Source organism: Rhopalosiphum maidis, chromosome 2, assembly GCF_003676215.2.
Source record: "Rhopalosiphum maidis isolate BTI-1 chromosome 2, ASM367621v3, whole genome shotgun sequence".
In the NCBI taxonomy this organism is placed as follows: domain Eukaryota; kingdom Metazoa; phylum Arthropoda; class Insecta; order Hemiptera; family Aphididae; genus Rhopalosiphum; species Rhopalosiphum maidis.
In genome coordinates this window covers 76,205,060-76,330,127 of record NC_040878.1, presented here as the reverse complement: position 1 = coordinate 76,330,127, position 125,068 = coordinate 76,205,060, and the positions used below count along the sequence as shown (strand labels likewise).

Genomic DNA, 125,068 nt, shown 5'->3' with positions numbered 1-125,068 from the left:
TGTTTTTCTTGAAACTTGTCTCAAAAACTAAATAATTAATACAATGGGCTGTGACTTGTGAGTCTAATATAATTAAAAACCATTGTTATAAAATTAGACTTAAAATAATTTAAACCCTCAATAAGGTCAAACTTTTGATATTTTGGAATAAAAACAATTCTTTTCATTAAAATTGTGAACTTGAATTTTCATCTATATAAATGATAATTTTAAACTAAATACTAGAGGCATCACAACATCTAAGCTTATGTTGTATACATATCTTTGATATAACTACACAACTATATACCTTAATAACAAAGGTATAATGATCAAGTATATTACAATAATCTTTTTAAATTGAATGATTATTGTTCTTTAAATAAATATGTAGGTATTTGGTATTTCACTGTTCATCTAAAATATAGGTAATTTATTATGGTTTTTAATTTAATTTTAATAGGTATAAAAATAGAAAAAATTCCAATTGATATTTCTTTAAAAACAATTGTTATAAATATTTTATTTTTTAACATACTTGATAAAAATCATTGTCTCCTAGTTTTAGTGTAGGTATCTATCAGTTATCACCTAGCCGCCACTAGGTTTATAATATATTATATTCATTTTAATAAAATATGTTGTTTGTATGACGTTTACTATGTACATATTTTCATATTATAAAATAATATGAGTATCATTGTAAAATCTATGTATTTCATTATTACCTATTTATTATACATTGTCATCATTATTAATATGTAACTATTATTAAATTATGAAATATAAAATAATATGACTTATTTTGATTTCTTCTATGTTAGTTTCTACCTCATTTCAGATAATATTAAACAATAACAATCTTAACAATTATTATAATTGTCACAAAACTATAGTTTTAAGTATCAAAATTGTTTAACAAGCCAGAGTGCTATAATAACTATAGAAGTGTAGACTAACAAAATTATGCATTTTAGTATATAACAGCAACTTGGCCGATGACTGAACATTATTATTGAATAATTTCATATAAATCTGCATCATTGTGTAAAACCTTAGGGGTTAGGTATATTTATAAAGACATTTTGTAATTGTTTTATATTATTATTAATAATTATTTTTTTTATTAGTAGATACTATCAAAGTGCTGTAAAATACTAAAATGTGTTAATAGATTTCGTCTTATATAAATTACATACAAATAGCTTAAAATTGAGTAGAGATTTTTGAAATTTTTATAGTATCTAGTTAAAAGAAAATAATTATACTTACTACCATGATTTACTTGTTTAATTAATTACGAAAAGCTACAATTTTAGGTACCTACCTACCTACCTACCTATTAATATTTTTTTGAATTATAGCAAATTTACTAAAATTATTTTGTTCCGTAATTTAAATTAGTATTTATAATGCTTATTTATAAAACTATAAAAGTATTCAATCAAATTGTATTGCTGTCTTTTATTTTCATAAGGACTCTATTTCCAAATTCCCAGGTGAATTCGGAGGTCTTTGCGTCGGATGCTTATTATTTAGAGTAAAACCGTGGATACTATACATCGCTTTCTTTAGTACTTGTTTTCTACCATGCCTTGGTACTATACTGAGACTCATTTTATTAAAATTCCATCCGTATTTATAGTTTTGTGTAGGACATATTCTATATTTTTCGTCCGGTGAAAATGTATTTCTTGTTTTCAAATAACGATATCGGCCTTCTTCGTTCCTGCTTATACCTACATAATATGTATACATAAATATATTTTGCTAGATAAGTAGATAGGTACATAGTATAATATATCATGTTTTAAAATTGTACATAATATCAAAAATATGTATAGGTGTAATTTTTGTAAACAACAATGTTTATCCGGAACGCTTTTAGTTCCTTCTAAAAAATTATTTTAGTCTTGTTGTTACCCTAAGTAAAAAAAAAAAAGCTAGTGCATAACTCATATTAGGTATATCCGTTAAATTTAAAGTTGAGCAAATTAATTAAAATAATTAACTCAAGTTAAGTAAGTTAAGAAGATACAAGATCGATACCTAAGTTAAAAGTTAACAGTTAACAAATTATAAATTTAACTCGACAAGTTAAAAGTTAATATGAGAAAAAATATTAACCTAACTCAGTTTAAAAAAAGTTATCTATTTTTTAACTAGTATGTAAATCACATAAAGAGTGAATGTGTTTTTCTAGTTTCTAATTTATAAATTGTAAAAAACAATTTTATTGAACTTTTATCATTATATACCTACACTGTATATACCCTATCCCTTACTAATATATATATATATATATATATCCCTTACTTTACTAATATTTATTAATTTAAACTATTCTCATCTTAAATTAATAATTTAACAAATATATTTTTTTATATTGTATACCAATTGAATATCTAATATAGTAATATTTACGTAAAAACGAAAAATTTTCAAAATGTTTTTAACTTGATGGACTTTTTTAAAATCAACTGAGAAAAGCTAAGTCATTTCAACTGTAAATTGAACTAATTAAATTCATAAGTTTATTTATAAACAATGTAAAGTAGATCAGAATACATGTATCGAAACCCAATATCTGATTTCCGAATAACTTATTATTCTTCCAATAGTCCCGAAACCTTTAAATCCTCTTGATATTGTAAAAATATTAGGTGATATCAATTTGGCGTATCTAGTGCTCAATTTAGGTGAAAGGGGCTATTTAAATATTGTATATAACACCACAAAATATCGTGGGGAATCAGCCTATAACCTTGATTAATACATCACCAATAAAAAATTCCAATAGGGGCATACGTCCATACCACTGGCTGATGATTGGAGCCGATATGGCCACTTTCGGGTAAAAGGAGGGAATTGGTACGGATACATCAGTAAAAATATAAAGGTATACAGAATACATATAAAGATAACGGTAACATATCAGTATATATTTGTAAATTTATATTTTTTACCGTTATACAATTGATGTTTGATATCGGGTGGTACAGAGTACATGTATGAAATTTCTGTTTCAAAACGTCCTGATGCATTTTCGTTTAGTTTTTCGAATGCTTTCTTATTTATTTCCTTTTGGTACTCCTCTAGCTTAGCATTAATATCTTTAATTAGGGTTCTCATTCCTCGTATCTCATCGATAAGTTTGGTCGATTGGATTGAAACAGTTGGTTTTGGTTTATCTGAATTTTCAATTGCTTCTTCGTAGTTCTTTATGAACCAATTCATCTGCAATAGTTTGATTTTTTTTTCTACTTCTTGCATGTGCATTCGGTGTCTTAATTCGGACATCGCCATTCTTAATTATGGACAAAAGAATACTAAATAGGAAACAGGGATAAATGAAAAATTCTGTGTCAAAATGTGTAAGTTAGTATAATATATATGTATACAATTTATTTATTAGTGTAAATTGAAATTATCTGAATTAAAAGTATTTGATAGTTATTTTTCGTGTATACGAATATTGTGCGTGAACAAATAATCGATAAACATTAAACATAATATATATTGGTTGGTTACCGAATTATATTATAAATTAAAATACATATGCTATTATACACTAAAAACTTATTTATTTCAGTATAATGTATTTAAGAAATGAATAATACTTTATTAAAGTTCATAGCTAATTTTTATATATAATTTATTATATACACAATATAAATATGTATACTTATAGAGTAGTTTTAATACAATACATTATATATATATATGTGTGTGTGTGTTAAAAGTATATACATATAACATATAGGTAGATGTAATTTATAAACAACAAATTAAGTCTTTAAATTGGTGTATTAGTAATTAAGACTGCCAACCGAATAAAAACGAACTACTGTTGTATACCATCCATTTTTTGAGGTTTACTTTTTAATACCATTGCATGAACCATTTCTCGGTTGTTTCTAATGTGTTCAAATTTAACGGTTCAATCAAATTACTGGTCTAGTGGTTGTTTTTATCGCTCCCCTAAAAAAATATTTAATATTTTTACTGAAAAATGGGGTAAACAATAATAGTCATTTATTAAGAGCTTAATAATGATGTTTAATTTGTATACATATTTACTTTTTCTACAGTTCAATAACTTCAAATTACTCAGCAGTTAAGTCAACAGATAGTTTATTAATTCGAATTAAATATTATTTCGTTAATCTTTTTTTATTTATAAATAATATTAAAAATGCCCTTTAACACCTATATAAAAAATGTAATTAAATTTGAAAAAAAATAATATTTGATGTACCAATGTTTAAGTTTCAAATAAAATAACCACCAAAAATACAAAATTTTATAAGTAATACAATGTTGATAATGTACGACTTATAATATAAATATATAAATAATATATAAATAAAATCTAGTGTGTTTTGCAAACATAATTTCTTCGCGGTTCCTATAAATTCAAAATTTTAATGGAATTGATATAGGATTAATACATAAACAACTCTCAGATTTAATTTCAGTCTTAATAAGTAAATGCGTTTAGCTAAATAAATGGAACCAGTTTAATATTACTACATTACAATTCAGTAATTCACAAGTATTCTATATTATAATATAATATATATATATAAATATGTACTTAATAGGTTTTATTATATTATAATTGATGATAGGTACTGAGTAGTGGGTACATACTAAGTATGTACCAATATATTATAATTAAGCTTTTTTGATCTTAAGAAAATTACAGAATACATTTTAAATTTGGGGACCCATCAAATATATTTTATTGGCATGCCAAATTAATTATATTATGTTACTAATTACTATGTGATATAGTTATATTAAAGATATAAATAAATATTATTAAAAAAATAATAATCAAATTAATTAACAATACTAAACGGAACTTAAAAACTATATCTCGACTTAACACTCATTGTACTAGCCTGGATTAATGGAGTAGGTACAGAAGGGTCGTAACGATAGCCATCACTTTCCACGACAATTTATTTATTATACACACATATAAAATAAATTTTAAAAATAAAATAAAAAGCGTACATGAAAGATGACGAACAATTATTAGGTAAATGATAAATTCGTTATAAATTGTTATTTGCTAACAATATGATAACGATTTTAAATTAAAGAAAATGAAGGCTATGAACAAAGGTTTATACATATTTCATTATTATTCTATGACAAGTTATCTGTTATTTTTGGTTTTTAAATAAATATATTAAAACGAAATATTTTAAACACATATAGCTTTGTATTTAACAAGTTTTTATTTTACTTCATAATAAGGATTAATATATGTTACCATAAGCGCAATTAGGAGGGGGCGTTTAGGGTGTACTAGCACCTTTAAATATTTTTTATAATATCACATTCAGCAGTGATTCAACGCTATGCCCAGAAAATGAAGAGCTTAAGCATTTTCAGTTCTTTTTATTGAAATTTTGCTTATGCCTATTACACTTATTTTCGAACCAATTTTAATTTTTAATTTTTTTAGTTTACAAAAAGCAAAACAAAATACATTTTTTATCTTAAAAATTGACTGATTGGGATTTGAAGATGAGCTAAAGTATTAATCGCATGGGAACTTATAAAGTCTTAAGTAAAAAATAATTTGATCAATACATAATTAAATCAAATCATAAACTTACTTTCATTTAATAAATTTTTAAGATGGAAAAAACGTTACAAGTTAAAGTTGTCTAAACAACATAATGTACTTCAAATTTGATCTAAAAAAAGAGGAGGCGCTATTCAAAAAAATGTTGTTTTGCTACATATGCTTGAAAAAAAAGATAAAAATAAGTCCTTTAAATTAATTCGTGGAAATACGTTTGAAATACTTCATGATGCTTAAATCACTATAAACACATTGTATTGTATATTATAAATGTAATAGGTACTAGGATTAATATATTTATGAAATATTTTAAGGTAACACCGTTTGATTGATGTAGACAATTAAAGTAAATAAGCTACACTTATTGCCTACCTATGTGGAATAGTTAATAGTCAAAAATAGTACATTTTTTAAAAATATTATACGTAATGATTTATAAGTATTAAAAATATTTATAAAATTTTATAAAATTATACAAACTTTATTAATAAAAACGAATTATATGTCTGTATTCTAGCTGTGTATACATATACTGGTTTAAAGGTGTAATTGTATAATACAGCCAATTCATGATATAATGACGAATTTCAAAAGACCGAGAAAAAAAGTTTGTTGTATCCAGAATTTGTTATATGATATCTGTATTATATCTGTATTACGTCTTGGTGTTTTTAATGGAACGACAGTTTCGTTTGTTATATAGAGCTTCATTATATCGCGAATAGATGTATTATATTCTAATAAAATGCTGATTTAAAATCGCATAAAAAATATATTAATTGATTGATAGGGAAATATAATTAATGTTTAGACAATCAGATTATAATCAATTTATATTATTTCAATTATAAAAGCAAAATCTAGAATATTCTAATTTGTATCAAAGAAAAAATATAAATATTGTTAAATTGCTTATCATACGTAAAAGTGTAACATAAAAATATAGCAGATAGGTATAATATAATATTATCAAACATTTATGTATAAAATATGCATAAATAATGTGTTTTAACATCATTTAACATTTAATAATAACTACGTAGTTATTCGATTAACTTTGTAATATCAAAGAATAACTGATGATCAGTTGGAAAAATGGTTCCAAACAAAATAATAAAGCAAATAAGTCACTAAAACGAATAGAACTATTTTTCATGAAATAATAAAAAGGAAATTAGAATAATAAATTAACATAAAAATTATAAATATTAAAAATCTAAATTCAAGTTAAATTTATATGTGTAATATTTCCTAATTATATTTATCATTGATGTTTAATATGAATTAGTAAATAGTTATGAAAAATATCTTTGATAATATCAAATTTAAAACTTTAAAATTTAAATTGAATTTAATAGCATCAGTAATAATCATAATGTGATGAATTAACAAAATTGTAACAAAAATATATAAAAGTTGTATAATAAAATCATATAATTCCAGTAAAATATAATTGTATTAATTTAAATTCAAATTATTAGGTCAGTCGCTTAGCTATTAATTAAAAAAAATATATATTTAGTATATTTATATAATATATATTATATTCGATCGGATAAAATAGGGGCAACATAAAACGTTAATACTGAATAATAGCTCTACAAGAGATATATTTTCTCACTTAATCTTATAATTTTATTTGTGACGGTTTTTATTCACTATTCCTTTTACTTTCGCATCATTTATTTCATTTTTCTAAATAATAGAATTATTATCAGGAATAACTGATTATTAATAAAAGAATAAAATAAAATACGGCTATTTAATAGTATACAGGGTGTTCTTATGACATAATAGTTATGTAGAACGAAATTTCAACCAACCAATTTTTGAATCAGATTTAGCCGTTACTGTGGTTTTGAGAGAACGCCTCATAAATAGCCGTTGTATTGGCGTAAATTCCTGTGACTGAACCGATCACTGCCGTAAGTATGGTTACCATATCTAAAAATGAACTGAAAAATGAACCTTTGTCTTTTGTCCGGAACGCCAAATTAGATAATGCAGGGAAAATCATGGTGAGCGCAACGCAAGTTACTGAACCCACTAATGACATGAATAGGTCCAAATGCGGGACTGTACTAGCTGCCAGGTCTAAAATGAATAAAAACAAATTATAATTTTACATTTCTAATATTATTTAATTTTCTAAATGACATAATAGTTATATCATAAATAAAAATAAAATATACAATCAAATCACAATACAGGTATCATAATACCTACGTAATGTATAATTATTATATTTAATGTAATAATAGATTTCAAGTGTACCTCATCATTGATAGTAGGTTATTAAAATAGCTGTGGTATAAACAAATTCAATCATAATCATTGTCTACGAAAAACGATTTTAAGCGTAAACACAGAAGTCAGCCTCTATTTTTATAAGGATATTTTATAAATTATTTATAATACCATAATGAATTAATTTTATATTAGTTGTTCGGTATGTGGAACTAATTTTTGGTGAAAATATAAAACTTAATATTATAGATTTTTCATTCACATAAAAATGATTTTGTCAAACACTAGTTTTGTCTATGTATTCCCGTTTTTCCAAAATTTTTTTTTTAATTTTTCCGATTATTTTGAAAAATATTATACATTTTTCGCTTTTCTCCGCTTTAAGTACCAACAAGATGCAATTTTCTACTAGAAATCATCCTTTAAATGAAAGGTTGAAGCATTTTTAGTGATCCAAAAGGAAATGACATACAAAAAAAAATAACACACATAATTGTAAAATTATTTTATTTATCACTACGCTTTTGTTTATTAATACTTAAAATGTAAATACTAAATCCTTACAGTTTTTAAGCGAGTTATATGAATGCCTTATCATAAAACTGATATTTAATAAACGCATAGTTATGCCTCAATGCGTATTAATAACAAATTAGATGGTAACCTAAAAATTATTTTTAAATAAATATATTTTTTTTACTTTAGGTTAATTAATTACTCTATTGCCATATTGTGCCATGAGTTATAACTTATACTCTAAAAACATTTTTGAATCAAATTCACGATCAGAGCCGTGCCGTGGAGGGAGGGCCTGGGGGTATGGTTTAAAGGGGCGCCAAAAAAATTAAAATGCATAATGATAAAAAAATCATAATAAAATAGGAGGCGAATATTTTTAATTTTGCCCTGGGCGCCAAATCTTAACGGCACGGCTCTGTTCACGATATTATAGATAAAATGTATATAGTTTAGATAATATAGCTAATAGTTAGAAGTGAAATAACAATAAGTATTAACCAATAATTATGTACTTAACCTTAGTTTGGTTGCCGGTCGGTTCATTCGTTATTTAATAATAATAATTAAAAATACTAAATACATCTTCTACAGTTAGTGAAATTGATTACAAAATGTGTTTATTTAGTATAGAGTATCCTTTTTATGATAAGTGATCTAAATCATATATTTTTTAGTAATCACAATGTTGTGTAAAGAAGTCATATTCATTTCAAAAACGATTCAATATATATTTAATATCATTTTTATGAAATTAATCTAGCTTGTTAATTTAATTAAAAGAGTATAATCATGTTAAATACGCGTGAAATTTAATACTTTAGAAACATTAAAAAGTATAAAACATGACATATTTATATTTTAATGATAACAATATTTATTCAATTTTAAAAGTTAAAAAGTTATAAAATAATAATTATATTATGAATATATATTATATTAAACACCAAAAGTATACCAAGATTATAATACATAACTATTTAAGTGTATTTTATTCAGTAAATTGACTACTGTCTATTATAAGTATATCAAATATATTTACTTACAAGTAACAAGGCATATACATATCCGGATGCTATAATCCCATATTGCAGGATGGTTAAACGGGCCGTAGATTTTTTCAAGGTCACTATAGACAATTACAGCTGCAGGGTAAAATTGAAGTGCATATGAACAAGCTATTCCCAATATCATCATGATTATTACGAATTGTGTTAATCTGTTGTAAAACAAATATTAAATATTTACAACTTTGTATAATATGTAACTACAAATTAATTCGTTGAAATATACATAATTTAAACGTCCGAAAAATATACATGCAAACTTTTAGAATATATTTAAATATGTATACAATATATAAATTATTACTACATTATTTAGTTAATCTATTAACTTACTCATGATCGTGTGGTAAATTCAATGTTAGACTGCTTTTTACGTCTTCTCCCCATTTCGCATAGCCAGTCATACCCAAAGGAACGTTTAACATCATTACAGCTACCATACCAAAATTCAAGACTCCAAAACACGATGTAAACTTTTTATCATCGTCTATCTCCGCAAAAAGAGGTAAAACCTGCATAGATTTATAAATTATCAATTTTAGATATAGGTATTTTAATAAAAATAAATTTAAATTGTTAATTGTTTTTAAACTATGTACATATTGACAAACACAATTATATGTTAAACCCAAAGTATATTAACAATATTATTATTTTTATTATTTACTATTTTTAATACATTAATAGAAAACTATATTAATTTTTATTCAAAAATTATATTTAAGTTATATATTATGAAAACATAAAATTCGTTTATAAATTCACAATGTAATCAATACACATGTATAGGAGAATTGCCTATTGCATACGCCGTCATATAATGCATATTTTATACGAAATCATTAAATAATATTAGAATAATGATGCTAAACGCTGATATACAATATCTGGTATGAAATAATGAAACGTGAAATATTTTTAAAAATATTATTGAAATTTACTCATATTTGATGTTTCTTTCTTTGAATATAACTAATATAAGTATAATTGGTATAAGTATCTAATAAATTGAGTTTAACCTAACCTAAGATAGTAACTTATCGCATATTACTCATCTTCTCCAAAACCACTGAATGGAATCAAATGATACGAATTAGATAGCTCTATTGAATATTTTAATTCTCCGGCAAGGTTTAAGACACAGTTTTTTAGAATCTAGACCCAAAACTCCTATCCTCGGAAAATTGAACAATGAAATAAAAATACACCTAGGGTACCATCAGTAATGGATTTCACAGTGAGTTTTTTTAAAAAAATATCTAACCATTATTAATAACATTTTCTTAATAATGATATAAATCTGTGTAGTTTACATTCGTTGTTCATTTTTTCTAAATAGAAATGCACTTATGTTGAGATGCTCATTTCTGTCGGATTAGTCTTCACACCAGTCATACAGAAAATGACTTACGTGTGAATTGAGATTTGAGGAACACTTAAACTGAAATACACAGAGTAACCTTATTTTATATATTTTTTTTTATTTTACCCTAGGGAAAATAAGGTAGTAGTATAATACAGCTAATATTTTATATTCAAACTTTTGTAAATTTGTTTTTACAAACATTTAGTCTTTAGGTTTAAAAATAGTGTATATTTTGATATCCTTAACCTACCTAACACGTTTATTATACTGTAAGTTATTAGTCCAAAATATAGAATATAGATTAGTAAATAATTAAACGACATTATACCGTCAGTAGTTACTCCTATAAATAGTATAATTAAGTTTTATTTTATGTTTATAATTATTTAATTAAAACTAAAGAGACGTATGTATTAAAATATCTTTATTATTTTTCTCTTACCATTACAATATTACACGTTTTAAATTGATTTATGTACTTAATTATAATTATACATAATAAAATTATCATAAATAATTCAATCGTTTAAATAAATGTAGTTTAAATTAAATATTTACCAATCCAATTCCTTCAAAACTAAACATAATTATTCCGAACATCGTTGGTAATTCAGACCATTTAGCATATGAATATCTAACATTCTCAGCTGATGGCCCAGAACAGCTATAATACATTATCGTAATGACACCAGTAATCAATGCAAAATTGGCCAAAGTTGATAATGGTGCTATAAATCGCAATTTTCTCAAACTTGCACATACCATTATCAAAGGCATTGTAAATAATAAAACAGTTTGAATATTAATCTCATACGAGTATTGAAGTAACAGCTGCAAAATAATTAAAACAAAAATAAAATAATTTGAAGACAAATAAGATAAAACATTGAAAAATATAGATAAATAAATAAAGATTAAATTATTACTGAATAAACTCTTATAACACTATCTATATCAATACAAATTAAATGTATTTAATAAATATTATACAATAATATTATATTTACTTAACGTAATTTTTTTAAAAGAATAATTGCTATATGTACAAAAACAGATTTATTGTGTTTAGCAATTCTTTTTTTTTATATCTCTTGGATCAATGATTATATTTTGCTTGTTATTAAAATTATAGTATACATAATAATATGTACCTAATTAAAAACCGAAAAAAAAACAATTAAATTAACGAAATAATTTAATGTAAGATTAGTTATTTCAGTTATTTACATCTCTAATTATTAATTAATTTATATTGTTTATTTTATTTAATCTTATGTTATCTTTAAATATTTGAAATTTTATTTTACTATAGCTATATCAATATTTTGAATTTTCTATTACAATATTTATTTTTGATATCAAAATTAATTTATGTAAATTCTACCATAAATATCGATATGTATTTATTAATCATTAACCACAACAACTACTATCTCATTAATTATCAACTAAAGCTAGATACAATATTTTCTATTAAAAAAAATAATGATCCCTCTAACAACCGTAAATAATAATTTTAGAAATTCTATTCCGAAATCAAAGTTAATTATATTATTTTTGAATATTAATACTCATATATTTTATGATAATAGAGAAAATAAATTACGTTTATAAAAAATATACTAACTAACTAAATATCATTTACTCGAGGATACATTTTGAGAAAAAGGGTATTATTGTAGAATAAATTAAGTATTCGATATTTTTATAATTTTTTTTTTTAGAACCTGGACTCATAAATTTTTGGTTTTCCAATTAAATATTGAAAGATTTAAATACTTAATTCAAAAATAATAGTATGTTTGTATAATATACAACTATTCCGATAAATAATTATCAAACTCATAATGGAAGTTTTTATTGTAAATTGAACTATATTGTCAGAACTTGAGACTCGAGGCCATTCAGATGAATGACATGACTGAACAATTTTGGACAATAAAAGCTATAACGATGACCTCATGGCTTATAAAGTATCTATGTTTATACCTTCTACTTGGTATTTATTGTGATTTTGTTTTCACTAAGAAATATGATATTTTATTTATAATAATGCACCTTTATATTAAAATATATTATATATTTAGTGTTTTTTGAAGTACACAATTTAAATGTGTATAAAATGTCATAAGTAGTTGTAAATGTATATTATCTATATTTATGTACGTATTCTTTAACATGAATATATTAAATTTTAACTATCTTAAATTATTATAATAATTGCATAAACTTTTTTTATGCTTACCTTCTGTAATGAAGTGCTAATAAATAGAATATATACACTGCATAGACCAAGTTGCGTGATAAGTATGTTACAAAAAACAATCTTTCTACATGAAAAAGAGAAAATAATAATGTGTAATGTAAAATGTATTAGATTAAATTCTCACCTAATATTATTTGATATACTTCGAAATATCCATTTATCAGACATTTTGAATGCATTTTCAACTGTATCACCAAATGACGGGGCACGTTTGGTTTGCAAACGATTCTGAACTTTCTTACTTAATGTAGTCTGTAAAAAAAAATTTAATTATTTTTCTAAATATGATCTAAATGTAAAAGGTTTGAAAAAAAACTATTAATTATTTTTAAAAATAGATATATATTTTTAGTTCAAATAATGTATTTAATTAAAAAATTTACCAAAACATGCATATTGTAGACACTAATTAACCAAACGTATAACAATATGCACAATGTTAGGTATAAACCTCCAAATTTAAAGGCTTCTCCCATAGCTAACATTCCACAACCAATGTTTCCTTTTATAAAGTGCATTAGCGTTACCAAATACCTGAAAAAAATGTATATAAACAATTAACTTGATATGTTTGAAATATAAGCAGTATTAAAAATCAAATTACATAATTTTTTCATTTCATTAATAATATTCCAACATAATATTGTACTCTGATGATTATAACTAAGTTTTAATTGAAAAACAATGAATTAAGTAAGATTTATTAAGATCTAGTTATTGTGTTATCTTGGAACTTAAAGATGCTACAATTTTTTAGGTCCCTTAATAATAAAAAATGTGTGCATACTTTCAAAAATATTTCTAAAAGTAAGGAAAACTGTGTTTAGTGTATAAAATCTATACTAATATATAAAATGATAACGTTTGTTTGTATGTTCGGGATAAACTCCAAAACTACTAATTTAATCGTCGTGCAGTTTTTTTTAAATAAAGAGGTCATCACAGAGAATGACATAGGCATAAATTTAGTCCGATAAAATTAATAAATAATTAGTTATTATTAATTAAAATACGAGTATGCTAGTATTTAATATATAATGTCAGCAAACGTAATTTTAAAATTAAATTGCAAAAATAGTATTTTGGTAAAACACTGAAAATATTTACCTGAACATTATTAACTTAAAATTATAAATATACCTACCTAGTTAACTTAGTTTCTAATACACTTTAACTGTATATTACTACTTCAATTAATTAAAACATTTTGATGATCTAATTTTTGAATTTTAAAATAAAATCATATTATTACAATTTGGTCATCTAGTTAAATAGATATTATAGATTACACACAGAATATATGTATTAATTAATAATTATACATATGTAAATTTTAACATATTTATTACATAGGTGCAAAAAAATGTATGACATTTTGTTTTATTTAGTTGAAACTAAAGAAATGCCTTGTGAGCATGATGGTATACAAAATAAAATGAAATGGATAATGAATATAGAAGATATTATAAATATTGATAATCCTAAAAAACATTATATTAAAAACATATCACCTCAAATTCGACGTCATTTAATATTTGTAAGTTTCTATCATATAAAATAAATAACATCCCTCGTTCCTTAGTTAATTATTCTTTTTAATCAATATACCATATGAATAGTTGGTATTGATACAGATAGGTACGTAATTTCAATAGACATTAATGAATCTCCGTGTTTACTACTTTTATAAAATATTTAAAAATTAATTTATTAATTTGGTAACATTTGTTCCTGGAGTTTCAGTTATAATTTTATAGTGTTTCACTAAATAATAACAATTACCTATCTAAAGTTTAACTTTTTTTAAATACCTTTTATATCGATGTTATTTAAACGAGTAATTAATAACCTTTATGTTTGAATATTATATAGATAATAAGCACCTATCTGTTGTTTTACATTATATACGTTATAATATAAAATAAAAACCTAACAACTAACCTTGTATAATGTATATTAACATTTGAAAGAAATCTGTAAATAGTTGTATAATACTATATACTTACATAATACATGACTGTATTAGCTGAAGTTAAATCTTAAACAATGATAACAATTTATAATAATATACTGTGCATTTTAAATTTGAATAATACTTAATAATAATTTTGAGATAATTTTACAAATTATTTATCGTTATAGAACAATATTAGACAGACAACACAGGTAAATACACTACTAAAATACGATACTATAACTTTGAAAAATAAGTTAAAAAATATTTATCATACAATCATACAAATTTATCATATTTTAGTTAATGATTAGTTAGCTCTTTTTCTTAAATTCGATTCTAACTCACAACGTCCATTTATTAGTCAACATTTTCCTAATTTATTATATATGTAGTTATTAGTATTATCAAATGTATCATTTATTAAATAGATAATTTTAAAATGGTCAAATGGTTATCATAATTTATACGAACGTTTTTTGTGTATTGAACATTGTATAGGCATCGTTAATTGCTTTACCCTTGTATATATGTATATATGTTACGTATACGTTTCTCTCCATATATATATATAGGTACCTATTATGTTAGTTGCCAAAAGACATATATTTTATATTTTTTATGAAATAATATACAGAGTGATTGTTTTGAAGGGTTTAAACCAAGTTATATTTTTTCAAAAAATGTTCATTATTTAAGATTTTTTTTATTTAAAAACAGTGTTTAAGATACAATTTAATATAATTAATAAGATAACGGGGGAAAAATATAAATCAAGAATACATAGGAAGGATTAGTGTCAGAAACGTAAAAATGTTGAAGAAGGATGAAATGCTGATAAATAATGTGAGTAAATATACAACATGAAAAAGTAATATATTACTCCTAAATTTTAAATTATACAATTGATAAGCTGTCAGCCCAATTATTATATAATGTACTTATAACAAAATATTTCAAAAAATAAATAAATGAACAATTTAAAATTAAAATTATAGCTTGTTATATGAAAATAATAAAGAATTGTAGATGTATGATAAAAGAGTTTAATAGAATGAAACTTAATTACTTAAAGTATTCAATATAACTAATTTAATTTAATTTTAAACCATATTATATGCATCTTTTAATATTTTATTTCACAAACTATCTTACCTAATTACTTTCATCAGTATATTAGAATTTATAAATGTTTCAAAAAATCCTGTATTATAATACACTAGACTATAATCTTTTAACTTTTTAATTTCAGACAAATTATAAATATTTAATACAAATATTATATATACTTGTTTGAAAGCTTAGTTTTCTTACATTTATATATTAAAAAACAATAAGTATTACATAGTAAAATACATAGTGAACCATTCAAAAAAATATGCAAGAAATATTACTAATAATATTATATCAATAAATAATAGGGTTAGTGAACCTTTTGAAAATGTCAATTTGGTATATATTATTATGTCTGATTGGATAATACAAGACACTTTTGAGTATTTACAAATATATATATATAAATATTATAGATGACTATCATTGTGATTTGAGGAAATAAATACTTGGAAAACTGAACAAGTATTCTTATTGTATTTATTATCGATAATAATTGGAGTGCATATTATTATTGACATTCAAAAGATGTTCTCTACATATATCTCATTATACTTATTTCAAGGGAACTATTTTATTATCATGTATATTTACTAAATAAAATAAGCAAAGATTTAAATCAATAAAAATCGGCTATAAAATGATAGTAATATCAAAATCTAAATTTTTATATGATATTTAAAGTACATAGTAAAATTAAAAAAAATAAAATGTATAATACTTTATATCAAAATAGATAATAATTTTATAATTTTTAAATACTATATTTACAATATATACAACAATGGATTTAATAATATATCGGTTGGCAATTTTGTTTTCTTAGAACCGTTTCACAGTCACATGCCGTATTCACTTCATGTAAAGCACAAATGATAATCCCGAATTTTCATAGGTAGTAATCAGAAATCCAAATTAAAATCGTAAAAATGTAAAATATTTTAAATTAAAAAAAAATGAAAACTTTATGGTTTATAAACTGATTAAAAGTTGGGAAAAAATTTAATCAATATTATGCAACAATATAAATACCATACATTTATAAAATCGATCTACCTATATATTTTAGATTTTGAGCGGTGCGATGAATTTACTTAGTGAAATTCAAATTTGGAAGAAATTACCCATTTAAACGACGAATAACAAAATTAGTTATTTTTGTTATAATTCAAACCCATAGGGATCTTATACTTTAACGCATGTCATAACTTTAACTAAACGGCATACGCAATGAAATATTTACAATGATCGATTAATTTTAGGATATTACTAATTTATACAATGGATCTATTTATACTGTTTTTTGGGGAAGATATTGACTCTAAAGTTAATAGCAATACAATTTTATTATGGTATAATTTTAATATATTGTAAAAATAATTAAATGTTAGTTATCTAAAAATGCTATGTTTTCGGAAAAAATGTAATCAATGTACCAAAGTACTAATACTAATATCAAAAAACATTTCATAAAATGTATTTAATGATACAGCATGACTGACTCCACTTAAAATCGTTACACATTTACACGTAACACATCTATTACAGTGACTTCTTAAATTTAAATTAGAAAAAAAAAAATTGATAAACTAAATTGAAATCAAAATTGAAAAATGTAATTTTGATATTAATCCCTGAAAATAAATTAATAAGTCTATAGGAGTTTATAAAAACTTGTTATTGAATTTGATGATAATTAATTGTCAATTGTTATTAAATTGTGCATGACAAATATATTAATTGTTTAAATTATTTCATACAGTGTTAGAATTAAAAAAGCTTAAAAAAAATATATTTTAATGTTAACTTAATATTATTTAAACATGTATAATGTATAAATATGTTGGTTTTTAATTTTTGTGAATGATTAAAATTTTACGATACATTTTTTTTATTTATTTGCATTTTATAAACTCAATCCATTACTACTCGTTTTATGATTTTTAATTTAGGATTCACCGATACGCAGTAGAACTACTATTTAGGGAAAATTGTAACAAAAAAGGACAATGGAAAGATTTAATTTGACCAAAATATTCAAAACGCACCTCCAACACAGCGAATTTATTTAAAAATAAACACTTAATGTTAAATAGGTGTAAAAATATGGATAATTTAGCTTTATTTTTCACATGGTTTTGTCAGACTATACATAGCAATATAAAGAATAATTTTACTTTTATAGTATTTTAAGTTTTTACAATGATTAAAAAATTTTTTGATATGTAAATAATGATATATTTATGTTTACATCAAATAATCTAGATATAATTATCATTAATATTATTTAATAAAATTATGTAATACATTTAGTAAATTAACAAGTTATGCATATAAGACTAATAACAAACATATAGCTAATCATCATATAAAATATAACATAAAAGTAACTACTGTGGAGAGCTTTTATTCAAAATATTAAATGATTTAAATGTTTATCTACTGTTAATAAAATTAGATACTACTAATATTTTATGATTAATTTATAATGGTATATTAAATTATCTATTAGATGTATTTGTCATACATTCAAAAAAAATTTTATGTATAATAAATGTTAAGATAGAAAAAATACTAAATAATTACAAAAAATATATAATTCAACCAATATTAGTAGCAATAGCTTATGAGTTAAAGCAATTAAAAACCAATAAGTGTTATTTTTTGTGTCTGTCATCACATTTTGGGATACATCTAGTTGGTACTTTAGTACTTCAAAAGCGCCAGGAAAAACCCTAAAAAAAGTAACGGAAAAACAAGAATTTTTACGCATAATAATCAGTTTTCGACAAAATCGATTTTTTTATTTTGCCGTAATTCAAAAACGAAGCATTTTAAATACTTAAAAATTTCACCAAATGTTTATATTAACGTTATCTATTTACGATTAAATTTAACTTTTTTTAAATTATTTGCAAACAATTGAAATTTTCGATTTTTCTAAAAAATTTTTCTTGAAATACCGATAAAAAAAATTCGGCTTTCCAAAAAATCATTAAAATTTAATACAAGGTTTTCCATAAATTTTCCTTCAAATAACTGTAAAAAAGAACTCCAGCGTTAATATAGAAAAAATGTTATTAATGTATGAAATTTGATTTTTTATGAAATCTCATAAAATATTCTATGTCTAATTATCCTAGACTGACAAATCATCTCTGTTCAGAATCGTTTTCCGTATACAATGATACCTGTCATTGCATTCAAATTTAACACACCTATTATAGTGACCTACTCTCCATCTCTACTATAGAGCAGAGCAATATCCACTTGCCCACTTTTTTTAAATAAGATTTTAAAATTGTACAATTACGCGTTCAAAATTGTTAATTGAGATTTTTGGAGTAGTTTAAATGTAATAGTTAAACAACTATTAGGGTTGAATAAGCCTACAGGTTACAGTGTCTACACCATTTATTTAAAAACGATATGTTCTATATATTTTGATGATTTTACAAAACAATATTTTTGAAAAAAATATATTTTTATAATGTTTAATAATTGTTTATGTTTTTACTTATTTCACTTATTTTTTACAAAGTATATTTTTATTTCAAATTCTGAAGTAGAATATTTTTTTTTTGAGTACTCCGAAACGTAAAAATAGAATTTTGAAGGAATATAATTATAATTGTACTTGTAACTAAATCAACTTAAGACTTAATTTAAATAATACTATTGATACTGAAATTTTTTTTTTACAAAAGATAAATTAGATATGATCAAATACATAGATGAAGTATATTTAATTTTATATTTCAATTTTTTGAAATTGTTTGCATTTTTATGTGTTTTATGTGTTTAAAGTACAAATTATTTTACTTAAATACCTAATTTTTTTAATATGAAAATCCTATAAGTAATTACGTACTAGTACCGATTTAAATACGAACAGATAATCCGTGATAATACCATAAAGCCGTTATAAAGATGACAATTATTTTTATCTTTATACAAATCAATAGGTATTTTTAGAAAATCGTTCATATAATATAATTGTTTCTTATAACATTTATATTGGCATACCTTTACCTCAAAAACTAGTTATTACTACATAAAGAACTTATTTAAATGCTGCAATTTTCTATGCAAATAATTTAAAAAAAAATTAAAATATGGTTGAATATTCAAAAGACGATTTTATTTATGTTGAAAAGTTTAAATAGCTTGTAACAAATAATACAATTTAATGTGGTTTAGGATTCATAAAATTATACTTGTCTGAGTTATTCACAAAGCTTACAAATTTGGAATAATCTAACAGTATACTGCCGAAAAGTGTAAATGTGATTAATAAAATTAGAAATATATAAACTATTTAATCTTAATATTAAGTCATCAGGTAAAATAAAAAAAAAAAAAAATGTTTTTAAAAATTTTAAATATTCGTTCACTACGATCTGATCTTTCAAACTTCAAATATTTTTCGCTAATTATGTACCTAATTATTCACTCGAAATTCAATTTTTATAAATGGTGTATCATAGAGATAAGGCAATTTTACATTAAAATTACATTTGAATGGGTCAGATCATAATGGATTCACCATGTATATCAAAATAGTTTGTAAAATATTCTGCTTTGAAATATGTACAGTTAAAAATGCATGTTATCATTAAAAAAAAATCTTATGAAAATATAAAACCTTGTAAATATTTTTTTTTCGAAAAAGTTATTTTGCAATGATATAAAATTATGTACAAAATATATTTTTAAAATAGGTTAAACTTTTCAAAATAATGAATACAATTTATTACCTTGAATATTGAATATACTATAAAAAGCATAAATATGATATGATTATTAAATACCAAACTTAAATAAAAGTAAATTATTAATAACTACAAAATCTGTAAGAATAATTATTAAAATACCATAAAATAGTTTTAAGTAGGTAAAATAATAAACTATGTTAAACAATATTCTTTTATCTAAATAAAGTTTATTTAATAAAATATAAACTATATTTTTATTGAATAAAATATAAATTTATTACTTTAAAATTGTATTCTTGGTATATTGTTTGCAAAATCTTTGATCTACAATACATGAGATTCAATTTCGAATTTCTGAACTAATATAAAAGAAGGAAGCCATATATGATGAAATGTTTGATCATTATAGCGAGACATTTTTTTTTTAAATTTAATTTAAAACACTTGTTAAGTAAAATAATTAATAATATGTGTCTATTTTATCGAAGTTAGAAAACACATTCTTATTTATATTTATGAATAGGTAATAACAAAACATTTGTATTATTAAACAAACATTTTAAATAATTCTAAATAATTTGTGTTCATGCTATAATTGTTTTTAAAATTATATAATTCACAATATAAATAAATATTATTTATTATTATTATTTTTTTAATTATTTAATTGTATACATTTATAACGTTATATTATACATAGATATAATTTAATTGTTAATATATCTATTTTTTTTTTATTTTGTTCAAGTACCTATAAAAAATATAATGAATATAATCTTACATATATTTTGGTTTAACCTTTTGACTGGTATTTTTTTTTTTAATGAAATTATCAGTACTTTTTTCTTTTTAGGTCAAGCTATCAATAATTATTATATTTAGATTGAACTTCTCAAAAAATTATGGTCACTAATATTATATTTCAATTACCTAGTAGGTAATAAGTATAGTCGTAGATATATTGGTACATACTTAAATTTATCAATGTCTATGATCAAATTAAACTAATATTTTTATAACTTAAAACTTTTAAATATAATCCTAGTTGATTTATTTTAGAATTATATAAACAATATTATTTTACTTGTAACGACGTTTTAAATTTATAGATTTTTCTATATCTATTTAAATAAATAAATTTATTTATAAATTATGTAAATTTTTCATTTTTTATTTTTTTATTTTTATTTATATTAAATAGTATACAATAGTTAATATTAACAGACTTAATACTGTTATAGAGGTCAAAAGATGTAATACAATTATTTAAAATATAAATTATTTAAATGGCTCAAATTATATTTTTATATAGAAATAATTTTACACTAACCAACAATATAGATACCTTGTCTTGTTATTATTAACATTTATTAATACATTGTGAAGAAATATTTTAGAGTAGGTAACAATTTAATAACATTTATTTATAAGGGGTTCTACAAGCTTTAATACTCTAAGTGAATTATTTATGATTTCAAAATTCCTTTACACATATTTAGGTTTCAGTTTATGACAGTTGATTTGTTTTATTCTAACCTTTAGTCTAAATATTTTGGATTTTAATTTATTAATATTTTATAACCTACCAAATATTACTTGAATATTATATGAAAAAATGAAATATGTATATTAAATAAATATTATAAAACCCTCTATGTTCTATACATTGAGTATTCTTATAAATCAAGAAATTACAATTTATAAAATATTTATAACTAATTTGAAAAACTTTTAACAGCACACTAATTATTAGTAATTACGTACAATTATATTTTATTCAATATTATACTATTTGTATTCTTCACATATTTTTAATTATTTAAAATTTATATTTAAATAGTAAAATCGTGTTTTATAAAATAAAAAAGAAAATGATCACAATAAAATGTAAGGCTTTATTTTGTTTTATTATTCTTGCACAAGTTGTAATTGATTTTAAGTTTAATATTTTAATTTTAATATGATTAGAATAATACCTAGCATAAATTACTTTTCTTTAATTAAATTCTATTTGTTTTTTAATATTTTTAATTATTTTAATTTTTAGTTATATACTACTTATTTTTACTTAATATAATTATTAATATTTATTCTTTAATGTTGATATTTTATTTTTTTTCTCATAGAAATATTTTGAAGTTGAACATCATAATTATAAACTATAAACTTAATTTATAATACAAATTTCACAAATTCTAATGTTTTAAATTTTATAAAATTAAATTTATTTCTTACCCAGATCTTTTATTTTCTCCTGATGTTGATGGTCTTGAACAGTGATTAAGTTCTCCCATTTCTACCATAGAAAGCTGAGAATCACCATTGGTTTTATTTTCTTTGTCATTTAATTTGTCAGTTTCCATAATTTTAATTTTCACAACAATATTATTCTAAATATATGAATTATGAATAATTCAAATCAAAATAATAATAGCTAAAAAAATCTAACGAAAAACAAGGACGTCAATTGAGTATTCGCGTTGATGATCATCATGCGCGCACGAAACGATTACTAAGCTCGTCCCTGTGACAAACACTGTCGGCTACAATCTATTTTACTCTGTACATTACCCTACCTCTCCTTTTCCCACTATATATTTAACCTCCCTTTACGGATATAACTGATACATTTTCATTATAATTTTCACTAGTATGTTTAATTAATTTCAATCGAAAAATAGTTATAAGATCCTTGAATATTTACCTTATTAATAAAATAGACATACATATTCTTAAAGTTATAACCAAACTAAGTTTTATACTAGATAAATTAAATTGTATATATTTGTGCATTGCTGTGTCAAATAGATAGGAGTTATGACTTATTAAACATAATTTATAATTAGTAATCATCAAGTCCAATTTTACTTATTATTTCTATTATGTTTTAGATTAAAGTACTTTTATAGAATAGAATTATTATTGTATAATTATTATATATCAATGCATTTAAAAAAAAAAAATCAATTGATTTAAGTGATCCAACCTAATCTATTTAGCGCTTTAAATAACAAAAAAACTATATTTTATATAAGTATACAATTTCATAGAAAAATTTAAGCTTTTGTTAACTTACTTCCTAAATGTGATTTTATATTTTTGATTCAAAATTAATAAAAATATAAAGCGTAAAATCTTAAGGTTATAACTTAAAATTTAAATCCAATCAACAAATCATAATTAAACCATTGCTTTTGAGTCGTTGAAAATATTATTGCTTAAAAAATCAAATAAAAAATCGTGAGTAACATGATAAAGCAAATCAGGGATCAGCGTTATAAATTCATCATTAGATCTGAAAAATCGGTGTTAAGTTCGAATCTAAAGTATTATAATCAATAATTACTTTTATAATGATATAATATATACTTAAAAAAGGTACCAAATATGATTTTTATTACAACATAATTGAATATGATTTGGTAATTTTCTATTTAAAAATAAAAATACAGTTGTTATTGTTTTATTTTGTATTTATTTGTATAGTTCACAATATTATTAATCATGTAATAAACATTTTCTATATTTTAGACAAAATTTCTTATAGTTTTTGTTTTATTTATTATTTCAAATTTATCCTTTTTTTTATCATATAAATATTAACTGTACGTATATGATATACGTATAGATACGTTAGATATACATATATGTATTTAATACGTGCCATGTGATTTGATGATTTAAATATAATCACCACATAGCGCTCGAAAATAACGATAAAAATTATTATTTACACATAATCGATTCACTGAGATAACGTTTGAATAAATTATGTAATACAAAATACTTCAAGGTTTATTAATTATAATTATGATGGTAAGTTGGCAAATATAATATGTACATGAATTTATACTGATAAATTTAAATTTAAAATCCCTCAAAGCTCCAATCTTGCAGAGTAATATTGTCAATTGGAAGTAATGTAAACGAGGATATAAGTAGCTAAAAAGTAAAAATCATATCAGCAAGATACATAATTCCCCATAATTATAAGCCGGTGATCCATTTATTTTAACGTAAGATACTTGTTATTTCAAAAACTAATTTTTTTATGTAATTAGAATCATTAAAAAGTATATTTTTTTTTATAAAATATTACATTTTAGATTTTGAGCGGAGCGATAAATACATTGATTTTACATTAATGTATTATTTTTGTGTATGTATATAAGTATACGCGATAAGTAGACGATAAAATATTTTGATTTTCAAAAATGAGTGTGATGACTGATAACAAATTGGATCTAGTTTGTAATTTAAGGAGCTAAATTTTATCAGTACATTTTTTATAATCGAAAAAATCAAAATAAATTAAGGGAAACATGGGGATTTTTTATGAATCTAATTTTTAATAAAATCGATTTTATCTTTTTTGGCATAACTCAAGGACGAATAATCGTAGATACTTGAAATTTTTACCTAATATCTACCCTACCACTTTCTATTTACAATAAAATTTTCAAAATATTTCTATTTTTTTAAGTTATTTATAGGCATGAAAAATATTCGATTCTTTATTAGTTTTTTTTCTTGTATGCCGATTAAAAATTATTTGCTGGTTCAAAATTCTTGAAAATTTTATTCTAAAATCTTTAGAAATTTTAATTCAAATTTTATTGCAATTACTTATTTAAACGAAAAATAACGCTTTTAATTTTTTTATTATGACTTAAAAATAATCACAGAAACTTAAAACTTTTACGTATATATATTTTATCGTATAACGCTCTCCTCCTTTTTAAACAAATCTATTTATATTGTAAATTGAATTAATTGTCCATTATTTAAAAATAAATAAATAAGAGTATTTGAATATTTTGATACAATATACATACAATTTAGAAATGTGTGTACTAATTATATAATTATTATAATAAAATAACTAAAAAATTCGTTTGACGATCAATTATCCTAATAACCAATTGTATTCACGATCAATTGGCCCGTGATCAATTGTTTGCGACTAATTCACTAGATACCCTACTTGCTTATTTTTTTTACTATTTTTTTATCATTATACTTTTTAATTGTTTACCTTTTTTAATGAGAACGTGCATTATTCTTAATTCTATATTCTAAGACAGAATATTTTTTAGTGTACCTACTTAGATATATAAAAATCGAATTTCGGACGACTAATAGTAGTATTCAAATTTCAAAGTTTTGATCAACGGAGTAATGCTAGGGTACGCCATAAAATGATGGTTCACTACTCCACTCTTCTAAACTTTAAACTTTAAATACTTATAAACTAATAGACTACTTTTGACATTACTACTATCAACATTTGAAATTAAAAACATGTATTGTCATTCAAAGAGGTAAAAACTAAAAATAATTAAATAACATTGATAAAAATATGTATAATTTTTTTCCAAAAATGTTTTTTAGGTAATAATAACGACTTAATAATTAATAGTATGTAAAAAAATGTTAATGTTTTTTGAAATAATGAGTTTTTTACGTTAAATTGATTACTTTGTATAACGTATAATTTGAATTTGATAAAATTGTATAGGTACTGTTTCCTAGTCTCTTGATTAAATAATATGTATTCAAACTAACTAGGTGCATATATAATTTATATTTCAAACAAAGTATAGTTACCTATAAAAATCTATCAATAACCTATTATATAATACCTAACTACTACAGTTATTATTGTATTAGTTATATTAAATACAATTATTGAGTCTTGTCAATCCAGTACGTATAGGACCATAATATTAATGGATTATCGAAAAAACTAGACTTTTAAACAAAAATCGGGTAAAAATGAAAATGTATTTATTTTTATTACACATTTTTATTGAATTATATGTGTAGATGTAATTAATATTTAATATCACTAACAAGTGACAAACTTACTACTTTTTTTGAAATTTTAACAATATTATTTTTAATAATACGATTCAATTCAATTAAATTATTAAAGCAATAATCCATTAATAAAATTTTACTGACGCAGCAGTGTCGTATTTACGGGGGAGATATGGAAGATAGATCCCCCCATTGATCTTTTTTTACTTGATAGGTTTAATAATATCGTACATATATTACAGAAATACAGAATAAAATTATTGAAAACGCTACATTTTATTATAATATTGAAATTTTAAGAATTTGGAAATATTATGGTTGATGGCCGTAGTCAATACACGACACTGCTAAATTATGTATATGATTGAAAACAATTCGTATTGTAAATCGTTAAATTCCGTCAATTGACAATAACAATCCGGCTATTATTATGCTTTTAATAAAAGCGTTTGGTTGCTATTTCAAAACATATTGCAAGGCGAATGTATATTGTATATATAAATAAGCATTCTAAATAATAAGTTCTAATAATTAAATGGTATATAAATAATAAAAAAAATTCAACACCAAATGAGTTAATAAATATGAGTTACTCACAATATGAGTTAATTATTTTTACATTTATTATTGCATTAGTTCATTTTTAATCTAGCATAATAATTCACTATTCATTATAATCGAATACTCGCGTTAGTGCCAGTTCCATCTAGGCAAACTAGGCAGCTGCCAAGCGGTCTTTAGTTCTTTACCTTCTCAAGGTCCAGTCCCCCGGCCAAGTACCAAAAAAAGGCCCTACCTTAGTAGCTGTATTGAGACCACGAGACCTTAAAGTTCGGAGCACTGGCTGGTGCATTATTTTTTACTGTTTTGATTTTTCGTCCTATACATATATATATATTTGTATATTTATCAATAAGCACTAGATACTAATGTATTCTTATGGTTTTCTCCATTTTATAAAAAAATGACAATGAATAATAAATCTTCAAAACAAAAAAATACAGTCTAATATATTTATGTAGGTTTATTGATAATAAGTAAATAAATTTTCAACATTTTTGAGAAACGGTATAGTAATAGTAAGTGTACCCCCCGTCACCCTTTAAGGAAATTATATGTTTACCAACGTATATCCCCCCTTAGACAAAATCCTAAATACGCCACTGTGACGCAGTGCTGGAATATCAAGACTCTTGTATGTCTATATAGCATACTTAGCCTTGGCATTATTCAACGGATTGTGGAATATTTCGTAAATAAATGAGATACACTATATACATTGTCTACATCCAACAGATATGTTTCAATATATCTTTTGAAGTTAAATACGCTATGCCCTGGACTCTATGACCTAGAGATACAGTAGTCTGATCTGTTGATCGAAGGTCATTTCTACATAATTTAGTTAGCTAGTATCCACTTATATAGGTAATTTATGTAACATTGTATAAAATGTTTTCGACTACAGAATTTGCTTAGTCACATTATTTTTACAAATTATTTTAGCTAATTTGGTATGTAAATAATATTAGTTACAGAATATTTTAATAACGTGTAAAATAATAATATAAATATATCAATGAATCAAACTGTTAGCTTTTTTTTTTTAATTATATTGTGTTTCATATTCATAAACCTACTTATACTATATATTCAGCTATATCCTTTATTGTTAATTATTGAGATTTATATAATACTGAATTTTAATAAAAAAAAAAAGTAAGATTAGTTTATTTAACAATCAGATATTATTAGGGTTTAAAATTATTTCATTAACTCTATAACATGGTTTTAAAATAATAGATAATAATAATTTATAGCACAATGTACCTTCTATTAATCATGATATACACTTTTAAATAATAAATTTACAGCTGTTTATGTATATTAATATTATCAAAACGAATGTGCTCTGTAGAATTAAAATAATAAGATAACTAATATTTAATTTAAGCTATTAATATTTTCAACTAATTATTCAACTTTGAGCAAGTATGAATATTTGCAGTGTAATTTGGCATGAGAAAATGAATATTTTTTCCAATTTATTGATAGTTAAATACCTTTGAACAGCACATTTTTAACACGTGTTCAAAAATTTGATAAATCCAATATACACGTGACTAATGAAAGGCAGACATATTTTCCTCGCCGTTAAATAATATACTCTTATACATACAATCACACGCTACACGTCATTTCCTATTATTATTATTCAGGTGAGTAATTTTATTATTATATACTTGTATGATATGAATTACGTTTTATCATTTGTAGATAGTTTGAATACATATTACTTATCTTTAATCGACACTCATAAACAGTACATATACAACACTTTCAAATTCAAATTATATGTCAAGTTAAATAGAACTTTGTGATTCGATAATATCTATACATAAAAGATACAAACATGTTTCTACATTATATTATATAAATCTAATACAGTAATACATATACAAGTATAAATGTTTAATATAATACATATAATATACAATGTACCCCACACAGAACTGAGATCTAAAAGCTTTTATTCATTTTAAAATAGTGAAGCCAATGATAATTAATAACCCACATGATCAAATTATGGTATACATTATACATGTAAATCATCAGGACATAATTAATATTGTAAATATATAGAATAATTTGTTTGCAATTAAAATAATTGAATATAAATGTTTAGAAAAATTAAATATTATTATATCTACTTAATTAAAATACTACTGATAACATACTAATGAGTAATGACATATGACAATTTGTTAACATTTATTTTATCATCCACCAAGTCTTAAATACGACCCCATAAAACTAGAATAATTAGAATGTGGATTTTTATATATTTTCATACATTTTTTTGAGACTATACATTTCGATGGGATTATACGAATAAGAGATGACGATAATTTGTCAGAGAACTCATAAGAAAAAGTTTATTAATGTATTATGCATATTGAAGATTTTTTCATAAGTATTAAGAAGCTTAATTCATGCCTTCATGGGCCATGGCATATTGTATAGAAAAGTATTTTTTTTCTTTTTAATAACTAGATTTGTTTATGTATAAATACATAGGGTTAGGCTAATTTTCATTTAAATATTCAATCTCGTCAAAATTTAACATAAAAAAGTGTTTAAGTTGCAGTAAAAATACAACTTTCGAGAAACCTTATAGGTAGTGTTAGAAAATTTCATGAAATTTAAAATTGTGAAATATTTCAGTAATATACTGAGTACTGGATAAATGTTGGTAAACTAATGAGTAATGACTAATAATAATTTGTATTCCAATTTATGATAAATCAGTAACTAAATATTAAACTTGTATACCTACACTATTACACTACATCATAATAGTTATAACTTTATAATAATAAACCATGTGTCTATGTATATTTACTTGTTATAAACGTATACTTAAATTACAACGTTTAAATTACGATAATAAAGCATTGACCGTCAATAACAGTATAATAAAAATATTATATTTAAGTTTAAGTCTTAATAATAGTACCATCATACATGATACATTGTTTGTCAACGTCGTCGACAATAAGTCATTTCCTAGGAAAAAAACCAAGTTTCGCTATAATACTATAAATAGTCGAAAATAAGATCCAAAATAGTATAAATATATCAACCATGATACTCATTTTAATGATTTTACCTAAAACTTTTAGATTATATAATTAATAATTGATAAACAACCATCATTAGTATCAATAGAAAAAATTTCAATGTTTTACGTTTTTGTGAAATATTTCAGCATATAGTGAAATATTTCATACTTCAAACACTACTTATAGGTTACAAATTTAGAAAAATTTAATATTGAACTACTGGGAAGTATAAATATGATTATTAAAATTAAAAATATCTATTAAAACTATTAAATTCTAATATGAAGTTATATGTTACATAAAAAATTTAAATATAATATCTACCTTATTGAATATTTTTAAATTATTTATATTAAGCTTGTAAGTCTTGGCTTTAAAAATTGAACATTTTACAAAATTTTATTTTCAAAATAATTTTCAAATATTCGTGATTTTAATGAATTTGGTAAAAATTTGAACCAAAAAGTTTGTAAAAAAAGTTTAGATATCTATAAATAGTACAAATAAAAAGATAAAATGTTTTAAAAACTATGTCATATTTAATAAATGCTAATATGAATATTTCATATTTACAATTACTAATTTTTAATTAAAAATAAAAAGAATTTGTCGAAAATTAGTTTTCTAAAATGTTGAAATTATGAATCTAAATTATAGTGTGTCAGTTATTAAACTCGTCGTGACGGCATTTGGCAACTTATTGATACATCTACTTCTTAAATTTGGATATAAATTAATTAATAATCATAAAATTATAAAATTAATTAATATATACAATTTTCCCTATCAATTTAATCTTGGATTTATTTACGAGTACATTGCTAAATAATCAATTGTATATACATATTATCCATCAACATTAAAACTAAATATTAAGTATAGGTAAAATAATATTTATAATGTTTAGATGTTATTTTAGTATTCATCCAAATTCTTTATTTTTTTTTTTTAATTAATAAAATAATATTAGCCTTCAAATAAGTTTAGATACGCACACATTTATAATTAAGGAAAAGAACCGATTCATTTGATAATTCAAAACAATATAATAATATAAAAGGATAATTAATTTATAGATAAAATAAAACAACCTAGTCCACATTATAAGTTATAACACATGTAAAATCACTTCTAAATAATAATATTAAAACTATAATTTTATTTTTTAGACCTATTGAATAACATAAAATATATTATAATACAATTCAAAACAATAATTTATGTAAAATTGATTTATAAATATTTACCTATAAGCAATAACTAACTTTTAGGTATAACTTAAACTTTGAATAATTCGAGTGTGTATAGACTATATTATGCAACTGATATATAATTACAATAGTTATTTTTGAAAATAATTTTTGTTGCTAACAAAACGTGAGCATCATACAATAACAAAATATAGTAATAACTTAAAAAATATTTATAAAAAAACAGGGTAAAATGAAGAAAAATCAAGAATTGCAATTATTAAGGGAACCATATTTACCTACATAATACTTTGTATAGGTACTGCTTTGAGCAGAGTGGCGGCGGCGACGGGAAGGAAAAACATTTTATAACTAATCATATTCAATATATATCGTATATACAATTTAACGTTATATCTACGCTATTTTGGTCTTATACAACATCATAAAAATTTATAAAATAGTATTATGAGTACTATAATTCTGATCATGTAATATTCAATACCGTACGTAATGACTATCGATTCTACTCAGAGTTGGATAAAAAACGGTATTTTATTCGAAAGTCAAAAAACGTAATGTCTTATGTTTTATTTGACTTAAACATGGTTTGTTTTTAATTCAAATTAATTTATAGATAATATTGTAATTTAGGAATTTAATAAAATCGATTAATATTTTATAAATATAGTGTAATGTAAATGATATACAAGTATACATATAATGTAAAAAAAAAATCGTCCTTTTACAAATTCGGTTAATTATGTTCTTAAAGAACTTTAACTAACTCCTATAAATACACATCAAATGTATTTTTTATTGTACATATTTCAATTATTACAATTAAAAAAGTGTATTTTTCAAATTTTGTCTCACAACATGCGTATAAATAAAATTGTTTTGTATATGAACCTTGTTTAATACAATTTTGCTTAAAACAGCCGACCCTGAATTACTATTACAATTTAAAATATAAATAATATTATAAATTTTATAAAAAATATTAAATATCCACGACCCATATATCATATTATATACCTACTTATATAATATTATTTACGTGTGCGCGAGGTATAACGATCGTATAGTGATAGGGGTACACGAGTGTGCGAGTAAATTCGATGACAACGTCCGCGAGCGACAACGTTATGTATCACACGACGCCGCTGGTGTGCAAGGTGGACGTTCAGTGCGCCACCAGTACAGTGTAGTTGCCAGTGGTGGTGCTATTGGTGACCGCGGCGGCGGTGACCACCACTTTCTGGAACGCGCCAAATATCTCGTAGACGCTCGCGTACGTGCCGGTAACGAACCCGAGCGCGCCCAACACCAACGTGGTGCAGTTCATCACCAATTTCCAGCTGAACAAGCCGTAACCGTTACCACCATCATTGGCGCTGGTGACCGCCATATGGCATAGCGGCGGGAATATCAGCGCCAGGAACGTGCTGGCCACGGCACCCATCATCGATATGAAGAGACTCAGATGTGGTATAACGTCAGCCGCGATGACTGCAACACGCAAGATAACGCACACGCGTTATATTATAATAACATTGTGTATACCTATGTTATTTATTAGCGGGGCTAAGAAATTCTAGCAAATGCATATATATATTATTTTTTTTTTTTTTTTGATAAGTCATAGAACGTCGAAAGTAAGATACAAATTGTTTCACACATTCCTGATGTTGTACAAGACTTTCTATTTTGATAATTTACGTATATTAACGGTTTCTAATGCTATTTTGCTAATTTAGAGTTTTAAGTACAGCTACTAATTATAGGCATATTTTTGTATAGTAAAGAAAATAAATAATATAATTTTAATAAAGTAAGATGTAAATATACATGTATTTTAAATCTATGTATATATAAATATTATGTAAAAAAATAATTTTAAGTTTTTCTTCATATACATATTTATATAGAGTGGGATAGTTAGTCTACATTCGGTAAAAATACCATATTAAAATTCGAAATACTGCTAGCCCTATAACTGATGTGAATTTTAGAAAATGAAGATATTGTAGTCATGTACTTAAAATTTCCAGTTGTCGTATTCTTTCTCCAAATATTTATGAGAACTGATCCAGCTATTTTCAATTTTCCATACTTCAATACGAACAGCAGAATGAAAATAGAACTTTGTCATATCTTACAACTACAATTTGTTTTATTAATATTTAACGCTTTTAAAATGTTAAATAATATATATTTTTTTATTTTTTTCTCTAATAGACTTTAAGATACCGTCAGCAAATACTAAACTCTATCTTGCACGGCTACACATTACAAGTATTACCCATATGGACGTATATAAATATAACGTATTACTGTATGTGATCATTATGATATTATACAATATCAAGAATCAAGAATACAATAAGGCACCACGTACACGTGTTGTGTTAAGCACTCATAATTCGTAAATAGATACCTACAAGGCAGAATATATCAATACGAAACTAAAAATATGTTGACATAAAATCCTAATAAATCCATAACATGAATGAAATATCATAAGAGTTTGAACACGTGAACTAGACGTTTTCTTATGATCTGGCACGTAACCTACAGAAAAGATTTTCATTCACGCCAATCATGTCAATAGGTACTTACGTTAAAATTGTACATATAATAAGCATATGTATCATCAAAGCATAAAATAAAATTATAAGCCCTATTTTAAAATTTAAATAAATAATCAATAATAATTACTAACAAGTAATAAGCACCAGTACTACACGTAACCCAGTTTCCCAAAGTAAAGGTGATCTAAAAGGCCCAAATTTTTTTTCGACTTTTGGCCATAAGATTTCAACTGGTACGTAGAATTGCAATGTATAAGTGCATATAATACCAAACATCATACTCGAAATTACAACTTTAGATAACCTGTAAAATACAATGATATATTTGTACAATAAATTTGGTTTTAAAATCATATAAAATACTTACAAAAATTCTTCAGGTAAATTCAAAGTAAGGCTACCTCGTACTGAATCTCCAAATCTTAAATACCCCATAAAACCGGTAAGAACTATAAGACTCGTAACAATTACCATGCCTACGTTCAATACTCCGAATGGAGACGAAAATTGTTTTGGTTTTTTCATTTCTTGCTCTAATGGTAAGACCTGAGAATAATAATAATAAACATCAGTTATAAATTTAAAAAATAGATATATATTTACTATAAAATTGTATTCTGCAAAATTTACCAAACTAATTCCTTCGAATGAAAAAATACTGGTACCAAAAAATAGAGGTATGGTTGTCCAATGAGCAATAGCGGATCTTGAAGATAATGGTGGTAGATCAATAGTACAATAGTACAGAATTACAACTAAACCCACAAGCATACACATGTTTGCTATTGCAGACAACCGTGCAATGAATTTTAAACTTCTGATAAGCGATGAAATCATTATAGGAACCATTGATATTAATATACTGATGTGCACGTCTAATTGTATATTATACCAACTCAACACCTAAAAACACATATTAACATAAGTTAAATTTGTTTTTTTTAACTACTGCTGGTATTCCAGTACGAAGTATTAATGATTAATATCCTGTTACTGCAATATTATGATTACCTATTTATTATTAATAAATAAAAAATTAAATAAAGTTGAACAATTATTATAAAATTAATGTGCTAAATTACAGTAGCGTCGCGATAATCCGAACATAGGCTAATTCGAAATACGTAGTAATCTGAACGGCTTCGAGTGTACATTGCCACTATTTTAAAATTGCTTATGTACAACAATAAAATAATAATCATAAGAATTGTTACGACGACTGCATATCACACGTTTGTGTCGTTAAGATTTCATACGTCGATATCAATTGTTTGTCGCATGTCATACATTATAGAGATTTCATTTTTTTTCGAAAAATGTAAATGAAAATGATCACACCCTGCAATTTTGTAACAGAATCAAAAGTAACCCGAACGAATTGGTAATCCGAACAACCCCTTTTCCCAATTCCCTTCACATTACCGTGAAGGCACGACTCCAAGGGGGGGCACTGGGGCCATGAACCCCCAAGCCTTTCAAAAATGTTTAATTTCTTAATACATATTTGATATTTGAATTATTTTTCTTTGTGAACATTAAACCCCGATTATTAAACTAGATATCTAACAATTTTAATTTACCTGAAAAAAACATATGATATTAAAATATATGGTGTATATCATAATATAGAAATGTATTGCTCCCTCGTTGGACCTTAGACCGCGTGACGGTGACGGTGGCGTAAACTAATTTGTAAAAAAGACCATTACTGTAATTTGCCTATTGGTCAATAGTTATTACTTATTAGTCATAACATTGTAACATGTTACTAGCCTTATAAATATTATTTTTCGACGACCAGTTCACGTATATCGTATGTAATTGTGATGCTCAAATATTTCTTACTATAAGATTTCATTTACAAATATTAGCTACACTCCCAGTCAGTGTTGCTTCGGCTGAGAGAAGTTTTTCGACTTTATGCAGAGTCAAAACTTGGCTTCGATCAAGGATGGACGAGGATTGTTTAACAAGTTTATGTTTATTAAATGTACATCAAAATATTAATGTTTATGACAAAATTGATGATATAATAAAAATATTTGCGAAATAAAAAAAAAGAAGGTTGGAGTTTGTAATCTAAAAATTAAAATATAATAAAACCAAGCATAATCTATATTGTTTAAGTATAAGAGGTTATTTATTAACAAACTTGCATTCCAGGTTAACGTATTATCTAAGCGACTAAGCCCCCTCAATAATTTAGTGATAGCTAAAAAAAATGGCTCCCCCCAACCAAGTCTCTGGAGCCGCCCCTGTTACTGTGACGCTACTGAATAGTAATTTACCTACTCATATTTTAAATATATATTTATTTATAACCTATATTCTATTACATTGCAAATTATGTAATTGATTAAAATATAGTAAATTCTAGCGTATCTTTATTGTTAATATAGATTATAGGTAAAATTACTTAAATATAATATGACTTTGGCAATTGTCAAAAAACTTAGGGGACGTCATACCTATATTGTCACTGAAACATACAACATATTACATTTGAGTTCGTCAGAATCAATTTTGAGTTGTTAGCTTTAATATTAAAGTTCATTAGCCTATATTATCATACTTGGTTAAGAACATTATCTATGTAAACATTGAATTTTACGGTATTTCAATTTTTAATCGAATTAAAATAATTTTAAATTTGTATTATATTATGTACTTACTCAAAAATCACTTAAAAATGAATGTACCTACATACATTTTGTATAAGAATATTTTAATTATTTTAAATTTGAAGTATAAATTGCATATAATATACTTTTGGTGTTAATTACACAATTAAAATTAATTAATAATATTATAAAAATCATAAATAATAGTAATAAAGTATTATATTATATACAAGTAAGTATATTTATAAACATAAAAGCAATTTGATACGATATTCTAATTTATTTAACTTTTTGTAGAATATAAATTTGTATAAATATGTATTTTTATTTTCAGCTAATAAACAAAGAGCTAAAATGTAATAATGTGGTGTTAATAACATTAAAAGACTGTTATAATACTCGTTGAAATTATTTATAATTTTAATTATAAAGAATTTTGTATAGTTTATAATTCCTGATTTATTTTTGAAAACCAACCACAAATAAAAATTAATATCTTATTATAAGTTTGCTATTAATTATTATACAATATAAATTATCGTGAATTTACTTGTTTAATATTATCGTTATCGCGAAAATGATACGATATCTCCACATTTAAATAAAGTAGAAAAAATATGATATAGAAAAATACATTTTGAAAACAATAATTTACTTTACCTGTTGAATAGATTTTGATACAAAGAGAATATAAACACAACAAAATCCCAACTGAGTGATGACTATAAAACTATTTACACTATTCCTGTACAACAAAATAAACATATTTACGTAATTAGTAAATCATATTACAAAATATGTACATATACATAAAAATATAATTTTATTAACGAAACAATTTCAGCATTATTATTAGTTAGGAATAATTCTTTAAAAAGTTATGACTATTGAGAAATATCAATTTTACAGTGATCGCAATATTAAATTGAATAATTTATTACATTATGTGTTAGTATAATTATTGTAAATCAACATATTTTAATGTTTTATATATAAAAATATGATTAGTTATATAAGTTAGCTGATTGCCACTAACCGGAAAAACACTGAGTAACTTTGAAATCGCTGTGGTCCAGTTTGAAAAGATAATTCTACTGTCTCGGCAAATTGTGGATTATGTTGTAATTTAAGTTTTTCTTTAACACTTTTTGAACACTGCACCTAAAAATATCGTTTTATTTAATAGGTATGTAATATTATTATATAGTTAGTTTTAGTCCAGCACAGAGTGATTCACCAAGCATACTCATTTCCATTTTTTATTTTAATCATACTTTTATTCAAATTATGATTTTTGGAATTTTTTAATATTAATACTTAGACCCTATCATCAAATACTTTTACTGTTTTATACTATTCGTTGGTGATACAATGTTCATATTTCAAATAAGAACCATCCTTTTTTACTTTAATTGTTAATTAAATGATTTTTTTTGAAAATATAGATATAAATCAAATGAATTGTTTCTACGTTTCTTAATGTATTAAAAATAAATATTAGTCCATAGTAAGTTTAAAAAATATGACCTTAATATAGCTTTGATGATTTAAAAATTATAATAATTAGTTATTAATTAAAACAAATATGTTACTAAATAAAAATTTGTGTCATAAAATGTATTAATAAGGATTATTTACCTTAGTGCATTAAGTTTGATAACTCAGAAACTACTCAGACACTGAGATCATCAACATTTTCAAAAATATTATGAACGCCATATACCCGTATGTTTGTCTGCGCTAGCAACGTAAACGTACAACAGCAATTTTATATTATTATTTTTAATACTAGAATGAATTAACTCATTACCAATAACTTTATAGTACCCAGGTGCATAATCTGTATTTTTATGTTAGTTCTTTTTCATCATTTCAATTTTTAAGTGAGTTATGAGCATTTTTATACTGTACTCATAATTTACTTATAAATTGAAATTTTGTAAAACACTAATCTAGAAACACAATTAATGTTCTCAAGTGCATTTAATTTTAATAATAGTTCAATTCACTCTATTATTAAAGCAAATAATATAAAACTGATTTTGCTTAACTCAAATTTACTATGTTATACGTTTATACGCGAAGGTTATATGGCGTCTCCTTAACAATTTACAACAAAAAAGATGGTTCTTATTTGAAAAGAAAATTTTATATGAAAGCGTGGTCTTGAATAAGTATACTTCATAATTCCAAAAATTAGAATTGGTATGAATAAATAAATCAATAATTAATAATATTAAAGGGATCGATTATGTTTGGTGAATCAACTTATCAACCTATGAATAGGTAATAAATATTTTCTTTCAAGTTTAAATACATAAAAATAACTATACATATTGAAATATAAAAATATTGTCCTGAAATGCCATGAATAACACAAAATCTATAATCCCAAAATAGCTAGGAATAAGTTAAAAATTGGTCATTGATAATTTATTTTATTTTCTAGTTATTAGATACAAAAAATTTGGAAAATAACTACGTAAAACCTATCTGAAAATATTCAAAAAGTCGTATAATTATATTTATTATGTAATTTGTAAACAATAAATAACCTAACTGGCCATCAACTAGACCAAAAGCAGAGAAAACACACCTATTCATTATCAGCTAGGAAAGTACCTAATTATAAAATAATCTAAGTTTTGAAAAAATGTAATAAGAAGTTAATTTAATAAGCACCTAATATTATATAAACGTATAAATACTCGAGTGGCCTTTAGTTTTGTTTAGAATCATTTTAATTAGTGTTAATTTAATATTAATTGTTTCATGATTTAACATTTATTTTGGCACACCAATGGCATCCTTTAGAACCATTTTCTCCATATAAAAATACTTTGTACTTCGTTGTATATACATTTATTATATTAAATTTGAAAAAGAGTTTATTATTTGTTAACTATAAATTATAAAACATACCCACACTACAACTGTTACCTACTATACAACTATACACATTTAATACATTTAATTTAAAGATCATATTTTAAAATATTTTTCAACATTTTTTGATTCTTTGAAATCTAAAGAGACCAGGAAGTTCTAAGATTGCAAATAAATAAGGAGTGCATTATTTTATCAAACTGATAACCCATTAACTTTTGCATTATGAAATGGTGTTATTTATAATTAAATAAATAAATATAAATAATTTGAAATAATATTAGAATGAGAAATTTGAAAAAATTATTTATTTTATCAAATCAGATTTCAAATAGTAAATTCTATTAATTCTTATTAATATTTTAACATTATTAGTTATTTATAAAATTATAAAAATTATTTATTAAATTATTTCAAATCAGTTATTATTATTTTTACTTAATATCTTTAAAAAAATGTTGTTTGTAAGAAAAAATCTTAAAAAATTTAACGTTTTTGAAAATATTTCTTTTAGATAATTTTAAATCGTTACAAAACGTAAATTTTTATGTTTTTTCTAATTTTTACCGTTAACATTTTTTAAGTTTTTTACATTTAAAATGTAAAATACATTTTCTAAAACGTTCATAATTTTTTAAATAATGAGTGGCTCCGTTAAATCGATTACCTACAGGTATAAGTATTATATGTATAATATTATAATGTAATAGGTATATTAAATAATAAATACTATTAATAATTACCTACTCATTAAAGATTTAAAATGCATTATATTTTTATAAATAAGTTATAAAAATGATTTACATGACCAGATTTCCAAAAAAAATTAAATTATACACTAATAATACTTCATTAAAATTATTGTAAAATAAGTAGTTTACGTTACAGTGGCATATTATCTTTAATAGTTGACTATATTGAATGTTCCTTATGTTATTTTTAATTTTTTAATCAAACTTGTTGTCAGTATAAAAATTATTAAAATATGAAATTAAAATTTACTAAAAACAGCTCTCCTTATTTATTCACTTAATATTTATTTAGTTTTAACAACAATATTTAATTATTTATTTTAAAATTGTATTTAAGTTATCTCATAAATTATAATTATATTTAATGTAGGCAGATAATAAACATTTATGCAATTGGTAAAAATCTAAATCATGATTATTTATCAGCAATATAAAAGAATAAAAGTAACTTGTTTCATAAATTACAAAGCTGCAATAGTTACCTACTACCTGAGTTAAAACTTGGTTTTACCATACATAAAAAGTTGAAATACTTTAGTTGAATAAAATAATTTTATAATAATTTCTTACTAATACGTGTTGATTGTAAACACAGATAATTCCAATGATACATGTTAAAATCGGTGACAAAAGTAATCCTCCGTTTTTAAATGCATCTCCCATAGCTAAAATTCCACACCCAACGTTTCCTTTCAACATATTTATCAGTGTATCTAGATAACTAAAACAATTTTTAATGTTTATATAAATTATATTTTATTTTATCAAGAAACGTATTATAGTTTATAGCACTTACGATGTTGGATGTGCAGTTGGATTATAGACTATAGACAATATGCTAAGTCTGTGTTCGGCATTTTCTCTTTTTATCTGTTCGTTTTTCCCATTTGACCGAATATTAACACAATCCGACTTCCATTTCTCTTTGGCCATATTACCGTTCTCAATCATTAAAAGCGACAAAGTCTCGTCGTCTGCGGATTTAGCTGATCTCGATTGTACGGATAATTTGTCACTTTTCTCAGATTGATCACCCTATAAAAGTAAAAATAAGCAGATAATTAACTTTTTAAATTCTATACATTATAATCCAATCACATATTTACACTTTATAAAGTATTAAAATTATTAAATTATTATACTGTTTAAAAAAAAAATTAAAATGATTATTAAAACAACAGGTTAAGTTTATTGGATAATCGCCTAGATATAGATATTTAAGAACCTACTATAAAATGATAATTAAATTTAATTCCAGTTATATTATACAATAACCACATTTCATACAATATTATTTATCAATATTCATAGATTCCGAGCAGATTAAAATAAATACTATACTTAATCAACAATATAAATTATATAATATATATATATCAATTAATATAGATCAATATTAATGGATAACGCTATTTTATCGACGAAACATTGATACTATTAAATATAGATTTCATTTTTAATGATTAAACTATTATAAAATTCAAAACACTTATAGTTTTCTCTGTAGGTGCATTTGAGGAAGTAGAAAAAGAGGATAAATAGATAAATAGATTCAAAACTAGCGTAGTTAAATTTCTATAAAATAATACATTTTTTAGTTATGAACTAAAATAACCATGTATAATCATTCCAAAAATGAGTACTCTGGTATTATAATCTATTTGTATTTTTAACAAAAATACTAAATGTAAGTATTTAAATACATGTACAATCAATGGTTTATTATTAAATTAGGTACTTGTTTATATATAGTTTATAAAATGTATCAATGAAGGTACATAATTATAATAAAATATATATTATATATACTATGCATAAAAATATTGTGACTTTTTTTATATTTGTATAACTTGAATTAAATTTGTGTTGTCTACCATTGTAATTTTTAACTTTAAATTGAAAGCAATTTTTATCTATATTTGTAATAACACTTGTTATTATATTTATATCTACAAAAAATTACGGTATTAAACTATTAAATCAAAATATTTTAAGTATATATATCTACATTTATATTACTAAGTGGATTACATAGATAATAAAAATAAATTCGTATGTGTGCATGTGTAGTGTGTAATTGTATATTGTAAAAACTATCAATACCTAAGTTTATTAAATAATTGTAAATAAATTTTCATTGTTTTATTAAAGTACTAGATAATAGCAAGGCATACGTTCAAGCATGAGTTCTTAGACCTAAGATGTATTTCTACTGAGCTTACATGAATTAACAAAAAGTTAATTAAATAGAAATATTCGCCTGTATTGCGACTTTCAACTATAACTTTTGACACCAACATAATAAGTATCAGCATTCAATGTGACTAATTTCTAATCATAGTTAGCCGTTACAGTACCTACTATTCAATTCTGTTATCATATCATGTGTAATTATTGTTAGTAAATATGAATTGGTTAATGATAATAAATAGATTTGTGTATACATGATGAATGGTTTAATTTAATTGTCATTTACACACCATAATTATAACTTTAAAAATTTAAATACTACTATAAATCATAATTTATTTAACATAGTAAAAATAACTTTTTTTAATATTTATGTAAAGAACTCAAATATTGTAAAACTTTAAAATTAAAATATTATTAACCTATGTTATTGATTTATTAATATTTTTAAATTAATCTATTACATTTCTAGTGAATTAAGTAGGTTAATAGGTATGTGACTAATTAATACCTAAATAATTATATGTACTTACAATGTACATGTAATGCATTTTTAATATAAATATTCATTTGAATTACAATAATTACATACACACATTATAATACACTTTGATCGAAGAAATAATATTTACTAATAGATTATATTTAGAGACAGGTATGCAATTGTATATTTCTATTGATAATAACCTGAGCCTAATAAGTTAGTGGACGAAATTTGATTCTGCATATTTTTGTAGATTTCGTACATTTATAATTATCACAGATATGTTGACATTTTTTAAAAATATAATGCGTATATTGAAAAAAAAATAGTATTAATCTAATATTATTACCTAATAAAAGATATATGCAAATAAAATTAACTATTTTTACCCATACATTGAATGGTTAAAAAAAATGTATAGAAAAATGTTCGATAATAATTTAGTATTTATTTATTCAAATTGTAGAATTTTAATACTAACTATAAAATGAGCTTAAAAACACAGACTTCTGTTAGCTCATTCAATCGAGATTATTGAAAACAAATTAAAGAGGTAACTTGTGCAAAAGGCGTTGAAGTAAACAATACATTTAAGCAAATCATGAAAAAAAATTATTGGTTTTAACAATTATCATACATATCTAACATTATATCTGGAGAAGAGACTGCGATGAAAAAAAATACTAGAACTAACGAGCAATGACTTTATAATATACTTTAAGTATGTCCAATATCTTCTACGGGTATAGAACAGTTTTTCCCGTTCAAAAACATATTTAGTATAAATCGGTTTGTATTTTACTTTGAAAATGTATCCAAGTATTTATTATAAACTATAATTTTCCAGGTAATCCATAAAAAAAATCTACTATTTAATACATATTTAATTAATTGATTATTTATTCATACATTTTTTAGACGAGTAAACTAATTAACAACAAAATGTGCTAGCCAATACACAGTTCATTCAATTATTTCAATTATTTTTAATAATTTACAATTATTTAATACATCATAAAATATTTTATACTAAACTTGTTTCAAAAATTATTATTAAAATAAATATTTTTTTATACATATCATATTTTGCATATTTCAATAATAATGAGTGCATAAACGCATGCATATTTCTTTCGTTTTATTCCGAGCCCTAAATTTATAATATCTGTAAAATACATAATACCAAAAAGTAAGCTAATAATTGTATTTACTAAATAAATGTTTTTGAATTCTAGTCTCTACCAAATTTATATAGAATGATATTCAATAGTTTAATAAAGTAACATGTTTTCTTAAAATTTAAGTTTAAATTCTTACTGATTTTAGGTCGGCAGAAGCCACTAATTTTAAAATGTCATTCCCGTTTATTGATGTAGTAATCTCTTCTGCGGGTAACATGATTATTCCAAATAAAATATCCTGTATGGAAAAAAAATCTTCCTGGGAAACCAAACTTCGCCGAACTACCGAATCAAATAGCGTCTAGTTATGAACTAACGTGACCCTCCATTTGATTAAAAGCAAACAATCGACTATACAGAAATAGTAGGTAAAATTAATGTTAACGAACAATATCGCTCTTCGTATCACCTTGATAAAACCTACCTCTTTAATTTTTCGTACAATCTAATTGAAAAATCAATTATTTTTATAAAGAGCTACTTGAAAATATACATCGTTTATAGATAACTCATAAGTACAACAAATACCAATTTATTTTACTAAAATTTAACTGTATAAATTAGTGTTTAAACTATTACTAAACAGTAAGCACTAGACCCTATGTATTTGATACGAATTCATAAAAAATAAAGTTTATTCATAGAACAGATAGTAGGTATAAATATAAAATATTATGAGTGCAATTAAAATAAATTTAATTATTTTACTACTTAAAAAATTTAAATTATGAGAATTAAAAAAAAGTCTTAGTTAAATGATTTTTATTGCACTGTATTTGAATTTTATTTATGCACAATTAAATAATCCCCTAATAGTCAACAACAGTTTATTGGTTTTTTTGCAGTTACATCTAAAAGAAAAAACAAATTGTATTTTTAGTCAATTTAAAAAAGTAATAAAAATTGTATTGGTACATTTAGGCCATATAAATTTTGTTACATGTTGTAATTTGTAAATCGTAATAGTTCAACCATCATTACAATATCTTTATATTAAATCGTTAATACCTTACTTTACAACTTTATATTAAGTTTTAAAATTGAAAGAACAAAAATAAAAATAAATTTTCTTTTATAGCGATTTTTTTTTTAAATTTATAGTTTAATTATAATTGATAGTATAAGTGAGATAAACTGAAAACGGTGTTCATCAAAAAAGTTGAGGTAACAAACAGGACATTTTGGAAAATCATTAAACAATCATACTAAAAGACTTACTCCCACTTTCAAAAGTGAAAAAATGTATTTTCTTCAAAATTATTAAAATATATTATGTTTACGACAAAATTGTCTATAATACCTATACGGTAGTTGTTCTTCGCAAAATTATCTATAAGTTTATTTCATTATTTCAAATATATTTTTATGTAAGTGTAAAGGCTAGGTCAGACAAGCAGACTAAAGTTAACTAAATAAAATGTTTAATTTTATTAATTGTCTAATTAAATATTTTATTATTTAAAGTATTTGTTCCCATTCCAGTGATGGTAAATTATAACATATTATAATTGATATTTACTAATTACTTATTTAATTATTAAACATAATAAAAACGTACTCAAATATTCAAATGAACTTATTTACATTAATATTTAAAACATAATCAAATATAAGTATTCAGTTATATTTCGTATTATATACTATAGTCGATGGTCTAATATCTAAAACATAAGTTACTATTATTAGGTATAAATAGATATTATTTTAATAATGGGTATTAATTAGATTGTACCATATAGACACAGAGATATAATATTAGTGAAATATAGGTAGATATCTGTAATATTATTATAAAAACTTGGCACTTGTTTTATCATAAAACCGTCTTTTAAACCAATAATTTTAACAATCAAATTTTTCATTTCTATTATGAATAGAAATGTTAACAATGATAAATAATAAAAACTAAAATTAACGCTGCACACGAATCGCGTCCCAAAATCCCTTTTATATATGAATTGCGTCCCGGTGATATTAACGACTACATGAATTGTGTCCCAACGTAAAAACATTGTTTTCTTTCCTTTTTATATAGACTTAGGAATGTCAATAGCAAATTATAACTATCATTAGATTAAAAATATTAATTTTTGTTCATATTATACAATTAGAAATAAGTAAAATGAAAATGTGTAGGTTTAAATTATAGCAGTATGCAATATAATAATTAAAACAAAAATAAGAAATAAAAGTTATAAATATAAAAATTTAAAAAAAACTAGTAAAATCTTGAATAGAAAACCTTATCTTTTTTTTAATTCTTGACTCAAACTAACCGTTTAAATTATCTTCCACCAACTTTGACCTAAATGAAATCGGCATCCTTTAATTTGAATTGATGGCAATACAATTAATAATATATGATGAGTAAATTGCTTTTTCGAGATCTAAAAATATTATTTTAAGTAAAAAATTGGTATTATTTTTTAGAAATTCAGATTTGAGATGTGTAAATATTTTAGTATAAATACCTATATTATACGTATATAATTTTTTTTAACTATCAGTAATTACTAATTGATTAGTTATATAGGTATTTAATAAAAATAATGCTAATTAATTTTTAATATTATAGAGTCCGTATGATCAAATAAATAATACTGTCACATTAAAACCATTTTTAATTCTGAATAGAGCAATAGTAAAATTAACGAATGTACCTAACCTGGAATGTTTGTTTGTAAGTCAAAAAGGTTTAAAAATGAAATACAGTATGTCAATATCCCTAATAAGTTTCTCTTACAGCAATTAAAAAATGAATAGCCACAACTTATTAAGTGTTTGAACTGTTTGAAGCTTAAATTTCGAAAATTTTAAAGCAACCTAAAATGTTTTAAAAGCAATTAAAGTTAAAATGTTGACTACATAGGATAATCTAACTTACGCATTGGTGTAATAACGATTCTTGTTTCTTGCTATTATTCTTATATGAACTTAACACATCTCACTATTATTTACATTATCTGTTTTCATACGACATGCACAGTGAAATTTCAAATTATTTAGAAAATTAATAAGCTATTAGTAATTATTAAGACACAAATATATGAAATTATTAACACTACCTCATGCAATATTGACATAAAAATTAATTAATTACGGTAATATGATACACCAAATAATAAAATAATTAATAATATATTATACCCAATGTTTTTAAAAAAATAAATATAAGTGTACAAAATACCCTACTACTAATAGAAATATAAATTAGTACCTGTAATAGGTAGATAGTAATTTAAAGATGTATTTAATATTCCCCATAACTTTTATAATAAAACCGGTGTTTCTGAATTACATATGAAATTATTATTTAGGTCAAAATGCGTGTAATTTATTTCTTACGACAGAGCTGATATTTGTATGCGCGGTTCATTTACGACAGAGCTGATTTACTCGAAATCAAGTGACATATTATTTAACATTTAGTAATAATGATAAAATGTTTAATAAATTGTACATAGCAAAAAATTTAAAAAGGGGAAAAGTAGGCAACCACTCTGCTGTATAATAGGAGTCGAGTGTAGGTACCATGTCATTGAGTAGGTCACTGTTAAATTTGAATTCAATGATAAATCATTGCAAACAAAAAATAATACTGAGTGGAAACAGTCTGTCAGGCTATTATTATATCAATTACTGTATATTGCTATTAATTATTATAATATTTTTTTTTACTATTAGTAGTAATATAGTATAAATTATAAATAGGTAATTGTATAAAAATAATCAAAATGTTTTGCGAATAGGAAATGTAATAATATACGCATGAACGTTTCAAATTCCTATGAAAAATATTTTTGAATTACAACAAAATAACTAAATTTGTTGTTCTTTATTTAAATATTGAATTTTGTCTAAACTTAAACATCAAATGTTTATAAAAAAAAAAAAAACTTAGATATTATTTAAATATTTTGGTTTCAGTATGAATTAATTATAATGAACCTAGAGGTAAACTTTCCAATTTTAGGCATGAAGATTAAAAAAATTAAACATGTTTATCTACAAAATAATATTCACGATTTTGACAAATTTGAAATTTTATTAAAATTCTAATTTTAAATATTTATAAAAAATTATTATGATGATGTGACAAATTAAATTGTTTATTTAAAGTCTTTAGTACTTATCAAACATTAATAACTTAAGTTAATTAATTTTTATCTCAATTTTGATTTTATTTTAACACATATAACTTCACAGATTAATCATGAAGAAAAATAGGAACTTAAAATCTATTTTTGTGACTTAATTGATGGTATAGATTTACTATTCGACTAAATAACTTCATATAAAGATGTAATAACAGTTAAAAAGCACTTATATTAGCTTGAAAATTAACTCTAGACATTTAAATATAAATATATTTTAAAATATTTATTACACTTATATAGTTATATGTCTATATAAAGATAAGTAAATGTATACATTTTATATTATAAACAAGTAAAATCCTAAACTTCGAAATGTTATGAATATTTTATTTTAGTTTTATAACTGTAGTACAATTTTTAATCGTATAAGTATAATAATGCATGAAGTAAGTGACACTATCGATTTTCTACCTTTACAAATTATTGCTTAATCAGTCAAAATTATCATCTAAAAGTATTTTTTTTTTTAAATAAATGAAGTAAATATTTATGAAATACTAAAAGTTAATATATTTATCAGTTTATCACAATACAATACCAATTAAATATTTGAACAAAATGTTTGGTAACATAATAGTATACATCAATATACGTATATAGGGAACTAAAATTGAATAACAAAACATTGATAAAGCCAACGATACACATTACTTCAAAGTTCAAACCACGAAAAGATACACGTGTTTTAATATACTGACCCACATGAGAGTACCTACTGCTGTAAAAAATCCAGACGATTTTATTTATTATTATTGCGAAGGATGAATTTTACTTACTCAATCAAACGGGTACACATTTTTTTTTATTGGCGAATAATAGAATCAGTTAAATAATTATTATTGGCTCATCCTGTTTAATTTATTTTTTATAAGTATAATAAGTTTATCTTGTGATAGTTTTATTTTAAGTTTAATATTAAATTTAAGGTGTTTTATAAAACACCTGATTATATAGGTATGTTTAATTATTTTATAATTTCAAAAAATATTCACTCAAAATATAATGTAATATTGTTTTGTTTTTTTCTTTAAGTTATGATTATGATAGTATAGTTTAAATTTCTTAGTCATAAGCGCAATTTCAATAAAAAGAACTGAGAGTGTTTAAGCTCTTCATTTTCCGGGCATAGCGTTGAATCGCTGTTGAATGTGATATTATAAAAAAATATTTGAGGGTACTAATTTTAATTGCACCTATGCTCTTAGTTCACTTTGCACTGCATTATTACGATATTTGTTACAAAAGGTTTATCATTATTAATTTAACTATGTATATTATATTAAGCATGTTCGTATTTAAACAGATGTAATTTCAAGTCGTACTTATCTATGTAAAATAGAGCCCATCCCGTAAAAAATAAAATAAATAAATAAGTATACTTTAGAGTAGGTAATGCAAATTTCTCGGAGCTCTAATTATGAACTAATTACATAGGTTTTCACTATCATTAGTCAATAAAGATAAACAAGTGTCTCGGATTAATCAATGGACAATAAACTTGGATAAACAAATAATATTTATAAATCATAACAATATAATATAATCTGTTTATTATGTTGATTTCAAACAAGTACCTAGTACTTACTTATTATTATTTGCATTTAAGTATACCATACATCTTAACATAAGTTAAATACTAAGCAAAGAATAAAGTCGGTATTTCCACAAGTTTTTAGAAAGAAAATGTTGTATTGTTGTTGCATTAGACTTTTATTATTATTATAAAAATACAAGTAAATGAATAAAATGCTAAAACATAATTTAAGTAATAAGTTTTAATTTAAATTTTAAAATTATAGGACTTCACTCTATTACACAATATTATAAATTAATTCGTTAATATTTATGTTAATCACACGCAACTCAAGTGCATATACCGGGTGTCCGAGTATCAAAATATTACAATTAGTTAAATCACTATATGTCAATATTTAATTAAGAATTTTATTTTTGCATTGAAAGCAGTTTGTTCATAATTCAAAGGGAACAATACCAAGCATGTATTGTTGGAGAAAAAGCGCCTACCAATAATATTTCTATTCAAATACTTCAAAGACACAACTGAACCTTTTAAATTACTCAACAATAAACATCCGTGTGCAAACCTTTATTAATTTTGAATAATACATGAACAATTTTGTTTTAATAATGTAATAAATTATTAATTTAAATAATTAAATAGATTTTATGATTTATACTAAAAAAATCATAGTAATGATAAGTCAAAGAATCAACTATTCATTTATAAACTATGAGTATATTTTGTATTTTTATTCAAATTCAGCAAGCACAATAATTACTTGAAAGAGTATGGTTTTTAGTATTTTTTGAAAATTTGATTAACTCAATTTTTTATTATTTAGAATAACCTTTATACGACTATTTTTCTAAAATAATTTATATTTAAAAAATCATTTCAAATTTCAAATTTAAGTGCTTAATATATATTTTAAAGTTTCAATTAAACGATTACGATTCAATTTATAAAGTATTTTTTATTTTAGTTTATGTCATCACACTTTAGAAAAAACACTTTACTTCAATCATGGCTTACAGTAAAACATTTTATATAGTTGGAACTTTGAATGGAAAACCTAAGTAACTTTTTAATAATCGAGAAAACTAATAAAAAAACAACAGGAGAAATTTTGACAAAACCATTTTATTCTTTTTTGAATTACTACAAAAAAGAATAAAATGGTATAATTAAATATTAAAGATTTTAAGTACTTAATAAATATTTGTGTAAGTATTTTCTAGACATAATAACATTTTCAAAATGGTTTATCAATTTTGACAATTTTTAAGCTATTATTTAGACATTTGAAATGTTAAACTTATTTTCGATATATGTTGATAAAAATGTTGTTCTTCGATTTCCGGTCAAAAAGCTTGACAAAATTAATTCTCTATAAGTTGGTTTTACACCAATTTAAAATCTTCGAAATACATAATATGTAAAAATTTTTTTTTTTTGATAAGCATTAGAAAATTTAAATTTCGACATTAAGAAATATTTAAACAAGAAATAAGATTTTAGTTGAAAGTCAACAAATATTTAGCAATAGAAATTTCCTTCAATTTGGTGTATTATTACTTTTTAAATTAAATTTTTAAAATATTTAGAAATAATTTTAAAGTATTTCTAAATCACACCATATATTATATTACAATATCCATACAATTTTGTGGTACCTACGTTAATTTTGACTTATAACTTGTACCTAAGTTATAAATATGTGTACGATGATTACCTGTGTCATTTGCTTAGAATCGTTTTACGCATAAATTGATTGAAATGATTGAGATTCAATTTAACACTTTCGTCGACTGTTTAAAAGACACTCAGTTTATAGACTAATGAGGTATATATTCACAACCTACAATATACGTTACTACATTAGCTATATCATATTAAATAAAAAATATACGTAAGATCACCTTCATATTATTATAGATACTTAGCCACAAAGTAACAGACTGTCGCTAAACAAATATTTTACACTTAAAAACTTCACTGAAAAATATTCTGGATAAAAAAAAAGGTACAGTAACTATTGTAAAGATTACTTTTCTGTGGTATTGTCGTATTGATGGATCGACTAAACAAATATAACTGCAGTAAAGACAAACACATGTTATACTAAGCTTCCAGCACTAGATATTCTAAAATATGTACGTATTATAATTTATAATATCTATAACAGGATACACACGTATACACACGTATACACACGATCTAGTTTGTACTGTATAATATTTTATGTACCTACACCAATTATATACTTGAATGTAATTAAAAATACAATAAATAATTATCTGTAATTTGTTTCCAAATTAAGTGAATTGCCGTTCCAAATTCTACATGGTCCATGGAAATGTTTAATAGTCTAGTGTTATTGCTAATTATAATATAATAATGTAACTACTGTAATAACTGTTATCCGTTTTAATTTTAAGTAACATTTTTATAATAACAAATGAAAAGTCATCACGATAATAGGTAAGTACATACCTACTATAGTAGTACCTATACCTACTGTTTATTGCATTTTAAAAGTATGGGTTATAATTGTATAAATATTTTATAAAAATGTTTTATTTTGATTTTTAAATAAGTTAGGAAAACTCACTCTTCGAATATGCTAAATTCCCAATTTCAAAACGTACTTATCTTAATACAACGCATTTAACTATAGTTGTTTCATATTTTAATACCTATTTATTTCATATTGGTTAGTATTAATTTACTTTGAATAGAACCATTACAAAATTAATTTTTTATTCAAGTATTTAACTGTAATATTAAAATCAACAATCATAGCTATGTATATAATGGTAACTGACGGAAACATCGGATTATAAGGGGTTCTTGTTCTAAACGCATGTTAGTAAACCTAAAATTGATATATTTATAGATATGAGGTTTTCATCTAAATTATAATAAATTAGTAGAGTAGTTTATTTTTGACAATATTATTTATTCAATATCAATAGTACCTAATGTTTATCAGTTACAAATGAATTAGTGCATTTAAATGCAGTTTAATTAAGCGTTTATGAATAGCTATCAATGTACATATCATAAATTCGAATATATACACGTTAAGTTTAAATTATTTAATTCATTTTTTTAATAATTCTCTTCTTAAATTAATTTAATAAGTTTCATAAAAAGTGTTTAAAATAAAAATAAATAGGTAAATTACTAACTTACGTGAATTGCCGGTTATGTATAATGTTTAACAAGCTGTAATTTGTTCAACTTAATTAAAACTTTACTGATGTTTTTGTTACTGCTACTATTTATTACTGATGCTACTGTTGTGTCATTTGATTTTTCAAGCAATATAATACATAGAATCAGCGTGCACGCAGTATTAATTTTAACATACAATATATTATTATGTATACATTTTACACGTGGTCTTGAAAATGGATCCATGCGCAGTCCGACGTCCGCTCAACAATGATAGCAACTATGCGGGCTTAACAATTTTTATATTTGCCTAATAGTAATAACTGATGTATTTTATTTATCAGTTATATAAGATGTTATCTTGACACTTGTATAGTTGAATGCATTACAGACTTCTATTATAATCAGAGTCAGTCGGTCGGATTAAAGTAATCACGAGCTGTATAGGTAATATAATTCTTTAAACATGTTTGTACCAATAAATAGGATTTATGAGTTACCTATATTAAAAATAATTATGAACTAATCGCGAATATTTTTGACTATATATAAAACAAATACAGAATGAAAGTAAAACACTTTGAATAAACAGTTGAGGAACTATGTATAGGCAGCCATTATAGCACATAGGGTTTCTACTTTTTCGCAATGTAAACTGAAAAATATGACATTGTTAAATTAAATATGTGTCTATATAGTACACTAATCAATAAATAAATTGTATTTTAAAGTTTAATTTACAATATAATTTATAGGGTTTTAGCTGTAATCCCAAACATATACGCATATTATGTTAACTACAGTTTACATAAAATATTCAATAATGCAATTGTTATTCAAAATCTAATTTTTTAAATTATATACCTAACCTAACCTGAGCGGGACAACTGGTTCTAAACCGCGATGGAGACTGTCCGGTCTACGGTGTTAACCGCCATGACCAAACTGTCTTTATCTGTTGCCTCTGTGCTCACCAGTTGCATTATGTGCGCAGACTGACCTAATGCGAGGTTGTGCTCAGTGTTGTGCTGGCGCCCCGTCACCTGTGTAGGTGAACACCCGTGTCTCTGTTGCTTTTATCCCTACACCTGCGGCTGTCCCATGAGCCGATGGTTGAACACACGTCACCTTTGAGGTGAGTGTGTGAGGTGGTGGGGTGGTGTAGGTTGGGGGTCTGTGAACGGGTGCCGATTGGTGCTGTGACGGAAAAAATATTCGTATAGTTGGCTGTGTGTTGTATCGAACTGCCTAACCACGAGCGTATGTACCACGTATTTTTTCCGTGTATACTACCGAATTTTGGTGATGATGTGTGCGGAGATGGTGATGAGTCGAGGGGGGACTAGTCCCCGTCGACTCCCACTCCGTTTCCCGACCTGGTCGGTCTAAGTAGACACTTGTTGTGCCACTGGATTTCCCCACAATGTTTGCACGGACTCGGTGGTTGACGTTCAGTTGAACTGTCAAAAAAAAAATGTATTTTATTTTTTTTTGACCGGGGGGGCTTTTTGTGGAGTATCGGTTGTGTGCCGTCTGCGTCGTACGCTTACGACTTACCCGACTGGTAGAACTCGTGTGTACGAGTTGCTACGTGTTCGGGTGATGGGTGGGCGGTGGACCGCGCGCGGGACTGCATAGTCATGTGGCTGTTGTGCGGTTTCACTACGCGCTTCCGTAAAGAAACGCGTTATGCTCGTCTCAAGTGCCAACAAACGTGCCTCGAACGATTTTGTGTCGTTCGTTTGTAGCATAGTTTGTTTTCACATTTCCAATTGGTTCGCTGCGGTATTAAAAAGATTGCTACCTAATTAATAATTGTGTGTATTCCCTCTGGTGCGTGGTCGGTTGGAGCCCGCTAGCTGCCCTACCTACCAGCATATTAACAATGATAAATTAAAATTAATATTGAAAAATCTGTACAAGTGACTTATTTGAAAATATCTATCCAAGAATTTCCTCAAATAATTAATTATATTATTAGTTAAGCTATATACGTTTAAGATGCAGGGGTTCTTAAGGAAAAAATAAAATCAAGCAATAAGTGATAACATCTCCTTTGTCCTCTTATAAATACTAAAATATCATTAAATAACAAATTTCAAATGTACAAATTATAAAACAATCAGATAAGGCCAGTCTAATTCTATAAAATTGGAATCTGGGATCTTGCCCAGACCTATAAATTATTTAAATTTTAATAGGTATCTATTAAAGGCTAGATACTAGCATACCCATTACCTCAATATCTATATTAAACCTTGCCTTACATAACGACTTATAAGTATACTTATACTTTACTTATAGATACTTATACTTTTTATAAAAACAACTACACCGATATTATATGACGTATAGTCTAAATAATTTGTTAAAATTTTAACATACAGTATAATCCATTTATTTTCTTAAAACTCTACCATCTCACCCCCAAAAAAACCCACTATACGCAGAGCCTATACATATTTGGCTATATTGATTTAATTAAGATATAGATATTAAGATGTTACCAGTTATTAGTGATTTCTTCATAATTTTGTTCGTGTGAAGTATTATCTACTATAATTTATCAAATGTAATTATTATAATATCATATTATTTTAAAGATTATAAATTGTCTAATTTTAAATAAAAACAAATAAAAAGTGTAAACACGAGTATCTATCAGCTATGCTTACCCTTGAACCCTTACCGTGCAATAATTATTAATTCTTTGTCATAATTGCTTACATACAGGCAGAAGTATTTAAAGTGATACAAAATACAAAAATCGTCTTGATTATTCATATCTATAGGCTAAAGTTGACAACATGGCCCCTTAAAATATATATTGTTCCCAATCAATGTCTATATAGCCATAAAAATACGAGTGTTTTGCTCAAATGTTTTTAACTGTATTGGAATGGATATTTTTAATTTTTAGCATATGTAATCCATAATAATATACATTATTAGACTTACAGACCTATACTACAACAGTCCCTTTCATTCATGAAATGCTCGCAACGTGGATTAATTGTTTACAGTTGGTAGAACTAACACCCTAAGGGGTCACAATGTTTTGTAACGGCTCTGTTTTGGCCGTATTCCAATAATGGTCACAAATATGTAGATACACGGAACTCGTAAATTTTAGAAATACGCACGCACCAGCTTATATAATTAGTCAAATTTCAATATTTAGAGAATTTTTGAAAGGATCGTGGTCCGCAATTCCAAAAAGTTTTTGTGTAGAGTACTTATACAAACAAAGTAGGTTACTATGTATAATATATTACAAATTACAGTTGCATGACGCATATTATTTCACATTGATATGTTATACCTAACACATATTATATTATAATTGATATAGTGCAGTAATTAAAAATTCACCGAATGTCGACCAGAGATAACAAAAACCACCCAGTTACCAAAACAAAAAAATTATGTTAATAAAATAATTTAAATGTTTAAAAAATAACAATTAAACATTTTTAATTTTCTTCTTGAACTGTGAAAATTTCTTTGATTATCATATTATTGATAATGGAAGTTATATCACTTTCGATTTTTTTTATTTTTTTTTATTTTTAATACAACACTTATGCTGATGATAATTTTATAATAAAATTATATTATATTATTTATAAACTATGGTAAAGAATTACAATTTACAATATATAAAAATATAGGCAATATTAATCGTAGAAAATAATTGAATAGAGTTATGAGAGGTTAAAAGGATGGACGTTTAAAAAAAATTAACCACCAGGAGTAACAAGGACTGTTAAACAGCCCCTTGTCGCCTCTAAATACGGTCTTGACGATCATGTCTATAATAATATAATATATATACAACCATTTAGGTACCCGCGCAATTAATTATTATTGCGCGCTTTGCGGTAAACTATATTTAAACTCTTTTATTAATGTTAGTGTGTACTGTGGTAGTCGTTACAATGATACATATTATATTGTTGATGATACAATATTACTCATTAGCTCTTACCTTTGGTCGACGGCGTATTGCAAATTGAAAGTCCACCACTACTAGTCGAACAATGAAAACCACGTAACTATAAACTTATTGTGAACGATATTATAAATTATTTAACTCGTAAAAAATTAATATGACTTGGCAGACGACGCTGAAGTGCCGAATAAACCCAAAATGATCACAATAAGTTTCCCGTTAATACTTTAGAAACTCTTAGGAATTACTCTTTGTTTTAATTTTAATTTACGTCAATCACGCGACACCGTGACGGCTGTTGCGCGTTCTTAAATTAATCCGATGGCCAATCCGACCATCTGATTTAAACAATCAGCCGTCACTACGAATCGCCGTGCGTGTACGCTATAATCCACATCATACGACAACGTTACCCACCTGCATAATATGGAACTTGTCTTCGTCTTACTAACGCATTACATTCACCAAATTTAACATAAAAAAAAAAATCCATTTTACTTTGTTATTTTTTTATATTGTAGTAAATCAACCTATTATCAAATTTACTAGTAACTGTAACTGAAGTAAGAATATTGTCTATAAAACCGGGGGAATCAAAGTTTGATATTTTAATTTTAAAACAAATTATAAACATTTTAAAATTTACAAAATTTTAACAATTTTAAAATAGGTACTCATAGTTTGGCAATAATTAGCTTCAACATTAAAATACCAACAAAAATATTTACGACGTGCCCTTTCTCTGTTATTAAAAACAACTGTAAAATTGATTCTTTTAAACGTTAAATTGGTTATTATATGCATTATATTCAGACAGAGATAACTCATGTGGTCTGGTGGTCACGTGGGTTTAACGTCCTATCGTCTTAGTGCGTACCTACCTAATATACCCAAAGAATCGAGTGAAAAGAATACGTAATGAAATATTCTAAGATTTCTGACGGAAAATGTTTGCAATCCGATTATCAATAGCCGCCAGTCGCAAGTGACCGAAATATTAATGAGCGTGTGTATAATTTACGCCAAAAACGACTAAAATAAAGTAAATTACACCACATCTAAAAACTGATTTTGATAATTTTTGCCACATATACTAACTAGATAAAAGAGTGTACCTAATATGTATAAATAATCTGCACAATTTTATTCCTATTAATTATACGTAAATTGTAATTATCACCAGCCACTAATTAATAGGTAATATATTTATGTATATTATAAAATTAAATTAAGAAACATAAGCTAATATAGTAATAAGTATAAGTATAGCCTTATATTATGTTGTATAGTGGTATACCGTACCTGCATAATATATTTTATGTACAAATGAGTAATATTTCAGACCAACTAATAATGAAATATCTTATTATACCTACCTACCTATTTATATAAAAATCAGGAATTCGTTGTTTAAATGTTATTTATTTACGTTTTATGTGCGATTCCTATAACTGATACAACAATTGTGATTGAAAGCGTGTGGCGCAGAATTGATAAACTATTTGCCATTATGTTCTTCGTCGTGCTACAGATTACCTAAATTAATATTTAGATGTGGCGTAAATTACATGTTACTTTGTACTTAGACGCATATTACACAGATGCGTAATACTTAAATATAGGTATCTATTGGTGACGTAAATTACAAATAATAAAATTGACGCAAAATTCCATCTCCCAGTCCAATTATACCTAGTATAACCTAAGCCCTAAGGAGTAGGTGGTGTACGTCCTTGCAGCATTTTATACGGTACACTTTTAGTATAAGACGTACTTGTACCTATATTTATTGATACACTTGATAGGTACCATAATCTTAAATACCTTCTTTTTTTTATAGAATATTTAAGAGTAAGTAGGAAAACAATTGAAAAATGTTGAATAGGTAATATTTTAACTTTTAAGATCATATTTTGAGTGTTAATTTTCAATTATTAAAATACTTGGAGATGATACTAAGAAGTGTTCTACACAGTAGCTGAGTGGCGTATTTACAACTTATTTTTGGGAGGGTGAAAAGCTTATTACAAGCTTTCCGCGGGTCTGTGTTAAGTATTTGTACACTTGGAATGCAGTTTTTAAAACAGATTGAACGCCTCTACATAATTTTTCCCTATTCGAGCACTGACCAATACTACTATTAGACATTAGTAAGTACTATAATACCAATTGTACTAAGCTAATAGCTATTATTTTGTACTACTACGCAAGTCTATACTATATTTTTAAAGTAGTTACATCTTACATGATCATATTATGAGTAATAATAATGGAAAATGGCTAGTGGGTATGCTTTAATAAAAGTCCGGAAACCTCTTCCAATAGAATACTGTAATTCTCGAGCTATATTGAGAAACAACTACTGAGTCTCTTATTTTATTCGAAAAATTAAAAAATATACCTACCTTATTTTAACAGATCGTGTGTCGGAGATTTCTGTTGATTTAAACCATAGAGTAGTTATTATTAGTAGTATAGTAGACAGTAGTATTAATTTATGGTCTTAACACTTAATATTCTACCGGATTCTTGGGCATAGGGTTCGTAATCGGTATTACATAACATAATAGAACCGATCATCGTGATCCGCGAAAACAAAATAATCTGAATAATCTAATAAACTGCACGCAGCCATTGCACATTAATAACTAGCGTTGTTCTGTTTTAGTTTTATACACTACAGTGACTAGTACATGATCTGAGACATAATTAATGCCTTTTCAACAATGATCTCAGACCTCGACGAGTGATGATGGTAATATTACAACATAGGGCATACTGCATAGTCCATATTGCCCAATCATAATGGTTTTATGTGTTGCGTAGTCACAGTTATTAAAATTATATGCAAAAACATATAAATGTGAAAAAATGATTATTTCGGTCCAATCATTATAATTTATAGGTATTTACTTAAAAAAAAAACGAGATTAGCGACCAATACAAAACATATTATTCTATACTAAAACACAGAACAATACCTCTCTCAAATAAAATCTAATAATTATCCAAATTTTTTACAAAAAAAATACTTTTAGTCAATACTTTAATAGTGAAATATATTACGAAATATGACTACCCCATCTATCGACAAAATCTACCAATCTATAATACATGTACGTTTAACATTACCTATGCTACAACTAATATGAAATAAATGTATCTATCTAAGGAATAAACGTGTTGTTGAATATTGAAGCCTAAAATAAAAAGATAAGCATATTATATCTTTAAGATTACCCACTAACAACTTTCAATGATCAATTTCTTGACATTGGCCTTAGCCAAGAAGTAGGTGTATAATGTTATGGTTTAATGAGCTGATTATCAGTAGGACCACCAAGATTAACACAAACTTATAGATTGTACTAATCAAAGCATTATTATATAAACATAGGTAGGTACTAAACAAATAGTTATGAAGTGTTTATTACATTTATATCATTTAAAATAATTAGAAATGTAAGTCTTTGTTTGAATAAGAAAACAGGTAAGTTAATATTGAAAACAAAAGGAACATTCAACTGGCTAGTAATTTGTATCTTATTTTTATACCTATCTACTTCCAGTTTACTTGTGTTTAGAAATATTAGTATAATCAATAATTGTAATAGACTTTAAACATATTATACCTAATTATTTTTCTTTCTTCAACTAGAAATTTTTAATAAAATTAAAACACATTAAATTCAATATTTTACACATTAGTATTTAGTTAAATAGTCAATAATATAGTTTAAATTTTAATGTGTTAAGGATTAAATTAATCAAGAAAAATAGAATATTAACTCATTAAGTAATCCAAATTCCAAGTAAAGAAAATACGTATAAGCAAGTATAAACTGAGTTTTATTTTTTAATATCTAATGTAACACATAAACATCACTTTTTAAAAAAATTTGTACAAGATAACATAAAACCAAGTACTCTGTAAATTGCTTTAAAAACCAAATGAAAAAAAGAAAACAATGTTTTGTTATTTCTATAAAATGTATTTATAGTAATAATATAGTGATAAAATTAAAAAAAAAAGAACAGTCACTTTTAGTATAAAATAATTTATTTAAAAAAGAAATTATTAATAACTTCAAATACAATAAATTTTTTTTAAAGAATGCTGCGGTAAATATATTAACTATTCAAATGCTTAATTATGTATAAAATATATAACTATTTAAAATATTAAAAGTACATTTACTGAATTACTTAATGAATCATTACAATTTACAATATTAAATTATCTACATTGGTTTGGTTAAATACTCAAAAATAATGTGAAATATTATAAATATATTGCAATAATAAAGATTTTATAACAAGAATCTTTAACGATTCTGAATTTTTAAATAATAATAATTGATAAATTGAAAAAAATCATTAAATTAGAAGTATTTTATTAAAAAACAAATAATAATTTTAAATAAAATAAATTGTAGAAGAGTTACATCATAAGTCATAACTTTAATAAAAATAAAATATATAATAACGAATATACATGCTACTCTAAAATATCCAATTACTTGGAATGTCAAATTGATTTATGGGAATAAATGTATTTAATCCCTACTCTCTAACTCTAAATATATACATTATATATTTTAGTTTTTTAGAGTAAATTAAATTAAATAATACTTATTAATTTTTTTTGCCAATCATGATCAAATTTTTAACTATAAAAATATTATGGCATGTCATAAATTATTAGAACATACCTGCATGAGGCTGATAATTAATAACTGATAGCAGATAATAAAATATAATTTAATTGTCAGTATCAAGATATTAGGCATATGCCATTTTTTGTATTAAATAATTGGGAAAAAAAATAACTGAAAAATACAATACAATATATTAGTGTAATAATATTAGGAACGTTGTTGGTATCGTTGGATAGTTTGTTTTCCCCACCAAGCTTCTAGATCAAAGGGTTTAAATCCTGGAAAAAAAAAAGTGTAAAACATATTACTTGATACACAAAATATTACAGCAACTTTTTAAAATAATTACCCCCTGAATCAATATATATTTTATTACAAATTTTATTAAAAATAGGTTCTTTGGTTTCACTTGAAATATATAATAATTATAATCAGCATCTATTTACAATCACCTTTCACATTATAGATTTATTGTTCAATTTAATGGGTAATGATTGTTAAACCAAACTTAAATTATCTAAACTATTAAAAACATATTACTTTTAGGTATCTTGATTAAGTTTACAATATTTTGCAGAGTGCTTATAACTGTTTGTTCTTGTATATTTTGTAATAGAAATAATAATGATATATTATTGAATTATATTTATAATATATGAATTTAACATTTTATAAATTATTTAATAAAAAAACTCATTAACAGTTAATTTATTAATTTGCGTTGTACATTACTGTTTAATATTTTTACTTTTAATTTATTATCCAAGGAAGAAATTATCTAATTTGGAGGGTGGGGAAACGTCATAGATTCAAGTATTACTTTTATATATACTATAAACAACAGCAAGAAATGTTTTTGTTATTTTAGGAATTATGCCAAATTAGTTTATTAAGGAAGCCAGTTTTAAAATTTATATATTTAAATTGTTTAAGTGTCACAGTGCCAATAGCACATCAAGTATTATTCTCTGGCATATAAACCTACCAGAAAGGTTAAGCAAATTTAATAAAAATTTGACCAAACCTCAATTTTTTTTTAACAGTTGGATGATTCAAATATTTTTATAATCTTAATAAGTGGTAAGTAGTTCAAATAACTACAGCCGTTATAACAAAAGAATATTATTATTACTTATATTATAAAACATAAATCTTTAAATAAAAAAAGTATTATACATGGCATCTAGGAATAAAAAAATGTTATAATTTTAAAATGTTTATTACTTGCTAAGAAATTTGAATATTAATCAAAGCATACAAGATACCTTAGATAATATTTTAACTTTTAAATTTAAATTTAATAATGGATCAATCTACTATTAAATAGAAAATAACGACACTAAAAATATTCTGGTGAACAGAATATTTGCTAGATGAAGATAACATTGTTTACAATATATATAAGAATATTTTTTTTTCAACCAAACTTTAAAAATAACTTAGTTATTCATTATTTATATCTTATAATTTTATACAATTTAATAAGAATGAAAAACAGACTAGTTTAAAATCATTTATAATACATAATTTGCAGTGGTACCGAATACATACTCTTATGTGTATTTAATTATAGTGGTTGGAGGGTGGATACATTTACATTCTAATCTGTAAATCTTATGAATATTCTAATTGTGTGGCTTTGTGATGGCGGAATTTAAAATATAACCACGGGAATAGTTGTTATAAAAATTTTAATGATTGCACTGGCTCTTAACTTTGTATATATTTGTATATGTAACTATTTTTGATAGTTGTGATAATTAATTTTTATATTTTGAATAAATTATAATTATTTGTATAGGAATTACTAAGTACTAAGAACATATATATTGTTTAAAAATTATATTTAAAATAAATAGATAGGTCGTAAATGATTAGGTCAAATTTTTTTTGTTACCTACTGCCCTACATTAAATAATAACTTAACAAGATTGTTATTAAAATGCATGAACCTGCAAGTTCTGCATATGATGCTATAAATAACAATAATTATAATATAAATAATCAATGTGTTATCAATAGCTATAAAATTAATTTTATAAATAATAAAAAAAAATAAATATGATTCAATAAAATGTATGCATAATACCTTTTAATGTATCACTATTTCCTTCTTCGTAGAACTGTATATGAAAACGACCTAAAAAATTATAAATTAAGCAACATAGTATTATGTATTTTTATAAATTGTCATTCTCCTTACTTAAATTAAATAACTATATTTAGATTTAATATAGAAGAAAATTATTATTTATTTATTGTTTTAGTATAATTGTATCCAATTTTTTACTAATAGAGCATGCAAAAATAGGTGTCTTAGCTTTGCATTTTAAATAATTCAGTTGTAGTTGATTATGAATAACATTAATTAAAAAATAAAACAGATAAAAAAAACAAAACAAATTTGACGAAATTACGTTTTGTTACTTGTTAATACTAAACTTTAGTTTTACCTATATACTTAATTAAGTAACTCCATAATTCATGAATTTTAATAATTTGTAAGGATAAGGAACTCACCATTAGATCCTTGGCATCCATTTTGATATTCTTGAAAAATAACATTCCATGCTAAAACATTAGTAATAACAAATTACTTTTAACCAAAGATGTGTGCAAGATTTTTTTGCAGAAAAATTATAGTAGGAGATCTTCCTTGGCGCATCATAAACAGATATACATAGAATAATTATTGATTAAGTTAGTTTCTTTTAATTTACAATATATATTTTATATTTTTTATGTTATATATTTTAATATTTTATCTGCAATTAATTAATTATAATAAATATAATAATATTTGTAAATACAAATGAAATTAAAATTATGTAGTATATTCAGAGGCTAATGTTTTTATAGATAATTCTAAAGATACTCTTAAATATCTTTAAATTATTTAGCTTTAATTTATAAATGTGCAGTAATATATTGAAAAAAATATTACAAACCATATTTTTTAACATTTAATGACACTACTGTAGCTATAAGGTTTAAGCGTGCGTATCAATGTTAAGTAAAGTTATAACTTAATATATTTAAGATTAGAAAAAAAACATATTAAGATGTAGTCACTGAGTGATGTAGAAGATAGGACATAATTTTTACCATGCATATATCTAACATATATTATTTTATACACAATATAATACTTACAACCACCAACAAAATGAATAAGTTCATCATGTTGTGACAAATTATTTCGATCGTTTGTCGCAGATGAATTATGTTGTGTTGTTAATGGAAGAGGTTGTGCATCACGAGTTCTGGCAGAAGGTCCAGTTAAACGACGCCCCATGATAAATGAATTATTTATCCTAAAATTTAATGAATTTGATTAAATTAATAATATTGTTTTAAGTATATATAATAGCACTATAAAGTAAAAATGTTTAAAATACTTTAGGATTGAGGAGAAAAACAATGGAACTTAATTGAACCAATTTCTATTATCTAAGAGAAAACCTAAATCAAAACAACGTAGCAGTGGTCAGGGCCGTATTAGCATATAGGCACTATAGGCACTATGCCTAGGTCCTACAAATATTTTTGGGGCCTACAAAAATAAAATATGTGGCTACTATTTTTTTTGTTACAATTATCATGTTTAATACTTATAAATACGAGGGATAAAGAAATATTCAAATTGGCGTAAAATAAGTTTTTTTTTATGATTTTAACAATTTAATTTTTTATATATTTGTAGACTGAGTAAAACTAATTGTTTTTAAAGATTTATTAAAATTATATTTACGTAAAAGTTTAGATTTGATTTTTTTTTTGTTTTTAAAGGATTAACATCGAAATTCTTTTCTCTTAAACAGAAGGTTTTACACCCATTTAAATACTAGACACCGCAGTGCTGTATAAGCGCATAGGTATTAAAAGCACTGTGCTTAGGGCCCCAAGGCTGCAACTGAAAAAAAATTTGTAGAGGGTGGCTTCAATATTTTTTTTCAAATATAAATACTAAATACTGAAAGTTTATAGTCTATTTACTTTATTCATCGCTATAAAATATTTCTATTTTTAAAAAAATCTTGAGGGGTCCGGACCCCTGGACCCTCCTCCAGCTATGGCTATGCCTAGGGCCTACGATTGTATTAATCCGGGCTTGCAGTGATGTGTCACGAAGAATTTGGACAAGTATCCCAGACACAAAATGTATGGGTAGATACTGAATTACTAATCAATGGGCAGTTGATAGTTGTCACTGAATGACTTTTGAATGGAGTTACTAACAGTATCAGTATTTTATGAATTGATGAGTTGAAACAATTTTATTGTTTCTAGAACAAAAATTGTTTTTGCTTTCAATACAACTCAATGTATCCTGAAGGCTGAAATGGTCTATAAAGGTGAAGGTACAAACCAATTAAGAGAAATAACAATTTTGTTAGTCGAGAAATAAATGTAATAAGCTGAGAGAAATTATTTACTGAACGCCACACATACGCTGGTCAAGTATGTAGTAGGTGGACGAGCGAGTTATCTGATTAAAAACGAAATTCGTTTTTGGAGCCCGATTTATTTCACCTCACCTTGTGTCATAGCCCGTAGGTGATTGGATACTTGAAGTTATAGTGCTGTTGTTGTTGTTAAAAAAAAGTTATAGTTATACAAGTTTTAAAGGAAAACTTACCCAGTAATCTGTGTCATTGGCTTTTGAACAGCCTCAGGTTAGTCTTATACAAGACTACAAGACTGTGTGGGCTATGGTACAACAATGATAATATTAAGTGATGTGGATAAATATATTTTAATTGTGAAATATTATTCACGAAAAACAAAAACAACACAAAAGAAAAGTTTGTGTCGTCAACTACGACTTGCGAGTGCGACGCACTACGATAATAGTAGTTACTATCACCGAAGAAAGAATTTATTATTGTCAAACAATACAACTTACTGTACAACGACAGATTGCTAAACGCATTTTGAGTAATAATTGTGACAACACGGGCAATATGATAATACAATATGCAATGTTCTATGCTATAGACCACGGTACATGAGCATGTTGAACCAGACGATGAAATTTCACTATAGAAAATAAACGGTTTTATTTATTTGAATATCATGGAATAGAAATAAATATTATACCAGGACGTGTCAAAACAATTATTATTATTTTTGAAAGTATTTCTTTTACACAAAATTACTCTAAAAAAAATACTATTTTACTGTTTTTTAGATTTTAAGCGGAACGCTAAAATATGTACGCTGTGTGCTGTGTCTAGATACACAGGGTGCCCGTGTAGATAAAGTGCACACGAATTTTTAATGAACATTCGCCTTAGACACCATAATATTATTTCATATATATATGCTCATACTCAGTTATACATACCTTATCCGTACATAAAATGTTTAAAAATTATTTAGGGGAAAAAATGCATTAGGAGCTCATCGTTAATTTATATAATTTTATTTATTATACAATTGTATCTATTATTATTTATTAGTAACTAGTCTATCAAGTCCATAGATAATAAAGATTCTTTATTATCTATGACCAAGTCAAAGATTTATTGAAATAGATATGATAGTGATGATACTGTAGAGTGTAGATACAGTATATCTAATATTAACCAACTTACTAAACAAATCCAAAAATATATTTATCAAAATCAACTAATTCTTATTTTGAGTGACATGATGATGTCATTGTTTTGCCATAGAGTATAGATCATGTAAATAATTTTAATAATTTATTTGTGTTAAATAAAAAATAATTATAATTATAATTCAATCTATTTTACGAATTTTTTACAAAAAATTGATGGTGGGTACAATATTAATCATAAATAACTAAAAATATAAGTAAGCTTAGGTAGGTGATAAAATTTGACATGTTTCGACTTTTACATGCATTGATTTAATAGCACAAATATCTAAAAAATTGTGTTCAGAACATAGAAATCAATGTCATTAATTTTCAGTCTTGTAAAACTGTAAAAGATCATTTTTGAAAGTATTCAAGTACTGAAGTACAGATACGTAATATTATACTTGTTTTAAAAAGTATTTTTTTTTTCGTTTATTATTATTAAAATGTTTCAGCACAATGGGTGCTATTACAAGTATATAAAAAAGTATTTAAATACTCAGTAAAAAATTAATTTGGACTTTAAATACAAATATTTTAAAAAAGTATAAATACTTTTTAACAATTTTAAGTTTTTTTTACCTTATAAATTAACAGAATCTATTTTCATGTTTTATTTATCATTTTGTGGAACTTTGAAATACCCATCTGCTTTCTTTGTCCAAGTACCTGCCGATTTGAATTTTTTTTTACGTGATAAAAATTAAAACAACGAAGTTAGTGTTATACGTTTTTCAAGGTATGTTTTCCATTTTTTACACACCACCGTGTACATACTTTATAATTTATACATTAGTACTTTAATTGTTGTGGGGCATTAGCGTCTTTCTCAGCTGGATGCTTCGCCTTTATAGATTCTTACGTTTTGCAATAATGTACCTATTGAAAAATTTGTTTTTTCAAAGAAGTTTGAATCTTTATATTGTTATAGTTTAAGAACTCTCAAAATCTTAGAAAAAGATAAATTCGTCACTTAACTTCATATTGAGTATGCAAACATCAAAATTTAAAAATATATATATATATAAACTTAAAAAGTGTTGATTAAAAATTATTCACTAAATAGAAATGCTTAAAAAAACTATACACATCTTCAATCCTTAAGTTATTAATATCTCAAAAGTATAAAAAAAAAAATATTCATATGCATTTAACGTTAGAAATTTTTACAAAATTCATAAAACCCGAGCAAATTATTTTGTAGTTAGAAATTTATAAAGACCTTTGTTCTTATAGATTTAAAAATGTAATACAAACTTTTTTATCTTCTTGATTTCTGGCGCAGTGGCGCCGGAATTGTTTTTTATATTTTGTAGACTACAAGTTACAGTTATAATATAACTTTAGAAGTACCTACCTAATGAGTAATGATAAGTCTTTCTATCCACAAAAACGCATAACCTGATTTAACATTTGTAATCGGATGTGCGATGTTCCGAATGGGATGTCCATTCAAATACTTTTGTTTTTTAACTGAAATATTAGTGTTCATTTTCTGTAGTAAATTGTTATTTCCGAGCGCTATTTTTAGATCTTCCGACAGTCGGTTTTGTCTTCTTATCCGTAGTGCTCTACTCGGAGGGTGATGTAGGGAGGTGGAGTATGCTAACTTATTTTTCAGAAATTTTAGAATACCTCTAAAATCATTTTTAAAGAGAACACTTCATCATTCTAATTTTTTTTTTAAAATTGGCGAGACCATCATAATTTGTATTATTTTATAATCGCGGATCCAAAATTATATTTTATATATTGTCAATTTATAACTTCTACTATAACGTGATAGTGCGCCAGTGCGGTACCCGTCTCTTTAGTAACTTTTTAGGCCCCCACGGTTATCATTATTCACTAATATTTGTTATCACAATATATTTAAGTAGTTTAATTAATGCAAAATAATGATTAAATTACAATTGATAAAAATGGAGACCTATTCTGCAGTTAGCGAAGGGTTTCTGTCAGTTTAGTTACTAAGTCTTGGAATTTTACAAAATATTTACGTTATCATTTTCTATATATTAATATATATCTTGGTACTAAATTTTATAAAAATGTCGATTCTTTTTGATCTATTGATAGATATGTTAATATATTATTAGTATTTTTTCTATAAATGTCCATGGGAATTATTTGCTGAAATTTAATTCTTAAAAATGTAATACAATATAGCTGATTCGGTGCTCGAATAAGGGGGTGGGGAGGGGAGTGCGCAACGAGACGACGCCGTACCAAAACTATATTTTTTTTCACTGGAACGGGAGGACGGCACCAACTGATATCCAAAATATTTTTTATTAAAATGTGAATTTCAATTTACGTCAATTAATAACAAATTTTATGATTTTCAATATAGAAAAGAATAATTGTTAATTTTTTATTTTCTACTGTAACATGTAGAACGTAGGTAGTATTACCATCAAAATATATTATAATTGGAATTTAAATATCTGTGTAGCTGAAAAGTGATAGGTATTTAAAATGTATTTAAGGTTGGTGATAGGGGAGGAGGGATGAAATCCTCTCACGGATCCGAGTTAAATAATTGTGCACTTGAAACAAAGTTTTGAAATAGTTGGATTGAGCTCTAGTTCATTTTTCCCAATTAAAGCACTGGATAAATTCTATGTAATATATAATATAATAATATTAGGAAAATAGTCAAACATTATTTGTGCATTTACAGTTTAAAATATTTCTCTTAACTCTTAAGTAATTCATAATGAAATCATAAAATTAAAGAAATATGTATATTACCTATATATTATTATTACTATATTTATGAAAAAAAAATTAAATCAATTCACTCTTTAGAGTATTAATTCTAATAGCAATATATAAAAACATATATTTATTGAAATAATAGCTGACAGGCTGCAGACTAGTATTTACACTTTTTTTTTTAATTTTTAAATTCCATTAATTTAATTATCATACAATTAGTAGTAGCTATAATATTTACATGTGAGATAGTGATTATCTTTTTATTCTATGTCTTGGTTTAAATGTTGATCTGTAATTATGAAATAAATAATTAATTTACAAGTAATCATGTTTAACTTTGAAACTGCAATAAAAGTTCTACTTTCTAGAAATTATGAAATTAATTCATTTTTATAACGGAAAAAATGTAAATTGTATGTATTTATTATAGCATAATAACTGCAATTTAACAATAATCTAGTAGAGAATACTGGTCAGGTTAAGTTGGAGACTTTCAAGTTATACAGTAGTATAGGTAAATATTAATCAGGAAATAGGATAACCTGTTTGGATGAAAAAAATATAAAAACATATTATTGTACAATTACCATATAATTGTTAAACATATCTATGATAAAATACAATAAAACAAGGTCTGCTATTTATTTTTCTTTATATATAATGTATGTATTTATAAGATTAATAATCAAATATCACAAAAATTCCAAATCAAACAAGACTCCATGAACATTAAACACATAAATTTGTACGTTATCCATTGGGACAAACCGCACACAATTTTAAAAGGAGAAAACACAACTAAATAAAGCTTTAATTATTAGTATATTTTATTTTCTTACTAGATGGTCATGAAATCCAGTTTGAAAGAACATATTATTATTTACACCTTAACAATTACATAACCACGTTTATTCTTTTTTAAATATTCATATTATTATAATTATCAGTATAATAATAGTTTTTACGAATTTTTAAAAAATATAAATATAAATAAGTTAAAATAGTTTTCGATTAAAACAGAAATAAATGGATCAGTCAACTGGTTTCAAACGTTAATGCGATTTGAAATTATAATTATTATAATAACTGTACATCGTGTTACCGTTTGAATTCACATGTAACAATTTATTAATAATATATATTATGATCAATAAACACTCAGTTTTTAAAAGATTATTATTATTATATAATATTGTAACAAAAACAGTGGAATTAGGCACAACAGTACAGGGTTGATGGAAATCTGACAGGGGGGAGAGGGTTATAACAAAATCATGGATAATATTATATCTAACAATATGGAATACTAGGGCTGGCTGTAAACTCTAAAAATATAAAAACCCGGAAGGCCTACATAAATACTAAATAGGTAATGTCAAAAGTCGTTTATAATGATAATATGCTAAAACAAAAATGATCAATTAGAAAACAATTTTATGAAATATATACTAGGTTTATGATGCATGCACCATAGGCTTAAATATTATTAATGAAGTAGTCTACCTTGGGAATTAATATTTTTGATTACCATACTATAATGATAACAAAGAGTATACTTTAAAAATTATTATTTATTTATATATAAATTGAATATATATTAGTAAATTTGACTTAAATTATAAAACAAAACATTTACAACAAATAATGGAACTAAATGATTTCAAAACAAGTCATCAAGGCAAGTAATAGAAATAATAATTTAATACTATTGAGCTTCAATATTCATTTATTTTTGCAAATAATTCAATGACTACAAAAGAATATACATTTGACACCTAAGGAATATAAATTTAACAAAACAAAAAATTAAATTTTCAATCTATTGTAACCTGTCAATTAATTAAAACTAAAAAGTATTATAAAGAAATGAATCAATTTTTTTTGTTTTTATATTTTTAATTGCAATTTTTTTTTTTTTTTTTTGATTCCTTCAACTTGGAAGAAATATACATAAATACATATTTTCATATACAAATTGTGTCAGGACATGGTTAAAAAAAATATTTAATGATAGCCATTAGGTTACAACAAAGAATTTCTAATTTTCCAATCAAGCAAACCCTTCACCACAATAACTTTCAAGAAATATTTGAAATAATGTAATTTTGAAACACTGTGCGCTTGTATTAATATTTATTAATTGTAATGATAAAGACTCAAGTGTAATATTTTCCAGTCACATGACTAATAAAATATACAGTTAATTACCAAGGCAGTTATTTATACTTAATAAGATATATACATTTTGTATTAATTTTATATAACTAGGTACATGGTTAATTATGTTCAAAAAGCAGGTTTGCAATCATATTCAATAATATCTTACACAATTTTTTTTTTATTAAAGTCAGATAATAAATGATTGGAAAATCAGTTAATAAATTAAACCATAAGCTAACACACATTGTATAGACATGTATGTATAAATATATTTATCAATATTAGCCTCCCATGACTAGTACTAAGGGAAATTATTTCCTAATTCCACTTAAATATGTATGTGTTAATTATTTAGCTATTTAGGTATTTAAAAAAAAAATAACAAGTATGTACATGATTAATAAAAAAATATACATTTTGTCAAAAGAAAAAATGTCATCCCAGTATCCTTCCAACTAATTACATTTTAAAATGTTCTTGAAATGTAAAATTTTAATAATATCCAATATCGAGACATTCAAAATGAAAATTACAAATAACATAATATAACCCAAAATAATTAAACAACTAAAAACAAAAAAGATAAAACAAACAAACAATACTTAATGGGGCTTCCATTATGAGCTTTTTTTTTCTTATTTTCTTATTTTGTTATATTATATATTTTATTTAAGCCATATACCTACTCTATTTTTAAAACAATAAACAACAAACATAACACATATATGGCCATTACAATACATTGGCGAATGTATCAACCACTATGTAACAATAAACAAAATAATAATAAATTAATATAATAATAATAATAATAATAATAATAATAATAAATTTTTGTTTTTAATTTTTTCATCCAAAAATGAAAATTAATAGAGAATTCAGTGGCAATTAAATTAAGAGCATACATATAATATTTACACCAGATAATTTTATATTCAATTTATTGATAGTATTTATATTTTTAAATTATGTTTAAATGTTAGCAAATTTAAATGACAAATATTATGGTAACTAAAAAGGCAAATTATGCAATATATTTTTGATTCGAAGAGATTTTTCTTAGATAATATATTGTTATGAAAAACATATTATCATAAGACCAATATACAGTTTTTAAATTATCCCAAAACAAAAATGTAAGACTTGATGAATGTCCAAAAAAAGAAATCAAATAAAGTAGGTATGAACTTATTGAACATGTCACTTTGAAATAAATACAGAAGGAATTTTTTTTTCTGAGAATAATTATTAAAATTATGTTAAATTTAGATTAATACATTTGCTATAAGCATTGTGTAATTTGAGCAAAACCAGCTAAGTAAAAATTTAATTTAACTATTTTGGAATTATTCACCTAGCATTTAGATAAACAATGTTTTGTTCTGATGTTAATTTTTAACTTTTTGCTTAATAGCAAAATGTATTGTATTAAGTTATAATGATAAAATTATAAGATAAAATAAGGCGAAAAACCCCAGATAACACTCATCAAATAATTTACATTTAACTACATCATATTGTAATAGATTAACTATATTCTATACATTAGAATTCAATTTATTAAATGTATTGTTGACCATTTGCAATCATGGCCATAGTAAAAATTAAAAAAAAAAATCTAGTCTATTAACTATAACTTAGTTTATAATATATATGAATTTTTTCTATTATTTTATCTTTCATTTAAATTTGGGAACATTATCAGAAGACATGTAAGTGGTATAAAATTATAAATTAAACTTTTCTTCTAAAAAAATAAAATAAAAACTGATGTTTACTTGTATGTTTAACCATAAACCATTGTAACATTGTTCTGCTATAACATACAACTAGAACACTTCCACTATGATTTTAAATATGTAATATATATTTTTATATGAATATCAGTAAAAATTAAACTAAAAAAAAAAGTTAAATAAGAATGTAAAAAAAAAAAAAAAACATAATAAATAAATAAAATTGGTCGAATAACAGATGTGGATGACAAATGTATCATATCGTTTCATGGGATAATTTAACACTTTCATCTAAAATAATACAATCAATAAAAATTAATATAATTTAGAGTAAAATACAAATAATATTGCATACATTTTTTAATGTTCATAAAATTACTTGCATGATACTGTTAAAATTAAAGACAAAACAAAACAACATTGCTTATAAGTATAAATAGAAATATACCGGTTTATAAGCATTTTGTAATTTAAAAATCAACTGAACTAAACAATTAATGAAATATATAACAACACTGTGATAAGCAAACATAAAAAAAAATCAAACACCTCTTCATAAATTACTTCAAGCTTTTACATTTTGTTCAAATCCATTCAGTCAATACTCACAAAGTTTTTTTTTATACAAATAAAAAAATGTATAAGCACTTATAATAACAATTATTAAATAATGTCAAAAAATAAATATCAATGAAACTGAAAACTTGAGGTAAGAATATTGCAAGCTTACTAAAATGTAATAACATTAGAAATTATTGATAAATTAAGTTGAAACATAGAAGTTACTTGTTAATATTCAAAGTAATTCATAATTATACTATGTCAATGCAAATTATGATTACAAATAATTCAAATATTTATAAATATATATATACATATATAAATATAAGTATATATACATACATATATAAATATAAACTAATGCATGTTAATGTATAATTTTTTATCACAGTTATGTTATTTAAATCTTTTAATATATACATAAACATAAGTATATATGAATATAATATATCTAAATAGGAGAGTTTTGTTTCAAGGTTGTTTTGTTTTATGCATTTTTTTTTTTCATAAAAGGAAACAATCATAAGGTATTAACTTATGTAAAAAAAAAACTAACAATAAACATAATAATTTGGACAAATTGAATAGAATATAATGACAGTAGGACGGGGATATATTTATCTATCACTGTTGTTTTCAGCCTACAATTTAAGCATAAAACAATGTTACAATTTGTGTGTCGATACTGTCCAGTTCCTTCCACTTATTTGCCATACTTGTAGTGAATTGTTTTTATACTGAAAAATTAACCATAAATGACCTTGTGCTTTTAAGCTAAGTTAATTACAATAAATTTAAATAGCATAGAAATTAGGCTGTTACTAAAATAATAATAAAAATAAATGTATTAATTGATATTATGGGTATAAATATATATACATCACATAAAATTAATTTTATTTATAAACGTTTTATCACACATTATTTATACAAGAAGTTCAAGTGCTGAAGAATTTATGATATTTTGGATGATTTCTTTAAGAAAAAACCAACATACAGGCAAAGTTTAAGTGTTAGAATATTCTTTTTAAAAACTTAATATTGAGATGATAAAAAATAATTTTAATACTTACAGAACCGTTATTTATAAGTTGAGTTACAACTAACTAATACTCAGGCCTTATATACATTTTACTTAGGAGACTTGGTACGATTGAATTTTGACGATCTTTCTTTCCTGGGAATTGTTCCCCGTTCACTATTTGCTGTTTTGTGTCCTTTACCAGACCGATTTGTTAGAAGACCATCTGAAATGTTCATAATCAAATCAATATAAAATAATAACTACTATATATTACATTAATTACTAGAAGAATTATAACCATTTCAATTTAGTGACTAATTAGTAATTACTTAATAAATCTATTTACACAGATAACATATAATTAATCAATTATATTAACTGTATTGGAAGTAGTTTTAAATTCCAACTTAATAATTAAATTTAATATAAAAGTTACTGATGGGAATAATCCAAAGTATTTGACTGTATAATTTAATCAAATATTTTGATAGGTTTGAAAATTCTCGAGTGATTTTCTCGAAATTAAACTGACCATGTCTAAACTCTATAACATTAAATAATCAAATGCAAATTAGTAATAACTAGATTATTATAAATATACCTAATAACATAAATAACCTATCTTACCTATCCTATTCAATTACTTTTTCACACTTCTCATTCATACTTTCAAAGAATTTGCATTCAAATAATTCTCATCATTCATAGGTATATTATTCTATTTTTTTATTTTTTGATATTATATTAAAATAAATTGTTGAACAAATAACACTAATAATACTCATTAATTTAAGAGCTAATTATCTACTGAGTATTAATATTATATAGTTTACATATTATTATTAATATGAGTTGTGCTGAGTGTAATGAAATACTAACTTGACCAAATTGTTTTGAGCGAATCTCTCGATCATTATGACATCTCAATATTGTAATCACTCAATTATTCCTATCACTAATAAAAGCTAAAAAATAACTATAATAATAATAAAAAAGAATAAATGGTGAACCATTTGTATTTGTCTTAATTGTATAACAGTTAATATGATGACCTATTTTTTCTCGTTATACCTAAAAAATTCCTAATTTATCTTTTTTTGAACAGTTGTGCGTGTCATTAAAAAAGCGTAAGTCACTTTGTGATATACACATCATAATAGGCTTTTATAGATAGAAATATTATATTATTATATAACTTTAAATTTCAAACAAAATTATATTAAAAAAGCTGCAAATATACCTGCTGTAACGTTTGATTGTTTAGACTGGGGTATCACAATAGGTATGGTAGTATCTTCTTTTTTTTCTTCTTCTACAATAGAAGATTGCCCAAACGTAATAATGGTAGGAATGTGGCTCTCATTCCTTTCTTTGTGATGCTGTGCTACTTGTGCATAACTTAGTTTATGACCAATATTTGGAGAACCATTTCCATTAAGAACGGGATTGTTGTTAGCCATATCTGCAGATATTGTGACAGGTGGTTGTGGTATGACACAAGCACATTGTGATGGCAAAGCAGCCTTATGATTTGATACAGTTGGTTTAGTATTAAGAGATGTACCATTGGCTTTAGGCATAGTAAGTGGCATGTCAGATTTCGCTGGCATTACAGTCTTATCTGTAGGATTTATTATAGAATTCGAAGTCGTAACAATATCTTGAACCTAATAAAAAATAAATTATTTTAATCTATTATTAATATATTAATACAATCATATGCTTAACAAATACCTTTGGGTGCAAATTAATAGAGCTCATAGACATATTTGATACATCATCAATGATTGCAGTCATAGGTATAGACCCAATAGGAGGCACTGTTTGTAAACCATTTGGTAGACTCTCTGAATTCACAGTTAAGTCCATATCATCAGTCTTAGATACAGAGGGTTCAGGCAGAACTGCTGACATACTCGAAGATGAAATTACAGTAATCCTATATATTATAAATAATAATTAATAATGTATAAACAACAGTATACATAACAAAAAACACAATAGTCAAACAAAATCAAAATTCACTCATATGAGGTTGTTTTACAAATTTGAAATTTATAATAATACTTTTAGTTCTTTATTTTTGAAAGTTATTACTGATGAATAGAGAAAACCAAATTAACATAAATAAGTTACTTCACTTAAAATAAAATTAAAAACCCTTAGTTAAACATAAAATAATATTAATATTTGTGTATTGGTTCTATAACAAAATTGATCAAATAATAAAATATAAATATATATACAGGGTGTCCTACGGAGATTTGACAAATGAAATAACTTTAATTTTTATCAATATTTTTAAAAAATGTCTTTTAAATATAATTTATTGACACTTGCATTACATTTTTTATTTTTTAATACCAAAAATAAAAAACTTAAAAATTGATACAAAAATTTTCAAAATATTCAAAACAGCCAATTTGTATTTCTCATTTTTAGAAAAATTTAGATGGTAAAAATATTTATTTAAGTCAAGTGGCTGATTTTTTACAAATTTTTTATATATCAATATTCTCGTTAACTAAATTACGATCTAGTTTATGCAATACAACAACAATAAAATAATAGTTAGATTTTAACATGCACCTATTTAAAAAAAATTCTAAATATAAAATATTTTTAAAAAAATTATATTTTTGGATATTATAATGTTTCTAACATAATAATAATAATCAGATTTACAAATTGGTTATTTTGAAAATATTTTTATTTTATCAATTTTTAAGTTTTTTATTTTCGATATTAAAAATAATAAAATAAAAAATGAATAATACAAATATAGCGCAAGTGTCTAAATTATATTTAAAAGATATTTTTTTTAAATATTGATTAGAACAAAAGTTACTAAGTATATATATAGATGTACAACCCAAAATCAGGTTCTTATATAAATTTACAATGTTTTGAGCTTTGCCAAACTACAAAACAATCTATTTTAAAGAACAAAATATTACAGTTTATCATAGAAAAAATATATACCATCTTTAAAGTAGATTTTATTTTTTATATAAAACTTAAAATAATAAAAATGATTTAGATCTTCAACCAAAAGTTTTAATAATTACCTAGGATCAATGTGATTACGAGGTGACAACTGGTCATGGGGCAATGAAGTTGGTGACTGATGTGGTATGGACACAACTTGAGGTGGTAACGGAGGGAACGCATCAGCAGCTAAATCAAAACTACCAGTTGGTGGCTGAGGTATAGTACCTGTGGTTACTACTTCTGGTCCTATTTCCTCATCTTTCTTCCTTCGCCTATATCTATATGAGACACAAATTTAAGTAAAATTAAAATAAAGCTTAAAATCTAATTAATAGAATTGTCTACTTTGATAAACAAAATCAAATATTAAATCAATAATAAAAGAGTATAAATACCTTGGTGGCAATGTTGTAGGATCTTTTGGGATGTTGATTGTTCCACTTGACTGTCTATCAACTACAGTAGAATCTTGATTGTCGACACAGTTTCTGGTTGCATTAGAAATATGCAATGATCCACTACTACTAGATGACTTAGTTAGACTTCCATTTGACGTGTAACTACCAGGACGAGATGGTAAACCACTATCCGAAGCTGAACTTCGGTAATATTCACTACCACTAACAGAATTATGACGCATTTTTCCATTGGTACGACCACTATTTGAAATATGTTAAAATTTATCAAAATTGCAAAAAAAAAAATTTTATAAAACTAATTTATTGTTATAGTATTACTACTTACGGTGCACGTGAAACATTATATCTTGAATTCTGAGGTTTAGAAAAAGCTCCTTGGGGAGCCAATCCGTTCACAGAAAATATACCACTAAGATCTGTAGTATAATAGGCACCTGTTGCAGGATGAGCCCAATGTTGAATCATATTTGTAGGATAATATGGTGACTGTTGCTGCTGCTGTAACTTATTAATAATATTCAACATAATTATTCAAATTAAAAATATTAATATATCTCTAGAAAAATAATTATATATACTTACATATACTTGTAGATTAGCAGCAGCATAATTGACTGGAGCATATTGAGCTGGTCCTCCATTTGTATAAAACAATCTGGCAGCTTGAGGATGTTGTGGGGGTGGAGCAGGAGGTCCAGATTGTGTGACACCTGGGCCTTGATCTATGTATGGGTTGATTGGTTGAGCTTGCATTGGCGGAGTTCTAAAACCATTAACTGTTTTTATACCAGGAATTCCAGCAACAGCACCAGGAGATATTGGTGCAGCCATGCGATTCATTGGTTTTGCTTTGATACGTGCCATAATTGGTCGACCCTAAATTAAATTTAAAAATGAATCATTTATATTCTAAATCATAGACAGTTTAATAAAAAACATTTTAAAATGTATATAATATTAGTTATTTATATTATTTAGTAATATAGTGTTTTCTTTTAGAGATAACAAAATATTTTAGTCCCGTGACTAGATTGATAAGGTTTTGGGAAGGGATTAGGAATCAATACTAAAATACTTGCACAATACAATTTCCAACCATAGCTCAAAGAGTTAATCACCCGTATTATCGGTTACAAGGTATTTTTTGATAATTATTGTAACTTAAGTAATCTAAAAAGCATAAAACATGTATAGGTACAAATCAACATTTTATTTAACTATGATTATTAACATAAATATATATGTTTATCTTGAAAAACACTTGTATTTTAATTGTAATAATAACAAAATACGACTAAGGTAATACAATAATATTATAACAATACAATATTCAATGGAAGTACTAAAAACAGTTATTTTTGTTGAAAATTAAAGTCAACAACATGATACTTGATACTGATGGGTGGTATTTTTGGTCAATACCAGGTTTATGGTATTTTCGGTAATAACAAAATCAATGGTATTGCAAATCACCAGCTCTAGGATAATTGTTGAAAAATTTAATGATTTAAATTAAAACTTTAGCTTGTTATCAATCAGTAAATTTTGATTTTTGAGCAATGGTTGTGAGGTTAAAATGAGTTTAAAAATTCTATCTGCTGAATTTGGTATTAAAAACACTGGTTGCTATTTAAAAAAATATAGAAGTAATACTACACATTGCACACACAAAGAATTTCAAATTTTAGAAACATTAAAATGACGTATATTTCTGTAGTCTTAATCTCTTCCCAAAATCTTCAAAATCAATTTGAGGTCACCACTAAACTAAAATATTTTGGGTTCACATTACAAGGAAATACACTGTATATTCTAAAAGGTATATAATATTTTAACATGGAAAATTTAAAGTTCAAGTAAATAATCTTGTTAAGACTGTATAATCAGAATAAAAACATCTCAATAATCACAAAATAACCTAGTACTTAATCATTAGTAACTTCTTAACCGACATTTAACTGATATGAAAATACGGTGAAAATTATATTATTAATAAAGTAAAAAATACAGCTTCAGTTGATAGTGTACGTAATAAACAACCAATGAAATCCAATTATAAGTAATAAATTAACAACAATATAAGTATGAATATAACAATTACATGATTATTCAAACAATTTTTTATAGAACTGACATAAAAACTATATATAAGGAAAACTCTTAATTATAATAGAAATATTGCTTCAGTTGGTAGTGCATGTAATAAACAATCACTAAAATTCATTATGTCTGATAAATTATCATCATAAGCATTTATTTCCTTGGATAAATTTGGTTTTAAAATTATCCTCACAATTTTCAAAAAATTAATTCAAAATCTAAATAATATATCAGTTGGTAGTACATAATATCAACAAAACTAATTAATGTGAAAAGTAATCATTAATAACATTGAATTATTGCTCCTTAACAGAATAAAGTTCAGAAAAGCTATTTATAAATTATGTATATAATATTAACAAATATGTAAATAAATCTAAATTAAAAATAATAAATATTACTTCAGTTGGTAGTGCATGTAATGAATAATCATTTAAGATCATGAAATGTGATTATTTATCATCATTAGTAAATCAATTAGGTATAGAACATTTAAGTTAAGTAAAAAATACATTAACAAAAAAATGTAACAAACTTAAATTGTTTATTACTTATAAAGCTATAAATATTAATTTGTATAAATAATGCTTCAGTTGGTAGTGCATGTAATAAACAATCAACAAAATTCATTAATTGTGATAAATATCATCATAAGCATAAAATTATTATTTTTAAAATAAAAACGATTTAAAACTATCCTAACAATTTTCAAAAAACATAAATATGTTCAAAATAATACTTCAGTTGGTAGTGCATGTAATAAACAATCAATAAAATTCATTGTTAGTGATAAAATATCATCATAAGAGTGGAATTACTTTTATTAAATAGATGTACTTTCTAAATTACCCTGACGATTTACAAAAGAATATCAAGTACAAATTCAAAATAATACTTCAGTTGGTAGTGCATGTAATAAACAATCAATAAAATTCATTATTTGTGATAAATATCATCATAAGCCTAAAATTATTATTTTTAATTAAAAACGATTTAAAATTATCCTAACAATTTTCAAAAAACATAAATATGTTCAAAATAATACTTCAGTTGGTAGTGCATGTAATAAACAATCAATAAAATTCATTATTTGTGATAAATATCATCATAAGCATAAAATTATTATTTTTAATTAAAAACGATTTAAAATTATCCTAACAATTTTCAAAAAACATAAATATGTTCAAAATAATACTTCAGTTGGTAGTGCATGTAATAAACAATCAATAAAATTCATTATTAGTGATAAAATATCATCATAAGAGTGGAATTACTTTTATTAAATAGATGTACTTTCTAAATTACCCTGACGATTTACAAAAAAATATCAAGTACAAATTCAAAATAATACTTCAGTTGGTAGTGCATGTAATAAACAATCAACAAAATTCATTAATTGTGATAAATATCATCATAAGCAAAAAATTATTATTTTTAATTAAAAACGATTTAAAATTATCCTAACAATTTTCAAAAAACATAAATATGTTCAAAATAATACTTCAGTTGGTAGTGCATGTAATAAACAATCAATAAAATTCATTGTTAGTGATAAAATATCATCATAAGAGTGGAATTACTTTTATTAAATAGATGTACTTTCTAAATCTAAATTACCCTGACGATTTACAAAAGAATATCAAGTACAAATTCAAAATAATACTTCAGTTGGTAGTGCATGTAATAGACAATCAACAAAATTCATTAATTGTGATAAATATCATCATAAGTATTAAATAATTTTTCTTGGATAGATTTGATTTAAAAATTACCATGATAAATTTCAATAACATCAATGAATTTAATAAAATACAGCAGATGGAACTGCATGTTATAAATCTTCTTATTATATAAAATGAATAATCACCTAAATTAATTAATGTATGATTTATTATCACAGATTAAATTGGTTAGTTTATAAAAACAGTATAAGTTCAATTTTAATTATTATGAGTTATTTATTTTAATCTAAATCTAAAAATTAAGACTCTTTTCATAGACCTTCAATTAATCATTTTACACAAAATTTAGTTTAAGAATAGAATTACTAAACATCTAGCCTATTAACAAAAACAAATTAATTCAAATTAATTAATAATATACAGTTGGTAGTGCATGTAATGAATAATCATTTATAATCATGAAATGTGATTATCATCATTAATAAATCAATAGTTTATAAAAGTTATGTAAAATATAAAATATATTAAGAACATGTAACAGACAAAAACTGTTTAATTATTTATATACATAAACATTCATATAAATAATAATGCTTCAGTTGGTAGTGCATGTAATAAACAATCACTGTAATTTTCATAAAAGTGTGAATAATTTCATCATAAGCATTAAATTAATTTTCTAACTAACTTCTCATATTAATAAAAATAATTCTAAACACAGAATATTTGCAAACACATACATAAGTTTGAATTCAACATAATAATACAGTTGGTAATGCATGTAATAAAAAATCACAATAAGATCCATAAGTGTGAAAAATTATCATCAATAGCAATGAAATATTGTTTTTAAACTGAATCAAGTTCAAAAAAGTAATTTTAAATTATGTATATTTACATATATGTAAAAAAATCTAAATTAAAAATAATAAATATTACTTCAATTGGTAGTGCATGTAATAAAAACTCTAAAAATTCATAATTTGTGATTAATTATCTTAAGTACAAAATTATTTTTCTTATATATTTCAATACTATCCCTGACCATAAATTAATTCTTATACAAAATAATGCTTTTGTTAGTAGTGCATGTAATAATCACTAAAAATTATTAAGTGTGATAAATTATCACCATAAAGATTAAATTATTTTTCACGAAATCTTAATAGAATATTATTTTAACGAATTACAAAAACATAGAGAAAAAGTAATTTATGAATTGATTGATCAATTGAGAGGACATTACAACTGCACATATTGTCTCCATCTCACCATTTTAAAAACTGTTTTGCGCAAGATAGAATCATTCCAGATGTAGTGACAGTTAATATTACAAATTGATACACAGTATATTATATAGTTGAGAATATTACCTGTTAAATATCATTAAAAAATAGTTACAACACATGCAGGTATAGCGTCCTCTAAATATAATTAGCTTAATTTTTATAATTGAGTAGGATCTGGATTTTTCAGGTTTAAAAAGTTTATATTATTAAATTACATGAATAACTTCCTGGTAATTTCTTAATAACTAAAAATAAAGTTAATTATATTTTAGAAAATCATAAAATGCTATGTATTTTTACGGTGAAAAACTAAAATTACTATATAATAAAACACAAATAGATTTTAACATAAAACTAAATATTATTAAATTCTATTGGAAAATTTTTTTCTCACAATTTACAAAATATTTTGATTTACTAAGGAAATTAAATATTTCATAACCCCTAAAATATTAATATAACTTTCCCAGTTGTTTTGCAATGTGCCACATAATTGCATATTTAGCTTAGTTAGCATAAAATTATGCATCTAAACAAAATATAGTTTAAAAATAGAATTTTTAAACATCTTGTCTACTAACAAAAACATACTTAAATTAAAATTCATAAAAATGTATAACCAACTACAGATCATTTATATTAAATATAAAACAAATATTAAAAATGAATCTGAAATATAATTTGTCAACTGGTATAATTTATTATAATATATTAAATAATTTTTTAAACCATTAATATTTCTAATTTTTTTTTTTTTTTTTGTTAATTTATTAGTAAATTTTTTATTAAATTATTTTATACAATAAACATATTTATTATTATTACTATTGAAAAAATCTTTTATGCGTGTGTTATATTAATAAGAAATAATAATATAATCGTTATTTTTACAATAAATATTTACTAACCTGAAATTCTTTAACCTCTTCACGAAGATACAAAAATGCTCTTTGTGCGTCTTCATCATTTTCAAAAGTAATATACCATGAATTATTATGAGCAAACTCACATGATATCATTTTAGGACATGATTCACCAGCAAATAATCCCTGTAAAAAAAAATAATTGATATTATATAACTTTTATAAATTATAAGATTAATGAAAGATGAAAAGTTTTTAAAACTATTTTAATAATATTCTACATGAAATGTACTAATTAACTAAACACCTATAATTTAACAAAATATCTTCCAAACGTTTAAATCATATTATATTAAACTAAATTTTTAATAATTATTAATTAGTTCTAAAAAAAGGTAACAAGTTTTTTTAGTAAAATGAAAAATAAAATCTTAATTAATAAAAAACAAGGGAAAGAATTTCATTTTGATTTGATCAATTAAAGTCTCAGCAATAGCAACAAAAATAAAAACAAACTTGCTTTATGAATTGCTTTTACAAATATTAACCAAGAATAATTTGTAATTGGTACACTGTTTAAATGTTGTTAATACTTTATTTCAGTAAAATAAAGGATAGCGAGTATGAATTTATTGGAAAAGTTAAAAATATTTGTCATACTATAGAAGATTATAACAGGCCAAGGATTGAAAACAATTGTTTGATATAAAGACAGAGAACTATATATTATTTTAACCAACCTTAATGTCTTCAATTGGAGTAGTTTGAGGAATTTCTCGTAAGATGACAATACAACGTTTGTGATTTGGGCGGACTTTTAATCCTTCATCATCAACTTGTACATTTGGCGACTCTAATTGAGGATTATTAATTATTAAAAGATTATAAAAATATTAAAAACAAAATTTACCTCTCAATACTTCAGTAATCAGCTTAATGTCTTTAGTCAATTTTTTTACTTGATTAAAATTGGCAACTGTCCATATTGGAACATATTGGTCATTGTCCATTTGTGACAATAAGTATGCATCATTTGCCAAATTTTCTCTATTTATTACATTATAAGAGATAATTTTTTTTAAAAAGTAAAAATAATAAATATAGATTATAATTTTACCTTGAAAAATAATATTCTAACTGATTTGATAGAAGTTGTTTGAGTTGTTCTACTGATTGCGATGGCATATTTTCAGTAGAAGTCTCAGCGTTAACCATTGTGCTATTTTTTCCAGTTAAAATTACTGTACTACTTCTACTATCCGATGCCGACACTTCATAACTTCCATTTATGGAACTAAAAATAATTTTATATATTTTATTATGTATATATTAGGATATTTTAGAAATAATTAAGGATAAAATACATATATATATATATAAATATTGATAAATATTAAAATATTAGAATAATTCTAATCATTATATTCACAATTATTGTGGTTCAATCAAAACCCATTTTTTTTTTTTTTTATCAAACTATATTATAATTTTGTATATTAAACACATATGGCGCTTATTCACCTCAATGATTACATACATTATAAAAAAATATTAAAAACAATAATTTGTCACTTACACAAGGTATAAACGTAAAATAAATATATTTATACAAGTATTTGTATAAGATTATTAAATACTTTAGCAACATTTCGACACCATAATGAAAAATTTTTACAATTCATTAGGTTCTAATAATGTGCGTTATTTGATCCTATCAATTGAAAATGTATTCCTAAAATTAAAATAAGAAAATTGTAAGATTTTTTAAAGGTATACAGTTAATTCAGATACAAAACATTGTAAATAGTGAAATATTTTGTCGAATATAACAGAAATGTTAATTATTTCAACATTTTTCAATCTATTGTTTTTTTATTTTTATAACACTACAGTAAAAGAAGTAAAATATTAAGTACCTACCTAATTTAACTCCACTTATAACACTAGACATAATATTATTAATAGTAAAATAATGAAGTATTTAATTAACAGAGAAATGTATGCCAATACTTGTTATCTATAAATATTTTTAAAAAAACTGATTTAGAATTTTTAAAAATAAAGTATTGTATACCTCCTTATATAATTTAAGAATTATAATTTTTCTATAACATTGATACCACAATGAAAATATTTTGATATTATTAAATTCTAATAATGTGCATTAAAACAAAATTATGCAAATAAAAATTAATATAGTTTGAAACGACACTTCAAGTTTATAAATAGTATATAATAATATAAAACATTAAAATTTTATAAAAGCAAAGATATATCATGAAAAACAGTAACAAATATAGAATTAATAATTTTTAATAATTTATACACAATAAATATTTATTCAGATTTATACTGATAGGTAACATGCTATCATTAATATACAATAAAAACAACATTTTATATTTTTATACACAGGAAACATCTGTAATATGCAATACAAATTTTCAATTTAGAATAATAATATGTTGAATAAAATTTGTTTCCCACTAATTATTTATTCTAAATTAAATTTATCGAAATACATAATCTTTAAAATTAAAACCCTGATACTAAACTATAAATACCAAAAATTTTAAGCAGTCATAAATAAAAAAAAAAGTGTCACTTACACAAATATAAAAGTAAAATAAATATATTTATATAAGTATTTGCATAAGATTATGAAATATTTTAGCAACATTTCGACACCATAATGAACAATGTTTTTAAATCAGTAGGTTCTAATAATGTGCAGTTAAATTTACTATTAGTTTTATAAATTTAAGAGGATGTCAGCGCAATATATGTTTTCTATCAGATTCATAAGTACTAGGTATAGTAAACTATAAATACCAAAAACTTTAAGCAGTATTAAAAAAAAAAAAAAATGTGTCACTTACACAAATATAAAAGTAAAATAAATATATTTATACAAGTATTTGTATAAGATTATAAAATATTTTAGCAACATTTCGACACCATAATGAACAATGTTTTTAAATCAGTAGGTTCTAATAATGTGCAGTTAAATTTACTATTAGTTTTATAAATTTAAGAGGATGTCAGCGCAATATATGTTTTCTATTAGATTCATAGGTACTGGTTTAGTTAATGCCCGCCAGCCAGCATATTCTCCCACCACTAATATTTCTCATATTTTCAATATTCTAATCATTCTTTACACAATTTTTCTTTTATACTGCAAATAAAAAAAGTACAAAAAACCGAGGTACTAAAATTAATAATAACAATAACAATTAACAACACAATAAATATTAAACTTTCATATATTGCCATATCAGTTTATTTGGCAAAGTAAATTAAAAGGACGCGATCCGTTTGAGAAATAATGAAAGATATATCCAAATTTTGGCCACCTGCATAAGTTTATCTATTTTTTATTTTATAATATTATTCATAAATATAATTTTTCATACTTTTATATTTATTGTGTTCTTTAATACTGTGATTTTATGTACCTTTTTTATCTGTAATTTATAAGAAAAATTGTATAAAAGATGATTAGCACATTGAAAATACGAAAAAATATAAGTAGCAGGTGTCAACTAAACTAGTACTGATTCATATATAACACGGACACAACTTATTCATATAAAAATCATCAAAAATAATATTTAAGCAGATTTTTGTTATTTTTTGACTTTATACTAGACTTAAAAAAAATATTAATTGCTTTAAGACAGGAAAATCTATAGATTAATGAATTAATTAATGTCAAACCCTCAAAAATTGTATTCTCTATACATTTTATAAAATTATAAGTATACTCTAGCATAAAAAAAATTATTTTATATGATTGTGTTTTGTGAACAATGTGGGTGGAGGATTAGAAAGAGAGATCAAAATACCCTAACATACTCTTAAAAATATTTCAAAATTAAAACATATTATATTTACCTGTAAGAAGTGTTCGTGGCAGTAGAAACAGTAAGTGGTTCGGAGGGACTATAATGTGTCCCAATTGAAATTTTTCCTACGTCTCCATTCATATACATATACCCTGTAAAAACGGTTTATTAACTAAATATCAAAATGTACAACATAATATAAAACAATCATTTTCTAATAAATTTATCATAATTTAAGACTTAAATAATTTCATATAAAGGTAAAAACAAAGTCAATGGACCAACAAGGAAATTATATTTTACTAAAATCCCACTTTCTTTGAAACTACAGCATGAAAAGCTAATTGAATATACCAATAGAAAATTGTTTATACAATAAAATTGTAATAATATCATTTATAAATTAATAATAATAATATATATATATATTAATAATATCAATTTATCTCAGATTCTTAAAATAAAGTAATTACTGTTACCTAATTAAATATCAAAATAATACTTGGGTCATCTATTCCCAAAATCTTTGCTACATCTTACTTAAAACCCTAAATCAACAAAATTATTTGTAATTGAAATTGTGACAATTTTAAAAAAGGTTTCTAAAAGTATAAAACTACATTCAAAATGTACACAGGAATACCTGGTTATATAACAATTTTAGAAGTCTAGTTATCAACTAATAACAAAATAAAATAGGCACTACATTATGTATAAATAAACTAAATAAAATAAGGGTACTTAGAAATCTAGAGTACCTTAATTTTGAATTGTATAGGTAATACCGGGTAATTTCTAATTGGATATTTAAATTATATTGAATTTATGATATATAAAAGTAACACAAGTAACATAGAATATATTATATATATATATAAGAGGGGTTTATGTAAGGATAAATGTCAAATGAACACTCGTTTTGAAAAACATTAAAAAGTTTAAATGAAAATATAAATTTAACTGAGTTTGCTATAGTATTCTAATATTTTAGTAAAAATTATGACTTGATATTTATGTAAATAATGCAATATTTTCAATATTTGTATGAAATGCATTGGTACTATAACCAATGTTAGAGCTTTGATTACATAATTTTAATAAATAATATTGAATTTTTAGATTTTTGAGTATAAGTTATGTTTAAACAAAACCTGTACTACAAACATTTTCAAATAAGATTACTATTTGATACCTTGCATAATGTACTCATAGCATCTATTATTTAGATAAGTTGTCCTAAAATATGTTATTGTTGATATTATGCAACTTTACCTAAACAGTTAGAACAAGATAAATCAATTGTATTGGTAAAAAATACACTTAGCAAATGCAATTACTGAATTTAAGGTTCACATTTTTTGTACAATAACATTAACTGTTTATGCAGACAAATTATATCGATTTTATTTATAATTAATTGAAATTATTCAATGAAAAAATGTCATTTTAAATTTTTGAATAATTGATTACCTTATTCAGTATTATCATAAGTAATGCATATACATTAAATCATACCAAAATAAGCTATACTCCAATAAAAAACAATAAGAACTAGGTATAGCCGTATAGGTAGTGGACAATTTCAGATAAAATATCAATATCTCAGATAATACTCAACATATATATGTTCACAACTGCTCGTCTAGAGAAGGTCTAAGACAAGAATTATTTAGACGTTAATCATTTAGATGATTAACAGATACAAAACCCAAGATTTTGAGGGGCGTGGACCAAATGAAAAACAAACTAATTTATATAACAAGTAACATAATCAGATTTAACCAGGCAAGTCGATATACTGGTCAAGCCCAAGAGAAAGAAAAGTCAATCTATTAATCTCTAAAAATTATACCAGCAAACGGGGGTTTTACAGGACAAAAAAAAATTAATAATATTATCGGAGATAGTCTATAATAACGTCAGCAGCAAGTGTGGTGGCAATAATAATAATAATAATAATAGTAATAATATGTACAATCTACCTACATGAAAACGGTGCAAACTACTTACACGATAATATACTAGTACGAGTAGGTAGCACAGTAATGAAGATACGTAATATAAGTGTAAAAAACAAAAACCCGTGTAAAGGGCGACGGACTGGAACCGACGGACGAGAGCAAAAATCGCAATCGAAAAAAACCTTAAGTGTGGTGCAGTGCACACATATATATTTGTAGGTTATCAGCCAGCCGAATACGACTTCTCGACGGGTTAACCTATACACACGCCAGCAGTAACATTGTGTACGCCTATCACACCGAACCTATCGAATGCCAATGGCGACCGATTTGATTATACACACACACACACTCACGCACACATCCACACATACAAAACTGAATTTATAAAAAAAAAATTACCGTTTGGACTCTCGTACGACGATCCTGTGTCGTGTCACACATGCGTGCGTGCAGAGACACGCGCGCAGACCGGGCATAAAACGGACACGACCCCAAGAATATTTGAGGAACTACTACAACTACGGTATAACTGCAAACGCGGTCGCGGTCGCCGGGCGCTTACCTGCTGTTTCAGCCACCTTCTTACGCAGCAACATTTAGAAGAAAACAAACCAAAACAAATAGTTGACGGACGGGATTAATGATTTGACAGAAACTCGAAAAGAATTTCGTATGAAATATGCAGGCACGTAGTTTCGACACAGCCACGACGGCGATGTTTTTTCTCAGGTGTGGATCACGGTGCACATATTTTAACCGTAGTGCTGTGGGCGACAGCAGTTCGATAAAATAATTTATTTTTCGTATACTAATATTCGTCCACCGCCGAAGAAGAAAACCATGTGCACGCACGCCAAATTCCACCGAGTAGCCTTATATGACTAGACAGTAGACGGTGACGACGGCGGCGGTGGCACGAACGTACACACACACACACACACACACACAAATACATTCGCACGCGCGCGCGCTCGCTCACACGCACACGTCCACTATCACGAGAGTCCAAACGTAGCTACATTAAACTGTGCCGCACAGGATATTTTTGTAGTCTTGTTATTACTCTGTTGGTCATTTGCTATTCGCATCCGACTGCTTAGTACTTACTACTTACAACTCGCGTTGACGTGCACCCGGTGATGACTATGCCTGTACAAGTAGTGGTCGTCGTGGTCCGGTACTCCGTACAACTTTTCCGAAGTTGTCCGTCCCGAAAACGCGTGCGTTGAAAAATCGGTCACCGCGCTGACCGTCGCCGAACGGAGAAAAACCCGGACGGGACAGCGATGTGAAAGAAAACAACCGGACGGCGCCACTCGAGACGCAACGTATTTTAGTGGGATATCATTCGTGCGCGTAACGATAGAAAAATTATAGCATTGCAAAATGGACGACAACACGAACACATGCCACAGAGTTCACGGCAAACATGGAAGATAAAATGCAGACTGTAGCGACATCTGTGTCACTCCCGTAGTCCTATCCTTTTCCGCAGCTTACAATAAGCTCGAAACGAGTAAACAGTGTTGTGTAAACGCAGTCGGTGATGTCTGCTATCGCCTATCACTTATATTATCACATACATATTTCAGTATCACTCGATCACCATTCACTACCAGAACAGCTGCTGTAGGCTACTCACTCTACTGTGCGTGGTGGGGTGCCGGTGCCGGGAGCATTAAGTTGTGGAACACTATACCACCATAATATAATATACAACATGGTGTGATCGTAATGGTTCGGATTTAAGTCAAGCCTGCGCACACGCCACTTGCTTACCCATATTATTGTTATTTATTGTCATTAAATTATTACTACTATGTGCTACGTTACGTCACGTGTCTACCGAATGATCTGATCGTCGAATAGTTCGATCATACCTTGTTGTATATTTGATGAGTGATGAGCATTACAGTCAGTGCAGACAGTAGTGGCGACTGCTGATGTGTGCCTCACGCGGAAAGGCATTATTTTTTTATTATTAGGCACGACGGCCGCCGTCGTATTGATTACACACGGTCGCCTCGATCTTTATCAAAATTCACAACAAAATATAGCTCATTGTCATAAATTAAAGTCCGAATACACAAAAAAGAGCTTATAATAAATATGTATTTATGGCTTTATGCATCAAAAACCATTGAAATATACCTATATGCTTTTACATTTTTTAAGAATTACTAATTTGTATTCAAAAAGTGCCTTTATTGCATACTGTTTCTATTATAATATAAATATTATTATTATTTAATTGAAATGAAAAAAGTCTGAATTTTTACGCTAGATTTACATTTAGCGTGGTAGATTACCGAAAAGCATAAAAAAAAGCCCAATAAAATGCGTTTTAATTTTTTTTGAAGCTCTATAGTGAATTAACTATAGAAGAAAAATTCTGAAAATCTTCACTGCACTACTCCTCAGGGCCGTATTAGCGCATAGGCACTGTGCCTAGGGCCTACGAACATTTTTGGGGCCAACAAAAATAAAATGTAAGATTACTATTTTTTTTTTTTGTTATAATTATCTTGTTTAATACTTAAATATGAGGGATATGCGTTTTTCTTTTATTAAACATTCTATTAAAGTTGACTATCACTTTTGTTCTATGTTACAAAACTCCAACAGGATGTGATATAATATTAAACTATAAAATAATACTACGTACGACACTTCGACATTGTTTCACTTGTGGATTATCAAGTTTTTTCCAATTGGTGTAAAATAAAGCTGTTGCAAGAAAGTATGACTAATATAAAATTAGGAATTTATGTTTTTTTAAATATGCCGTTATCCTTAATACATTTGCAATGCAATTAAATACTTGATCTTTTTTATGTATTCTTTGCTAAACAAATCGTTGTATTTTTACTTAAAAAAATATATGAAATTTCTATTCAGATTTTGGACTTTAAATATGATATGATTATATGCGGTGTAACAATCGTCCAATGATGAAAGACGTCCTAGGGTAAATTTGTTTCCCTCTCAAAACTATACACTTAATTTTTTTTATTGTATTCAAAACTTGAATACTTCATTAGGTAAATGATTATTAATTAATAATTTATGTAATGATTTATTTTAGGAGTAACTTAATATATATAAGAGTATTACACAAATTGTAAACGCAGACTTATCATTGTCACTTGGCAGGGCGTGTAATACAAAAACTTGGAGATAAAAAAATAATAACAAAAGCAGTAATAATATTAAAATTTATATTACCATTAAAATTAAAAATTTGTTAATTTTTAACTTCTTATAAAAAATATTTAATTATTTAATTTTAATTTATTGATGAAAATTTAAGTCGCCTTTTTAGTATGACCATAGGCGTAACTAGAGCGGGCTTTTGCTTCTCTCACAATTTTAGGGTAAATGTATGATGTATTGATGTGCATATAAACAAACTTTACATATTTTTGTCTACAATATAACAAAATATAATGTTTCATATAAACGAATAATTATTCAAATCAGTTGTAAACACCAATAGAAACAATAAATAATTATCAAATTAAAAATAAATTGTTATAAAACATTTTTAGGAATTTAGCTCCCCCCCCTAAATTAAAGCACTAATCACGCCTACGAGTATGACAAATATTATGAACTCTTCTATAACTATACTTTAATGTAATTTATTTTCAGACATTTTTTGAAAATTTAAATTTATTATGACCTACTGAGTTCTTTAAAGAAAAAGGGCGCCCTTCTAGCAGATTTAATATACAAATGGATTCTTTTTTAGAGTCATAGGGCCAGGGTATGCAGATATATACCTTGAATGCTCCCACATGAATCATAGTGTACAAATTGTAAACGCGTTCTGTTTACATAAAGGGGAGTGGTTATTATGGTTAGGTATAAATTCTAAGTAGATAATATTATGCAATAATATTTTGTTGCAAGTATTTACCCCCTCCCCCCTCTTATCTGTATGATCGAAATATGAGTTACGATAATGATGGTAGGTATTAATTGCTTAAGTATCTATGGATATGTATTTATGAAATGGATAATATATCTCACGAGTTTTCTCCGATCAATGCCGCTATCGAGTCACCACTCGCTACTTCGCTAGCTTTTTGTCATTGTGATGTAAATATGTACCTACCTTATTCGTTTTTTCAACATTAATAAAAGTACCTCATAAAGCCATAATCATATGAGTGGACTTGGTAACTTAGATGTTAGACATTAGAGTCATTAGACCTATACCTATAGTATGATATAGCCGATATAGGTATATACTATATTATTTATAGTTCCTATTTAAATATATTATATATATATTACATATTATCCTATGGTCCTAATGTACACCTATAATGTTGTATTGTTATGCACCGAAGTAAAAAAACAACAAATTGTAACCAATTTGCATATTATATATGTGTGCAAATGTGTATACTCTATTAACATTAATTGTTACTCGTTAAAGGATTGCTTTATAATATAAAACGATTAAACTGCTATATTACTTGGGTAGTTATTTAGGTTCGTAATCGTGTACTCGCTAACCAATTATTATCAAAAAAATACGGTTATAGTTGCGGCTTATCGTATCACAGTTTTTGTTCCCGACGAGAACGTAGCGCCGTAATCTCCCACGCATACGTAATTTGGTATCACATTTTTTAGGGTGAAAGTTTTCCTCAAGATTATTTTTCTAAAACATTGTATTTGACATGGAATTTTTTGAATCAAATAATTTACGCGTTCAATAATGTCGATACTATTTTTCAGCTCGATATTACGTTCACTTCGAAAGTATATTATAGCAGCGGTGCAGCAATGAATCATTGTCAAACTTTTACATTTTCACAAACCACAAATAAAATACTTATAGATTGTTAAATACTACACGAATTAAATATAATTTTAAATGCAAGATCATTTTTATTTTTAATACTGTAATAATTAATTATTTTCCTAATGGCTAATAATAGTACAATATTTAATACTTATATGCGTTGTATTAACATAATATATAGGTTCATATATAAATAACTCATAAATCCGTGTACAATACTACAAAAGTAAAGAGAGAAAATCATATTCATTTCTTTTTTAATTCAATTTACCTTTAGTCTTTTTGTCGTTTTCCGATTTTTTTTTATTTGGTTCATCGTCAGATTTTGATAGATTTTCAGGCAATGACTTGTACTTGAATTCGTGTGCTTCAGGATTCAATGTTCCATTAGAATTACTAGGAGTAATTAACACCTAAAATAGTAACATTTTTAATACATTGAATTCATTATTTTTAATATTATGTACTCAAGATCTTAATAAGTAATAGCAGTTTATTAGAATTTAAAAGTTTTTTCTTATAATACCAAATGAGTGTGTAATGTGTATACACAATACTTATATCTCTAAAATGTTCATGCACATCACATGTATATTTCATTTATACCATTTATTATGAATATACTAATAATGTAAATAAATATCAATATTCAATGTTTATACATAATAGATATAATATTATTAATTATAAGTAAAATAATCATTTACTTTAAGAGATGCATATTTTAAATGTTTATATTATTGGAATTTCCAGAAATGTTAATCATAATTTTCACAATCATGAATCATTGTATTTAAATAATATATATATATATTAGCTAATATTATATAGGTATAGTAGATACGCATATAATAATTACGTAAAATTGTTTGTAGTTATAGAAATATAGACTATAATAGTTGTCCATGCGACAAATAAACCTAAGTATGCTCTTAAATACGCGTATTAAAAAGTATGTTCTATAATAGTATAATATATATAGAGTCTATATACTTTTATGTACCACAAGGGAGGAGGGTCAATTCCCTCAAATAACTTCATGCAACTATAGCTAGACCATCAAATGCGTAATTCAACAAGTATAATTATTTAGATTATTAATCAATTTCATTTAACTACAATTACTCGATGTATTATTAATTATTATAGTCAATAGTCATAACCTACTTTTGATAATGAACCACTCTATGAATAAATTATTTATTTAAGTATATTATATTCTATTAATTATTTTGGACAGAACATGTTTGTCAGTTGATTAATAAAAAAAACTAGACTAAAATATTGTATTAAAATAATGTGATATTGTAGAATTTAGCGTGACAACTACTTCAGAATATTGCATAATAAACCATGAAATAAATTATGATAATTTAACACGATATTCCGTTATGAAATATTTCAAAACCACTATATCATATATTTTGAGGGAGTTATTAAAAGTTAAAAAGTTCCAATAACACATGTTTGATGTTAGATAAATAAAATCAAACATTTATTTAGTATAATAAATCAATTATTTGTTTTAATTTATATCAAAACATATTTAAATGACATACCAACTATACAAATTATGTACTTCACTGCAAATTTTAATGAAACCTCAGTGTAATGTAAATACTATATGTCTATATAGCAATGGTTATATGGAGAAAATTATCTTTTCATTTTATTAATTAAACAAACTGAAATTAGAAATATTCAGTATTTCGAAAATATGAAACTTAATTTAGTACCACAATACTGTATGACGTATGTTGTAAATAATTGTACAATATTGTCCCACTACTAAATGTTGGCACAATTCAACAATTATGCGCGCAACAAACCAGTTTTCTGGGCATATACATTTTATTGAATAATGACGGATTTCCTCAATGGTCTTTTGTATGTACACAAAAGTATGTCGGTTTGGATTTTATTTCAGTAGTACCAGCTATCATTTGATTTGTATAATGATATATTATGCATATCTACATAAAGTTCGTGAATCGGAACAGCTTAATGATGAAATAAAAAATATTCATCATATTTATTGTTAAATATAATCTCAAGGTTTTATATGTATGATGTTATAGTAGTCCACATATTTATATAATTTTACTTTTTTAGACTATGCATTTGTGTAGTGTATAATAGTATACATATATGTATACATTCTCGTGTATAATATATTGGTATATGCATTATATATTGTGTATACTCACAAGTCGCCACACCGCGGTGCACCGGTCACCACTGTTTACTGAATTGTTGATATTATAGACTATAATGTTTAATTACCGACTTGGAATATTCCGTTTATTTCTACACGACTATAAATAACAAATGCAAATTTTCCGTACGTACCTATCATGACAACTGTCTGCAGTATGTATACATGTTAATTCGTCCAACTAGGTATAGTGCGTCGCCAAGAGCATACAGTTAAACCAATAGAGAGAAAAACCTGTTTGAACAGTTGTTAAAATACCTTGAAATCATTTAAACAATAGACTTTTGAATTTTTGTTACAAACAAGTTCATTTTTACATTTACTTAAAATTATTATCAGAATCGGAGCTCATTTAATTAAGATTTTATTTTAGAAATTCATAAAATTCTATCATTGGATGGCTCTTTTACTCAAGTCTTTAGTCTTTATACAATTATTTAGCTAATTTATTTTATCTTATTTTATATTAACCTTAAAACATAATTTTATACTTATTGTAAATGATATTTCCAGTTTGTCAAAAATGTAAAATTAAAAAGAAAAAAAATAATTAGAAATTAATTTCAGATAAGTAATTTGTTTTAAGGATTCATATGTGTATAATCGATACGTAGGTGTAACATTTATCAATTGGCAGAGTTTATTAAATACCTCCTATAGTCCTATACCACTAACTAAAACAGAAAATATTTTCTTTTATTGACTTAATAGATATAACACAAAAAGTAAATAGGAGTGCAAATAAAAAATTAAATAATTTTTTGACAAATTCAATTAAAATTGAAATTACTGCAGTGAAAAATTAATAGAAAAAAAAATATTTTATGTAAAATCGTATGATTAAAAACCGAAGAAGTCATTCTGCTGTATAGTGTATGGTGTAGACTATCGAGGATCCTTGTCACTCATTGAATAAGCCATTGTAATGGGTGTGTTAAATTTTAATTCAATGATAAATCATGAGCACCTACACGAAAACCAATTCTAAGCAAAGACAATTTATGTTACCTACTAAAGATATTTTACCATTAGGATATAATATATAGGGTGTCAGGGTGTAACAGATAAACTTGATCCAAAAAAAAAAAAAATTATACTAATTAAACGTATGACAAAAATTGTTAATATTATATGATGAGTAAATAATTTAAGAAATATACTTATTATGTCAGCAAATTCTTAAAAATCATATTTTTTAAAAAGTTACTTGTTACTACGTTCCAAATTAATTTAATCAAAAAATATTGATATCTTAAAAAAATTCTAAAAAATAAACTACTTGACTTAGATAAATCGTTTTACGATAAAAATTGTTCTTATAATCAAATTCACAAATTGCAGGTTATTTTAAATTTATCCAAAAAATTTAAATAAAATAAAAATTTTTTTATTTTTAGTACTAAAAAATAAACATAAAAACATTAAATTATACATGTAGCGCTAGAGTCTCTTAATGATAAATAAAAAAAAAAAAAATGAAAATACTAATTAAAACAAAAGTTATTCCAAAGATCAGTTCTATCTGTTACATTCTGTATTGTATTAATTTTGTTATGAATAATTTATTTTTCAATAAGATGTTGGTAATCCAATAATCAGTACGTATATCTGTATACTATAAAATATTTAAAAGTAATTGAGAAGATCAGTATAATATGTCGTCTAATTTCAAACAAATATCGATGATCTTGTATAGACTGAGTACTGGGTAACTTAAAAATGAAATTAAAATTATACGGAGCAAATAGAAATTTATGTTGTACAAAAATTATTATATATCTACCTAATAGTTAAAGTTCACTATCTCATAGTATAATGTTTTGTGATGATTAGTAGCGGATTTGATACGTCTTCTAGGGAGGTAGATATCCTTTTGGTCCAAAAGTTCCACTTTTAACTATTTATTATATAACCCACTTAAACCTATACAGAGAGAAAAACAAGTATTCAATAGTGAAATTTGTAGGTAAAAATGTAAAATGAATGGTTATATTAAACAACTAAAAATACATTTATATGTTTGTCTCTGAGTCATTATATCTAACTATATCTAATGAGGCCGCGACTAAAATTTATAAAGACTCTGGACTTCTACACAGATTTCTGAAAGAAATTATTTTTTATAGGTAGTTTATGATGTCTACTGTCTAGGGGCCCATGGTGCAGCGTATGCCCCCCTCCCCTAAACGCCGTGTCTGTTGACGAAAAACTTATTTTATTATACTATATAATACTATATTATTTACACGTAGTTATAAAAGGTAGAAGACGAAATTTATACAATATACAAAATCTATTATATTTCATAATAAACACATTTTTGATGCGATTAATATAATTAGATTCAAGATTATAATTGTTGAGATATAATGATAATTTGTCAAAAGTTAATAAAAAAAAAATTCATAACATAGACGAATCATAACTAGGCCGTTGAATTAGGGAGGCCTGAGTTTTACCTAAAATTATGTCATATAATAAATATAGTCATGACTATATATATGACTAATATAGTTTATTTTTTAGGAAATTATAAATATCTTATAAAACTCTATTATTTGTACATATGTTTTTTTTTTCACTAATTTCTCCCCTTCATCATACAAAAATAATGTAAAATAATGTGGTATATGTAGCGTTTCAAAAATAATTACAATATGTATACATTCTATATTTCTATGGTTTTGTAGAATATGAACAAAATATTGGAACGTAAAAAAAATGTATAGTATATATTATACGCGCAATAAAGCCGATGCACTTTCACTAAAATCCCCATCAGAAATGTGTACAATTATAACTGCTTTACAGGAATAGTGTTAATAAAGACTACGTCACACACTCATATGACACACATACAAAAATATGTCGTGCTCTATTGTCAGATTATCCACATCTTTTTTAGTCGCGCGTCGTATATTATATAGATAGGCACTCCCTAGTCCCTCTTAAACTATGGGTACTATACTAATATACACTATTATATATATAGTGATATTACAGGTATGAATTATTACCACAACTATTATAGTTAACTATTGGGTAAATTATATATATATATACTATTATATACATTAATATCTCTTGTCCTCATCAGTCGCCTCTGATCAAATCGAAATACCTGTCGAGGCACCTGTTAATATTTTGCCGACTGATTTACACTACGTATTATGTACACCATATGTATATTGTTGTATACGTTCTTTTGGATGACGAACGATGTTTTCACGAACTCAAAGTTTATTATATTATACTCGTTTAAAACGATTTCGAAGGTCAAGGACCGCGACGGCGGACATCCTCTTCTCTCCCTCTTTGTCCGTAAAATAAGTGCGCTTTTACGCACTACAACATACGCTACACATTATTTTTCCCCTTCAAATGAATTATTATTGTTAAACTTACCGTTAGACTGCGCTACTGTCTGAAGTCCGTTTTACAATCACACGCGCACGCATATATATTTCAAAAATGTATAATTAGATATTCATAAATCATAATTTAATGTTTTTGATTTGTATATAAGTTATTTACCATCAAGAGCCATACTTTTGAATTTTGACCATAATCGATAGTAGTCTCCACTCTCAACTACTACATTAGTGTACTGGGAAAACGTCAAATTTTGTAAATACCTGCATCGCAATCCATCTATTGGATATATTGGCATATTATTACAGAGCGTACAAATGTAAATTCCGTTTTTTTTTTGATCAAGTAGTGATGTTATTTTACATTGGTCACTAGTCGGCTAAAGTGATAGTGACAAATAAACGAACAATTATACTTATCTGACAACAAACAAATTGGAATAAACTTAAAAACATTAATTTTCCCAATCGCTACTTGTAATATGATCTATCATCGCTGGTGATTGATATTGTGCGAATCATAACGTCTGTGTCGATATAACTAGCCGACTAGGTTATTTATTGAACTATGAGGGAATGTTAACATACTGTTTGTTTTCTCTCTCTGATAATTTGCAACATTGCAAATTTGCGATCTTGTATTATTTATTTATTTATTTTTAACTTAAGTGAATTAATATACCTATTATATAATTTAAAGTTAAAGAACTTTATGTTTGTTTTTACATTAGATTTTTCATCATATTTAAATGTTCCTGTTTATAAGCATTTTTAAATAATAGCAATATTTTACGTATCATCATTATTTCATACTTGTAAAAGAGTTGAAATATCTTATAAAATCTAACTAACACAAGTAATATTCTTAATTTTAAGTTGTCTAATAGGTCTCAACTACTTAATTCACTCTAATATTAAATCTAATAATACGTGATTGATCCTGCTGTATGTTAACTTGCCAGAATCCTCAAAAATAAAAGTTTTTAAGTTAAGATGATGATCATTGACCACAACACTACATGATTTCTATTTAATTTGTACTTTTGTATCTTTAAATCATACATAATACAGGGTGTAACAAAAAGACTTGACCAAAAAAATAAATAAATTATGTTACTTAAACGTATGACAAAAATTGTTAATATTATATGATGAGTAAATAATTTAAGAAATATACTCATGTCAGCAAATTCTCAAAAATCATATTTTAAAAAAATTCTAAAAAATAAACTACATGACTTAGATACATATTTTTACCATCAAAATTGTTTTTATAACCAGATTCACAAATTGGCTATTTTAAATTTATCAAAAAAATTTAAATCAAATTTTAATTTTTTTATTTTTAGTACTAAAAAATAAACATGAAAAAAAATTTAATTATACATGTAGCACTGGGTCTCTTAATGATAAAAAAAAAATAGAAAATATTAATTAGAATAAAAGTTATTCCAAAAGTCAGTTATATCTGTTATACCTTGTATAGTGTTTCTTAACAAATTCATAATACACTTATTCATATACCTAAGAGTTAAAACATTAACTTTAAATTTAGTACATAATTTATAAACATTAGATCATAGACATTAATAAAATATTTTGACATTAAATAGGCAATAATAATAATTAATAAAATAAATATTTTTAAAAAAATATACTGAAGTTTATTTATTTACAACTTCTTGTTGTAAAAATACAAAAAATAATTGTCATAAAAACAAATAACAGATAATCAAATAATGAAATTAATTAATTGATTAATTTTGAAAATAATGTAATTTCCAAAAATTAAATTTATTATTTCTGTATATATAAATACTAAATTAGGTACTAAAATATAGAATAATATACACTTTAAGTGCTATTTAGTATTTCAATAATTTATTATCATACCAAACTCTAATAATATTTAAGTTATTACGGCCAAAAATCTAACTATTCAAATAAATGCTTAATTTGTTAAATTTAATAAAAAAAAAAAAAAAAACGCTTTATCTAGTTGATGTCAAAGGTGTTTACCATATCATATCTATTATAACATATTTTTCTATATACATAAACATTAAATACTAATATGTATAATAATACTTATGTAACATGAACTATACCCGGTAAATTGTCATCATTACATTGTTTATTATTTATTAGGTACTTATTACCAAAGTCTAAAACAATAAACCAACAAAATCGATAATGTGAAACGTTTATCGGTCAATGTCAAAACCGTATGCTATAATACAATAAGACAAAAACATCATTAATTTAAACTAAACTTTGTTTTCGGAATGCAATTAATGGAAATAATGCATTGAATGAAAATCTATTTCAAAATTGTAAACAATTACAATTCTCAAATTTGTCTTATGACAATCTAATAAGTAATTAAATGTACAGTGTACACTGTACACACATATTACATATTATACATACATAATATAGATTATAGACAGGTATAAGTTGTATTATAATTTATGTTAAAACAATTTAAATGTGTATTGTTTATAATCATTTCCATTTCATTATTCAATTATAAATTATTACAAAAACCAGTTTTATACTAAAGGAAGAGGATAAGACTTTTTATGTACTACTGAACTAGACCCAGTGGCCGACCCATACAATCATATCAAAACGGCAAACACTGTTCACAACAGATACAATATAATATATTATTCATCGATTATTTTGTTAAAAATTGTTTTTTGCCTTTAATGGCTATACTAGTACAAGTATATAATTATAATTATAGTATACTATACAATATAATTTATACAAATCGCATATGAGCAATAAAATATGAATATGACCGTTAACAAAAAAATAAAGTGACTTCAACGATTCAACGTGGCTAGATAAATAATAATTAGTAATTAACTTTGGTCTTTAACCATAGATTATACTTAATTTTATTATTTGAAAGATATTTAATATGATCTATAGAACGTAAAAATGTACAATAAGCGTATGTGACATTTTTATTATTTTTAGAAATAAGTAAATTAAAAACTAACTAAGAAGAGTTAGTGATCTTCGGTCATAATTAATAAAATAATGAAGCTCCAAATATTTTTAATATTATAATGATGCGAAGAAACTGGCCCTCTAATTCCATATAAGGCTTTAATTAACAATATTGTTGATAATTTGATTATTAATGCATTATGTAGGTACCTATATTATTTAATATTGTATACACTTAGCTATCTACTACTAATGCTTAAGAGTTAGTCTTGACTGAGTTTACACCAAAATAAATCTATCGTATATGTCAATTGTATAATATTTGTACCGACTTCAATTTTACGATCAATTCTTCTGAAATAATTGGATGTACCAGAAAGTTTACTTAAAACCAACTTTTCTCTTTATTTGAATTTGAACTCATAAACTCTCCCAAATTTTGTATACTATCAGTTAGATGATTTAAAATTTTAAAAGTGTAAGATAAGTAGGTAAACTTCATGAAGTAATTAAATAAGGTTTCAAACATTTTATCGAATAATTAGATTAGTCAATATAATTGGCAAAAAATTAATACAAACTAAAAAAAAATAATATTTGTTTAAGCGTTTATTTATGCGTGCACTTGCGAGAGTTTCCAGCTATTTCTTTTACACTAGTTACACTGCATAGTATACACTATATCTAATATTATTATAATGATCACTTATTACGCCACATATTTCCACGACACGCACGCATACACTTAGAAATGTGCCTATATTTAACTCCTTAAAAACAGCCTGTATCAAATCCCCTTATAACTTAATATAATGTATACATAATTAAATCTTTTTGAAACTCGGCCCTAGGAGGGGGTGATTACCCTATCTAGTATCCACCACCGGTTTGATTGTAAATTATTATAATAATATATTCTACTACAAATAATTATAATACTAATTACTAATAGCTAGTAGACATATACTAAATACACACTCTAAATATATTTAAACATGGTTTAGTAATATTATATCGATCTCTAAAACGCGACAGTTGGAAGCATGCAATGATTGATATAATATTATATGAATACACAATTTGGTAAATCGCGGTCAATTTCATTGCTTTTCATCCGTGACTACCATTATTTATAAGTGATATTTTCTTTACTTTTCTTTGTGTGTACGACTTACATGAACATAATATCTCAAGACTCTACTGCGCATTCTAAGGCGTAGCCGTACGGAAACATATGTTTGCTTCCGTATTTATATTTTACTTGTACAAATTATTTTAAAGTATATTGATGTCATTTTTATATAGCTACAGAAATAATACGATTAGCAACTAATAATATATAATATGTTGTAACTTACAAAATAAATAACGAATATAATAATATAATATATTATAGACTGAAATGTTATTCGAGAATATGACTGTATAATAATTATTTTAAATAACCAGTTATATTATTAAATGTCGGTATCTCTATACAAGTAAAGAATTTAGAATTGTCTTCGGCTCAACAACATACAGCTATAATATGAATTAGTCCGAGACGTACACAATTATGTATAGGTACACGTCATAATCAAAATCAACGGTAAAACGTCCGTATGGAATGCAATTTTCGGCGACAAATATTATGTGGTTAATAAATGGTGATTATAATACAGTTTACGGTGCATTGACTATATAATATGCTTATATAAGTGTGTATGTATATAAGCAAAACGAGCTGCAGTAGAAATGCGGGTGTATGTATTATAGACTATAGGGTCATATGAAAATTAACATTATTATATATTATAAACTGCAGCTGGACACTGCAGCTCTATCCAAAAATTGAAAAATGTTTAACTAACTTTTTACAGAAAAATCAAAATATAATAAATGATTGTTTAAATGAAATCTCCAGAAAAATATTTTGTACCTCACACTATCTTGTGTAGTTTTTAAGTAGTCGCGTGGAAGTTGTTTACGACCAATATAAACCTATACCTATTGAACGATTTGAACGTATATATTTAAACCTATACATAAATATTACATGAATTGAATGCATAAACCTATTATACCTATACTATTAGGTATGAATAAATATGATATAATAATACATAATACAAAAATTGTACATCTATATATAATATATATGTATAAATATAGCCAAACATCGAGAAAATTGATTTTTCCGAGAAGACCTTTCGGCAACAGACTAAATATATATATATATATACATAGATATTTTGCGTATAAGCGGGTGGGAATACTGGGAATCGATGGGAGCGGTTGTACGACGGCGGTTCCTCCCGATCGGGGTGCGTCCGCGTCCGTTCTCCTACCGAGACTTCGGCACGGCTACCATATGTTAGCGACGACACGATTATAATATATCATACGAGATATTCGTATCCAGTAAACTACTTTTATATTACACATTTATACGTCTGGCGAGTGAATTACAATATTACAATATTTATCACGAGCACGTCCGACAACCGTTGAGACTTATTATAGTAATGGCGTGTACACGATCTGAATTCGGGAGGGAAGGAAGTTCCTCTTCTTTTCGTAATAGAATATTTTAGCGTTCCCCTTTAATGTATTATAATTAAATCCTAATTCCTAATCAATAAGACATTCAAATTTTTAGGCACGCACATCATTTGTTTTCACTTTTGCATCCCTCTTCAAATTTTTTTATAAATTCCAGCACTGACCATAATTATATTTATTGTTGAACCCATCACGATAATGCAACGCATTGTTATTTATTGTTATTATTTATGATACGTCCTCGGATCACGAACGGTGGTGTTTATGATACGATCATCCACCTTCATCATCATCATATTCGTCATCATGTCTCGTTGAGTCCGCTCTCTCGACCGTTTGTACACGGAGAAAGGCGCGCGCCAATATACAGGTTTCTGTTTCCGCGAGCGCACGCGCGCGTTTACACGTGAACAGCGGAGTTTCCTCTCACTTGAGACCTAGCTCGCTCGTTCACTCGTTCAATCTCTCTTTCTCTCTCTGCGTTACTCTTGCTTTAAAGCCGCGTTCCGGGTTCACGGCGCGGAGTTCCGATGTCGTCCGGCACGCTAGCGACATCACTAAGTATATAGTATATTATACGTATCACAATAACAATAATACAAGTACACTATACGGTACTTATATTGCTGTCTACAAAAAACAAAACAACATAATATATATATATATATATATATACATACATACATACATACATGCATACATACATACACACATACATATGCTTGTGCGCGGCGCTGTCTGCTTACCTTGTGTATACATGTGTCGGCGCCACCGAATGTTACGAATGACGGTGGTGGCTGATGGTCGGCCGCCGTGCCGGTTTTGTCGTCAATGCGGCCGTCATCGTAACGGTTCCGGTGCAGTCGGTGATTGTTGTTGGGATAGTGCGTGTCCTGTTGTCCGCGCTGTAGCTGTTGTTGCTGCTTGTTGAGGCCCTTGGTCCGGAACGTCATGACCACCGGCACAGTGCGATCCGCAGAACCGTCCGCAGACGAGTACCACGGCACCCGTCGCTCACGCGCCGGCCGGAGATTCGATGAGCGAACCGTTTTTTATGGGGCGCGCACGCACCCACGCACGCGCGAAGAGTAGCTCTCTCGCTATAGCCCCCCGCGAGACGACTATATGTGTGTGTGTGTGTGGGAGTGCGAGTGTGCGGGAGTATGGGTGTGTGGGTGAACGGGACGAGCGACGAGACACGCGCACTGCAGCACAGATTAATCCCCGGAGCGAGGAAAACAAAATACGACGTGGCAATGGAATAATGTTGCTTTTCGGCGCTAAATATTTACTAGGCGCACGTTGACGGTCTATCCGCCGGGATATGGCACGTAGTGGGCACACCACTAAATCTGCTTGCGAGCAGCACGTCGCGAGGAGATATAACGCCGGACCTGTTGAGCGCGAGAACGGTGCGACTTTGACTCGCCGCCGTCAACCGACACGCTCCCCGTGACCGATCCCTTCCACGTTCGTCGCCACCACCGTATCGCGTCGTCGCCCGCCGCTCACTATCGCCCGTATAATCTATTATTCTGATGAAATATGCGTCGTCGCCGCCGAAACTGTTCAATATAAACACAACAATAATAAAAATAACAATAATAATAAAAAAAATAATAACAACGACGACGGCGATGACGGCGACGACGACGACGATTTTGATGATGACAACAACATAATGCGTCGACGCCGATCCGTCAATGGAAATTATAATATGCGCCTGCGGAGTCAGGCCGTCTGTTTGCACAGCCGTATGGATTTTGCGATGTGTACTTTGAGGCGTCTGCCAACCCCATCTCGTGACTAGTCTGATATTATTATCTGCCCGGCCTACTTCAGTATTAGTACGTAATACAATATATTATTGTATAATATAATAATATCTTTTACACTTCCGGTCCAGATAATAAAGTCTATAACATGCGCCGGTGTCGGGTGGACCTATAACAGTTGTATTTTATACTATGATTTTTGTAGCAAGTTGTCCTAATGTAAAGTCGTGCGAAGCACGTGCGTTCAACTTAAATAATATGAAATTTATTTTACATTACATAATGCATTCGCCTGCGTCCCGCGCTTTGTACATTTCTTATTATTAATGACTGTGAGTTATGACACGTAGATGGATTTATCAACAACTTAATTCAATCGTTGTATTTTTAATACCAGTGGCACACATCCCTATTAACAGGTTAGGACTCCGCTATACATGCCTTTTTTTTAGAAAATGATGACGATGGAGGGGGGGGGGTTATGTCAAAATTTTTTGTATATTAAATTAAAAGATACTTTATATGCATTTAAAAATCTTTGCTTATTTATAATTGAAATACTTTTTTAAATGTTTAATAGGTGTGTGGGTAAGTTATTGTTTTAACTTACAAGTCAATACCGATTAACCGTAGAAGAGTGTAAATACTGTGAATAGGTTCGTGGTATAAGTATTAACTTATTAACATTAATTTTTTAACTATAAAAAATAATTAAAATCTTTATTTTTCGTTTAAATATTCAATGTTATCTCAAATTAAACTTAAAATAACTTTACAATAAAATTGTACATACCTATAATTCCTAAAATATATTTAAATATATTTTTTATTGGCACCATTGAGTTTCTTTTAATAAAAATAATCGGTTCACGTTCACATATACATTTAATTAGTTCAGAACGATGTATTGAATTAGTATATACTTACATTAGTATACCTGCAAATATTATATTATGTTATATTATTATATAATACTCGATAAAATGAAGTAAATTGGACATTGAATCTTTTCATAATTCTATAAAATGAAATTGGCCAGGTTTTTATCTCGTAGATGAATACACTTGACTCAGAGCCGGCTTAATGCGGCAATGCGGTAGCAAAATACCCAGTTGCCTAGTCGCCTAGGCGACAAAAATCTAAAGCTAGCCCTACGCTTGGCCTACAACGCATTATTTAATTAATATTTGTATAGTATATTAGTATTGTTAAATAAATGAAATATTGTATAATATTTAGTGGCATGAAAAGCTACGAGTATTCAAATTTTAAATGCAGGCATCACACGAATGGACATTATAATATACTGTTGCTTAATTATAAAAGCGGCGCATAATGGTAATACAAATTCTGTAAAATTAAGCGCGTGGTATGCGTCCCGCATAAACGACATAATGACGACAGATGATACGATAACGCTGTGTCAGAACGATAATAGCAAAACTTTAAAAGTTAAAAAACTATTTATTATTTATATTTAAAAATAACTAACATAAAACAAAATATATTATATTATTATCTTAACTATATATAATATTAATATATATATATATATGTATGTATGTATGTATGATATAATATATCCACTATTATACAGACTTATTCATCAAATCATCAAGCAGCATTCAAGTATGTTTACCCTATTTTTTCAATAATACACAGTTATTCAAAATTTGATTTTTGGAATTTTTAAATATACCTTAAGACCATTTTTTCAAATCTTTGATATTTTTCATACTATTTAGGGGAGAGTATAGGTATACTTTTTTTACTTATTTTTTAAATAAGAATCCTCTTTTCTACTGTTATTTAGTGACTAATTATTCTAAAAATGTTGACTATCAAAATTTAAATTTAAACGAGTAGTTAATGGAATTATTTAACTTTATGTTCTAATAGGTCCATACTAATGAAATTGAAAGATATGGGGACTAGGGTGTTGAAAATTTTAGTCATTAATATTATAAAATTTATCAAAAATTAATACATTTTTTTAAATAATCCTAATAACCTTGTAAAATACACTCTAGATCGACTAGATCCAATATTATATCTATTATTAATATTTTAAAAACTATTATATTCGGTAGGTAAAATAAACTTTATAAAATAATAGAAAAAATACTCGCCCGAATTATCAATTAAGCGTACTTACATAACAATGCTCAAAAAAATATACAATAAATAATTAACAGAAAAAAGAGATTTTTGTTTTAAAAACAGAAGCCTGTTTTGTTACATATAACACTCTCCCTATGTAGCATAAAAAATCTTAACAATTTTAAAATATCGTTTTTTACTATAATTAAAAGTCTCAAAAATCAGAATTTGAATACATTCATCATTAAATTAAAAAATAAAGAAAACCAATAATTATTGTATTATCATTTATTATTTATCATATTCAATTATTAAATCTATTTTATTAAAATATTTTTTGATACTCATAGGTCATAAATCATAATCTACAATTAAAAAGAGAAACATTTTGAATTTTTCGTCAAACTTATAGATTGACATGAGACTACTGTATTTTTAAGATAGCCTCCAGAACAGTAATAATATTTTGTTACTGGTTAACGATGTCATTGTGGTATGGCAGTGGCCATGGGTGAGATGGATACACTCAATAAGACAAGTTTACTCGTATCTGTAAACGAATATAGCAATAATAAACAAGGTAAGTGCGTCGTCCACGGTATACGTTTAATTCAATATGGACTGTCGGTGGCAACTGGCAAGTGACAACGGACGTTGAGAACGCAAAGGCGGCAGCGGCGGACTCGCTATGACATAGTCGCATAGTGGCTAATGGTCATACCGATTACCGATTACTGTATTATAACTAATAACTTATTAGTAATAAGTAATATCAAGACGCCGTGGCGTGCCTAGGGGAGGTGGGGTTTGGGTGTTCAACTCCACCCCCAAAAAAAATATAAAATAATTATTAATAAAAGTTATTCATAATATAATATATATGCGAAAAAATATTGACCTCCCCACCCGGGTTAGTAATACAGTTTTTATTCAAAATCTGATTTTTGATGTATTTAAATTCAAATTTAATCGAGTTGTTTCCAAGTTATATTAAACATTATTTTAATGAAAAATGAAAAAATAAAAAATTCACTAACGTTTAAAATTAGTAATTACCTAACATTTAATAAATCAACACTTAATAATTTGTAAAAATTGTTCAAGTAAAATAAATACTAGATTCGATATTACATCAATTTTATATTTCTGCAAATCCATTTATCCTTAGTAGTTAGTACTTATTTAGGTAAGCATATTTAAATAACTAGGAAATTCCAAAAATCTGAATTATCTTGAATTGTTATTAATTATTATTAAAGAAAAAAGGGGCGTGGGTATGCATGGTAAATCGCCCAGTATATTGTAATATAGGTGCTTACTGAATACCTACTGGCTACTTCATTACTTCATTATAAAATGTATAGTATTTTTCTATACGTCCGTATACACAATACAGAATGTTTTATTGCATGTGTGATACCCAGTGGTGATGTAAAATATTAAATCTTACAACGTATAGGTACCTACAGTATTTGTTTTGATACCTATCACGTGGGGACCAGTTAAAAAAAGATAAAATACTATTATAATAATAGTAACTATGTTTACATTTTGTATTTGAATATACTATTTACTATTTAGAACATTAAAACAATATCCAACGTTTAAAATTTGTTTTTTGAAGTCGGGCATCGGCAAAAAGTTATTTGTGTAGAAAAAACGTGATGAGATACCAGCTTGTATAAACTATATTATAATAGCCATTAGCCTGTAATAGGAAAAAAAATAATTGAAATATTATACTGAGAATGTGACAACATCGGTGCGGTTTTCCCTGCGCGGACTGTACCGTTATGGTAGGTATATAGTATATACCATACAGTGTATGGCATACACCACGGCCCACGGCGTATACCATAATTTAAGATAGGTAATATTACTAATATTAAAGACATAAGATAATTTTAAATTATGACCATAATTCATGCTAAGTAAAGTTTGTTCGTAGGTTGTATCCCTCAGTAGTAAGCTCCGGTGGCCCGATGGGTAAAATCACTAAAATGTAATATCGATCGAACGATTTTGTGTTGTAATTTCGACAGCTATATGCTTACCTAGTGCTTTAGTGCTTTTCCATCTTACAGTGTACCTACACGTATACGCATACACCCACACTATCATATGCTGATATAAATTATTGTATGTATGAAAATTGATTCTAAACAAAGATTATCGTCAGCTATAGCCTACAGATATTTTACTAAGATTTATTTTTCCATCGGTAATATACTACCTATGGTAGGTATAGTCGTATAGAATACAACTTTCCCTTATAATAATTATAATAGTATTATATCATATAATATATTAATAAAACTCTTATAGCTGTTTTAAACTTAGGTACTGACAATACTGACATAGTGATATATACCATAGAACCAGGAGCGGATCCAGCAGATCCCTGTGTGGTAATTGTGGCATGTGGGCCAATCGAACTGATTAAGAAAGGCCACTTTTAAAATAAAAAAAAATGTTTTAATGCAAATAGCATTCAGGTACATCGATATGACGATATTCAATTAATATATAAATATATTTATACTTGTATTACTAACGAAGAAATGACACACATTAACACATATGACATTAACCTGAGTAGACAGAAAGTCAGTAACCACTTTCATTAAGTCAATAGCTTTGTCTTTGGCCTTTGCGATTAATTTTTGCAATTATACAAGTGTAGACTTGTAGCTGTCCCGTGCAAACTTTTTTGACAAATTAATAGCAGTACTTCTTAAAAAATATTTTTCGCTCGAATAAATATTGTTCTAAAAATATTTTTTAAGTTTCTATCGACTTTCATATATTTCTTTGTAAACTGTATTATTTATTTTTATGATCTGGGCACAGATGTATAAATTGTTTTACTAGCTTATATGATAGGAGGAAGCGCCAGCCGCCGCCAAGCAACATATTGCAAGTTATCTTCGTGCATTTCGTTGCCTAGTATGTGGTTCAAACTTTGTTCAATTGGTTTTTTTATATTCGTCGTTCATAGACACACGGCGTTACTTTTGTACTTACCTTATGTGCGTATTTGTCAGTTTATTTAAGAAATTAATAACTTGATTGATATTATGTTATAGAATCAGAAATAGGCTTAAAACTTTCTCCGTCTGAGCAAATACACAGTGCTATATTGTTGTATCTCAGTTTTCTATCGGTTCATTAGAACTTGAAAGACAGTTCATTTTTTAAATTATTATTTTAAAATTAATTGAAAATATCAAGTTATTTTTCTAATTGCATTATAGGCTCGACTTCGCCAGGAAAAAAGTTTTACTATTTGTTGTATTAAATTAAATTTTATTTTCCTGGAACGATGATTCTACTAATATATATTCAATATTTTATAGTGGATAGTTGGGTTCATAAAATTTGTTTCGTAATATATGTTCATTCGTTTAGAAAAAACCCGCAGATTCACACAGAAATAATGGAGATAATTTAGAAATAATTAAGGTGTTGAATATAAATAAGTTAAATTAAGAAATATTTGTATTACATATGTACCGAAATGAAGTGTTGAATTGAGTTATTTAGAGTGACAAAACAAATGTTTAAAATGACTAATAACTTATATACTTAATTATTTATTATACTTAAAGTTACTTCAAATTAACTTATAATAATTAAAAAATATATTAATATGACATTTTAAGAAATTTACTTTGAACAATAATTCTGAGTCGAATCAATATAGTCATAAATGTCATTTTGACCATCATAATATATTCTGTAAAGTATAAAGAATGGATTTGATAACTACGATAATGTTAAATCAACTCCATTTTATACTTGAAAACGACTTCCGATAAGAGTAAAATTTACTGGAAGACTAAATTTAGCACAAACTTTCCGCCTCTGTGGCCACGTCCCAAATTTCCAAGATATAGAGAATAATTGCCCTTTGTGTATTATTTTTCATTTTGCTAATAGTATTATTACGTTTATTAATGTGCGTCATACATTCATACCAAACCACTGTTATAAGTTATTTCAATTCATTACCACGTTTTTCCGTTTTCGCAACAGTCACTTAAGTCGCAACGACAACGATCATGGTCAGTATAAAATTGTAAAATAATATTTTAATAAAATATATTCAGAGACGTATTTAGGAATTTTGCGCCCCAGGTAAGAAAAACTTAGGTACCGTATTATATCAAAATGCTCTGCAAAATTCAAAATTTACTACCCCTAAAAATTTAGCGACCGAGGACCAAGCCCTCTCTGCCCCCTTAAATATGTCTCTGAATATATTATATAAATTTACACTACCTTTATTGTTTACAAATATGGACTTGTTTCAAGATCATCTATCAATTAAGAAATAAGACTATATATTTTTAAATAATTAAGTTATAGTTTAATTAGTTTTCTTAAACTATTAGATATTTCATTTTCTGTAATATAGTTTATATATGCAGATTAATTCGCACCACCTCTGACAACTGCAATGACACTGATACAACTACCTTGAAAACAGAGAAATTGAAGATGTTTCAAATGACGTTTTTGCGAAACTATTTACCCATCTAAATCTATAAAATCTAAAAATAATTCAACAGTAAGACTTTTGTCATTGGTAGTGGGACTGGGACATAAGAAATAAGGAAATTATAAACCAATCAAATGGACAATTGAAGTAAGTTGATTATTGAAATTCAGATAAGATAATTACATATTTTATATTTGTTCCATTAATAACAATTTGTTTCAATAGCCATTTTCATGCTTATCAAGTGGAATTAAATTCTGAATTGCAACTTTTTGGTAGTTATTCAACTAATTTACCAGACCCAACTCCTACTTTTGATAGAACTGGATATGTTTGTATCATTAAGGTATGCACTATAATTTATAATGTATTTAAAATATAATATTATTTTGTTGTTTTTTACTTACCTACCAGTATATTTTATTGGTAATTTATTGTCTTAACAATTTTGTATAATATATATTACTTATTTATTTACCTAATTGTTCTTGTGATATAAATAAAAGATTGATTTGTATATAATAATTGTTAATTTATTTATCTTATATTCTTATATTATGTTTACCCTAACTTAAGTCTAAAAGCTCTTAAAATGAATTAATACTATTTTATGTATTAATAATGATTTACAATATCTTTATTTACTTAAGATAAACAATTAATTTTTAAATTTCTTCTTAATACTATATTCGGAATGAGATCGAACCTCGGCGGCCAACGTGTGCACAGGCGTGGCTTTACTACACAGCAGGCGTACTTACAGATAGTTGACTCTGTGGCATAGACGTCTATGGGGTGGATAAACGGGTGTTATCTGACTACCGCTCGACGATAACTGGTTGCCGCCGAAGTAAGATCCCATTCCGAATAGAGTATAGAACTATAGAATTATATAACATATGCAGGGCCTGATTTACCAATTCGTGGGTCCAGTACAATTTACAATTTTGGGCCCCAAATTGTCCATCTTTATTTTCTTCAATGCTAAGATAAAAATGTACGCATAATATATTTTTAAATTAATGCTGTAGGTATATAATTAGTATATGAGTAGTTGAATCATAGAATAAAATTGTATTGTTAAAAATATGATTATTATTTTTAATATTTATCCAAGTAAAACAAGTAACATAATTATTATAAAAAAATTATCAAAAATAATTCACAAACGACTAATAAATATACAAAAAATATGATTGACATAAATCGCAAGACTTATGCACCACACAAATACCCAAGACAACGTCAATAGTATTATATTATTATTATATAATATTATGACGATAATAACGACAATAAGATTTTGTTATCGCCAATGTTGATTAAAGCCATCGTTTTCGAGAAATCCCCATCATACTTTTTACATAATGTATAACCCACCAAAATATCTAAGTAAAATTGTGTTTTCTCAAAATATTATGATAAAACGGTATATAATTAATTTTATATGACCCTCTTACGAGTGGGCCCAGTGCAAATGTCCCATTTGTCTTTGCATAAATATGGCCCTGAACATATGCACACATATTATAAATTATAATGTACACAAAATCCGTATCCCATAATCGTTCATTTATAGTTTCCAAAAATTCACGTCACACTATAAATACTAATATATACCAACGAAAATAATCAATAATATTTCGTGTTTATTTTAAGAAGCCAAAATAAAATAAAATAACAACATTTCAGTGATTGGGTGGCACCCGTTTGCCCGAAATATACTTTTCCCGTTTCGACCAAAGCCATTTCAGTCCGTTTTCGAATTAAGTTCGCAATGATTTTTAAATAATATAATACATTATTACCTATTTTTTTTAAAAGTCATAGGAAAAGTTTTTATAAAATACATATTTAATTATACATTATTATAATTTATAGTTATAATACAAATGACTAGGGCTGGGATTTTGATGCTAAGGCATCTTTTTTTTTTTTTTTGTGTTTTGAAACGTTGCACGTTGGTCCGTAAGTATAAAATGTGTTTTGAGTGATCGTTTCACTTGTATTTCAATAAAAACTTTTATTCTAACTCTCCATCAATCATAAGCTGGTTAAATGATATCCAGACAGAAACGTATATCAAAATGAATAGTGTTGAAATTCTCAAAAAAAAAAAAAAACAAAAGACAAAAAACGAAAGAAAGACAAGAATACAACGAAAAACGTATACTTTTATATAGATCTGGCGAAAGTACTAGGTATAAGTTTGTAAAAAGCATGTGTAGAAATTTTAAAAAATAATTATTTTTATAAATGTATTTTGTGATGACTTTTAGTGAATTTTAGTAAAAAATAATATAGTGTAAATTGTCTAATGCTTATTTTTTGTATCAAGACTGCCAATTAACTGTAATAATGTATAATAAAACATGTATTTTATAAAAACTTTTACTATGACTACTTTTAAAAATAATTAATAATAATTTGTGTATTATATTATTAAAAATCTTTGTCAACTTAATTTGAAAATGATTAAATGGCCTTTATCGAAACGGGTCGTGCCCCAGTGATTTTACTTGTAAGTTCTGACTAGAAAAAATATAGTAATTGATTGTATTTGATCATTTATTGAAAAAAAGTCGATAAAGTATTTAAATACAAGTAATTGATTTTCAAATACAAATTTATCCAAGACCGTATTTAAAATATTTTCCAAATACTTTATTCAAAAAAATTCTAAATATATACTATAAAAGTATTCTAAATACTATAAATGTATTTAAATACATTTACTCAAATACTTAGACTGACTTGACTATTAGACTACTTGACTTAGTCATATAAGACTGATTAATTGGTACCTACCTAACCTTCTGATAATGACAGTTATGTTTGATGATCTCATTTTGGAACAATAAAGTATTTTAGTTGCAAAATCTCTCCATTATAATACATACAGTAAAATCCCGTTACAACGAACTCCAGGGGACAGAATTTTTTTTCGTTTTAACGGGATTTTTTGTTGTATTGGTATTCGTTGTAATGGAAATTTACTGTATATATATAAACAAAACCGGACTTAAACTTTCAGATGCTCGGGGCAAATCTTTTTTTTTTGAGGCCCCTATAAGCAGTAAAAATATTTAAAATATTCAATGTCTAAGTAGTTAAGGTAAAAAAATTAAAATAAGTATAAGATATAATAATTATAAAAGTGGTAAATATGGCTCGTCTTAGGGGTAATAATGCATTAATGTTCCACTAGGGGCGCCATTTGGGGGGTGCAGGGTATGCTTTGGCTCCTCCGTTTTTTCCGGGTCTTTTTGGCCTGGATTAAAATTTACAATGCGCCAACGGCGCACGGGCGATGGCCCTCCAATGAGTAAAAATTTAAATATATAGTATAATATTATTATGTATGTAGATGGGTAATAAATAATAATGCATATTTATTATTTTTAGATTCTTATTAGATTATAGCATGAACTATACGTCTATGATCATTAATCAAAACTGACAAAACTATTTCCCACTTTTCAGATAATATTTTTTCGTTAGTAGGTATAAATGCGGTATGATAAAATATAGTATAAATATAGGTTATAGGTATATATAAATATATAATAGGTATGTATCGGCGTATGTGGGTATTCCATTATGTTTGTAATTCAGAATAATTCTATATTTCTAACATTCCTATGATGATGTTATAAATTCATAGACGCAACTAGACCTCTAAAACTGTTACACTGCAGTTTACCAGTTGATGGTATTTCACTAAAATATATAGAGCGCTGAATGTCCAAATGTCGTTTTCTTATCAAATGCCATCTTAACATACTAATTTTAAACCCCGAGTTTTATAAACATAAATTAATATTTATATTTTTGTATAAATTTCCTAAGCCTAGGATCCAAATGTTTTAAATTTTTTCATATAAGTATTTTTTTTTAGGAACTTCTTAGACGATTCTCTCCTGGTCACAAATGTGTTTCATTTGTATATGAAACTGAATTTTTTGGTTATTATTACTTTTTAAATCATTTTCCCAAATTCACTTCTTATCATTACGCTGATAACTTACTTAGAACTTTGAAATTACTACAGACTAAGATTAGTACCTATCAGATTTTATTTTACCAATTACATTGTTGTCGTGTTGTAGTGAATTTTATATACTTAGCTAAATTTTATTATTTTTATGTCATATTTTGAGTAATTTGTAAGCTTTGATAAATACATATAGAATTTAATAGTAAAATAGAGTACAATTTAAAAAAAATATTTATAACTTTTGAATGTTTTTAAGGTTGTAAACTTCTGGGCCCTTTTATTTTTTTAAATACAAGTTTTAGTGAATCATTGTCAAAGGCAGCTGGTAGATCATAAGTGACATTATTACCAAAAATTAGGTTTTTCAGTAAAATTTCAAACCTTATCTATGTCAAGAAATTTAAATATATCTAAACACATTTAATTTTTTATGCTTGTTAATTTATTCACTTTTTTAATAATGTTGTCATATTGAATTTATAATTGATATTTCTTAAAAAGTATTTTATGATGTTCAAAATTTTATAAAAAAATTATTTTATTAGCATTAAGATAAGTAAGAATGAAAGAAGTTGAGGAGCATTTTGTATAGCAAATAATGATACAGATTGAAGTGTTTAATTTAAACATTTTTGTCACCTTTTGGCTTTTTAGGGTAATTCATTTTCATAATAAATGGAAACTTGTTCAACATAATAGGAAATAATACAAGCCAATGTTTGAGTATTCAATAATAAAGATTAATGCACGCATAGAAATAATTAGTGTAAGATTTAAAACTACATTTGAAAATTTATTCTTCCACTTCTGGTATAAATTCATAAGTTTAACAAATCAAGTGAGCAACATTTTCTACAATTTAGTATTTTAATGTATATTATTAAATGTATGTAAAAATGGACGTTTAATTAGATTTTATACATAAGTTATGTTTAATCATATAAATATATTTATAACTATTTATTGATATTTTGTTTTAATTAACATAATTTTAGTGTCCTAGTAAATAATAATCAGTAAATCCTTGTTTAATTATAGCCATTATAGGGTTTTCTGAAAAATGTAAATTTAGATATCAAATAGTCTGTAAAAATCAATATTAGAACACCAACGAAATAACTAAACAGTAAATATCAAGTAATGAATAGTAAAATTGATCAAGATTAAACAAGGATTTGTTTGACAACTGCATTTGTTCGCAATGTTTGAATTTATTTTTATAATTTTACTTAGTACGTAGTAATTAATTACAATTTATAAATAAAAGAAAAATTGTTAATACCATATATATCATGGAGTTAATAAAAACCACATCATATAAAACATGGGGATTCAAGTATAATACAGAATAATTATTTTTTCTTATTAGTTATTACATTTAATATTATGGAAACAACAAAAGTGTTCTCTAAATATGTCAGTAGCATTGATATACATAACACTAATGCTTATTCAAATCTACACTGTTGAAAATTAATGATTTGAAAAAAACACTAGGATTAAACATTACATTTATTAAAGCATGTTATGAAATTGAGAATTTTGAATTTATTATGATTTTTTTGACTGATTAATGTAACAATCTAATGTATTTTGTAGCATGATTAAATTGTTTTCTTTAGAAACCGTGGACTTTAAGTTGATCAGACTTGGCAAGACCACATTTAGTTAACCACTGGCAAATGTTTTCTCGCTGATCTCCTTGTAATTGTAACACTTCACCGTATTCAGGATGTTCAACTACTGTACCGTTGCAAGCAAACTCCTGAAATATTGAAATTATTTTAAAATTTTAGTAATAAACTAAAATAATAGTAACTGCAATATTATAAGTTTATAAAAATTAAAAATGTATACAATTATTTTCATCTTTAAGTTATGTTTTATTGTTTTGTGCATTAAGCAATGTTAAATTTAAATAGGTTAATTTAATCAGACTTTTTTTTGTGATGCTTTTTTAACTTTTAAAGTATTACAAAAAAAAGATGTAAAATATAATAAAATAAATAAATAGGTTCTAATAAAAAATAGATATAAAATATTTTATTTTATAATTATAAACTGGTCGAAATCTAGAAATGTTTACTACTGTATATAACTTGTTACCTTTTTGCAGGCACGTACTATCTTCTTTAAGTCATATTCTGACGAGAGACCTTGGACCGTTGTTAATGTTTTACGACCATTACGTTGTTGAATTCTTATGTGAACAAGCCCGTCTTGAACGTCATCGTCTGCACCCTTGATTGCATCAGCAAACGGGTCTTAAATATCAAATATCAACAATAAGTTATTTTTAACATTTAATAGTTAATTATTAACTAATCAATACAAACATAATTAAAATGGCATAATTATATTATGATGAAACTATGAAAGTATATTTGAAAATTATTAAACTTTGTAGAAGTTATCACAACTTAGTAGTATCATTAAAAAAAAAAAATTGATTAACAATAATTGCTTGTTAATTCTGGGTAGGTGCTACCTATAGTTGAATTCATAAAAAAAAAACAAATTAATAACTGATGATGAATTATAAATTGAAAGAAAAATATATCTAATTCTATATTCTTGGTTATAATGTTTAAATGAAACAAACGAGGAAATAAATGAAAAATGATTTAATCACCCATTGAACCAGGGCAAAGGATTGGAGATATTGGTTGGGTTCAGTGCCGTATTTAAAAATTTGCCACCCCGAGGCATAATTTACGCCTTCCCCAACTAACATATTAGTTTAATATTAATATTACACTAATTATTTCATAAATGATCAGGATTCTATAATATTAAAATCTAGCTGATCAATTAATAAATTAAATTTGTTTAATAGTTAAAAAAAACTTTTAATTAACAAATTATAACATGATAAAACATATAATTTTTTTTTTTAATGTAATCTTTTCCAATAATTCATCAAAATGCGACTATTTTCTTTTCCTTAAGATTTTTAAAATTAATTTTACCGCCCTCGAGCATGTGCATACTCATGTCCCCCCCCTAAATACGGGCCTGGTCGGATTTCAATATTTAATAATTGTGACTGAGACATAAGTTGAGTACCTAATTATGGAGTTGTATAAAATTAACACAGAAAAAAAAAATTTTGAAAAGCTTCACTAATTTAATTTATTCAGAAGATGTAAGATGATCAAATTAAAAACTTCTAACAGTTATCAATAAAATGGTGTTCATATATAGTTAAGACATTTTCATTTTATTTTTATAGAAGTTATGTGGATACTGGTAGGTCGTGATGTAAAGGTAGGCTGTAAGCATATTTTTAACTTTATTATATGTAATAAATAATAATCATATTACAAATGTGTAATATAATATATTAATATTGTGTATAGTATAGGTATACTGTATTATTACAGATTCATAAGACAACAATATATAAATGGATACCTAAATTACGTCGTATAACTCGACGAAACGTAATAAAAAACAAATGACGTCAACCAACACCCACAAGGAGAATGAAACTGATCTAAGTGATCAACGTTAATTTTCTGTTCTTTACGATGGCCTTGTAAGACACGTTTGGCCTTAAAAAACGATAATGGGTATCATTGAGAAATTGAGGAAATGAAGCGACGCCCGTTCATTAACGTTATTAGAAAATGTGAAGTTTCCTGTTATCGGTGTCGGCAACACTCGTTGGACGTGTAGAAAACTAAAATATCAACGCAAAAAACTTCTGCATCGAATTCGAAAATGGTCTCCTGCAGTGCCACCGAATGCGTTTTGTGGGCAACGCACGTTAGATCCTAATTTGCACTTACCGAATACGTTAAGATTCTGGATTGACATGCGTATGTTCGTATCTCCTGTGGTAATGACTGGCCTCTTGTAATTCCACTCGGTGACAGGACCGTGTCTTCCGCGCTTGTAATCTCGCGACGTATGCTGGTTAAACGGGATAAGGATGAGGTGGTGTGAAATTAACCAAAAGCGTTCTGACGACAAGGTCCGATAATATTGCGACAACAATTGAGAGCAGACTAGTGAGTCGCCGGAGTACCAAGCTCAAGGAAAAATTGAAACACCGCACAGAGAAATAATAATTATAGTTCGACGACGTCACGAGGATAGATAATTGTGAATTCCGTATGCACGGGGGAGGGGATAAGCTATTTATTGTTGTTCATACGGTGTGTACGAGAAACATGAAAAAAATAATTGTAGCAACGCAAAGAATGTTTGAATGTGGTAGGGTGATGATATGACGAATAGGATGACGGGTCGGAGTCGGACATATTCTTGCCGTTGAACAGGTCGACCATTACGTTGCAGGCGCATCGAGAAGTCCAAAGAGATTACAAAGATGGTAGTCCGTACGAGCGCGACATGACAACGTTGCAATCACTAATTGTGATGACGCGCGCTCTCGGCATTCGTTTAAATCGTTTTTGAAATAGTCGTTGCGGCAATCTTATAATACATTAATTTTTATCTGTTGGTCGATGTTACAATTTTTACAAAGCAAAATTATTATAATTATTTTATTTTCTTCTAGATGAATTATTAACGGATCAAAAATTTAATTTACCGAATATTATCCGTTAATGGTTTTGTAAATAGCAATAATAACTGTTTGTATAATTCATAGATACTGTAGGTATACCACGGCAATCGATATCATCAAAAATGTACAACGTCACTAGATGGCGAACCTTGTAACCTTATTTAAACAAGTTTGGTGGAAAACTAACAAATTTAAATAAAGTATGATGAAGTTGCTTGTATATTGTAGATAGCTATTTTGAAGGCTAAAGTAAGTACCTTATATTAGTTATATTTATAAGATATAAATAATAAAATAATAACTAATTAATAAAAGCCAATAATAATATTAACATATATTATATAAAAAAATCATTAAACTTAGATTGTTAATTCTGATAACAGTGAGATTTAATTAATTTAATTAGTTATTAATGATGAATTGTATAAAAAACTAAAATTTTTTTAATACCTACTAGATATTTACTTTTAAAAGAAAATCATAATATGAACTATTATATATATTTAATTTTTATAGTATAATTTTCCAAAGTTAAACATTGATACTTAGTAGGTATTATACATATTTAGTGCCGTATACTATTGCAAATTTTGAAATGAATTCATTTGTGATAGTATAAAAATCAGGCGCGTTTATCCAAAGGGAGGCCAAGGGCCAAGGGGCCATGGACACTCTGTAGACTCTGTCACACAGGTACATTTTAGGATGTCTGTTTTTGGCAGCCGTTAAAATACGATATACTCACATGGTATTCTCGACCTTCGTAAATATATTCTGGATCCGCGCATGAGTAAGGTTATATGAAAAACAGTTTTATGAAAGTTATAATACCTACAAATAAACTAATAAAATAATTTTAAACTTTTTCTTGGACATTAGTATGATCTATTATATTATTTAAATAATATAAATGTATTAAATTATTTATAATAACTTGGTAGTTTGGTACTTACATTGTCACTTCCATTATCAAAAATTGAAAAATCTTATGATTTGTAATTGAAAGTACTTCATATACTTGTAGGTACTTTTATTAAATGTTTTGTTAAATCGTAGAAATTTATTAATTGTGTATGCTGAATTGAATAATTTTTAAGAAGACTGTAATAATATACAACTAATATAAGTAGGTAAATTTAAAAGAATAAATATAAAAATAAAATGGTAGGTACATACCTAATATGCCTACCTTATAAAGTAATAACTAATAACTAATAAGTGATAAACATAATAAAGGATGTCATACATCTTTATAGTGTATATTGAAGTATTAATTAGCATTATCTTACTTCGGAAGTTAATTTGTACGTACAGGAAAAGTTGTATTTTGTAAATTAATTTATGCTGTGGTATTTTTCGTTTAAAATGACGATAAGATATATTTCCAGTATATTTTATTTTTTTAAAAAACAATTTATTCTGGTACTACAAAGTCTAAATAAATTATTGTATTATAAAATATGTAGTTATTTTCGTTAATACATAAATTAAATATTTAAAAAATTATTAGTACATATTTAAGAACGATAAAATTATTAAAATGCTAAATTATTATAATACCTTTTTATTTTATAATATATTAATTATACTTATATAGTTATAATATATAATAGATATACCTACACATATTTAGTAAAAAATTGACATATGGATTGATTTTTT

General features: G+C 25.3%; 5 protein-coding genes, 1 long non-coding RNA gene and 3 other non-coding genes across 19 annotated transcripts; 1 reads left to right on the top strand and 8 right to left on the bottom strand.

The window, feature by feature from the left end:
- Positions 1-3,680: 3,680 nt before the first annotated feature.
- Positions 3,681-23,523, bottom strand: LOC113552149 (proton-coupled amino acid transporter 2-like). The gene is made up of 9 exons (XM_026954865.1): positions 23,061-23,523; positions 13,427-13,577; positions 13,168-13,295; positions 13,023-13,107; positions 11,336-11,608; positions 9,745-9,923; positions 9,391-9,563; positions 7,405-7,675; positions 3,681-3,960 (listed from the first exon to the last, which is right to left on the bottom strand). The coding sequence occupies exons 1-8, from the start codon at positions 23,186-23,188 to the stop codon at positions 7,422-7,424; spliced, it is 1,371 nt and encodes a 456-aa protein (XP_026810666.1). The 5' UTR covers positions 23,189-23,523; the 3' UTR covers positions 3,681-3,960; positions 7,405-7,421.
- Positions 23,524-31,472: 7,949 nt separating this feature from the next.
- LOC113554114 (proton-coupled amino acid transporter-like protein CG1139) lies at positions 31,473-59,534 on the bottom strand. Of its 6 annotated transcripts, none has more exons than XM_026957812.1 (9): positions 51,578-51,708; positions 41,108-41,346; positions 40,882-41,032; positions 37,710-37,834; positions 37,334-37,418; positions 34,683-34,955; positions 34,420-34,598; positions 34,184-34,356; positions 31,473-32,970 (listed from the first exon to the last, which is right to left on the bottom strand). In XM_026957812.1, exons 1-9 carry the CDS (start codon positions 51,584-51,586, stop codon positions 32,645-32,647), a joined length of 1,560 nt encoding a protein of 519 aa, XP_026813613.1. In that variant the 5' UTR covers positions 51,587-51,708; the 3' UTR covers positions 31,473-32,644. The 6 variants fall into 6 exon arrangements, with proteins under 6 accessions (XP_026813613.1, XP_026813617.1, XP_026813616.1 ...); XM_026957816.1 differs by lacking the exon at positions 51,578-51,708 and adding an exon at positions 59,380-59,534 and having other exon boundaries at positions 31,484-32,970; XM_026957815.1 differs by lacking the exon at positions 51,578-51,708 and adding an exon at positions 53,037-53,289 and having other exon boundaries at positions 31,484-32,970.
- A 2,205-nt stretch (positions 59,535-61,739) lies between these two features.
- Positions 61,740-66,563, bottom strand: LOC113553017 (MAPK regulated corepressor interacting protein 2). Its single transcript, XM_026956117.1, has 5 exons — positions 66,272-66,563; positions 64,786-64,946; positions 64,153-64,203; positions 63,722-63,772; positions 61,740-61,910 (listed from the first exon to the last, which is right to left on the bottom strand). Exons 1-5 carry the CDS (start codon positions 66,286-66,288, stop codon positions 61,840-61,842), a joined length of 351 nt encoding a protein of 116 aa, XP_026811918.1. The 5' UTR covers positions 66,289-66,563; the 3' UTR covers positions 61,740-61,839.
- Positions 66,564-73,206: 6,643 nt separating this feature from the next.
- Positions 73,207-107,899, bottom strand: LOC113552850 (la-related protein 4). Of its 6 annotated transcripts, none has more exons than XM_026955832.1 (15): positions 107,246-107,898; positions 95,683-95,824; positions 88,681-88,783; positions 85,901-86,077; positions 85,694-85,830; positions 85,524-85,636; positions 84,829-84,969; positions 79,432-79,725; positions 79,175-79,353; positions 78,826-79,089; positions 78,508-78,708; positions 77,174-77,378; positions 76,680-77,106; positions 75,489-75,662; positions 73,207-74,145 (listed from the first exon to the last, which is right to left on the bottom strand). In XM_026955832.1, exons 1-14 carry the CDS (start codon positions 107,450-107,452, stop codon positions 75,547-75,549), a joined length of 2,706 nt encoding a protein of 901 aa, XP_026811633.1. In that variant the 5' UTR covers positions 107,453-107,898; the 3' UTR covers positions 73,207-74,145; positions 75,489-75,546. The 6 variants fall into 6 exon arrangements, with proteins under 6 accessions (XP_026811633.1, XP_026811634.1, XP_026811632.1 ...); XM_026955833.1 differs by lacking the exon at positions 73,207-74,145 and adding an exon at positions 74,910-75,152 and having other exon boundaries at positions 79,175-79,347; positions 107,246-107,899; XM_026955831.1 differs by lacking the exon at positions 73,207-74,145 and adding an exon at positions 74,910-75,152 and having other exon boundaries at positions 107,246-107,897.
- Positions 81,346-81,422, bottom strand: LOC113555345. The gene has a single exon (XR_003405369.1). It is a non-coding gene; the product is annotated as a small nucleolar RNA Z195/SNORD33/SNORD32 family (small nucleolar RNA).
- LOC113555346 lies at positions 82,608-82,683 on the bottom strand. The gene has a single exon (XR_003405370.1). It is a non-coding gene; the product is annotated as a small nucleolar RNA Z195/SNORD33/SNORD32 family (small nucleolar RNA).
- Positions 83,221-83,299, bottom strand: LOC113555344. Its single transcript, XR_003405368.1, has one exon. It is a non-coding gene; the product is annotated as a small nucleolar RNA Z195/SNORD33/SNORD32 family (small nucleolar RNA).
- A 6,432-nt stretch (positions 107,900-114,331) lies between the features above and the next one.
- On the top strand, positions 114,332-115,229 carry LOC113554818. The gene is made up of 3 exons (XR_003405309.1): positions 114,332-114,438; positions 114,792-115,022; positions 115,101-115,229. It is a non-coding gene; the product is annotated as an uncharacterized LOC113554818 (long non-coding RNA).
- Positions 115,230-120,224: 4,995 nt separating this feature from the next.
- LOC113551470 (eukaryotic translation initiation factor eIF1) lies at positions 120,225-123,101 on the bottom strand. Its single transcript, XM_026953726.1, has 3 exons — positions 122,664-123,101; positions 120,979-121,136; positions 120,225-120,637 (listed from the first exon to the last, which is right to left on the bottom strand). The coding sequence occupies exons 1-3, from the start codon at positions 122,689-122,691 to the stop codon at positions 120,491-120,493; spliced, it is 333 nt and encodes a 110-aa protein (XP_026809527.1). The 5' UTR covers positions 122,692-123,101; the 3' UTR covers positions 120,225-120,490.
- Positions 123,102-125,068: the final 1,967 nt, after the last annotated feature.

Bases quoted from the DNA above. Each gene is read 5' to 3' on its own strand.
- LOC113552149 (XM_026954865.1), bottom strand. From the start codon at position 23,188: ATGGAAACTGACAAATTAAATGACAAAGAAAATAAAACCAATGGTGAT. The intron at 13,578-23,060 runs GTAAGAAATAAA...CATTTTTTTCAG, and splicing joins GGAGAAAATAAAAGATCTGG to GTATTTGGTAACGCTAATGC. The intron at 7,676-9,390 runs GTAAGTAAATAT...TATTCATTTTAG, and splicing joins ATGTATATGCCTTGTTACTT to ACCTGGCAGCTAGTACAGTC.
- LOC113554114 (XM_026957810.1), bottom strand. From the start codon at position 44,383: ATGTTACCCGCAGAAGAGATTACTACATCAATAAACGGGAATGACATT. The intron at 37,835-40,881 runs GTAAGAAATTAT...CGATATTTTTAG, and splicing joins TTTACAATCAACACGTATTA to GTGCAGTGTTCAAAAAGTGT. The intron at 32,971-34,183 runs GTTAGTAATTAT...TGCGTGTTGCAG, and splicing joins AGTACTGGTGCTTATTACTT to TCATCGCGGCTGACGTTATA.
- LOC113553017 (XM_026956117.1), bottom strand. The intron at 64,204-64,785 runs GTAAGTATTATA...CTAATGTTTTAG, and splicing joins TATTCATTTTGTTGGTGGTT to CATGGAATGTTATTTTTCAA. The intron at 61,911-63,721 runs GTATTATGCATA...TTTTTTTTCCAG, and splicing joins AAATAGTGATACATTAAAAG to GATTTAAACCCTTTGATCTA.
- LOC113552850 (XM_026955832.1), bottom strand. From the start codon at position 107,452: ATGACGTTCCGGACCAAGGGCCTCAACAAGCAGCAACAACAGCTACAG. The intron at 86,078-88,680 runs GTAAATATAATA...AATTATTTTTAG, and splicing joins GCCACGAACACTTCTTACAG to TTCCATAAATGGAAGTTATG. The intron at 79,090-79,174 runs GTAAGTAGTAAT...TATTTCAAATAG, and splicing joins TATAATGTTTCACGTGCACC to TGGTCGTACCAATGGAAAAA.
- LOC113551470 (XM_026953726.1), bottom strand. From the start codon at position 122,691: ATGTCAATCCAGAATCTTAACGTATTCG. The intron at 121,137-122,663 runs GTAAGTGCAAAT...TTGATATTTAAG, and splicing joins CCAGAATCTTAACGTATTCG to ACCCGTTTGCTGATGCAATC. The intron at 120,638-120,978 runs GTAACAAGTTAT...TCAATATTTCAG, and splicing joins TAGTACGTGCCTGCAAAAAG to GAGTTTGCTTGCAACGGTAC.